Source organism: Tachypleus tridentatus, chromosome 9 (assembly GCF_004210375.1).
Source record: "Tachypleus tridentatus isolate NWPU-2018 chromosome 9, ASM421037v1, whole genome shotgun sequence".
Lineage (NCBI taxonomy): Eukaryota > Metazoa > Arthropoda > Merostomata > Xiphosura > Limulidae > Tachypleus > Tachypleus tridentatus.
This window is the reverse complement of record NC_134833.1, coordinates 101,435,437-101,579,615: the sequence shown is the minus strand read 5'-3', so window position 1 is coordinate 101,579,615 and position 144,179 is coordinate 101,435,437. Positions and strand designations below refer to the sequence as shown.

Genomic DNA, 144,179 nt, shown 5'->3' with positions numbered 1-144,179 from the left:
GGACTATCTAACAAAAAACAATGAGACGATCAAAGAAATTATCAAGCAGACCTATAAGAAAACAAGAGGTGAGATGCTTGCAAGTTATATTAGTTAGGTATAGGGTCTAAAATGAGCTTTTTAAGTTAATATATTGACATAAATTTGAGTCATACTCGAGAAGTAACCGAGAATATTAATTTTAAATTTATGTTCACACAGTACACACTTTTGGGTGTCAGTTTCAAAGTATAACAGTCTATTACTAAAATAATAAATCTGAAAATCTAAATTTGGACCCAGAGTACAGTTTTATTGCATACTTAGCACATAAGAACGTTATATTAACGTTGTTTTAGACAGATTTTGGTTTGACTCAAAACAACTGTTACTGGCCATATCACTGCACGGAAATATCAGAATATTACATATGGTAATGAAACGATTTTTTTAACAGAAAGATAATACAAAAGTCTCTATACTACCAGGGAAGAATAAATTTATTGCAAATTACAAGAAATTAGAAATTGACAACGTACCTAAAGTTCAGTAAATTATAAATAACTATAAATATAAGAAAGAAACTGCTCCTTTCTCAACTTACTTTCCTTAATACACTCATATACACAAAATATAACAAATTTCATTACACCAAATTTAACCCAAAGAAAGGAACTTTTAAGTACTTGCACAATTTGGAACATTTGAATTATTGTAAAACAGAATTGTAGATTATCGTACAATGAAAACTGTTAACATTAAGTAAAATGAGTATTTATGAATTGCTATTATATTTTCCCAACACCTTTAAATTATGTTAGGCGGATAGGCGTATAGACTATTTGCCATTTCCAAGATAACTTTTCAAAAAGTGGAATCGAATTATGTTAATTATATAAATATAATGACTGTAAACTATCGAATCGGGGTAGTAATGGTTTACTTCACATCCTATGAGCTATTAAACTGAAACATCTCCTATCTTGCTATTAAAACAAGACTAGAGACAGTACCACTACTTGCAAGAGATTATTCTACCCATCAGTGTCCCAAAATGCTCGAAATAACAAACGTGTTAAAACATCAGTTACACACACAACAAGGAATACAAAAAGCAATATCTTACTCCGGTCCGGCATGGGCAGGTGGTTAAGACGCTAGACTCGTAATTTGAGCTTCGCGGGATCGAATCCCCGTCCCACCAAACTTACTCGAACTTTTAACCGTGGAGGTGTTATAATGTACGGTCAATCCCACTATACGTTTGTAAAAGAGTAGCCCAAGAGTTGGCGGTGGGTGGTGGTGACTAGCTGCTTTTCCTCTAGTCTTACACTACTAAACTAGGGACGGCTAGCGCAACAAAAACAATACCTTACTCTGATTTCTTTATCTAACGGTAATCGCATATAATAAAAGGCGTACGTTACCCAATAAGAAGAAATATCTCTCTTTTCTGTTATTTGAATATTTAGGTGGACTCAGTAAACACATTTATGTTAGTCGTTACAGTTTTGCTGAGGTACGATAATCGTGTTTTCACAATTAAACCGTTGAGTACAGGAAGTCAAATACGTTTACTTTTCTGAAATATAGTCTTTTGTAACTATTAATTTAAGTAATCTATAAAACATTTTATAAACAGATTACATCAAAAGGATGAATAGCGTAAGTTTGACACATCATACCCAAATAGTAGATGAAATATGATTTAATTTAATAGAGAAATAAAAAATATATAATTGTTAAAATAATACAAACACAGCCACAAAACAAACATCCTACCCTAAGATTTCTGCCCCGGTGTTGGAAGGTCACAAAAAATAATAAACGAATAAAATAAAAACAATGGTAAGAAAGACGATAATTACAATATTTGAATGAGATAAACAGCAAAACTTTCTTGAAACTATCATAACATCCTTAAATACAATACTTGGAAATAGAAAAACAAGATATTAGGGTATTACTACACTAAGCCCAGTCTTTTACTGGGCTCCTGTCGTCCACCTTTCCATTCTAAATAGGTCTTAAATATATATATGTGGAAACTAATACAGCTATAAACTAATACAGTATGATATAAAATTGTCCAAGTAAGTAATTCTAATAATTTACCTTCCAATAAATTTTAGAAATTATTCTGTTATTTTTTGCTTGGCTACTTTTTTCTTTTAGCCACGCGCGTGAGACTGATATTGTTGGATCCAGAGTTCAAGATGCAATGTCGCTGGTTTGTTTGTTTGTCTTTGAATTTCGCACAAAGCTACTCGAGGGCTATCTGTGCTAGCCGTCCCTAATTTTGCAGTGTAAGGAAGGCACCTAGTCATCACCACCCACCGCCAACACTTGGGCTACTCTTTTACGACCGAATAGTGGGATTGACCGTCACATTATAACGCCCCCACGGCTGAAAGGGCGAGCATGTTTGGCACGACGGGGATGCGAACTCGCGACCCTCGGATTACGAGTCGCACGCCTTAACGCACTTGGCCATGCCGGGCCAGCAATGTCGCTGGACACACTCTGCACTTTCAGATGTCAAACTAATGAATACTCTTGTCAAATGGTTAGTCCATTTACAAGCTGAACAAGTTATTAACTTTCGAACAACCATATTAAACTAGCTCGGCTTTTAGCCTACAGACTCTTGTCACAAAATCTCCATCTCTGTATCATTTTTTCCCTTAAACCAACCACAAAAATACTCGTGGTGAACAGATGAACATGCATACAAATATTTTATAAGATTATAATTAATAGGATCTCTTTGTTAGCTTTCTTTTTCACTTTGTATTATCGGGTTTGACAGTCTTCATGAAAGCACTGGACTTGAAGTGAAGTATTTGAATAAATTATTTTTTTAAGCGCAACAGAAAAATCTCAAGCCATCTGCTTTTTATTTAAGGGCCCAGCATGGCTAGTTGGGTAAAGCACTCGATCCGTAATCCGAGAGTCGCGGGTTCGAATCACCGTCACACCAAACATGCTCGCTTTTCTAGGTGTGGGGATGTTAGAATGCGGCGGTCAGTCCCACTATTCGCTGGTAAAAGAGTATCCCAAGAGTTGGCGGTTGGTGGTGATGACTAGCTGCCTTCCCTCTAGTCTTACACTGCTAAATTAGGAAAGGCTAGCGCAGATGGCCCTCGTGTAGCTTTGCGCGAAATTAAAAAAAACAACAAACAAACAAAACAAATCCTTATATATGCAAAAACGGCTCATTTGGGTTGAAAAATAATGTTACGTGGAGGAGCTAACAATGTTTCGAACTTCTTCGGTCATCGTCAGGTTCACAAAGAAAGAAAGAGGTAACTGACCGGAAGCTGACCATATGTTTGGAAGGGGTTGTGTAATAAGTGTCGGAATGTAGAGGGCAGGCTTAGGTGTTTAAATATTCAATTTTGTATTATTTATTTTATTATTATTGTTATTTATTATATTATTTTTCAATATAGATATAAAGATGTTCCTTTGTATTGGTTTATTTTGGGCTTAAGTTGTTGTATAAGTAAGGCTTCTTTAATTTTGCGTTTGTTTATGTTTGTTTCTTTATTTAGTATTTGAGTGTTTTCTATGGTTATGTTGTGTCTATTTGACTTGCAGTGTTCGAAAACGTGTGAAGGTGACTTTTTATGTTCTTTGAATCTGGTTTCCATTTTTCTACTTGCTTCTCCAATATAGAAGTCGTGGCAGTTATGACATTGTATTTTATAAATAATGTTGGTGTGGTGTTTGTCAGTATATTTTTTACATAGTATAGACCTCAGTTTTGTGCCTGGTTTTTGAATAAATTTGGTATTAACTAGAATGTCATATTTTGTTACCAGTTTTTTCCAAATGTTGGTTATTTTTCTGCTGATGTCGGGAATATGTGGTATACAGCAGTATATGGTTTCGTGATTTTTTTATTCGTGAGATATATTTACTTTTGTTGGTTGATTTTGCTTTCTGTCTAGGTGTTTCCCTATAAAGTTATCAATAAGAAAACTTATTGTTGTTGATGAAGTATTGTTTTATTTTAACTAATTCATCGTTAATTTTATCTGGTGAGCATCGTTTTATGGCTGTGTTTATTTGGTTTCTTAGTATCTTGAGTTTTTGTTTTGTTTCAGGTGTTGAGTTTCAAAGAATGTATAGTCCAGTATGGGTGATTTTTCTGTGGATTTCTGTTTTAAATTGTGTATCGGTTCTTGTAATTTTGAGGTTAAGAAATGATATTTGATTGCTTTCTTCTTTTTCTTATTGACTTGTGAAGTTGATGTTGGGATATCTCAATTTCAACAATACAAAGATATTATAGGAATATAACTAAACAATTAAAACTGAAGAAAATACTTTTCAAGATTTCCTGTAAATGTAATTCTACAAAAATGAATATTCTAACTTAGGAACAAGTTAGGACACCCCTACATTTATTCCCACTTAAGTGCCTCAACTCACACACAGGTGTGTCACACCAGGTGCACCTAATTAGAAGATCATTACTCAGCATTTTGAATGAGGCTCGCCCTATTTAAACTTCAGACATTTAGTTTGGTGTGCTCCTGACTGTTGAAGTGAGAGTGAGCACCATGGCGAGAGCAAAAGAGCTGTCAGATGGCCTTCAGAAGGAAAATTGTAGCACTTTATGAGTCTGGTAAGGGATTTAAAAAGATCCCAAAAGGTTTTGAAATCAGCCATTCCACTGTCCGGAAAATAGTCACAAATGAAGGGCTTTCAAAACAACTGCCAACATGCCCAGGTCTGATCGTTCAAGCAAGTTCACCCCTAGAGCAGATCTCAAAATGCTAAAAGAGGTCTCCAAACACTCTAATATGTCATCACGGGACCTACAGCAGACTCTGGCTACTGCTGATGTGAAAGTGCATGCCTCTACAATCAGAAAGAGACTGCACAAGTGTAACTTGCATGGGAGGTGTGCAAGGAGGAAACCTTTGCTCTCTAAGAGAAACATCGAGGCCAGACTGAAGTTTGCCAGAGAGAATGTAGATAAAGAACAGAACTTCTGGAATAATGTTCTTTGGACAGATGAGTCCAAAATTGAATTATTTGGAGACCAGAACAGAGGACATGTTTGGCGTAAACCATTTACAGCATTCCAGGAAAAGAACCTCATACCAACTGTGAAACATGAAGGTGGAAGTGTCATAGTTTGAGACTGCTTTGCTGCAGCAGGACCTGAACAGCTTACAATCATAGAATCCATCATGAATTCTACTGTGTATCAGAGGGTGCTTGAGGATCATGTGAGACCATCTGTACGAAAATTAAAGCTGAAGCGGAACTGGACCCTCCAACATGACAATGACCCAAAACCAAGGACTGGCTGAAAACTAAGAAATGGAGAGTCCTGGAATGTCTGAGTCAAAGCCCAGATTTTAATCCCATGAGATGCTGTGTGGTGACTTGAAACGGGCTGTACATGCAAGAAACACCTCAAACATCTCACAGCTGAAAGAATTCTACATTGAGGAGTGGGGCAAACTTTCTTCAGACAGATGTCAGAGACTGGTAGATGGCTACAAGAAGCGTCTCACTGCAGTTATTTCAGCCAAAGGGGGTAACACTAGCTATTAGGGGGTAGGGTGTCCTAACTTTTCCTCAGTTAGAATATGTATTTTTGTAGAATTGCATTTACAGAAGATCGTAGTCTTTTCTTCAGCTTTAATTGTTTAGTTATATTCCTATAATCTCTCAGTATTGTTGAAATTGATATTAAATATCTATATATCCAAAAATGTTACAAAAATACACAGGCTTTCATAGGGTGTCCTAATTTTTCACATGACTGTAAATATTGGCTTGAACAGGTGATACTGGATTGCCCATGCTTAGGCCATTTGTTTGTATATAGTTGTGGTTGTTGAACATGAAGTTTGTCTTCATCGTGGTGAATTCTATGGGGGTTGCTAATTGGTTGCTGGGAACGTCTATTGATGGGTTATGGTCTCGGATATAGAGTTCTAAGGCTATCTTGCAGGCTTCAGCGGTTGAAACTTCTATAAAGAGGGATATAACAACGAAAGTGGCCATTAAGGCTTTATGATTAAGTTGATTAAGATTAGACTTGAAATTAAAAGAGTCTTTGATGAATGAGCTGGTGATGTTACATATTTGGAGAATGCCCATGCTATGTATTTACCAAGATTGTAATTGAACGATTCATATGCGGACATTATTGGTCGTAGTGGAAAATCTGGTTTATGAGGTTTGGGAATGCCGTATATTTGTGGTGTGCGTGAGTCGGTTTTGCGTCGGTATGAATAAAGTGTTTGTGAAATTGTGTTGGCTTTTTTTATTTTTAGTAGTATTTTGTTTAGTTGCGTTTCGTGTGTTGGATTTGTGTGTATTGGTTTAAATTTGTTAGTGTCTGATAGAATGTTCTTCATTTTTTGGATGTATTCATTCGTGTTCATTATGACTACAGCGTTTCCTTTATCTGCTTTTAGAATTTTTATGTTTTTGTCTTGTTGATGGTTTTGTGAGAAAATTCTTTGAAAAAATCGTTTAAGATGTTGTTTTTAGGTGTTTCTGGAAAATATAAAATTTTAATTTTTTCTTAATTGTTGGTCAGATCTGTTAATTACGAGGTTAGTCAACGGTGTGTCGTGATGTCTTTTCTGTTTGCATACGGAGTTACAACACTAAAATCAGGCGGGCTTAGCAGACAGCCCGATGTGGCTTTGCTATAAGAAACAGACGCATATCCAAAGCAGTTTTTAACTTACAAAATTTTCTTTGAGTTATATTAAAAGATTGCCTACTATTGTTTACCTAATTGCTTAAAAATGTAGTTCAAACATAAACATTCAATATACAAAATCTATCTTTTTAGTAGACAGCGAGTTTTTTTATTGTGAATAAAAGATGTGCACAATAAATATTAACACATTAACACAGATCAGACACATGCATTGATTTCGTTGTGTCAATCCCAAACAACGCCTGGCATGATTAGTTGGTTAGGGCGCTCGACTCGCAATCTCAGGGTTAGAATTCCCGTCGCACCAAACATGTTCGCCCTTTTATCCGTGGGGGCGTTATAATGTGACACTCAGTCCCACTATTCGATGGTAAAAGGGCAACCCAAGAGTCTGCAGTGGGTGGTGATGACTAGCTGCCTTCCCTCTAGTCTTACACTTCTAAATTAGGGACGGCTAGCGCAGATAGCCCTCGAGTAGCTTTGCGCGAAATTCAAAACAAACAAACAGGAAATTTGCGGATTTCAGAAAACGTTTAAATCTTCAAATCAGTATAAAATTTCAAGTGAAATGATCTGTATTGCCTTTTAACCACAGCACCACAAAAAACGCCTAACAAATGTTTAACTTCATCTAGCAAAAGTACCCTTTCCCAGTGATGGAAAACGTTCAAGGTAAACTTATGATTTTAAATTATTCCATGGACTTTAAAAAGTTTAATTATTGGTTTTACTCAAAACTCCGAGCTAATTGTTGACTATTTCAGTCATGCCAAGAGCAAATGAACAATAACATATGACAAATCTACATTTCTCTTTTTTTAAGTTACGTCATATTTTGAAACGTAAGTGACAACACGATTAATTCGTTACAGTTTAATGTAGAATATCTTAGAGTTTAATATAGAATATCTTACAGTCTAATGTAGAATATTTTTAGTGCGAAATAAAATTTGGATCAACGTTATTCATGCCTATTATTACATTATTTCAAAAGTGAATGCTGAGCTTTGCCTGCGTGAAAAGCTTTTGAAACAGGAAACACATGAACGCTCGCAGAGATACCACGGCTCACAATATATATATGTAAGACAGTTTATGTTTAAGGTAAAAAATAACATTATATTCAATATTTATTTTGATAATTAGTTTATGAAATTTCACAGATTAGATGATGCTTCGAAACTGCTAGATTTTTGCGAAATGTTTGTACTAAAACACCAAAATTTAAAATTTCGTGTTTCACTTCTTGTTTTTGTAACAAACATTTAGCCCGTAGCTGGCATTGTTGCTTGTTTGTTTGTTGAGCTAAGATATACAGTATGTAACCAGCTTTGTAAGAAATATAAATAAATAAAAGTACGCCAAAGTTTTGGCTTTGATTTTTTTCTTCCCACTGATAATAGATAATAGTGTTAGGAAATGAAAGCAATATTGGTATAACCAATCTACATAGGTTAAATAAATTTAAAAATACATAAATAAACAAATAAACATAGTATTAACCAGATTAGCTCTATTCATGTATATATATTATGTTTACAAACAATAATTCATCAAGTGCTTCAGCACTTTTACATTTTAACTTTCATAATCACTTTATAATAACCGGCCGTGACATCTTACTTTAAATAAGCACTTTTAAAGGTTACTTGGACATTTTGAAAAACGAAAATAGAATAAATGATAGGCCATAAACCTTTTTCATAAACGGAGGTACCACATTAAAGTAAGATAAAGAGGAGTCAAAGGTTTGACATTTGATTAATTTTATTATAATGGACATAGTCATTATAATGTCATTGACATTATGTCAATATCTTAGTATGTAGCAAAAACTTCTCCGTTATCTATTTAATGGCACCACAAACAAAAATTCATAAAAATATTTCACGCCTTAGGTATTCAAGATTCAGACACATATAGAAATAGCTATGGTATGTGCAACAACCATTTCTTTACTATAGAACACACTTTTTAAACAAAGTTACTCTCTTTACAACGAGAACACAATTTTCACTAGGACTGTACGCGAGGGTTTGATTCTACCTTAACTGATGTAATTCTTTAATGTAGTACTGAAAAATGTTTGTTTTTATTTGTTTGTTTGTTTTAAAACTCACGCAAAGCTGCAAGAGGGCAATCTGCTCTAGCCGTCCTTATTTAGCAGTGTAAAACTAGATGGAAAACAACTAGTCATCACCACCCATCGCCAACACTTGGGTTACTCTTTTACCAACGAATAGTAAAATTCAAAATACTTCCACAAGATCGTACTTTACCAGTGGGCTCCTTCAATATTAGATTTTGTTGAAATTTTATTGTTCACAACGCATACTAGAAAGTTTTCGACATATTTAATTAATTTTATAGGACTGTACTTGCGAAAGTAAAACGTATTTTAGTACAGATTAGTTTTCTGAACGTTCCACTATTACGGATTCATGAGAACATGATTACTGTTTGTCGAATTTTTCGCAAAGCTTCTCGAAAACGTATACTCGAGCCATCCCTAATTTAGAAATGAAATATAAGAGAAAAGATATTTAATAAACAACACTTCTCGCTAGTTCTTTAGCAACTCTAATTAATCGAATAAGGGGAATAACCATTACATTGAAACGCTCACCGTACTAAATATTCTGTGATGAGATTCGAATTAGAGACACGCATGTTGGGAGTCGAACGCTCTAACCACCAGGCCTCAATGATTGCTGTATATCCGCTAAACTGACAATACTAGACTAATGGTTTATTAGTTATGTTTGTTTTGTTTTTGAATTTCGCACAAAGCTACTCGAGAGCTATCTGTGCTAGCCGTCCCTAATTTAGCAGTGTAAGACTAGAGGGAAGGCACCTAGTCATCACCACCCACCGCCAACTCTTGGGCTACTCTTTTATTAACGAATAATGGGATTGACCGTCACATTATAACGCCCCCACGGCTGAAAGGGCGAGCATGTTTGACGGGGATGCGAACCCGCGACCCTCGGATTACGAGTCGCACGCCTTAACGCGCTTGGCCATGCCGGGCCTATTAGCTATGTCTCAACGATTGCTGTATATCATCAAAACTGAACATACTAGACTAGTTGTTTCCAAGTTATACTTTTATAAGAATGCAAACGGTTTCGAGAAACGCGTGCACAAGAGATTTGCTATTCGTTTGTTGGATTACCTTGAAATTGATGGTTACTGAAACAATTTATATTTTAATTACTTGCCTCACTGAAAGGATTCTTCAATTTGACGATTAGCTAACCACTAGTATCACATCCTCTCTCTCAGAGCATTAAATGGATCGCCTAAAACAAAAAGTGTCTTTAAAATCCATGATAAAAACAAATTATTCGAACAGAATCGTTTAATTTAATTTTCACGTGTTTGAAAATGTTCTTACTGAAATTAAAAGACGCAAAAATATAAATACTAATTTCTTTCTCCTATTTCTTTATATAATTTGCTTAATAAAAAGTAGCCTGCAAGAAAAAATGCCTTTTTTAGTGTTAAATTGTGCTACTAAAACAACTTCTGTTACAGATACTCAGAAAATATTGCTTTACACAAGGTATAACGAATCTTGTAGCCACTTACGCATAAAAGATTCTGCTTCACGACTCCTTTATTGTCTTGAAGAAGACGCACAAGTATTTTTTATGGAAGAAGAATAAATAAAACATCAATTATGAAACGTTTTTCAATAAAAAAGCATAAAAAATTGGAATTCCCTGACCTTTAGCGGTTTTATATTTCGTTAAGCTCTATTCTTATATATGTATGTAAATACTGAGACTGATTGCACTTTATAAGAGATATGTCCCAGATTCTATATTGTCCTTGGAATTACTACCGCTTTCCTGATCGTTTTATTCTGATGTCTGTGTTTACGCACTGTCGCCCAACATTGCAGTTCCCGTTACAAGATTCTGCGTTGGAAAAGGAAGTAAGATGAGCTTTATACAGATTATTCACTATATGCAGACGTCGGTTTTTTAAGATCACATTTAAGCAGATAAACGGCACAAACTTTTGTTAGAGCTCCATTTGAGGCTTGCGAGACATGTAACTAAATGCGATTGCTGTGATTTCAGTTCCATCAGCCATCCTTCCTATAAAAATAAGGGTTAATCTTGAATTATGACTAGAATCTTGTAAACGTTTAGCTTGTGAGCTTTCGTCACATTCAGATTATTTTTATTAGGCTGTTAAAGGTAAAGAAGGTATGCCAAGCTTCATCATATTGGCCTCCTGGAACGTAGGGTTCTGTTTCATAACCTTATAGTTTTACTTTATTGTTGAGATGTTTTTCGGATTAATGATTTTCAGCAATATAATTGTATGAATACCTATTTCTGCAGAAGTCATATATTTCAACAAATTATACGTTTATTTGTGATTGCACTTCCAATATGTAGGTATTAATTATGTCGGCATTAGTGCCATGAATCATATTTGCTTCGACAGATAATTAACAAATAAAAATTGAAAACATTGTTCAGAGTGCACTTAACCTTCTATGCTCATGAACTTTTCAGCCGTTCTGATAATATTTGTAGTTTTATTAAATAATTGCCAATTTTCTTCTGTTGCTTGTATTAGAAATCTCTCAAACTGTTCATGTGGTCGTATTTGAACATTAAGCATTCTTATATCAATATTTTGAACTCGTAGGATTTCTCTATAACTTGCTGATTTTCCCTAAAAAGTCAAACGCTTACTTATGAGCCCCCTTTTACCTTCCAGTGGCACAATGATGTCTACGGACACACACTGCTAGATACCGATTTTTCGATACCAGTGGTAGGCAAAGCACAGACAGCCCATCGTATAGCTTTGTGCTTAATTTGAAACAAACAAACTTACTTATGATTATAGCAGTAAATTGTAAAGGCTGTCTGGCCTGAAGATGCTCATTATTCGATAGTTTTGGATAAATGTTAATTATTTAGTTATTAATCCCTATAAAGCAATTATATTAAATATATATATGCTCTTGTAACAATTAATCTGAAATCGTTGATGTCTTATTTTGAAAATGCATCGTCGAGTGTTATAAATATAACCTTATAACCAAAGTATTAGTTCTTACCGAATCGGTTCTCTTCATTTTTAGCACATAATGGGTTTCATATACAAACATAAAGAAACAGATTACTGCAAGAGATCTGTAATCTAACAAAATGGACTTAAAAGCTCAGTTCGTCAGAAATCATACATTACTTCATAGTAATGAGATGACTCAATCTGTTAAGTACCAGAAACAGACGTTCCTTGTAGATAACGTGTAAAAACATTTTTCGAAATACAGAGATAATTAAAAGTAAAAAAAAAAAACTAAACTAAAAGGACATTTTCAGGTACAATGAAAGATTACGTATATTTTTAGTTGTTTCAGCCAACTATTTTTGGTAATACAATTACCAAACACCAGGACTCGTGAATACAGTATTCATAAAACGACCTATTTTGAGTTACATTTTTATCGTAGATCTTTGATTGATTAAAGAAATTGGAAGTTTCAATCTGAACGGCTTCTTATAAGAACGTGAATCAGCAATGTCTGAAACGTTAGGCCTTCTTGTTGTGTAGCTTCGAAGTGTAGGAAAGTAATTAAACCAAGTTCTCGATCCAATTAAACGCTTCTGTTACATTAGACATCTAGTAATTGTTTACAAGAAAATACTCCATAACATCACGATACAAAAACAAACTTTCATTTCGGTTTTGGGCCAAGATGCTCTTCTACCAAAATAACTTTATGTAAACTCGCGACTCGTAAATCTGTAGGATGGAAATAATACGGAAGAATATGGAAACTATTTATTGACTTCCATGTGAATTTTTTTTTTTTTTACAGTATATGTACTTCTGGCCGATACTAATCCCCTGGTGGACTTTACGCGATACATGCAAGAACAAGGTTTACTGGAAAACGGAGAGTATATAATTATTTGTGTAGATGATGAAGTATACGATCCTACTAAAGAGCGACAGTACATTCAAAAAGGTGAGAATAAACTGTTTAATTTTCACATCTGAAAATAGAAAACAATTCTTAAATAACTTACAAATTTACTGTTGTTTTTCAGAATTTTTAATACAAGCCCTACGTTAAGCCTTAAAACAAAATAGTCACTATTTGCGTTCAGACATATTGTCTCTGTTTAAACAGATATCTTTAACGGTTAGGATCATGTCTGTGCAAACTAACTGACAAAAGTTTGTTCCGTACAAACAGAATGCATGTTTACAATTTGTTCCTATTCAAGCAGACAGATTAAGCTCTCCGTTCCTTTTTAGATAAACATCGTCCAATAATATATTACTGTCCTTGTCGAATGGATATCAACAGGTTTTTCCTGTCCAGATGAAAGTTTTAAAGAATTTTTTATAGTTTAGGAAGGTATTTATAAGGAATGTGATCCTGTACAGTCAAGAGTTTGTATCTATTCATATCTCGTATCTATTAACTGTTACTTATTTTAGATCAATTAATGCATACTGATTTCTCATAAAATATAATTATTTTTATCTACCAACATCATTATTCATATAAATGTATTAACTGTTATTCGTGTTGTCTTATGAAATATAATACTCTGTTTATGTTATATTAGTATAAAAACGTATTCCCTTCTTCTATTCTTTTACAGAGTCCGAGATAACCAACAATGATGTTTTACCGTTTCGAGCAGTGTTAGTTGTCACCCATCGTGCACCCATCAACCCCGAGTACGAAGATTTCAAGCAGAATGTCACAACGTTGTCAATGCGCCCTCCATTTATAATTCCTACTCATCCTTATCTCGTGCTTCCGGTGAGCACTTTTCCTACTCATCTTCCACCAGGTTTACTCATATTTCCTTTGCGTTATTTGTTACTCAGTGCATTCTGTATTTATTCTTACTTCATAGTATCGGTAAGCATTTCTATCTCACTCATTACCACTTCATGTATTATGTTAAGTTTATCTTCTATTCATCCTTTACTAATTTTACTCGCATTTCTTTTGAGATCTTTCCACACTTTGTTTTATCAAATACTTTCAGAGAAACTTTACTTTGCATATCCCGTAACACATCTTCTTACTCTTATTTTCTTTGAGATCTTTCCCTGTTCAGTGCTATCTTGTAGTTTCAGTAAGGTCGTCTTGATAAGTGATTGAATTGTATCATAAAGTCTAATTGTATTAATGCGCGAAGGATGTTTTAGTAGTAACTGTATCGTTGAAATGTTCCCAATACACAAAGAATAAGACGAATTAATAAAATTAAACACTTGTTTTCCATTCCGAAATAGCAGTTCGCTCGTAAAGAAAACGATTGAGAAACTTTTGACCTTACATTTGTCAACTTTTAGAACTGTATAAGTATAAGCCTATTAAAAAAAACAACTAACCCAAATCTACATTCAGTGTATTTACATCTGTTACAATACAAAGAGTCATTCAATGTTTTCAATCCAACCTCCATCATATACAAATAAATCTATGCTCAACTGAAGTCAATTAGAGTAAATGAATAAAATTCGGTACTAATGTACATATAGAATGGTCTACGTTTTACATAAATAAGCTGTTGAAACTCACATTTCTTTCTCATAGGTACCCCTGTATGCCGGCTTGGCGTATGACGCTGTGTTGATCTACGCTAAAGCACTAACAGAAGCTTTAGCTAATAACTCTACCGAGGACAGAGGAACAGACATTATAAATTATATACGAGGCCACGTTTATCAGAGTAAGTTCACCTGTTTAGCAATCTATTAACATGCTTATAAAGTAAGTCCTTATTATCTCGATCACGTGCTCAAATTTAACTGTACAGTAACTAGTAGTGTTCCAACTTGTATTAAAGATTTTAGTATTTAGGTCGTTGCAAAACACTATCTCTTTGCTAACTCAGAAATAAAACCAGAAAGACTTGCTAATTACATATCTTATACAGATAACATTAATTTATTAATTTATCTTATATTAAAACGTTTGTAAATTGAAAAATCAACAAGTCACGTGACAAACACACAAGATATAAAGCCGTTATGGAACGATATGCATAAGAACTACATTTTGACATTGTTTGGTGCTTTGTAAATTGTCACCGAAAACGTATCGCTTTTGTGAAGAGCATATGACAGATGAGGAGTGGTGTGTTTTGAGCATGACAGTCCTGATACCGAGTATTTTTAACATAAACTACTCTGCAAAGCTATTGTTAAAATGCATGGTTCTTTAATATAACATGATCTGGCGTAGCGACATGGATTGTATCGTTGCAATGAAGCTCCACAATCAATTTAATATAGAGTACTCAACCTCAGTAACAGTTGTCAACTCATGATTTGCGCGAGTGTTTTGCTAGCTGTTGTTTCTGTATTAAAATACTCCAGTATAATACAAGTTATATTTGAAATGCACAGATTAGTTTAAGATATTTTTCATGTTTTTATTTAACAAAACGAAACAAAATAAAGCAAGGTATTTTGCTACTTCTAAGCATTTGAGGCCTGAATTTATATATATATAATAATTATCGTTTAAACTGGTCCTCCAGTAAATCAAAGGCAAGTCTTACACATTATAATGCTAAAACTCAGCTTTCGATACTCGCTGTGGGTAAATTATAGACAGCTCATTGTGTAGATTTACCCTTTATAACAAACACATCTTTTAACTTTCCTAAAAATAATAATATAAAAACAAATATCGAGAAAAATGCATTTTATAAGGCAGCCCATTGTGTATCTTTGCACTTTACAAGAAACACGTCTTGATAAATTATTTAAAGCGCATGCCTACTAAAATCGTGACAGAATGAGAGATGTGTCTTACGTGGATTCACTTCTTGATTTTAAAAAATCGTTATTCGCGAAAATAGGCTACTTGTGAGTAGTTCTGAAGATCAAATAATCATCACCCTGTTTTTACATAATGGAACTCTTTCCACAAATTCTATACATGTATATGTTTTTGTTTTTGAGTCAGTAAGGAAACGGTTTGAATAGTTTTAAGATCTTTACAACTTAAGTAATTCGAGAAGCATGGTACACGTATTTTACCACTAGATAATTGCAAGTTACAATGTTTCTTTGTTTTAGCGCAAAGCTATACAACAGGCTATCTGCTTTCTGTTCTCTACGAGGAATCTATCCACGAATTTTAGCGTTATAAGTCCATAAACGTATCTCTTGGGACAAATCGTTTCCTTTGCTAGAGCTACAATATAGAAAGAAATTTGCATGCTATTTTTTTTCTAGTCACAAGCGCTAGGTTTAAGGAAAGCTGTTCCACCTAATCATACATACAAGCTTAAATAAAGTATGATATTTTTCCCAGTCACAAGTGCACACATTTAACGAAATGTTATTTTCTGAAATTTCAGTTCACTTGTAAAAGATGGTTGATAAGTTTTTCATACTTACACTTGTAAAGCAAAAAACAAACAAACAAAACTACTCGTGTCAATAATAACTACACGTTTTTAGGGAAAGCTGTATAAATGAAGTTATTATTGTTCGTGACAGGTACACTTTCATAAATAATACTACGTAACACAAATTTTGTTCCTAGATAATGTGTGTTACTTCTTAATTACTTATTTTGTAAAAGTACAGAAAATTGCCATTATTCCCTTCAAACTTTTCTTTTGTGACCTAGACAATGAAATTTGGAAATTAGCCTATTTTCTATGTAAAAACGGGCAAATTTGCACATTGTGGCAGAAGCAGAGCCCATCCTGACGAGTGAAGAAGCTCGAAAAATGTCGGTGACGCTTCTTCTGACTTGCAACTTACATACTTTCATCTAACTAATCCCACTCCTTGATACTAGATGTCAAAAGCTCGGCATTCGACTCTGTTAGGCAAATATCTCTGATCAAGTCATTGAGGTCTCTTTGGTGGAGTTAATATGGGTTTCTCTCACCAACTGAACCTTTGAAATTGTAACCTGGATCTTCAACGTTTACCTCCTCTTCTGATTTGCTGCTCTCTTCTGAGGATAGCTAGCTGCTTTCTCTCTGGCGGAGTGGATACAGGGAGCTTAGAGCAGTGTGGCACTGGGGTGATGGATGATGGAGGGCCAGAAATGTGTTAGCAGATGTATTCTTGCCAGCCCGACATTTGGAAAGGTCCACGATGCAGAAATAGCAACTGCTTGAGAGGTCTTGTTTTGAATTAAGCCCAAAGCTACAGAATGGGCTATCTGTGCTCTGCCCACCACGGGTATCGAAACCCGGTTTTTAGCGTGGTAAGTCCGTAGGCATACCGCTGAGCCACTGGGGGGCTAAGAAGATAAGACCCATAGCAACAATACAGGAATAATAAAAATAAGATTTTTTATGTTCAAATGTGACCAGACTACCTCGTCTTAGGGAACAGTCCTCGATTTTTGAGGAGTACATAAAAGAAAAACGGCCCCAATTAGATAAAATTAATTGCAAGGCATTCTAGTTTGAGGTGAATAGATTCGAACTTTCTCAGCTTCAAAAAGCTCGTTCTAATACAACATGTCATGTCATTACTATAACTGAAATTTAATCCGTATAATTTTACTATTATCTTCCATTGGCTTATTTACTTATTTTCAATTAAACTGTGTAACACAAATTTTATTCCCGGATAGTATGTGTTATTTCTTAATTGCTTATGTTGTAAAAGTACAGAAAATGGCAATTGTTTCCTTCAATGGTGAGATTTAGAAATTAACCTATTTTCTTCGTAAAAAAAGGCAAATTTGCACATTTTCATTCACATAAGGTCTGAATAGAACAGTATATGAATCAAGATTTACGTGTATTTATACTAAGGTTATGAAAAAAATGAACAAAAATGTTTAGAAGTGACTTGCGACTTGCACACTTTCATCTAGCAGATCCCACTCCTTGAGCCTAAATGCCAAAAGCTCGACATTTGTTAGACCAAGATCTCTCATCAAGTCATTTAGGTTTCTTTGGTTGGGGTAGTATGGGTTTCTCTCACCAGCTGCACCTTTGAAATTGTAACCTGGATATTCAACGTCTACCTCCTCTTCTGATTTGCTGCTCTCTTCTGAGAATGGCTGCTTCTTCTCTGGCGGAGTGGGTACAGAGAGCTCAGGGCAGTGTGGCAGTAGGGCGATGGATGATGGAAGGTCCGGATACACGATAGCAGATGTATTCTTGCCAGCCCGACGTTTTGAAGGGTCCACCATGCAGAAGTAGCAATTTTTTGAATGATCAGTGGGTTCACGCCAAATTCTTGGAATAGCTAACTTTATGGCTCTCTTTTCCCCTCTGTACCATCCTGCAAAAGAGCAAAATAAAATTGTTATTATGAAGAATAAATTTATTTCATCCACAACTAATGTGTAAGAGGTTCATGCAAAATATTTTATGTGATATTTTTTCTATACTATTGGAAATTTAAGAAAATAAATTAAAAGATTTAAAATTGTAATAGGTCTAAAATTTGTATGATATAAAATCTTACTATTCAAGTAAGCAAAAATTGCCCGTCTTACTTTCTAGAGTTTTTTTGCAGTTCTCGCAGGTAAAATGAGGTGCCCAGGTTTGTCTTGATTCCCGACAGGCATGCCGAAATATGCCTTGTAGACTTCACACATTTTAGCAGATGCTGTCACAGAGTACTTTTTTGCTCTTGTCTTGATAAATTGACCACATACATAGCAGAATGCGTCTGGAGAATGCTTGCAGCTTCTTGATGCCATCTGTGATAAAATCAGATAGGTCTATGTGTTCACTTAGGCAGCTAGAACTAAACTGAAATGGTGAGTAGTAAGCCCCTGTATATATATTACTGTAGAAAGTTCTTGAAAATTATCGTAAGTTATACTACATTCTAGAAAATTCTTGTAAGTTTTACAACATTCTAGAAAGTTCTTGAAAATTCTTGTAAGTTCGAAAAAATTCTCTATCAGCTACTCAGCACTGAATCTATTTGAAATGTTCTGGAAAATAGGTAAATTTGAAAATTTCATTACCCAGGTCACAAAAGCAACGTTTGAAGGGAAAATAGCTCTTTTTTATTTACTTTAGACATAAGCAATTGGGAAATAACAATTTATGCCCAGGAACAAGAAAAAGTAACAATATTGTTACATAGTGTAATGTCACTCTTCCTAGTTATAGACAAGTATAATGAAGTATATTATTTTGTTTAACTTCCAACACTCGTTAAATTTTTTTTGTAATTTCAATTTTAAAGTCGCATCAAATAATTTTTGTATTAAAATCCAGATAATGATCTTAATAAAGTTTATAAGAATGGTATTCCAGGTTTTGTATTGTCATTGGAACTGGTTTCTCTTTTATGGTTATGCTTAATCTGATGACAATGAATAAGATACCAGTACTTTATACAGCAATTTGCCTTCTGAACATTTTTTACCAAGGATAGTGAAGCGAATCAAAAAACACATATCGTGAAAAAAATAATTTTTAAAATAAGTTGACCAGCTGAAAGGAACGTGTTTGAGAGTGTTTGCTATGGTTCTAATTCTCTGACCATCTTTTCTTGAGAACAGCTGTTTAATTCATGGTTTGACCAGAACTTACGAACATTTCTTAACTTTAAACTATTGACTGATCTTTAAATGTCATTAATGAACAATGACCCAAACATAGTTTCATGACGATGGTGTTTTATACCGCAAGGTTTTCTTTTGCAACCTTACGTTTTATTTTGCGGATAAGGTTTTGGTTTCATTATTCTTTCCTAAACAAGATTTTTTTTTCTTCTATCAATATCATTTTACCATTTATTTTTATACATGTCATGATATTCGGATTTAGATTATTTAATCATTATGTATACACATGAGGCTACCCGTGACGATACTGCATCATCGAATGGTTTGGGGTTTGCCTAGAACTAAAAATATAGGTAGTAAATGTCATTCGAGATGCTACAACTTGTATCTGTAGGGACATGCTACTGAATTGGAATATTCAAACAGAATGTGATTAACACAGATTACAAGGAATATAATAACTTGAGCTCAACTAAATTTCTAGGCCTTAAAATAGTGTGTATATATGTAAAACAATTGTCCCTCTACTGGAAAATCATTTTATTTTCGTTAATAAGTTTGGCTTATAATGAGTGCACTTAGAGATAATTTTCAGTAGAATTAATTCTTAATAAAACTTTATTACAGAAAATTGAGTTATTTTATTACAGTGACTAATATCAAAGAGAATTTCACAACGTACTGCACGCTACCTTGAAATTTTTAATTCGAACTACCACTGAAAATTCCTTATTGTAAGCGTTGGAAGAAGTATAATATCTCCGCACTAATTAGTAACATAACCTGTAACATGACATTATTATGAATCTAAGACTATTTATGTGAGAAGACCAATATACTTTTCTATAGATAGTTTGAATGTTTGTTTTTGAAATGTTTCTAAGGATTCTTAGATCTTTAGCATCGATGTTCAGGTTTGACAACATGTCGAATAGGTCACCATGTCTCACTTTGTCAAAGGCTTTAGAATAATCGATAAAACATAGATATAAATCCTTTTGTACTTCCAGTGATCTTTCCATGAGCATGTTTAGAGCGAAAATTGCATTTCTAGTGCCTTTATCGGTTATAAATCCAAACTGAATATCAGAAATCTCTGGTCTTATCTTATTCCTCATTTTAGACATGAGCACTCTTAAAAGAACCTTGGTAAGATGACTCATTAGACTAATTATCCTGTGCTGTTCAAAGTCAGTTGTTCTGGGCTTTTCGGCAATGCAATAAAGACTGATTTTTTAAAGTTTTCCGGTATTTCACCCGTGTCATAAATGGTGTTCAGTAGTTTTGTCACTTCCTGGATTCCCACTTGTTTTAGGGCTAATAAAAGTTCAATGGGTATGTCGTCTGGACCAGCTGCTTTGCCTTTATGTATCTTTTTCATTGCATGTTTCACTTCATCAGGCATAATTGGAAGGCCTTCTGTGTCTATTTCTATATGTGGGGTTGGGCTTCTGTTGTCGTTGTATAGTTCCCCAATATATTCTGACCATCTGTTAAGTATATCTTTTTTATCCATCAAGATTTCTCCATTCTTAGATTTTAAGCATCCTATTTTTGCTGATGGAGTCTTTCCTGTCACTTTACTAGTTTTCTTATGCATATATTTGCTGTCTTTTACCTTGTTATTTTCAATCTTTGTACACTGGGTGTTAATCCATTCTTCCTTGGCAACATTGCATTTTTTCTTCACAAGTCTTATCAATAGATAAGCTATTTGTCCTTAAAAACAAATTTAGAAACTAGAATAACATGTTATCATTATTTATTTAAGGCATCCATGGGTTCAATCCCACTATTCATTGGTAAAAGAGTAACCCAAGAGTTGGCGGTGGGTGGTGATGACTAGCTGCCTTCCCTCTAGTCTTACACTGCTAAATTACGGACGGCTAGCACAGATAGTCCTCGAGTAGCTTTGTACGAAATTCAAAACAAACAAATCCTTAGATTGCCATTCGAGCGCCTTAACCACCTGGCTATGCCGAGGTTTGAGTCTGTTTACAACTTTTAATATGTTATACAGAATACAATTTGAAGACCTAAAATTAAGGAGCAATAGTACGGTTTACTACTTCCTTTATTACTATTGCTATTCATAGATTATAAAATGTATTTTCTCGGTTTTTATCTGTATATTATTGTTTGTTCTTTCTGTATTATGATCGGAAAGAGGATTACCTGGAAAAGATATACAATAAATATGGAAATTGTTAAGATATCTGTTGTGTGAAGAAATGGAAATTATTAAATGCTAGAAATGGTTTCGGTTCGTTAAATGAAGTTAGAACTTTCTATAGATTATCTAGCGCTACAATATCAAGTTCACTCTGTTATTTCGCTCTTAATTGATTATATTTATCTTTCTTTTTTCTGAAATATAATAATTGTTTACATGTTCATTCTTGAATTTCGCGCAAAGCTGCCCGAGGACCACTTAAGCTAGCCGTTTTTAATTTAACTGTGATAGATTAGAGGGAAAGTAGCTAGTCACCACACACACAGCCAACTCTTAGGTTACTCTTTTATTAGCGAAAAGTGAGATTTAACGTGATATTATGACGCCCTTGCGGCTGAAATGACGAGTATGTTCTGTGACGGTGATTCAAACCTGTTATCACCAGGTCGCGAGTCACGCGTTATAACCAGGTAAAATACAATAATTTCGTGATGAGTTTTAGTTTGTGAAACAGTTGACCGGAAGATGAACTTCTCTGGATCCTTAGGCTTTAAAGTTATCGAAAAGGCTATATTAACAGTGCATTTGTTGTTCGTGATTTTAAATGAATTTAAAACAAAAAATCTAATATCATCCAAAATAGTTATTTAAATTTCGGATAGCCTAAATAAAAAAACAACACATTATTTAGAAAAATGCAAAGCATGAAGTAATTTAAATTTTAAAAAAATCTGGAGGATTTATTGAAGTTCATAAAAGCCTTAAAATGAGAATTACAAAATATACTAACCAATCAAACCTAAGGAATAGTTTGCAGTGAAATAATTGTTGTTTGTTGTTGTTTTGTTATCAAGCACAAAGCTACGCAGAGGGCTAACTGTGATCTGCTCACCACTGATTTCGAAAAGCGGTTTCTAGTGGTATAAGTCCCCTGACATTCCGCTCTGCCATGATTCACAAATACATCTAGCATATGAAGCAAGCTAAAATAAAAATAACAACATAGAAATGATAAGATACAGTGAAAATTTATTCTGATTTTCAAACATCTGAATCAAATATAAGCTATTTGTCCTTAAAAACAAATTTAGAAACTAGAATAATTTGTTATCATTATTTATTTAAGGCATCCATGGGTTCAGTGTTAGGATAGACGAAAATGGTGACGCAGAAGGAAACTTTGCTGTTCTATCTCTTCTTGATAATCCAAACTCTTCATGTGAGGAAACTAAGACAATGCAACCAGTTGGCAGGTTCACCTACCAGGAGGCGCAAGGACTTCCGGTATTTAAAGGAATTAGAAGATTTTAAATATATTTTTGAAAAGATCCAAGTCCGCCATGAAAGAATAATACATAGAAAGCAGCCGTTAGCAGTGAATTATTTTAAATATTTGATTAAATCATTGTTTAACGTGTAATAATTCACAAAGTGTAAAGTAATTATAATGCTTCTAACGTTGTTAACGGAAGGTTTACATAAGTTGAATTCATATTTATCTTATACAATTATTTACATTTAAGCTGCTGCTTTTAGAGAAACAGATTGATTGGATAGCTGGAGCACCACCTGCAGGAGAACCAAAGTGTGGTTTCAATGGCGAATTATGTGAACAAGGTGAGTACTTGTTTGCAGTTTAACAAGGGTTAAATATTTCAAGTAACAGATGCCTATGTAGAACAAACATGTTTAAAATAATATTTTTGGACTATTTATAAATATATATATCAATTGGTGTGCACAGCACAGACAGCCCATTATACAGTTTTACTTCTTAAGAAAAACAATCTAAAGATCATATCCAAACATCTAGTTAAAAAACAATAAACTAAATTCATCAATATTGAGTCAGTGCCTTACCCGTCTAAACAACACTAAATGTTTGTCTATTTCAGATTGGAAGATGATTCTTATTGGGCTAGTCACAGCTGCTCTGGTTGTTATTGCTGGAATATTTAGTATTAGGTATGTTCAGAGAAACAGTTGGACTAAGTTCTTGGTACGAACGCATTAAGAGTAACAATAAACGATTGAGAAAATTGTCCCAAATGTGTTTTCTTTTAGATTTTGTTTTCTAAACCGAATGAAATGTAGTTAATTTGCTCATAAACTATCATAGAATAAATCTCAATGAAAGTAGTGTTTGTATTAGCGTTCATGCATGAACTGACACTGAGTATTTTTTGCCAAAATATATTATAAATATATTACCTGGAGGTTACTGCTCAACATATTTGAAGTCCAAGATACAACATAATATATAATAGTCGGATGATATGGTTGTCAGGTAGGCCAATGTTCAGATAACTTTTAAAATACCTTCTAAGTTCTCAAACAACGAGCTAATGCTTTTCGAAACGATTTGAACGCAAACGTATAAACACATTCAAGACCAAACGTTTTAATGACAGCATGATTAAGTCTTGTTATATCTTATGGCCTGTGAAAACAGTCACGTTGCTCTTTTAGAAGTAAATGTTGATTTATTTAGTTAACACTTTATTAATTATAAATTATCTTTTACTCGTCTCCTAGACATTACAGATACGAACAAAAGATGGCGCGGATGCTGTGGAAAGTGGACATTAAAGACCTAATCCTGCTCAGAACCAGCTCAGACCTCACTCTTCAAAACTCACGCAACCAAATTAGCGTAAGACGAACGACTTGAACATCTTTCTTCTTGTTGTTATTACTGTTTTTCTTTTTGTTCTAGTTTTTTCTATATTTAAAGAAAAAACACTGCAAAGAAACCAACAAAATAACATCAACATCACAAGTCTATATTTAATATTCATTGATTTGTAAGAATATTCCAAAGGTCCATCTTATTTTGTTAATTATTACGAATAAATGCTTTACATGTTATGTAATCTTTGAAAGTGTATATTGAAAGGAATACTTTCAGCTAATTAGCGAAACAAGTTGGTTGGTTTGTTTTAAGCGCAAAATTATTCAGGAATTTTTAGTTTTAAGCTGTCAAACTCACTGCTGAGTAAATAAGGAAGCCATGGCTTATTGTATAACTAAAACCATGGAAGAACGTAAAGAGTGTTCTTTGTTTGTCTTCATCAAATGTATGTCAGGATAATTTCAGGAATGTATGCTTGTAACTATTTGATGTTTCTTTTTGAATTTTAAATCCCATTATTATTAGTGATGATTATTAAGTCAGAATTTGAATGACTCTAAAATCTAAATAGTTACGAAAGAACGTTTTTGTCAGCTTTTTATTTGTTAGCTGTTTGTTGTTCTTGTTTTTTAACGCAAAGATATACAACGAGCTACATGCGCTTTGCCACCACAGGAAATCGAACACCGGATTATAGCATTTTAACTCAGGACATTTACGTTGTATTTGTCAAAGTTATAACAAAATAGCTCAAAGTATCGAGGGTATAATATATCACTGAATATTTTCCCTTTTCTCAGCACTATATGCGTTATAAATGTGACAATTAATTCCACCAAAAATAGCGAGTAAGTAAACGGCGATTTCCCTTCTTCTCTAGTCAGCAGTTCTAAGTTAAGGTTTCTTCTAGAGTAGGAATATACATTATACAAATATTGTTGTATTTAACAAACAACAATTTATAAGTACGGCAATATTTTATAACGAAAACATACTATATACCTTGACAATGCATTGGGTTTTTTGCTTAAGTATTATGAAAACGTTGTTTGTTAATTTACTACTTTATGTTTTGCCGTGCAAGTTAAAACTGCCAACGAAAGTACAAAAAATTGAACAGTTAGTGTAAGTAATTGTGTTTAAAGTCTCAAATCTACTTTATTCCAAGTGTTTGCAGATTATAAACAATGAAAGTTATAATATTGCAAATAATTTGTTTTTGAATCTCGCGCAAAGCTATCTGTGCTAGCCGTTCCTAACTTAGTAATGTAAGAGTAGAGGGAAAGGCTAATCATCATCACCATCAACCGCCAACTCTTGGGCGACACTTTTACCAACGAATAGTGGAACTAACCGTCATCTTCACGACTGAAAATACGAGCATGTTTGGTGTGACGGGGATTCGAACTCGCAACCCTGAGATTACGAGTTGAGAGCTCTAACCACCTGGCCATGCTGAGCCTCTTTTAAAGAGAAAGAGCAGTTTATTATACAGGATAGTCGCAAGTTTTGTAATGCTGTCTGTTGTAAAATGTTTACATTAAAAGAAGAAGCCATCGTTTGAACTATAGGTCCAGTAAATACAAACATCTGTATGAGTTATTAATATTGATGAACCAAAAACAACTACACTGAACAAATAAATCGTTATATAGACATCAACTAAAAAGAATCAAGTACTTAGCTAGAACTTTCTCTCTCTTAAAGAAAAACGATCCAGAAACCAAAATACCTGCCCTTTCTCGTTCAAGTCATTATTTGTTATTCGTACGAACTTTGAAAGGGAAATAAAACGTATATCGATCTTTCTAGATTTACTTTTACAAGTGTTAACCTACTGTTTATTAATAAAAATATGGCCAGGTGGTTAAGGCACTCGACTTATAATCCGAGAGTCGCGGGTTCGAATCCCCGTCACACCAAACATGCTCGGCCTTTCAACCGTGAAGGCGTTATAATGTGACGGTCAATCCCATTATTCGTTAGTAAGAAGAGTAGCCCCAGAGTTGGCGGTGGGTAGTGATGACTACCTGCCTCCCCTCTAGTCTTATACTGCTTAATTAGGGAGGGCTAGCGCTGGTAGCCCTTGAGTAGCTTTGTGCGAAATCCAAAACAAACAAACAAAAATATACATGATACCTTTTAGATTTTATCAGCTTTTGTCGGTTTAAAATCTTACGTGTTTAGGTTTTATCTGTTTAGTCTCTTATACGCAGTAAAAGAAGTGAACAATTTATTTCAAATGAAAATTAGAAAATGAAAAACAAAACATAAACTATTACTTACCGAAAACTTGCGAATACCGTTGATATCATGTAACAATGTTTTGTTGATCTTCTTAAGTATGTCTAAAAATGCTACATTTCTTGTATATTTCCAAAGACAACGTCGGTATTTGATGGCTTATTCATTTTTAAGTTACTACCTTTGTATAAGGAAGCACTAATAGTGTTACTGATGTAGTTTAAACAGCGCATAAATTACAGTAAATATAAACTGAGGATTTAACATTAAACAAGGAAAAAAATAGTTAAAATCTCAGACCCACTTCTCTTAACACGTATTTACAATTGTTTGATTCATAACTTTTTTTTTTTACATTTAAAGCCCATGGTTCTACAGTATTCTCGCATACTAATAATTTGCAAATGAAAATGACAACAACAACAAAATATGTCATTCAAAAATGATATATAAAGAAGGAAATGACTTAACATAAAATGCCGAAACGTGTTTTATAAATTTGTGTTCTCGTCTGAATCTAGATCTGGGAAGATCAGATTCAATCCAGATCTCTCCCTTTCTCCTTTACTATTATTATTTCAAACGTCCCATCATAAATTCTCGAAAATTAGCACTCAAAAATGATTTTATTGTTTCTTTATCCCTATTACCTTCTTCAGGGACATGTTCGTGAATTTTAAACCTATAATGTTTCGTGTTATTACCACTTCACTTGTTTGATCGACTTTAGTCCGCGGGCAGTTTGTCTGCAACGTCACTTTTCAATAGATAACATTACCAGAGGCGTAATTAACGTAAATGTTCTAACAGTACACTTGTAATACACTAGTTAATGTCGTAAGAGCTGGATAAAATTGACTGATACTATACCCTGGATATGTATTTTATTGGACTTGTGATTGGAGTGCTCATAAATATCTGGATTATTTGTAGGATTATGGGCTTAAAATATTACTTGTTAATATTGACGAGGATTTTTATATTCTCTGAGGAAATCTATAAATGTGTTTTATTTGTTTATTTTATCGTGTTATTTTATGTATTTGTGAATACTGTTTCTTGTGGTTTTGGTAAATCTACGTAAGATATACTAATTGATTGCACATTTTCTTGAGTTGTGTTTGAGGCTGTGACTTTATCTGTTTTCTTGGCTCAATGTTTCTTCAGTATGTGATGTGTTGCTTCTGCATATGATAGTGATGATCTAAGCTGCGTATATGTTATTATGGGTTTAGATATTAGTGTCAGTATCAATGGTGTTTTTCTGGTTTATTATGTGCATTTATTTCCACGTGTATTCGTTTCAGTAGGTTTAGAACTGTTTTGTATGTTATAAATTCTCGTTCTGACGTTGTTATAAATTGTTGAGTTGCAGTTACATTACTTAGGGTTTTGATGTTGTTTAAAGCAGTTGTATATATGGTGATCTGCACCAAAGCCAACACATCGTGGAGAGGTTTACATACTAACATACCCATAAAGTTGCCAGTTCTAGCACTGGGATACAACTACGACGGATGTTTTAAGCTATTCTACCTGGAATATCTGATACAGAGAATAACACCATTAGATATTATACTCTGGATATCCTGTGATTCGTGTGTGAGAACTTCATCATGTTTGTTGATTTTGGGTTTTAGTTGAAGTTATACGTTTCTCTGTGTGTATGTGTGTGAAATGTTTCGCGCATCTCACTGTTTGGTATGGTTTGAATTTCGCACAAAGCTACTCGAAGGCTATCTGTGCTAGCCATCTCTAACTTAACAGAAATAGACTAGAGGGAAAGCAACTAGTTATCGCCATTCACCGCCAACTCTTGGACTATTCTTTTATTAACGAATAGTGGGATTGACTGTCACATTATATTGCTCCAACAGTTGGAAGGGCGAGCATATACATGCCCTGAACTCTGCGACTCTCAGATTGTGAGTTGAGTACCCCAATCACCAGGATATGTGAATCCGTCTATTGCATGTTCAGACCGTAAAACCGAGGGTTAATATTGGATCCTGTAATAGTTAGAATTACGCATTTCTCTCTACAGATGGCCCTTGTGTAGTTTTTTTTTTTTTTTTTTCAGAAATATTAACACAAATGACCTCCTTTCGTTCAGCGGTAAGTTTGAAACTTATAACGCAAAGAAAATGGATTCCGTACGTACGATAGCCATTGCGTAGATATCCCAAGGAATAGTTTTGTAGATTTAAAAATATATATATATCTAATTTGAGAGAAACGTTTAATGGAAAATTACTTATTTCAATTAATTGTTTAAATAAAACATTCAGATAATTTTAAAGATTATCAAATTTTGTTTCTACGTACGTTAGTTTTCGATTTAGAAATTATTATGAAACTTACTTAGGTAGTTTTGACATCTGTCTTGTGGGTTTTGCCATCAGCTTCTTTATTATACTTTAACTGGTAGAATTATAAATAGACTTGAACTTTTAAGTAGTCAATATTTGTAAAGAAACTTTAGCATCTCGGCTGCAGCACTTGATTTTATCAACCACAATAACTAGCTATAAATATATTGTCTCAGTATATAATGAGGAAATAAAACGGAAGTAAATTGCTTAAATCGCTGTTAAAACAGTATCATATTGGCTTGAGTTGTGAATGTCATTGGTAATAAGAAATATATAAGCTTCTGTTCTTATCAAAATTACCCTGCTGGTACAGCGGTAAGTCAACAGATTTACAACGCAGAAATAAGGATGCGATTCCCCTCAGTGAACACAGCAAATAGCTCGATGTGGTTTGCTATAAAAACACACACTTTATCATAAACAACTCAACCATTTTTAAAACTGTACTAACATGACTTGTTTAGATAATAGCTTATCAGCAATTACTGTATTCAGAGAATATTTATTAATATTCGACAGTGTAGTAGACTCTTAAGATACAATTCATTAAGTTTGCTGCGAAGTAAAAGATTTCAAACAATTTGCTATGTCACCCGTTTCAATATACGATGCGATGCTGAAAAACTTTAAACTTTTACATCAATTTCAGATGCAAGTGTATGACGTAAGCAGGTTAGGAAACTTAGTGGACTCCGGAAGAGAGAATTCTCTTTCCCAACGACTAGATTCTAGGGTTGGTTTCTACAAAGGCAACGTTGTATTCATCAAATACATAAACAAACGTAGTGTCGATCTTACAAGGAGTCTTTGTAAGGAGTTAATTAACGTGAGTTTGTTTCAACACAAACCCTGTTTGTACTTGTTTACATTTAACTATTTTTGTTTCTGGTTTTCCATTAAAAGATAATAAATAAATAATTTTAAAGTAGTAAAAGGGTACTATAAAGATTTCAACTTACACATTTAAAGTTTGTCTGGAGAGGGTAGTAATTTTAATTCATCTTTCAGATTCGTGAGATGAGACATGAAAATATTAATCCAGTAATTGGCGCATGCGTAGACCCTCCAAACGTTTGTGTCTTGACTTTATTCTGTGCAAGAGGTAGCCTGGAGGTGAGAATGATAATTGTATGTTTACTTGTTTGAATCGTTATATTAATGATGTTTCTAGTAATAGTTATAGTCCGTTTGTATTATGTGTTATCGATTTGTTTTACTAAAATACTTATAGGGAAAAACGTTTTACACAAATCCTGTTTGGACACAAAAAATGTTTTTAAAAAACAGTCATTACATGTCTTATGCAATCAGTACTATTACGATTATTTTAATGCGATGACAATATTAATAGTCAATATATTAGGTTGAGGCATAATTCGTGAGCGTTTTTAAATAATTTCATTCAAGCATTACATGCAAGACTATGCAATACTTCAATGCATGAACACATTACACCCAAAACATTTATTATGATACTTTATTTCATGTAATACCTAGGTATATAGTATGCATTGTTGTAAACGAAATTGCAAGAAATTAAATGCGAAAAGCAGATGGTGTCGAAAACGCTCGATTTTGTCCACTTGACATTCCATTTAATGAGCTGAAAATGAAAGCAAAAATTAAAGACATATGAAAATCAAACACACCATCTATTAGAGCAAAAAATTATCTACCAAATGACATGAAATATTTTGCGAAAGCGTTTCATTTATGAATATAATTTTTAACTTGAAAAACCGCTCACGAATTATTCCTCAACCCAATATGTTTGGTTTCTGACTACCTTTTCATGGTGAAAAAAGTATTAATGTAAAGCATCAATATCAGAGAATATCATGATGCTAGATATATGAACAAAATTTGTGTTCTATAATGAACATAACCAGTTCAATTTTCCGCTATTAAGTAAGAGCGTGGAAACTTAAAATAAAGCCTTTCTTTTAAAATATTTACAATATTGCTGCTTTTAAGTTACAGCTTTTTTCAATATAGTCCGCATTTTTTACTCGTATACGATGATCGTGTTTGAAAAAAATGAACGGCCTGGCATGGATAGGTGGTTACGGTGCTCGACTCGTATTCTGAGGGTCGCAGACTCCGATTTCCGTCACACAAAACATGCTCGCCCTTTCAGCCTTGGAGGCGTTATAATGTGTCGGTCAATCCCACTATTCGTTGGTAAAAGAGTAGCTTAAGGGTTGACGATGGGTGGCGATGACTAGCTGCTTTCCCTTTAGGCTGCTAAATTAGAGACGACCAGCGTAGATAGTTATTGTGTAGCTTTGCGCGAAATTCAAAAATAAACAGAAAATGCAATCACTAATAATTAGGGAGTAGTTTGACAACAAGGTACAAAGGTAGTTTAAATGGTAGGCTAAGTTGTTATTATTGTAATATTAGAAACGTAAGAAACAAAAGATTGCACATTTCAAAAGGCTAATTCTGAAGAGATGAAACAAAAATTATTTCCTGTAAATGTGCAACTGAATTAATTTGAAATAATGATCATATGTGGACAAATATTAAATATAATTTTTTTTTTAATATTCAGGTAGGATTGTTCTTTATACACAGTATATACTGGATAAAGGTGAAAAATCAGGTTGGCTCATAAAGGGTACAAAGGATAAAGTTTTAAAAAGCATTGTAGATATAAGAAGTTTAAATTGACTGCAGTTAAAGGAAATTTGGATCGTTATAGAAGTTCAATGGAGTTGGTCAAACGGGAAGTTAAGAAATCAGAAAGTATATGAAAAAAAGCTTGATAAAAATGTAAAGATTGAAATAATGTTATTTTCAAATACATTAATAGTAAGCAAAATGTTAAGATAAAAGTAGGGCCTTTGAATGATAATAAAAGAAACCTAATATATGATGGTTATTGTATGGCTAGATTATCAAATTTAGCTTTTCTTCAGTTTTTACTATCGGACATTTAAGCAATATTCTTCAACCTGAACAGCCGGTAGTGGAAAAGAAAGGTTGAACAAGATAATTATTTCTAAACTTGTTAAAGAAACATTGAAAAGTTAAAATAATAATAGTCTCCTGGGCCAAATTATATCTAACCACGGGTTTTTTTTAAGAAGTTAAAGATTGGATATGTGAACTATTGCTACTATTGAACAGGAGCTGCCAGAAGAGTAGAAGTTCACTAATATTACTCTGTTTTTTTAAAGGGAGGCGAGTAATTATAAGCCTATTAATCTTATATCAGTAGTGAAAAGAGTTTTGAATTTCTAATAAAACATGCTTGCAAAAATAGTTAACAAAGTTTAAAATTTTGTTGAATAGTCAGAACGGTTCCTCTAGAGGAAAATTTTGCCTTACTAATATTTTTAACAACTTTGAAAACATTACTGCTTGCGTAGATTGGGGCTACGAATCTGGAAGTGGTGTATCTAGTTTTTCTGGAAACAGTCGACAAAGTTTTGCATGAAAAGCTTCTTGAAAGTTATCTCTGTAAGTATGGGGCATAGATTCACTCATTGGATAGGAAACTGGGTAGATGGAAGGACTCTGAAAGTTGTTACAAATAGAGTTTAGTCAAACAGGATTAATGTCATAAGTGGGGTATCTCAGATTTTCGACCTTTTCTCTTCTTGAACTACATCAATAACACAGGTGAAGAAATAACTAATAGGTTATTTCAATTTGCTGATGATATTAAACAGTGATGTCGAGAAAAACCCACTTGTGGAGAAATATATATGCAAAAACGGCTCGTTTGGGTTGAGAAAATATTTTACGTAGAATATTTTCTCAACCCAAACGAGCCGTTTTTGTATATTTATAATGATATTAAAGTTTCGACTGTTACTGACTCTGAGAAGGATGTTACAGCTTTAAAGCGAATTTGGATTATTTAGTGATTTGGACGAATAAATGGCAGATGTCTTCAAATTATAATAAAAGAAAAGTGGTGCATGTTGGTTAGCACAATTCGAATTATGACTATAATTTTGATGTGAGTAATCTTCACAATGTTATGGAAGAGAAAGATCTTGGTGTGATCAGTCTCTAAACAATGTAATATTGCTGGTGGTTTTATGTTGTATCTGCAAAAATACCGAATAAAAGTCTAAAGGGGTCATAATGTCATTGTATAGGTCATTGGTTAGAGTATTATACTCAGTCTTAGGCTCCTTGCTTTTTAAAGGACATTGAATAATTGGAAAGAGTTCAGAGGAGGGCTGAAAAGATAATATCTGTGGTGGAAAGTTGTCGTATAAGAATTGATTAAAATCTCAGAATTTTTTTTATTGGAAAAAGAACAATTAGAAGAGATCTGATCGAGGTGTTTAAGATTGTTAAGAGAACTGATTGTGTTGATGTATCACTTTTTCATACTTAATAGTGAGAATTGTAAAACTACTGGACACAAGTATAAATTTTGGCAGGAAAGGAGTCATCTTCAATTAAGATGGTTTTATTTTTTTAATATGGTGGGTGACCTTTGAAACTGGTTTTCTTCAGATATGATAAATGCAGTTAATTTAAAGAGTTTAAAGAAAAGCTTGATAAATATTTGAAATATAAGGACTGGCTTTTAGTTGTTTAATTCAGTAGATACGACTGCTAAATGAACCAAAAATCTCTCGTTGTCCTTTAATGTTATAGTATTTTCATAAGGCTTCAAAAATATATATCATCTAAGAGCTTTTGGAGAGCTTTGCTTTTTTTTTCTTTTTCTTGATATTTCCAGAAACACACACTCACACACACATACTTAATTCATAACACTATTTTGTGTATGTGTTATTTTTGTGGAAAGCATTCCTAAAATCTGTACTAGATTGAAACTAGAAAGTTATTTAGGATAAAACAATAAACAAATGACGAAGTTTTAACTTGAGCGGCTTTTCTGATTTTATCATTTTTCTTTGCTTCTTTTTTCAAACTGCATAAAAATTGCATAAATCATTATCCTAATAAACCTATCATTATTATCTTTGTTCTGTTTCAGTATTTAAGTAATTTGTGTATTTACCGTTATGAATCAGAAAGTAAATATAACACAAAATCTTACTCATTCTAATACATACAAACAAATTAAATATATGCTTATTCCATAATGACAATATAGTGAATTTCAGTTAAATATTTTTTCTATTTTTGTCCTCTGTTAAAATCATCTTAAACTGACATTAAAGAACCAGCGAGTATTCAAAGTGTTAGTAAATTTTCACGTTTTTTGTACTTTACAGTTATGAAGACGAAAAACAACATATGAAACAAAGCCTTCAAATAATTTAATTTTATACAGTTTTAAAATGTTGATATTTTTGAAATTAATCGTTAACAGTTAATATCTGAACTTTCTTTCGAACAAGAAACACTTATATGGAAGAACGATTTTAAATAATTTTCCATTTTTATGTTTTATCAGGAAATACAATAGTTTAAAACTAACGAAAATATTTCAAGAATTACTATTATTTTTAGACATGATTCAAATTGTTTACTCTGCAAATAAATACTTTTTATTAATATATTTTCAAAGCAAAGTAAAGGTGAAGAACATTTAATGTTTGTTGTTAAGTACAAAGCTATACGCAATGGGTTATCTGGGCTGTGCTCACCATGATTATCAAAATCTTTAAACTTACCGTTGTATCGGTGGTGGTTAACATTTAATAAGGAAGTAATTTCTAGAAAATCGTCGTTGTCAGTAAGACTGTTGACTGATGCGGACTTTCCAACTTCAGGAAGTCATTAATACCTTCTAATGTGGTCACTTTACTCACTGCTTTGAAGATAACATCCTAGAAAGCAAACAAACACATTAAAACCTCTATGTTTACATTTCATTCTCTGTCACTCTCACGTTTTTACCTTATTTACTACCTAACACTAATGATCGTTTCGCTGACATCTCTTTCCAATCAGACGGGTATCCATACGTATTTTACTTTACTTTATGTTATTGCTGGTTCCTTAACTTCTCGCTTCACATAGAAATGAATATATTTCGCTTTCCCGTAAAATGAAATAAAACACCTGCATAAACTATTACGTTAGACTGTAACTTATCTAGATTTTAACTCTACAATTTTGCTACAGCATGTATTTTACAGGTAAATGTTTTGAATAAATTGAACCCTGACTTACAAAAACGCATGTAAGAAGTGTAATTGCATTATTGATAACGAGAGATTAGCTCTGAGAAATATCAATCAGAGGCGATTTACGTGAGCTAATAGTTGAACAGGAGAATATAGGCATTTGTTTGTTGCGAGTCCCAATTAGAGACGATACATTTTCCTGTTAACTGAGCAATTTTAAAAGATTCCAAACCGTATAAGTTATTTTGATAGACTTAAACGCAGAGTTCAGCAAACGTACTTGACACTTCCATAGTAACGTTCTAGATTCCATATTAATACTTATATCACTACTTATATTCATTCTCCTTTTAATCTTCAAAAGTAAAAATTCAAGTAAACATGTTGGTCGTGTTAACATTTTAGATACAATTTTCCAAGTAATTAATGGATAATTAAGAAATAAGGAAAATAGAAAAATATATATATTCAGATAGATTACCTAACACTATTTCTGTTGAGAAACGAATTTCAATGTTATCAAATTAAGAACTTCATTACATTAAAAGCAAGTTGTTCTGAACTAGCATCTGCGTTTCTAATATGTTGGTTTTTTTCGTTTTTTTAATTGGATAAAAGTTGCTTAACTGTCACTCACATTGGAATTCAAACATGGACTGGCGGTTACCATATTGGATTAGGAATAAGAAGTTCTCAAACTTAGACTTTCGTACTTTCAGTTAGATGTATTATAAAAGTAAAATCTAATTTCTCTATTCGGTTAAGAGTAATCGCTTTAACATGTGTCTCCAGCATGGCAGTTTAACTCTGTGTGCATGTAGATGTCGCTCAGGTGAAGAAAGATTTTCAGCGTGATGAAAAAGAAAATTTCTTTGAAGGATTTCTCTCGAAAATTAACCCTTTTTCTTCTTTACTATACAAAATTGTAATTTAGGTTTATCTAAGATTATTCGATTTCATGCTCGGTTTCTCTTACAAATCATTCATTTATTTTAACTCTAAAATAAAAATCATCTGGGGTAGATTTATGTGACTTACACATTATATAACGTATCTGTATTTCAGTTTCAACAAGTATTACAACTATTTTATGTTTCTTTGTTGTTGTTTTTTTCATACTATCTAAAGGACGTTTTAAAGAATGAAGACCTAGACCTCGATAACATGTTCATAGCTTCTCTAGTGGCAGACCTGATTAAGGTAAAATAATTCTGTTGTGTCATAAATATTTCTAATGACACTTATTATTCTTGGTTCTCAAGATGTGTCTTGGCATTTGTATATTGTAACATCATTTATCAACACCACTTGTATGTGCTATTTAAATAAATCTTTAGAATATTAGGCATTTCGGTGATAGTTTCATCACGTCAGACCTTAATATCATAGTAAAATTGAACAACAAATAAACCTCTTATATTTTAAGAAACGAGTTATTGATAAAAATTAGTTATTATTGAAATTTATTCTATAGTTGCTTGAGATATTCATAGTGATAAACATACTAACATTTTTATGGATGTGTAAAAATATAGTAGTGTCATGCATCACACTACAAGTGTAACATGTACTTGTAGTGTTAATACCTTCTAAGGTAACTCATCTAATCGTGAAATAAAAATTGTTTTCTGTAGGGCATGATTTATCTTCACGAAACCGATGTCGTTTCCCATGGAAAGTTAAAATCCTCAAACTGTCTCGTGGATAGTAGATGGGTTCTTCAGATAGCAGACTATGGACTACATGAGCTAAAACAAGGACAAGAAATTCCCTTTGGAAAGGATTTAAAATACCAGAGAGGTACGTCTTACAACACTCTTACGTCAGATTATGTGATTTACTGTTAAAAAGGAAAGAATTTTCATCATTACAACTATATAAAACACGCATAGGTTAACCTTAGAGGTATCGATAGGATTTTCATGGATTCCACCTGCTTTTGAAACCGTGTCCAAACTATTTATAAGTCCATGACTTAGTTGATTATAGAGTTACTAGTGACTTATGAATCACTCATCAAATTAAACAAAAAGATCATTTATGTTGAAATTAATCCAGTTAATTACTATTGAGTTACCTTTACCTTTTACCTAAACAAGATAAGTGATTTTACCCAAAATTTCACTCAATTCTTTACACTGAGTGTTATAACAGAGAACAACAGAAAATTGCTGAAAACGATGCAATACGGATCTCCATCTGTAGAAAATGGTATGAAATCGAGTTAGTAATTTAAGAATTAATATTAGTCATATAGAGTTTATTTTCAATATGCTTTATAATGTTGGTAACTATTTCTTTCACTCTTAGCGTTTTGTAATACTACCTTTAATAATCTCTTGTAATAGGGTTACTATGGAGATCACCGGAACTGCTCAGGATGATGAACCCTCCACCCAGAGGAACCCAAAAAGGAGATGTGTACTCATTCGCTATCATTCTTTACGAAATTATTGGTCGGAAGGGACCATGGGGACCTGAAGCTCCGCCCGGCAAATGTACGTGTAATATCGTATCAACTCATATTGCATTTTGAAGGTCCCGTTTGTATTTCACTATGCTATATGCATAAGAACATTAATTTTATTTTGAGTTACAATTTCAGTTGAATTACATTACCTTATGAAGAACGGTAAGATTGATTTAATTTTCAATTTTAAATGTATTTCTTACCGTTAGTTTAAGATTACGTTCATAAATATCTTATGGTGAAGAGAAAACTAAAGTTGGCACGTATGAAAACAACAACTATAGATTGTCGTGTAATCCTTTATGTCTATTCACTTTAATTTACATTAATATGTCAATCCATGAACAACCGAATGATAAAATGGTCCAAAAGAAGGTATTGCAACTTACCAATGAACATTTTAACATAATTCCCTCAGAAATAAATTTGCTTGGGTTTGATGATTTTTTGGTAAAACAGGCATAAATATTTTAATTTATGAAATCCCACTTTTGATGTCGTTTATTTCCTGTTAGAAATTGGTTATTACGTTTTTTACTTGTTTCATTTTTTCAAATATTAAACACATTAGCTGAATTAAAATACTAACATTTTTTTATCAGTTATCATCGAAAGAGTTATGAATCCTCATCATTACGGCGTTCATATTTACCGTCCCCCTATCGACGAACTTACAGGATGCAATGACTATATATTGAGATGTATGCAGGAATGCTGGGACGAGGACCCAGATGCAAGACCAGATTTCCGATTGATAAACCAAAAACTGAGAGACATGCAGACTGGACTGTGAGTTTCACGTTTTGCATTTATTAGCTTATACGCATATAAATTTATGTTGAAACCTTTAAAATTATTTACCTTTTACCTATACTCTGGGGCCCGGCATGGCCAGGTGGGTTAAGGCGTTCGACTCGTAATCTGAGGGTCGCGGGTTCGAATCCACGTCGCACCAACACGGTTGCCCTTTCAGCCGTGGGGTCGTTATAAGTTACGATCAATCCCACTATTCGTTGGTAAAAGAGTAGCTCAAGAGTTGGCAATGAGTGGTGGTGACTAGCTACCTTCCCTCTAATCTTAACCTACTAAATTGTCTAACGCAGATAGCCCTCGAGTAGTTTTGAGCGAAATTCAAAAACAAACATATATTATGGTATGTTATCGTTTTTTATTGTTGTTGTTTCTTTACCAATATGACTCTCTAGTTATGTATGGTAAAATACTTATAGTTTATTTAGTGTTTCAATCTTGACATAGTGTCTGTTGTTGTTTTTTTAAATAGCACATTAAGCTATAAAAATTAAAACAGATTTCTCTTATTTGTTATGAAAATTTATAAGTGAATTAATCATATTCCTTCAGTTTTCTCTTGTTTATTTGTTTTTTTCTCTTTCGCAATATATTTTGAACTATAGGTGAGACTGTCAAAATTTATAGTTATTTCTTTTATATCTTCCCCGTTACACCAAACATGCCCGCCTTTTCAGCCGTGGGGACGATATATTGTACGGTCAATCCCACTATTCGTTGGTAAAAAGTAGTCCAAGAGTTTACATTGGGTGGTGTTGACTAGCTTCCTTCCCTCTAGCCTTACACTGCTAAATTAGGGACGGTTAGTGCAGATAACCCTTGTGTAGCTTTGCGCGAAATTCAAAAACAAAAAACAAAACTATTAGTTGTTAATAAAAGTAAATTACAGTTCTAAAATTTCCAGAAATATAAACTGCAAGAAGATATTTTATAAAGATTTTGAAAACAGTGATTTGGATATTATTATTTAATTCATCAATCAGTTTTAAATTCTGTTATAGGATTAGTAATTTATGCGAAACCTGTGTTACTAGAAGAATATTATAACATAAAGAAATCTGCACCTTTCAAAGTCATTGAACTTTTGTTCGATGAGAGAATTTATGTGTTTCATAAAGACATTTCACATGAACTGTACAATTTCAATGTGTCTTACAGACACTTCACATGAGCTGTATAGAGTTTCAGTGTTTTACACAGATACAACACATGAGCTGTACAATTTCAGTGTTTCATATGAGCTGTATTTTGAACATATACTCTGCTTCTTTGTTTACAGTTTAAGTGACCTGTGTCTATGTAAATTTGAAGAAACTAAGTTTATATATTATTGCAATAAACATTAAGAAATCAGTAAATAAAAATCAAGTACTTCCGTTTTTATTCAAATCATATAAACACCATATAATGACTTTTTGTTTGTTTGTAATTAAGAGAAACGCTTTCTGTGGTTTATGTCTATAAACATATTTATATTTCGTTTCTAGCGATGAATGCATGTCATATACGCAAAATTGATAATGTCTATATACAAATTTAAATTTGATGAATACATACCAATTAATAAATATTATGTTTATATACACATTTCTAATGATAAACTTATAATATTAGTTTATGACCACCTTACTACACGTATTTAGGTTAAACCTCTATAGATGAATCCACATGTTAATTCATGACACATTTTTCACTAAACCCGCCTTATCTGTAAGTAGGGCGTTTATTTACTTTGCGCTGAATATCAGGCTCACAGATTTGGAATCTTGAGCTATTGAGTTTCTTTGTATCACTGGTTCTATTGTTTAGTGGCTTCGTACATCATGAGCTATTTTATACAAGTACTATTGATTACGTTATATTTCTTAGAAAAACATCTTTTATTAAGGGTATGATCTGCCCTGCTATTTACTTACCTGTGTATTTTTATCATGGATTGTGCTTTATAAAACCTCACCTTATTTTATTTAAAATGTGTTTATAACTATAATATATAAAAGTGAATACAAAATATCATAGTCATAGTTAGTTTCCACTTGTCTGTTAAAATTTTTAAAAATATTTCTTGGATTAAAAATAGAAACACAAAGTTCACACTTTTACGATTACCTTGTCTCTAAACATATTTCTGTCTAAGAATATATTTATTTATCAATTATAAAAGTAAAACGAAACGTGATCATGGTATTAAGTTTACGTATTTTTAAATTAAGAATACCGTTACTTAATAAAGTAAGAAAGGAAAGCATTATTCGCTCTTTCGGTTTTAATTTATTTTTCGTTCCCGTTACGAAGATCTGTATGTATTTATATATGTACATGTTATTTTTATACTTGATTGTCGTTTTAAGCAAGAAATTTTAAACTCTTAGTCAAGTGAATTTTCGGTCCAACATGGTCAGGTGGTTAAGGCACTCGACCCGTAATCCGCGGGTCGCGGGTATGAATCCCACTCACACCAAACATGCGCGACCTTTCAGCCGTGGAGGCGTTATAATGTGACAGTCAATCCCACTATGCGTTGGTAAAAGAGTAGCCCAAGAGTTGGCAGTGAGTGGTGCTGACTAGCTGCCTTCCCGCTATTCTTACCCTGCAAAATTAGGAAGGGCTATCTGCGATAGCCCTCGTGTAGCTTTGCGCGAAATTAACCAAGACAAAAAACAAGTGTTTTTATGTTAGCTCATATGATGCTCCATTAGTAAAGCGATGCTAAACATATTATTCGTCTAATTCTTATTTCTACCTTTCTCTTTAGTAAAAACAACATTTTTGACAATATGATTGCAATTATGGAGAAATACGCCTACAATCTAGAGGGTCTTGTTCAAGAAAGAACAAATCAGCTGATGGAAGAGAAAAAAAAGACTGAAAATTTACTTCTGAGAATGCTACCAAAGTGAGTATTGGTGGAAATGAATAACGGATACAAAACGGAAAGACTGATAATTACTAATAGTCCAAGAGCGATCTATTTATGAACTTTCCACAAGAGTTCTTCTAAAATGATGAGATTATAAAGTATTGACGTATATTGAATTCCACTTGTTTTTTTCTTGGATATTTTATCCTCGTAAAATATGAGTAAATTTGTTTTAACAAAATAAAAAGTCACAAGTTAATATGTTTCTTAATAATGGCAGACACTACTTTTATGTCTCGTATGTGATAATTTTTTATTAATTTGTTTTTGGAAATGCGATTTATGCAGAAGATTTAGAATCTATTTCCAATCTCTGATTTTTTTAGAGAATCAACTTCTACGAATATTTATTAGAGAAAACTTAGTACAGGATTTGTGCGTTACTAACAGATTACTATTGTGCGTTACTAACTTACTTCATTACTTTAAAAAATATAATTATTTTTTTTACAGTTTAATTGTTGCTACTTTTTCTTAGAGATTAATTTCTTTTTATTCAAGTTTTCATAACTTTTCGTCTTATAATATGCAGTTACACTATCTCTTATTGTTTTTTTACAAGATTACGTAGACAAATAATTTAAACAACTGCTAACACTGACAAATCACATACAGGAAAAAGAGAGTTAAAAAAACATATCCTTTTTACAAAGTCTTTCTTTGTTCGACAAATTTCTCAACTATAGGAAATCCTAAGAATATTTTTTCCTTTTCTATTCAAGTCCTTATTTAATCGAATAATGCAAGAGAAGAGCATTTAATACATGTAAAAAAATAGTAATCGAATGTCCAAATTAAAAATATCTGACTTATTAGAATATAAAATAAAAAAAAAGCATAAAAAAAAATGTTTTTCGTTTTTTTACTCTTTCCTAACTCGTAATTTAATGCTTGTTTTTTGTCTTACGTATAAAATCACAAAACTTTTTAAGAAGTCTTCGTAAAATAAAATATATATATATAATTTTTCCTTTATAACTTTTATAAAATTAATTTATTTTGGTTATAAGAAGTAAATCAAGGTATTGTAGACCATTTTAAAACATTGTAGTAAAGTTGTTTTTTCAAAATCACGGTGTACAGAATCTTGTGATATGTACTGAGTTATATAGAATATTGTTGTAATAGTAGTTATTTTCTCTATGTTCTCAACCTTTACATTCTGTCGAATATTATATACACTTTTTTCTTCAAAATTTACATCATATAGGACATTGTTTTATAGCTTATGACCACAATTTCTAAAAAAACTTGAAGTTATATCCTCAATCTATAAGTTCTAAAGAGCTCTGTTTTATGTATTACGTAACAGATTTACTATTATATGTTAATGTTAATATCGATTTTTTGTTTTAATTAAATGTTATACTGTTAAGTAGGCCCAGCATGGCCAGATGTTTAGGGCACTATACTCGTAATCTGAGGGTCGCGGGTCGAATCCCTGTCACACCAAACATGCTCGCCATTTCAGCCGTGGGGCGTCATAATGTGATGGTAAGTCCCACTATTAGTTGATAAAAGAGTAGCCCAATATTTGGTGGTAGATGGTGATAACTAGCTGCCTTCCCTCTAGTCTTACACTGCTAAATTAGGGACGATTAGCGCAGATAGTTTTCATGTAGCTTTGCGCAAAATAAAAGATAAACCAACAATAACGTTAAATGTGTAGTGCGAGATTCACATCTATACCCTGTGTTTGTAGATGATTCTCGAATGTAAGAATCAACAATGAAAGATGTGAGTATGTAAACACTAATGATTGTCGGTATTGTTGCCAGCTCCCATTGGGAGAACCTCGTACAATGATTATAAAATGTATCTATCGCAACAAGTAGAGAAGCCATATATTATTGTTGGGTTGCTACTGTTAGTACACTATAAACTTCTGCAACTTTAATTGTGATATCTGCTTATAAATCGGGAAATTGCAAATATTTGAACAGAAACTTTTGTGAATTTTAAAACATTTCTAACTGTATAACTGTAGTGAATTAAGTTCGGATGTTAGTATTTCTTTGAAGACATCACATATTTTCGTCGGTTGTTGTTTTGTTTTTGTTGTTTGTAATTAAGCAAACAGCTACACAAAGAGCTATCTGTGCTCTGTCCACCATGGGTATCGAAACCCAGTTTATAGCTTTTTATTTCTGCAGACATACTGCTGTGGCACTGGAAAGCATCTTCATCGGTGAAAAAATCACGTGTACTCAATGTAGAGCTAGCAATCTTCCCATTAAGATAAATGTACCAGTATCAACACAGAATTAATTCGCTCATCACGAACCGTTGATAAAATAATTCAGTTCTAGACCAGAGAGAAAACTCAGTATTGTTTGTGAGTTTATAATACCTTTGTATATAAACCATTATTTTAATACCTGTTACTATAAGTTGTATAATTGCTTGTATATTAAAATATATTTGTGTTAAGAAAGAAAATTATGTATCGTCTTGTTGGCAAATATAATAAATCTGTTTGTTTGCTTTTAAATTTTTGCACAAAGCTACTCGAGAGCTATCTGTTCTAGCCGTCCATAATTTAGTAGTGTAAGACTAGAGGGAAGGCAGCTTGTCATCACCATCCACCGCCAGCTCTTGGGCTACTCTTTTACCAACGAATAGTGGGATTGACCGTCACATTATAACGCCTCACGGCTGAAAGGGCAAGCATGTTTGGCGCGAAGGGGATGCGAACCCGCGACCCTCAAATTACGAGTCGCACGCCTTAACACGCATGACCATGCCAGGCCTCTAATAAATCTGATACATATCAAAATTCATTTGACTTCTAAATCAAAATTAAAATTTCAGGCTATTTCAAATTCTAGTATGTAACATAATAAATTGGAGGCTCGTCCGAGATAAATTATAATCCATAACATAATAAATTGGGCATTCATCCGAGATCTGAATCTGGGACAAAATTCGATCTAAATTCAAATTCGAATTTTAAGTCAATTTATATTTATCAATGCCGACAAAATTTGATCATGTCTGATTAACAAACAACTAGAAAGATGCAACAAAAATGAATCGCTCGAAATTAGCGAAGTATTCGAATTAGAGGTAAAAAAAAATCAATGATAAAAATGAAATAAAACGCCTATTATTGAAATACTACTCTGTGATAATTTGTTGTCTGAGAAAGCATTAGGGGACTGCTCTGGTGTCTCTGCTATCTAATCAGAGTTGAGTGGTAAAGATAAGTTAGAAATACAGCTAATTCTCAAACAATTTGAACTTGAACGATGTCATATCGAATTTGAAAGAGAAGGTAAAATCTCGTGATCAAACAAGCCAATATCAAAGTCGAGAAAGAAATTAGGCTGAAAGAAATGAAAATTAGACTCAATTCCGATCGACCACAACAAAAAGACAACTTTGAACTCAATCGATGTTTCAAGTACCTCTATTTAATGCAAATAAAGTTGACAGATACTTCCAACATTTTGCGAAGGTTGCCAAAACCATAGAATGGACCACCGAAAATGGAAATTACTATTACAAAGTGTTTTAACCGGTAAAACACAAGAAGCTTGTGTCGTTTTCTCTCTAAAAGATTCTACGGATTATGATAAGGCTAAATAAGATATTCTCAAAGCATAAGAGGTAGTACCAGAGGCTTATTGTCAAACGTTTCGACGTTATCGCAAGCAAGATGGAGAATTTATATGGAAAAAAAGGTTTAGTTTGATCGATAGTGTAATTATTGGAATATTGTCAACAGTTTCGACAAACTGAAACAGTTATGTCGAATTAGGCAATTTAAAAGTTGTGTAAGTGGCAACGTCAAAGCATACTTGGATGAAAATAAAGCTGAAACACTACAGGAAGCAGCTGCTCTTTCTCATGTTTACACTTTAACCCATAAAATAACTTTTCATAAAAAGAAATCCCTGCCATCTCAGCAAAAGCATGTATCTGTTCAATCCACTAAAACTTCATCAAAATAATCAAGGCTTGTCTGCCAATTTTGTAAAAAAACATGTTCATGTTATGTCTGATTGTTGGTGTTTGAAAAAAGGAAGCAACTCCAGGTGTGTTCAACTCCACATATAGACATTGTTTCTTCTGATCACCCGATATTGTTAATTTGGCCACTGTTATAAAGACTGTTGTAGTTGAAGAGGGATCTGGGCTTTTTGTTTCTGTTGGTTCTGTGTCTTAACACTGGTAATTCCATACCCATACATATTCTACCTAATACTATAGCAACTCAGTCATTGTTGTTAGACGGTATATTGCCCTTAAATCCGAGTTCTACTACTAGTAACTTACTACTAGTTATTGTTTAGAGTATTGAGGGTGTCTTTGTTAATTTTCCTCTTCATAACATTTATTTAACATAGACCTAGTTTCTGGACCAGTTGTGGATGGAATAAAACCTACTCTACCAGTTAATTGCGTATCATTATCGTTAGGAAACGATTTGGTTGGGGGAACAGTTATCGCCAAACCCAAAATGATCAGTGAACCAATCAATGTTTCATCTAAGGATGATGTTGTTGTGGATGAGAATCCTGATGTGTTTCTTCCGTGTGCTGTGACTTGAGCTAAGGCTAAGAAATTAAACCAAAAACAAATGATGAACACGTGTTTAACAGAATAATATGATAGATTTGTCTCAAGCGTATTTTGTATCTGACAGGGATCTTGTGAATACTTGTCCTATCGACAATTTCTTGTTGAGTGGAAATAATAGACGTGAAAAATCTAGTTCACCTGGTGAAACTCTGTTTGCTAGAAGTAAACTGATTGCCGAGAAAGAAATGATTTACAGATCTCTTCACAATTTGAATATCCACTCCCAGAGAATGAACTGGAGAAAGGTCCAAATGGTTATTTTTTTTTTCAAAATTGATGTGCTTACGAGTAAATGGAAACCACTAAATGTGCCAGCTTCAAAGGACTGGGATGTAGTTTATCCATTTAGAGAACCTCGTATAACGATTATAAAAGATAGCCAGGAACGTTCATAGATTTTTAACATTACAAACCGTTTGACTTCAGTGAATTAACTTCGGACGTTAATATTTCTACGAAGACATTACATATCTTCGTCGATGATAAACTAGCGTGTGCCCAGTGAAGAAGCTAGCTAGCTTCCCGTTAAGTGAAGTGTACCTGTATCAAACAGAATTACTTCGTTCGTCATGAACCGTCGATAAAATATTCAGTTACAGCCCAGATAGAAGACTCAGTATTGTTTGTGAGTTTTTAAAACTTTTATATATAGACCATTATTTGTAATACTCGTTATTATGCGTTGTATTGTTGCTTGTATGTTAAAATATATTTGTATTAAGAAAGAAAATTGTGTGTATAAATCCTGTTGGCAAATATAAATTTGATACGCATTTACATTCAGTTAATTACTAAATTAAAATTAAAATTTCATGCAATTTCAAATTGTAATATATAACATCATAAACTGGAGGGCTGTCCAAAATAAATAATAATACGTAACGTTATTTCCGTAAACTATTAATTTTTAGAATATTTTGAGATAAGATATTTCGTTAATTTTTACATTCCAAAAGACACTGGTATTTAACAACTGCCTTAAAGTTTGCTTCCCGGTAGTACAGTGGTATGTTTACAGACTCACACAGCTTGCAACGGGGTTTCGATACCCATGGTGTGCAGAACACAGATAGCCAATTGTGTAATTTTGTGCTTAATTTCAAAACAAATAAACAAACAACTCTCATAGTTTACATCCTTCAGGGTATTATTGAATAAGTTATTTCCTTAATCTTCAAGTCGTAGAGGACATGAAAATAAAACTTGCTTCCTAAACACCTGCAATCTGTAAACCTTTATGATGTAACTGGTACCTATTATGCGCATTATTTAGAGAATTATTACGTTGTTTTCTCAGACTTCAAATTCAGAAGAATGTTATGTAAAAGTTACTTCTTCAAAGTTTACATTTCCGATGGAATAAAAAGGTTTTTTTTTATTACTTCTTCTTTTAGGCCAGTAGCAGAGCAGTTAAAACGGGGAGAGCCAGTCGAAGCAGAGATCTTTGATTGCGTCACAATATATTTCAGTGACATAGTTGGATTCACAGAACTTTCAGCTGTCAGTACACCATTACAGGTAAGAAAGTTTAATACGTAGGCAGGAAGAAAAACAAGCAAACATGTAACAGTTGCAAATAAATATGCTTGTTTTGTTGTGGATAATTTTAAGCACAAAGCTATATAATGGGCTTTTTGTGCTGTGTGCATCAAACGTATTGTTGTTATATGCCTTCAGACGTTCCACTGAGCTACTGGGAGAGGGGCTACACATGAACAGATATTTTTACTCTTTCGTAATTCTCTTTTCGCATATTCTTCTATATTCTGGTTTAGTGCTACAGTTATATTTAAATAGGCCTTAATACTGTTATGTTAGACTCTTTGATTTTAATTATAGTGCTTAGTCACTAGAATGAGATTTAAATGTCAAGTTCGCAATAGAAATATTTGATTAACATAATTCTAATATACAACTTGTATTTAAGCTTGCAGTTAAACAGTTGTGATATTTATCTAATCCTTTCGAGGTTAATTATATTATTTATATTACTGACTTAACTTTTTAGTAATAGGAAAAAGAGAATTAAATGTTTCGTGTTACCTAATTGCCATATCACGAATTTCTGATGTTTCTATTGTATTCTGTGTTGATGTTATCGTGTAGAATATTTGTATATATATATAATTAGTAACAGACCAAACGATACATGTATATGTTTGTCTAATGTGTGATTTATCGATGTTATTCAATTAGTATAGCAATATATATATGTCGTTTAATGAGTGGTTATTTAAGTAACATATCTTCTATCGACCTCTTTCATCTGACCCTTCAATGTGTAGTTTATTAATGTTATCTATGAAGTAGAGCCTTCCTCTATCCTTCATCTATTTGTAATATCTGCTTGTTTGATTTATGTTATATTGTTGTTATCTAGAAACTACACCATTCTTTTCTTCTCTTAATGTTTCCTTAAAGAATAGTTCTTTGAGACTTGAAATTGATATTTGTTTCACTGATTATATCTAGGTGGTTGACCTGCTAAATGATCTCTATACCTGTTTTGATTCTATCATCGGACATTACGACGTGTACAAGGTCGAAACTATTGGCGATGCATACATGGTTGTCAGCGGGCTGCCACTGAGAAATGGAGACAATCACGCTGGAGAAATAGCTTCTGTGGCTCTCCATCTTTTAGGAGCAATACAGAACTTTGAGATCAGACATAGGCCAGGAGAAAGATTAAAACTTAGGATTGGTGTCCATTCTGGTAAATGTTTGTTATTTGTGTACTTTTTCTTTAGAATTTATACCATCTAATTTAACACGATCACTCTATTATATAAGAAAAAAACCCTAGATAAATAAATAAAGACATAAAATATATTAACCATCTAAATACAGTAAGATATGCAAATAAGGTAACAAATAATATAGAACAACTGTTCTTTAAAGACAGAACAATTTATCTTTTAAATACTACTGTATGTATATATATATATATATCCTTCGTATTTGATATTTTCTTGGAATAAATCACAATATTTCACGCTTTACACTGACGATTTATTGTTTGCCGGTTCGTCAGACCTCTTGACTTGTTGGTAAATTAACTCGCATTATTTAATTATCTTAGCTACTAAATAAAAAATAAATGAATGATCATTTTTAAATGCAGATACAAATTTATCTGAAATAATTAACTCGGTGCAAGATACAAATTTTACTTAAAAAGAATTAAAAGGCCTTAGTAAGTAATTAATCTCAAAATAACCATAATTTCAAATAGGTCCGTTTTCTGTTTCATTTACTTAATGTAACTAAGCATAGACAACCACCATCTCCGTGATTGGTCTACACTTAAATAAGTTGTATCGATCAAGTTGTTGTATTACTAAAAAAAATTAAACTTAAACAATATTTCAATACCACAGCAATGGCTTGTTAATTGTTTGTTAATAAAACGGACACAGACATTTTGTAGACACCTGATTAGGCAAAAGTGTTTTTCTCAAACACAGGAATATTTTTTTCTTACACGAGGATCAAACGAAATTTCTAACTAAATGCTCAGCCGTATAGTATTTGTAAAAAACTTAAAGAAAATTAACAAACAATTAATAAGCCATTGCTGTGGTATTGAAATGTTAAGTTTGATTTTTTTTAGTAATACAACAACTTGATCGATACAACTTATTTAGGTGTAGACCAGTCACGAAGATGGTGGTTGTCTATGCTTAGTTACATCATATTATAAAATTTGTGGTGAGAAATAATGTGTATAGCATTGTTGTTCAAACGGCTCTGTTCTGTTTCTTATGTTTCTGTTGAATCTGGCCTAAGTCGTTTTGATAGTGACTAAGTCTGTGATAGGCTGATGCTTGTTTGATGAACTAATCTTTCTTTTTTGGTTTGCTGTATGTCTGTAGTGAGTTTTTCTTTTTAGAACGGGAGTACTAATGAGTAAGCTTATGGTCTAAAATTAACTTTTGCATTAAAAGCAAATGAATTAGGTAATGATTAATATAAAATATCGTTTGTTATTTATCTATATCAAATCCATCTCAGTCAATTTTAAGTTTTCCAGATGTAGTACTGATTGTGTTGAATATAAAATGAGATTAAATTTGCAGGACAAAATGTAGTTTTTTATTTTTCTCTACTCTAGACGATTTATTAAAAATATTGCACGTATTCTTCCTCTTAGGTCCGTGTGTGGCAGGCGTGGTTGGACTTAAAATGCCTCGATACTGTCTATTCGGTGATACTGTTAATACATCTTCCCGTATGGAATCCACAGGCAAAGGTTGTTTTACACACCCATAAAAATTGTTTAATTTAGTTACTATCATGAAAAGGAGACACCCCTCCCCTGTTGGATATAGCCAGGAATATATTAAGATAGAAGAAGTAATATATTTAGTACTATTAAAGATAGTACTGATAGTACCAACTCTTAAAGTAGAAAGAGTAATTAGTTATATGATACTTGTCAAAAGACATTCGTATCAAACTTTTCATGTCTCATGACAAATACAGTCAATTAATTATAATCATGCTATACCAGGCTGTAAAAACGCGTTCACACCATAACAGTTGTTCTTGTAAGATATAGTAATTGTAATGGTCGTATGTATAATTATATGAAATATATTCCAAATAATTCGTGTTTTAGTATTTGACTATTTTGACACTGATAACAGTTGTACTGGTATAATATTAACGTTAGTAGTAGCTAAAGTAATAAAAAAAGGGTGTGTGTGTGTTTCTTACACCAAAGTTACATCAAGCGAAATTCTGTGTTTGCCAAGGGAAATCGAACCGCTGATGTTAGTGTTGTAAATCCATAAACTAAGCGTTTTTACAGCGGGTTACCACAAGTAAAATAACTCATGTAATTAATCAAAACAATGAAAACGACAGTTGTATTATTAAGTTGTCATAATGTTACAAAAGGTCACTGGGAATGAATTATAGAAACAACAACTGCAATGCCAGTGCTGTATATTGTTCTAGTTGTAATATATGATTGTTAGTTGTAATCTAGTCTAATATTACTAACAATTGTTGTAGGAATAATGACAGTTCAAATAATTGTGCTTGGTGAAACTGTACGAATTATTAAAATTCTAAGAATGTTTAAAGATCAGAGTGATTACAATGAAACTTGTATATGAACAAATAGACATAAATGATTGGCATTAAAGTTTTTATACAGCATTGACCATTTTCAATAAAAATACAGATATTATTCAAGAAGGACATGTATTTGTGGCGTCACCTATCGAAATAGCTTGTAATTGGAATGTACTTATCTCAGAGAAACTTGATGTTTCCAGTCATCGAACTCCAAAAAATATACAACTTATTACATCATGTTTCGAGAAATAAATTTAAAAATGTATTTAATAAGTAATTCAGTATTCGTTGTAATATAAAATAAAACATTAAACAACAATGTATGTTATGAACATTTCTATGTTCTCCATCACCACAAAACATGGGTTGAATATCACTAATCTCATTACAAAACAATTAACTCTGTTAGACCATAACGTAACAGTGATTTAAACAGTAACTGCATTAATAATTTTCATCCTTCCTCCAGTTTTTCAACTTAGTAAATCTACTAAAAATTAAACATGTAAAGATTACTTTACGAAATAAATCCTTTGATATATATGAAACCTTCACCTTAGTTTTAAAAATCCACACTAATCACTTCTTTTTCCTATTCTTTTATAATTTTTTTATAAAAATTTATAAAAATTTTATTTATAAAAAAAATTTGCTTCTCTTTGTGGTAGCACTGAAGATTCACGTCAGTGAAGCGTGCAAAGATATTTTGGACAAACTAGGAGGTTATGTCCTGCAAGAAAGAGGGTTAATACCCGTCAAGGTGAGTTTAGTCTGAACTTCAAGAGTGATTTAAAGAACCCATACGGATTGGTTAAAAAGTTATTCAAATAGTTATTGTTGGCCGTGAAGATGGAAATATATTTGCTCGTTCTGAATAAAAAAGGGTTTAATAATCAACCTAAATATACGGTTGAAATATCAAGGTAATTTCCATAATGCATAACACGAGGACTACAGCAATCTGAGTCGCTGAAAGAGTGCTTTAATAATTCATAAAGATATTGAAGTTGAAATTTAGTCAGTATAGCATCGTTGTCCGATAAGTTACTACAAGTCTCTGATTAGGTAAGAGAGTGTTTTAGTAATTCATAATGATATTGAAATTGATATTGAGTCAGTAAAGCGTCGTTTTCCCATAAGTCACTACATGTTTCTGATTAGCTGTAAGAGTGCTTTAAGTAATTCATGATAATATTGTACATGACCTTGAGTTCCTATGGTGCTGTTTTCCCATGAAGTTACTAAAAATCCCTGATTAACTCCATGAGTGCTTCAATAATTCACAGTGATATTAAACTTCAAATAGAGTTGTTATAATGTTGTTTTACAAAAGGTTTTAAACTCATTTTTAACCCATGTAGTTGCATGCTCAAAACAGAAATAACAAGTAGGGATATCAAAAGCTCCTGGATTACAGAAAATATTTTTATTTAGGGTAAAGGAGAAATGCGAACTTACTGGCTCGTCAGAAAAGAGAGTGATAATATAGTGTTTTCTTGTGACTCAAGGTCTGAAGAAACAATAAACGATACAACCGAGCTTCATATTCCTCCAACGAATAACGACATCATCAAAGATGGCAATGGAAATACCAACCAGTGCCTGTCAGTGCCAGTGGTAGCACAACAGAAGGGTATCACTCCGCATCCGGACTTCAGCTGGTTAATTAGCCATGAAGTATCGGAACAAGAAACTTCTAACAGTGGGAGACGCAAACGCGTTTCACAGATTTCGAATTACAGTAGCTGTGGAAGTTTATTTCAAGATTGTAAGAAAAATATTCTTCGAGAGTTTCGCAGTAACAGTCGGCCAAACACGAAAGGCTACAGATCAGCTCCTATCATAAGCTTTCGTGACAGAGCGTCGTGTCGTGATTATCTCTTATAATATCCTGGTTCGAGGTGAAATTTCCAATACTTTCAATTTATTTACCTTAAAGTCAGTTTTGGGATGTTATCGTAACGGGTTATAAATGTTATGGATTTCAAAGCAGGTTTTTCAATTTTAACAGATGACATTACGTGCCTCTGGATTGCTCGGGAGGATCCACCTGACCTCGAAGAATCATCTCTGAATGTTTGAAAAATACAACTGATCTATTTATTTTCTGTTTTAATATATGCACAGCACATGTATTATCTCTTTGGAGCAACTAGTCACAAAACAAAATACACTGTAAGTGGAAACATGGAATTAGATTTAACAAAAGTATGTAAGCTCTAATCAGAGGTGTTCTGGCATATTGTACCGTGTTGAGCTACGTCTAGTCAGTGCATACTGTTTGTATTACCGGTTACTTCCTACATATGGTTAATAATAGATCGTGATTTGTTTTCGTCCTGCACGTTGAACGGTAATAAAGTAATTGAATTGGCATAAATCCTCCAGTAGCACAGCAGTATGTTTGTGGACTTACATCGTTAGAAACCGTGGTGAGCAATGCATTGATAGCCCTTTGTGCAGCTTTGTGCATAATTCCAAACAGACAAACAAAAACTCTAGCAATTATTTATATATATATACATACAGAGAGAGAGATTATTATGGAATATTTAGGTCTCAGTTCTCCATGAGAAAAGTGGCCCGGCATGGCCAGGTGGGTTAAGGCACTCGACTCGTAATCCGAGGGTCGCGAGTTCGAATTCCCGCTCGCACCAAACATGCTCACCCTTTCAGCCTTGGGGGCGTTATAATATGACGGTCAATCCCACTATTCGTTGGTAAAAGAGTAGCCCAAGAGTTGGCGGTGAGTGGTGATGACTAGCTGCCTTCCCTTTAATTTTACACTGCTAAATTAGGGATGGCTAGCGCAGATAGCCTTCAAGTAGCTTTGCGCGAAATTCAGAAACAAAAACAAACAAACAAACCATGAAAAAAAAAACATTTGTTACATTAATAAAATAAAGGAAAACGATTTTACATTTATGCTAAGCTTCATCTTATTATAGTCAAGACAGCTTTATTCTGCGAAAATGTTTAATTTCTCAAATAAAAAAGATTTTGTTAATTTTCGGTCATAAATGCTCGAACCATTAATTTTCTTTGTTTTGATACTGCAAACCGATGAGTTGGACACTTGTTACAAAATAAATCTTTGAATAGCATAAAAAATAACTGCGAAAATTCCATTGTTTAAAAATAGCGTTTGGTGAATACCTAAGGTACAACAATTTCTACATCAAACCACAAGTAATGATAAGGCTTAGTAAAGTAGGCTTACTGTTATTTAAATAATGTGAGGTCACATGCCCGTATGGAAGATTTTTAAAACTTTCATATTTTAACTGGACGAATAAAATATATGGCAAAGAAAAACATCTACATTCATTTATAGCTTTAATTGTGATTTGCAACCTGTTATTCATGTGAACGTTTTTAATAATGCATGTATTTATATTTATTTAAATGTAAGCTAAAGCGCCTTAATAAAATGATTTCCTTTCCGTCGATTATAACTGAACTTTGATATTTTATTTGTAGAACCGATTCCTGGTATACACTTGTATCTACAGCTTTCCACCCTGAAACTTTCAGCTTATAGAATTGTATGCTGTTCCTTGGTGTGATTTAAAATTATGGTTTATATGGCTTGTTACATCAAATTATTACTAGTACTGATGCTATACTTCAAATTATTTAAGATAATTAGTCTTCGAATTTGTTGTGATAATTATGTGAATATTTCAGACAAGACACTCGCCGCCCTAATTAGAAACTCTATAAGTCTGAACGACTCTTCAGTATATAGGGCGTCTAAATTATGATACCTCACAAAAACGTGAAACTTATCTTTAAGCGAGGGGACTGTTTCTTATGCATGAGTGAATTGTGGCATTATGTTTTTATTGTTTAAGGTTTTTTTTCTTCTGCTTTAAGTAGGCTTTCGTGGATTCTGCTCATACGAAACTAAGTCTTTCACGCGTTTTTTCTTGGTTCAGGTTTTATATTAATTTATTCGTTTTACACAGTGACATTGGCTTATTGTATTTTGGAAGTTCGATCATGTTCACGTTCATATGTTAGAATAAAACTCTTCTAAACAAACTATTGCTCGATAGAGATATGATTACAAACATCCACAGGCTTACGTGATTTTATCGTGATCCAATATTACTTTTCATTGTTTTATAGTTGTTGACTGAATAGCACGTATGTTTACGGACTTACACCGCTAGAAAATGGGTTTTGATAATCGTTGTTGGCAGAGCAGAAATATCTTTATGTGTGGTTTTGGGCTTAATAATAAAAATAACAATCATCAATCAATGTTGAATAGTTTCAGACTGTTTAACTCCACGCTCCCAAGTGGCTCAGCATTAGGCCTGAATACTTATAATAATATTAAAAACTGTGGTGGGAAAAGCACAAATAGCACACTGTGTATCTTTGTGTTAAATGCCAAACAATACAAATGAATTACTTAATCCTACCTTATTTTCCAGCTTAGAAAGAATGTTCCTTCTACGTTCCTTGTACAGTGAAAGTCGTATTACCTTGTCAGAACTTACTAAAACAGATAAATATATCTGATTTAAGTTTTAAAAAAGAGTATATACATATATGTGTCTATGTGTGTGTAAATATTTATATATGTTGTACTTCCTTGTAAATATTATCTGAAAATAAAAGTTGTTGTTGTATTCTAGTCGGATACACAATTATTCGTCTCCAGAAAAATCTAAAATACTCTCCTATTACTAATTCTAATACCTGTCTATTTGTCTGTTCATCTCATATGTATAATGTAATATTTTTTATCTACAAAGAAAAGTGTCTACCTTTCATTTTCTTATTTCAAATCAGAAATGTGAAATCGCTGATATAGAATTCGTCATTTTATAAGAAAACACAATTTTTGTTTAAACAAATACGACTGAGTTGTGTAACCGAAGTTTAAATTCTAAAATAATCAAACTTGTAAGTTTATATACTTTACTTAAGGCATAAAAGTAATACCGATAGAAATCATAACTAATAAATGGCATCACGTTTAACATTTCATTAGAATCTGCACAGACATTTGGTTTGCATAACCGTGTTTTCCTGTTTCTGCAGTTTAAGATATTCTATAGTAGCAGTATACAATAGACAGTAAAAGCATTAGAAACCCAAATCTAATACTTTTTGGGCCAGAATCTGCATTGTTTACTGCCTGGTTGAGTTGGAATATTTACTCATTAGTGTCCTAAAGGTATATGCTTCTATCTTTGATAATTTCTTAAAATCCTGGTAGATTTGACAATAATGGTCTACGTCTTGTGATAACTCGATCTAAAGCGTCCCATAAATTCTTAATGAGATTAAAATCAAGGGATTTTGTATGTCATGGTAGGTGTTGGAAGTTTTTATTATGCTATTTTAATCAATCATTTTTAACTAGAGGGCTGGGGGCATTATTGTCCTGAAAGTAACAGTTTATGTTTTGATAAAATTAAAGCATTTCTAGTTGCATCTGATTAACTAAGGTGGTCAGATATTCACGTAGTAGAAATTCGCCGTTTAAACTAACCAGAGAACGTAACACATGACGTGTAAATGAGCTATAACTTGTTCACAATTTCATTTGACCGTATTATACCCTTCCATCGGGCAACTGTCCAATCCCGGTAATCAAATCGTGAATGAAAAGAGTTCTACATAAGAGATACCAATTACCAAAGTTAAGTTCATGCAACTCTTTAATACTATTATTATGGTGAAAAGGAATATTCCTGGAACATTGTTAAAGTTATCCGTCAATTCATAAAAAACCCTGTATTTATTATATTATACAATAATGGGTGGTGGTTGGGTGTTATACGAGTTTATTTAAGTAACTAGGTGGGACCATTCATACTAGTATAATTCGTTTACTGGCCTACCAATTAGTGCCATAATAGGGGCTGGAATGCTAACTTCAAGAGGTAAATTTTTGACTTACTTACCCCAATGGTAGTACTTATTTTTCTTATTTTTTTTTATTTTTCAATTAATTTTCTTCTTTACTTTGAAGAGCAGTCACCTTCCCACAACTGTCTGCAGGCAGTGAAGGGTAATATAGATATGGGACGTTGTGAGCTTGAGCACCCACATTTCGCTCTCCTAATTTCTATTTCTATATCTGTTGCTACTCCTTTATTTTATTTCTTTATGTGAGACTGGCGAATGGAGATTAAGACTGATAGACGATGTATCTCCACCGCAATGTGGGTCCTACTTCCCCAGTCACCTCCAAAACTAGGGTACATTTTATAGCTTGTACCCTGGGATATATTAATTAGTGCAGCGTTTTTTTGTTGTTGTTGTTTAGTATTCAATAATTTTCTGTTTCGGCTTGTTTTTAGGTTATAACAAACTATTATAACCTATGTATATACAATATTATATATGTACCTCCTATACAGGTTTGGTTTGTTTGTTCGTTTTGTAAATTTCGTATAAAGCAACGGGAGCAATATAAAACTAGAGAGAGGGCAACTAGTCATCACCGCTAACTCTTGGGCTACTCTTTTACCAACGAATAGTGAGATCGACCATAATATTATAACGCCCTCACAGTTGAAAGGGCGAGCATGTTTGGTGTGACAGGGATTTGAATCTGCAACCCTCAGATTACGAGTCGAGTGTCCTAATCACCTGTCCTTGCCGGGCGTATCCATTATTCAACGAGTTTGTTGTTTTTTTATCACCTGAAAACCATGCAGTGCAAACTCGGGATACGACGACCTTTTGTTTCTGAGTCAGTTCGACTGTTCTTGCTGTTGAGACACTTGTAATTTAGTTCCTGTAATAAGACTTAGTTCAAATCATTATAAACTTCTCGTTTTCTCATCGTAACGACAAATAATGCTCATACAATTTACAGTCTGTATTTATAGACCGTTAATGGTTTTATCTCTGTAAGATTCAAATATTTACTTCTATAGATAGGGCTAAAGAATGGTAAAATTAAGAGTATTTTCTAACCTAAACAACATCTTATACACACAATTCTAAACTGTAAACAAGAGGGTAGGTAACTGGTCAACAGTCGCCACCTATAATAAATAGTCTTAACTGAATACTTATATTATTAGCATTGTCATGATTGAAATAAATACTTATTTCTTTCTTCCATAACTAGTTAAGAACATATCTCTACTAAGGTATATTATTATAATTATTTTCATAACACTTTCGTAACCTCTGTTTTTTGGATACTCAACTTACATGTTCTACATCAGATAACCTGAATATTGCAAAGCTACATACAACTCGAAACCAAAAACTTCGGATTTCCAACTCTGATATGTTATAAATTGTTGGTCTGCCATGTGCACGAAGTTGAAAGTTTAAAATGTAGTGCTGAAAAGAACTGGTAGTCATATGTATATCTCTGGTGTAAGAAAAGCGTTTCATTAGAGTTTTAGAATAACAAGAACTTGTGAGATCAAAATATGTTAATTAGCAAAACAACACCTTAAAACTACATGGGAACTACATGTTTTAGCAACGTCAGCTTTCAATAACCAAGTTAACTTTAGTACTAAGATTTTTTTTTACTCAATGGAACCTCAGATTTGTTGAGGTTGAAAATGTTCCTTAGAAAGTTTTTAACAACTTTGTTTTCGACTGCGAAATAAATAATGTCAAGATAAAATACGTTGAGGCAAGTATAAAAATAATGCAGTAGTAATTACCTTCTTTATAGATAAAAGGTTTAGGTGTTTTCAATTTACCATTTGCTTAATGAGATAGTGTGAAAACAATAACTTTTAGTAACGTGCAAGCTTTGAGTTTCGCCAGTGTAATGTCTTTTTTCAGCACTAAATGTTTAAAATCCAATATAAAGAAATGACTTAGAAGAAAATAAATTGAACAAGTCGTCACCGCTAATGTAGTTATACATTCATTTGCTCAACAACAGAGGACTTTTACGCTCTTGTTACTCTTGTGATAGTGTTAGTGGTTTACAGAAACAAATAAAATAGAATATGAGTCAAAGCCTCACGTTCATGCAGAGGTAACATACTTTATTTTTCTAAATGTTCTTAAAGAAAATGACTGATATATAAATAAAAATAGATAGTGTCAACAATAACGGTGTAACCCAGTTAGTGAAGCACTAAGGTAACTTTGTACGTGGCTTCCCTTCAGTTTCAAGAAGTTTCTTGTTTTATTTTCCAAAACGTGGGTCTTCTTCCACAACCTATCGTGTTTCCTTAAACAACTTCTCAGAATGTTTCTATTAGCTACGTTGACGCAGTGAAAAAACTAGGTCAGAATATAAGAATAAATGTGTTTGTGTCACTAGATCAAAGTTAACTAAAACATACTCGATAATGTGTCAAGAAAACAGAGAACTTGAGCACGATCGTATCTAGGTGTGTTATTTTTTTGTTTGTTTTGTCTTTCGAACAACTGCGAATGCGTTACTTATAACTAGCTGGCTACGTGATAGGGTATAGTTATTTTACACTACGAAGTATGTTGAGCTGATACGAGAAACTCATGTTTACGCCTTTGTAATGGCATTACTTATTTTTAACGATTGGCAGAGATTCTCATGAGTAAAACTGAAGGAAAAAAGTGAAAGAAAAACAAACACTGAATTGGGTGGAATACTTAGAAAATAAGAAGCGAGAGGTGAGAAAGCTGGTGCAGGCAGCAAGAATTCTATATATATCAATACCACAAACATCTATGTGCTTATCTGTTTGTCTGTTATTTAACTACTTCTAGGCCGCTGAGCCAATCATAACCAAACATTGTGGGAAAATAGTTTGGAACAACGGACATGCTATTGAGGACAAGCAACTCTTTCTACTTTCTGTTATTAATGTTGTTGAGCATTTATTATCTTCAACATAAGGTAACATGAATTAAATTCATAAATGACGTTACATCCTTACATTATATTCAACTTTATTCAATTTTCTGTAACAAAACATACACACAATGTAGGAGAGGGCAAACAAACGTTTTAAATATATCAGAGAGTACGCTAGCATTCTCTGTAGGGTAGAGCAATGAAAAACATGGCCGTCACAGTTGCAATAATACATAAACTCTTGTTCGCAATTATCATAAATTTAATATATGTAAGTAACTTCTAAGTTATAATTCTAATATCCGGTTATTTGAAATATTAATAAGTAACTTACGTAACGTAATAAATTGGAGATTCGTCAGAAATAAATTATAATACGTAATACTGGTTCTATAACTTAGACATTGATTACGATAGTTTGCAGATGGAAATTATTAATTAAAGTATCTTAAATTTGCTTCCAATATTAGAATAGGCCTGTATAAAAGACAAGTGGGAGTTTCTGGTAATGTCATTTGCCCTGCGTATTGTGTAGGCTACTTTTGGTGATGGAACTCGATTAATGAGGTTTACAATAAAAGATATGTCTGATATTTGTTAATAATATATTAATCTTCGACTGCACATTTTACACTACTGTTGAAATCCTAGGAGTAGTATTTCAGAAAATAGGAAGAGTAGAATTAAAACTCAAACCAGAAAATAAGTGTACTTATGTATACATAAGTAGATTTGTTTGTTTGCAATTAAACACAAAACTACACAATGGGCTATATGTGCTCTGCCCACCACAGGTATCGAAACCCGGATTCTACCGTTGTACGTTTGCAGAAATAGCGCTGTACCGCTAGGGGCACATAGATAGATTGTTTTTTTCAGGGATGCAGTTAGTAGGAATGTTTAAAACATTACGAGCTGCAACATAACCTAAAACTGAAACAAACATTTGAAATTTCATCCCTCAGATGTTAGATTATCAACATTTTGGCTAACTTTTCTGAGGTATCAGCATTATCATCTACACATATTACAGATGATTCAAGTTTTATCAGGACTGAACATCATTAACAGTCATTCCAGTTATTAAAATGTATTTTATTTAATGTCCTGTTTGCTTTCCTAAATAAGATTGTTTATTTATTGTGCGTACAAATGCCGCTACTAATAAAGTTTGAGTAATGTTAATACAGGTAAAATATGGTATAAGTGTGTAATCGCATATGTAACTTATATACTGATCACTGTTAATTGACATTATTTTATAAGTACAAGACAACTGACTTTAGTTCTAGCTTTCTGAAATAATTTCTATTTCAAACGACTCGTGAAGAACCAGAAGATATGCTATCGTATTGAGTAATAATGACACAAAAGCAAAACATCAGTGATGTAAAAAATGAAAGTGCTAATGGACTAAATTCTTTGTCCATTTCCAAAATGGATTTTCAGGTGAGAAAATCTAAAGCTGCAATGAAATTTAAAATTGTTGAAACATTATATAATAATTAGCCCTGAAGGTACCAAACCTAACTAATAAAATATCTGTTTGAGCAGTTAAAGAATCTAGATGTAACTTCGATTCTACTCGTTCTAGAGCAGCTTGAAGCTTTTATAATATATGAAATATGGTGCAGAGCAACGTAACCTATGACCTTTGTATAAATAAGTATAAATAATAAAAAATAAGAGTGGAGTACTTTATCATTCCTATAACTTATACAAACATGATTTAGCAAACGGTTTCTAAAGCTCTCAGATAAAATATACGTCATGATTTAAATATCCCAAGAATCAAGGAAGACCAGGGCGTGTCTTGAGCTATGACCAGCCTGTAGCGATTGTTTTATTTATTCTATTAACACAGCGATGTAGAAAGGTGATATATGACTTTCAGGTGACACACTAGCCATGTCATGTTAACCTATAGCAGAGAATAATACATTTTTCAATGCAGAAAACAGCCATAGATACTTTGTTTAATATTATAGTACTTGTATGCTCTTAAGTAAGAACAAAGCATAAACCAACTTATGGCTAAAAGTAGAGAATAAGTGTTTGAGTTATCACTCATAAGACCAATGACAAGAGAGAGTAACCACCTCTTCTCTCGAGTTGTCACTCATAAGACCAATCACAACAGAGAGTAACTACTCCTTCTCTTGAGTTGTCACTCATAAGACCAATCACAACAGAGAGTATCTACCCCTTCTCTTGAGTTGTCACTCATAAGACCAATCACAACAGAGAGTAACTACCCCTTCTCTTGAGTTGTCACTCATAAGACCAATTACAACAGAGAGTAACCACCTCTTTTCTTTTATATGATATAGAAGATTGTCATTGAAAGTATGATTTAACATTTTATTTGAATTTAACAATGGTTAAAAATGATTTCACACGAATTAGAGATTGCTAATATACCAGTGTACATTGCACCTAAATTTTAGTGTGCAACTGCTACGTTATTATTAAGTTCTCAAATTGTTAGAAGCGTTCCACATGAAAAATGGCTCTCACATAACAGGTAAATTGCAACTAATATCAAGACACAGGTATAACATTTTGATATGATGACCCTACTCGAACTCGGGTTCATTTTCAGATCCTGGTCCCAGTATGAGTGCATACAAATCCCTCTGTACCAGCACTTGAAATGAGATTAGGAGAGAAATAACTCGTTTTCATGTCAAAAGTGGAGTCACCAATTTTAGTTACCATGATGCAACTAGAAAAACCATTGTTAGTCGTTTTAATATACTAGACTTGTTCATCAGAGTCAAGATACACACAGAGGTTTCTTGACCAACTGAGGTCTGCACATATCAGAGTTGGCTATGGATTTAAGTCACCTGCATAATGTTTTATGCACACTCTGAAGTCGAAGGACAAATGACAAACTTCATTGATCATCCAAGAAATGGAGCGAGGCTAGCAAGAGGACATACACCACTTGTAGAAATAAAAATAATTCATCAACACCACCATTTTCAAGTAGGTGCTACAAAAAGTTCTAATCGTAAAGTGAATCAAATTTGGCAAAAGTGTAACGAAAGTTACCAATACATGAAATAAAGAGTTTATAAAAAACATATGCATCAAACAGCATATTGGCACAAAAACTACAAACAGAGAGGTAAATATAGGTGTAAACACAAAACTCAGTCAATGTTCCAGGAGGAACTGACGACAAAATAAATCTCTGATAGACCAAGCAAGATCTACTTACAATTATGAACCTCGTGAGAGAAATATCAGTTTTTGAGGAGGGTATTTTGTAATGGAGAGAATCTTCGCGATTATTTCTGCTAAGTGTAAACACAGAAACTGGTGGCAAACGCTATATTTTTATTGTGTCAAAACATATATTAAATGTAATTGTTAAAAGGAGAACACGTTTTCTTTTGCAGTAAAATAATCTTATTTTTAAGAAAGAAAACGAAGAAATTGTCACAGGATGAAATAAATGGAAAGATAAAGAAAGAAACGGTAAAATGTACAAAGGAAAATGAAAGTAAGAAAAATAAAATAGACTGTTCCAAGGAATGTACTTACACACACACACATATATATAATCTGTTTGTTGGTAACGAGGCTTGTATTTGCATGCGAAACTACTCGAAATATAAAAACATGTAAAACTGAGTAGCCTAATTTTATATATATGTGTGTTAAATCAATAAGGCTGTTAACTTATGATGGGTAAAAACAGATAGGTGAGCAAAATGTAATATTGTTTGTTTTATGTCAAAGCAATTGACGATATCTTTAGCCGTCCCTAATTTTTAGCTGCCGGCTAGAGAGAAGGCAACCTGTTGTTAGCACCAATCGTCAACTCTCAAGCTACGCTTTTACCTACAAATAAGTAAATTAACTGTCATTTTACACCACTCTTATGGCTAAAAGGAGGAGGATGTTTAGCGCTTAGTTTCTATTGTGAGTCGGTCGTCTTAGCCATCAGGCCCGAAAATGTAAGATAAGTATTGTAAGTTTATAATTCGAAAAGGAGTTAGATAAGTAAAATTACTAAAAGAGTAAACTGAGATAAAAATGTTAAAGACAAAAGCACACATATCTATAAATATGAAATAAATACAAGTAACATCCTTAGGAAAAGTTCCTATTCAATGTATCAACTGTAGTTTGTTCTTTAAATTTCCGTAGGTTCAAAGTCAAAACTGTGTAGAAATCGGACATAAAAGAGATGTTTCTTTTATTTCATCGAATCTTATGCTGTTTTCACGTGTGTGAGATCACATTTATAATAACTTGGAAAATTATAATGTTAGTAATAATTACAATTTATAACATGTATTTTTTCCCTTTTGCTTGATAAAGTAGTGAGGTAGAAGGTCCGATGCACTAGAGCCGAATTTGTATTTCAAATATGGAATATTGAAATTAAGAGGAAACTCTTCTGGGACGCGAAAAGAGTTTTAATCGTTAGGGAATGACACACATTTTTTGTTTACATAGTTACGCCACTCGTGTTAAGGAATTCTATTGGAAATTCCTCATTAATTTATTTACAAGTATGAAGAATTCACAAGAAATCGTTTGCTTCTTTTGTGAAGTTTATTATGTGCATGTATAGAAATGCAAATAGTTAACTACATGTAGTAGTTTATTCGAAATATTTTGCCAGAATAATTGAACACTGTAAAGTACATGTTTTGTTTTCACATTTTAATTTTGTACTTCGTTTTATTTGTTGTTACTTTTAACTGTTGGCTAGTGCACTGCACAGTTATTGAATTTTGGGTACTAGTGTAGTATCTTCTTGGAATAATCTGTTTTATTAGATTTTGATGTATTAGAATAGAATCAGGTTAGTTTCGATTAGACTGTTTTTAGAATAGTCTGTTTCTCTTTAGTTTTTATGTGTTAAGATAGAATCAGGTTAGGTTCGATTAGACTGTTTTTAGAATAGTCTGTTTCTCTTTAGTTTTTTATGTGTTAAGATAGAATCAGGTTAGGTTCGATTAGACTGTTTTTAGAATAGACTGTTTCTCTTTTCTTTTCATGCTACTAAGATAGACTATGTTAGAGCTAGTAACATTTGTGTACAGATTAATGTATTTGAGATTAGCCCGGCATAGCCAGGAGGATAGAACACTCGACTCGTAATGTGAGGGTCGCGGGTTCGAATTCCCGTCACATCAAGCACGCTCAACCTTTCAACGGTGTTATAATGTGCGGTCAATCCTCTATTCGTAAGTAAAAGAGAAGTCCAAGAGTTGGCGGTGTGTGGTGATTACTAGCTGCCTTCCCTCTAGTCTTACACTGTGTAGCTTTGTGCGAAATTCAAAACAAACCAAACCTTTTGACTCTTGTGTAATTTGTTATTTCCCTTATTACCGTTCAGTTGTTTTTTATCTTACATTTTCCTGTAAAAGTATTTCTAACACACAATTCTTGTGCTCTACAGAGAAACCCTTTTAAACTGTTCGTTGTGTTCTTTGTGATCCTTTGTTTCATACAATATGTTTATTATTTTATATTTTACTTGTTTAGAGATTGTTTTCGGTTGTGAATAAAGGGAAAATTATACTTTCTATAAAGGGAACTGTGAAGTTATACATAATATGTGCCTAAGGACGAAATTTAGTTTTGAATTCTCAGATTCGTGTTTAAAGGTTGATATAATTTTATAATTGTAAGTTAAGTACAGCTGTCAAACACTCGTGACTCCAGTGAGAGTAGGATAGTACTTAATTACTTCCTTATGCACCATTAAAGCTATCGTCAATCCCACATACGTCTAACTATCTGAAATTTATTCTTTACCATAGTTCTATAATCAATCATCCTAATCAGTAGACATCTTTGAGAATCGTAACTTTATTGCAGAGAATTTAAGTACCGTGCTACTCCAGTAGTTCATGGAAAATAATCAGCGACATTAATAATCTGTTGGCCACTCTTCGTCCAGTTGTCATAAGTAAATACAAAGATTACTCTCGCCCAGTTTGAGCCCCACTGAGCTTAAGAAAAGGTTATTATGTTTAATAGGGCTTATACTGATCCTAACGTGAGCTGATTTTTAACATGTTCTCATTTCAGTCGTCTTATTTTATCTAATAAGTTAATTTCGCATTCAGATACTTTAACAGCCTACTAACGTGTTTTAGTTCATATTTGCAATTGTTATCAATTTGTTGTTGTTGTTCTTTACAGATTCACTATTCTTCACGGTTTCATTATAACACAAGTGTTCCATTATTTACAACACAGTCCATTGCTATTATTGTTTGTTTGCGTGACTAGTTAATAAACGTATTCGATTTTATTTTATTTTTACTTTTTGTACATCTTTTGAATTTGAGGACGGGAATTACAATAGAAGGAGTATCTTCGCTGTTACCCGGACATAATTATTTAAAAATACGCTGTGTCAGTTGGTAACTACAGACTTATAAAATATCGTTATTTAAATTATAAACGAGACCCCGCTTACTAATATTTTGTGTAACGATTTATTCCATACTATGAAATAATTTACACTATCGTTTAAATGTGTATATGATGATGGAAAAGTAATTTTCATTTTCGATTAACCTTTTATATAAGCTGAACAAACTTTGTTTATCTGTTTGTTGTTTTTCTTAAATTTTGGGTAAAGCTACATGAAGACTATCTGCGCTAGCCGTTCCTAATATTCCACTCTAAGACTAGATGGAAGGCAACTAGTCATCACCATCCACCGCCAACTCTTGGGCTTATCTTTTACCAATGCATAGTTGGGTTGAACGTCACTTTGTAACGCCTCCACGGATGAAAGGACGAGCATACTTGGTATGATGAGGATTCGAATCCGCGATATTTTTTATACGTTAGATATTATTTTATATATATATATTTAAACACTGGACGATATCGCATGGAACAGATGCTTGAACGAATTGCACCGATATCGTTAAAGTTGATTATTGTGAACTACATATTTATAAAACATATTACAAAAACGGCTATTGTCAAAGGTATTAGCTGCAAGTATGAAGTGTAAATGTTTTTGGCTCATCCCTCAAGTAATAAATGGATGTTAAAATTGATTAAATATTTCTGAAACACAGTGAATATGATTTCCAATGATCTGCTTGAATTAAGAATCACACTATTAATAAATACGTTTGTTTTCCTGTCATAAAAATCAGAATCACTTTCTAATAATAAACATTCAACCACAACATTCATGGGCCAGTAAACATCGTATAAACATTACAGAGAGCATAAACGAGTTCCCAGAACACGAACACTTTAGCCACTAGATCAAGAGTCACCAAACTTTTTTCACAGGGGGCCAGATTACTTGGGGAATGTGAAGCGCGGGCCGCATGATCATTATGTTCAATACCCATAATCTAGAACGAAAGATCTCTGTAAAAGACTTAACACTAAGTTTAAGATGCCACATTAGCCATGTAGGAGTAGCATGCAATACACACATATAATAAAAAACAAACAGAAATACAACCAACATTTTTATTTACCAAAAGGTTATCAAAAAAAGTGAGATTAGCAAAAAACAATTGTCACATCGCACATGGTGAGTACATATCTGAATTTCATTAAGCCGCAAAAAAGTTAGTGAGATTTATGAAATTGGCGTTGGGCTTTCAAAATATCTTCAATGTTAGCTTTTGAATTGCTGCATCCAATCATTAGAATTGCTCTCAAATGTTCATCAGTCAACCTTCATCGATGTTCTGACTTCACATACTTCATTTTTGAAAATGCTTGTTTACAGACATAAGTTGTTCCAAACACTGATGCCATACCAGATACGAACTGCTTCAGCTTTGGACAATCATCTTCAGGTATGCAGCTGTAAAGTTGAATTAGTTTGCGTCCCTGTGTCTTGCTTTCAACAAGTCATTTCCTTGCAAATCGATAACCTCCAGCTGAAGTTCCACTGGCACGTCATCAATGACACAATCAAAAGAATTCTGAAAAAGAAGAATGTCACTTTCGATTCTGTCGAGATCCAAAAATATCTCTAAAATGCTTATTTAAATCACCAATAATCTTTTTCTGAAACTTCAGGTTGATATATTCTGTGATTCCAGCATGAAACTCATTGAAACACTGAAAATGAGAGAGGTTTGCTCCTTCCAAATGTGCTTCGAACAATGACAGCTTTCTCCGAAATTCTTTAATGATTCTATAGAGATCACAGACAAGGTTCTCTTCTTATGAAGTTTCAAGTTCAATTGATTCATGTGGGATGTGATGTCAACCAAAAATGACAACTTTGACAACCAGGTTGGATCCGACAGAAGTGGATCGGCTCTATATTTATCGATAAAAAATATATCTATTTCTCTTTTCAGCATATAAAAATGAGACAAGACTTTACCGCAGCTGAGCCACCTCACCGCCGTGTGATAAGGCAAGTCTCAGAAATCCGAATCAATTTCTTCAAGAAACGCCTTGCTGGTAAAATTTTCATTTTAATCCTTTGTTCAGTGTTTGGATTTTGTAAACATTTTTATGATACATCACTTTGCTTATAATGTCAAATGTATAATTAAACTCACAGGCATATTACACCTCAATCTCATTGTGTTAATAAGAGGCCTTCTTACTGATAACAGTTTTTTTAGATGTTGAAAGGTATAAGAAAAATGTAACTGTCTGAAATATGAATTAGTGAGAGAAACAATAATATATTGTATTAATCTTCTAAGACACCACCATAAAGTAAGGAAGTATTGTTGAAAACGTATGGTACATATTTATCACATTCAGAAAGACAGAAAACAGCCTGATCAAACCTGTGAAGAAACAAAGCCCTTTTCCATTTAATGTGCTGTTGGTGAGATTGCTTTTTTCTCGGGAAAAGAACATTGGCAGAAGAACTTAGTGAGAACATCGCACTATAGATACGCCAAAAAGCTTGAAACTTCCTATGGTATTCTCTGGAACTGAATGAGTCTACTGATCTCTCGAGTACGTCACAACTTCTCGTGTTCATTCGTGGAGTTAATTTGGACTTTCAGATCACGGAAGAGTTGGAATCAGTTTGCAGCATGCACGGAACAACAACTGGAGAAGACATTTTCATGGAAGTGCATAAAACTTTGCAAGACTATAACCTTCAGTGGAATCAGCTTAAAGGTGTAACAGTTGATGGAGGAAAAAAACATGGCTGGAGTAAAGAAGGGTCTGGTGGGGCTGATCAGGAAACAATTGGAAGATCTTCAACTCCCAAGCGCTATGTTCATACACTGCATCATATATCAGCAAGTACTCTGTGGAAAAGACTCAGATATTTCTTAGGTATTGAAACCAGTAATTTCTGTAGTGATCGGAAAAAAATAGAATTATTTCCCTGCCTGGAGGGATCATCTGTTTTAACAACTCGCACCACAATACAATAGTGTTTTGTCTATCAATTAGTCAGTAGACACTGGAATGACGTCACATAAGGGACGTTTAACGTTGCAGTTTGTACTGTGACAACGTCAGTAAAATTACATATGCCATGAATCACGAGAATAATTATGTACTCTGTAGGCTACAACACAACATGAGATATGGACATCAAAATCAAGGAATAAAATTATTTGTTACTCTTAATTTTGGTTTTATTTACTCTTGAAACAGATCGTTTTAGTGGATCTTACGAAAGTACATCTAGTTCATTATAATTCTCTAACAGAAAGTCCCCGCTGGTACAGCTGCAAGTCAACGGATATACAACCCCAAAATCAGGCGTTCGATTCCCTTCGGCGGAATCACAAATAGTCCGATGTAGCTTTTCTATAAGAAAAAACATAAACACTCAAACTTGATAAGTTTACATCCTAATCGTCATTTTTTTCAACCTGTATTATATACTCTTGTATATGTTAAGCATCACGCGGTGTTTATTAGTAAAAGAGTAACTCAAAAGTTGGTGGTGAGTGATGATGACCAGCTGCCTTCCCTTTCATCTTACATTGCTAAATTAGAGATGATTAGCGCAGATAGTCCTCGTGTAGCTTAAGAAACAAACAAACAATCAGTGTTAGAACTTTCATGTAGGTAATATTTACAAACCAAAAATATCACAAATCGATTGTAAATTAAACCTTGTTATGGTTATATTATTCATTTGGATATCATTAATGACAACGTTCTTAGTTATTGGTCTGTGTCTTTTAATACTGTATTCTATCAAATGCTACAGTAAGACAAGAAAGAGGATGAAGCATAAGGTAGAACACAATGATTAGCAAGTGACATGAAAGATGTTTTTGAGTTGAATTTATTAAATGTTGCGATAATTTCATTTAGACATCAACATAAGAAATTGGGAGTGAAGAATTTAAATCTTTGTCATTTTTAGAAAGTATCTTCGTTACATGGTGTTACCAGTATGATATCTTTGTTTAAAAGTGATTTGGAAGTTTCTAGATTTTTTCGGAGAATTACTAAAGATAACTTTACTAGAAGATACAATGGAGGGTTTCAAATGCTGTAGGAAGCTAGCAGAAATTTTACTAGAAGTATTTCCACTAGAAATTAGAATACAAGGAGGTTTCAAGCTTTTGATGTTCCAGTGTGTTGTTATCGATAACTTATACTGGAAGGAGTTGCATGACGTTTTCTCATATCTCCCTTTCTTATCTGCTTATTTTTCTTTACTATATTAGAATTGTCTATTTTGACACAGCGAAAACATGTTCTTAGGAAGGGAATATTTCACAAGTTGTATTATCACATTTTTAAACGATTCGTCAATCAATTCTACAAGTCTGATCGATTAGTGTCAATTTTATGATGGGCTTGAGTTGATGCACAATTTAAATACTCGAATTTCTTAAACTATATGTAAAAGAAAATTTTCTGTTTGAAATAAGTTTATTATTATAACCAAAACTAATTATGATTACATTGAAAACTAGTTGCTATTATACTTCTTGAAAGTATGTTTGGGTAAGACTGGCTTTTCTCCACTTGTTCTGGTATTTAAAGTCACCCTTACCTTCAGAAGGAACATTCTTTAGTTTTACAAACAGGATTTCAGATAAGTTAAGTTTTTTTGTATGGAATGATTTGTAATTGGCTTCTGCAGTTCTGAATAGCCAAAGATACCCGACAAGCAGGTGATGGTGAAAAAGGAGAACACAACTCTTGGGTTAAGATTTTCAATTTGTTTTGTTGTGTTAAATTCATAATATTACGATTTTAAAATTTTCTCAACTTTTGGGATAATATGTCATGTTATTTATGCTCGTTGAGTGATACAATTGGGTAATACTCATTTCCTCGGGATTATCTTAAAAAACAATAGGTTATGCACACGAGTTGACTTAGACCTTTTTGTTTTGGTAAAAATAATTTGTTTGTGCCAAAAGGTATTAAGCTATCGTGGTTTTACTCCGCCGGAACTTTCTGTAATTATTACATGTTATATAATGAGTGTAGCATTAGTTGGTTGTTTGTTTTGGAATTTCGTGCAAAGCTACACGAGGGCTATCTGCGCTAGCCGTCTCTAATTTTGCAGTGTAAGACTATAGGGAAGGCAGCTAGTCATTACCACCCATCACCAACTCTTCGGCTACTCTTTTATCAACGAATAGTTGGACTGACCATCATATTATATGGGCGAACATGTTTGGTGTGATGGGGATTCTGACCCGCATAGCATTGGTTGAATCAAACGATCTATAGAATTAGATTGGTGATTAATTTACCGTGTATTGTGTTGGTCTTTGATTTTTAAACAATCTGATTGATTAAAAATTCAAAACTGATGTTTTTTTTTAAACATGCTCAGCTTTCATTCGTATAATCCACTTAAATATTGATGGAAATCAAATAGTGAATGTTAAATATCATGAATTCTTAATAAAAGATCATAAACATTGACTTGAAAATCATTAAATTGTCACCAAATGTTTAGTGATCTAAATTTTCTTTCTTTTGCAAACTATTTTGAGTGTCTGAACTATAAAGTGTTAACAAATGTATTTTTGAAGCGTACTCGAACGATTTGCACATGATTATCACTATTAGCTCAAGCTTCTAAAAGGCTCTAGTTGGTTTTTTTATATATAATAAAATGTATAAAATGAGTTATGATCAATCTCAATAAATTATTTTACTTTTAGAGGAAAAATTTGATCCTTCTTATCTAAGTTATTAGTTCACAAAAAACAAAATCTAGAAACTCATTTTGTTATATCGAGTCCTTTTCCTTCAAAACATATCTAATATTTCATAATCAACAGACCAACCCTTCTTTTTGGAAAATTAAACTGTTGTCAGCGAATCTGTTTTTGAGTTTTCCATATTTCAAAATCTAATTATCTAATTTTACTAACTGCAGAGCTGTTATTTTTTCAAATATTCATTTGTGTTTGCATTTTATGACACCGTAACCTAAATTTGTGAATTTTAATCCTCTAACGTTCTTTAAACTTTAAGTTCACATCCCAAGTGAAAACTTATCAGGACATTTCACTCTTTCCCTAAACTCCAAATCTGCCAGCTTTTCTGAATCTTATCCGAAATCTCAACATTTCTTCTAAATAAATTCTAAAACCCACGAGAGAAAGCAAGCTGGATCATGTTTTAATATATTACTTACACTACATTTGTTATAACCAGAGTTGACGATGCCTATCAGACCAACTTGGATACACAGCCATAATAGTAGTGCTAGTTACCAAAATTAAATATATTCTATATTCAAAATTTGGTCTAAACAAGTTCTTCCAGGATGACATGATAACTTCCATCAGTTTATAGTCAACATTCCTAAGTATAAAATTTAAAATCTTATTTGCCTCATTACTTACAGTCTGGAGTTTCCCCAGAAAGCTATAACAATAACACAGGCCTGCGAATTTAAACTTCGTAAAAGTTATTTTGATTTAAATAACGGAGTTTTGATAATTCAGATTCGCAGATTTCGAAAATAATATTACCATATTTTTATCATATTTGTTAATAAAAGGATAAATAAATTGAAGAAAAAGGAAGAGCATTGATGTCAAACGGATGTACATCCTCATTCATCTTGAATTCCTGTTGTGTGATATCTACTTCTTTCAGTCCCAAAACGACATGTAGTCTTTCTTTTTCTGTTAAGCACAGAGGATTATCTGTGCTTCGCCCACCACAAGTATTAAAACCCAGTGTTGCGTTAACCAAAAAGGCTAAATGTGCTAAATCAGTTTACCAAGTATCTTTTGCAAACATCGAATTTACTGGTTAGTTCATTATCCGTATTATTAACGAATTCGGAGAACAGAAATAGTAATAATAACATTCATACACTTGTTTCCCAAATTCATTTAAAAACTTTAAAAAGTAAGTTATATAATTCAAATACATGCTTACACACAAAATCTCTCATATATATATACATTACTTTTGTATTATTTATTATGAGCATCTTAATTATTACGTGGTTTAAGAGTATGTTAAATAATTCGAGACTTTGAACTGAAACGCATGGTTGTTTTTCAAAGAAACTATACGTTAACGTCTGTGTGTTTTGTTTTCGAATTTGCTTGTAACATAAAATAGCTGCAGATACAAATTAAGATGTCCTGTATAAGTAAACAAGGTCATATTTTTCGTTTCATTTATGAAAATTTTAGAAAAGCAAGTGTGAGTTTTAAGACTAATAGTTATGTAGGTGTAAGTAATACTTTAACACCAATATCGCTGACAGTATCAAGCTTCAGTCATAACGTTTTAGGTCCACAAAGCAAACATCTGTATTCGAATCAGATACTATTACGTGAGCTTTCCCAAAATACCGGAGATGGAAATAAGCAGGCTGATATATCAGTCCAACGGGAGGAACAGATTGGTACTTTACCTTCTAAAATTTAAGAGTAATTAACTTTTTAAACAGTATTTCATTTCCTGTTGCTTCCGTTAATTAATGATTAAATCAGTTTGTTTTTGTTAAACCTATGTGTTAACTTACATGATATAACATAATGTACATTTCTAATGCTAGTTTTGGGCAAGGAACTTAGATTTTCCAAATTTGTATACTTTCTTATTTTGTTATTTGAAAAATAATTGACACTTGCAGATTCACAATTTCAATTTAAATCTTTATCCTTGTTTATACATAAAGCTGGAAAGATTGCAACTTATTAAAGCATTTTGTAAACATTTTAAATAGTGCTTGTGTTCAAAGTCACAAATTAACTTTTACTTCTGTAATGGTACATAAAATTATTCATGACATAACCTAATCTGTAGTGTACGTCTGGAGTCATCAGTCTGCTACGTTTGATAATTCCAATTATGACTTATGTATCACAAATAATGACTTATTTTCAGATTAAGGATGTTTTATACTGCATAATATTTTTCATCTTATCAGTAAACAAGTTGAAAGTAAAAACAGTGAGAAGTTTTATAAATGCTTATGACAATTTTTTAAATGGAAGAGTTTTATCAAATAGAACAAGGAATTGTTACATTTTCAGGAGAAATAGATAGTTATCTTAAATATTATAATTATTTTCTCTATAACAGCTATTATGAAACTTCAGAAAAGTCCTGTTAATAGTCTAAACTTGGAGTACCTTCAAAATCTGTACAACACAATTGATGAACTAGAGAAAGACAAGTCATGTAGAGGTCTCATCATAACATCGGTAAGATATAATACATCTTCCAAACAAACTGTTTTTACATATTAAGTTATTAAAAAAGTACAGGGTTTAGAAATTAGTTTTTCTTTAATTTTAAAACATATTTATAAAAAACTGTATTGCTGTAATAATTCTTTCCTCAGTCAACCCATTACACCAACTGTAACAAGTTTGCTCTCATTAATAAAGATTATGTCATAAGTATTAACATTTTTGTAACTTGTATCTTGTGAGGTTCTATGTATTGGAAAGGAGACTATATGCAAAATTAGCATAATGTATTTAAGTGGAACTTTGTGAAATTCTTGATAATTTGACTGTTGCCTTGCAAATTTTAAGCCAGTTTTACATTTGCTTCAGAAATTACTGTTGATGTAACTAGAACATTTTACACAAATTCAAAAATGTAGAATATGTTTTACTCCCAGAAACTTGACACTTGTTAGCTGGAAGAACGCACTGAAAAACATGATAAAGAATGAAGATTTGTTTGATACTGAAACATTTTCTTACTTTTAAAGTATTTTACCTAATACTTAACCATTGATGAATTTATATATGTAAAAATGGCTCATTAGGATTGAGAGCATTTTTTACGTAGAAGAGCTACGTAGAAGTTTTGACCTTCTTCGCTCCTCTATGTAAAAGACTTTCTCAACCCAAAACAAGTGGGTTTTCTCGACATCACTGATTGATGAATTTAGTTCAGGGTGCTTAAACGTTTATTAGAAAACTGTTGTAACCTTTGTAAAACATGTGTTTATAGATATATTTATTTTTATGTCTTATTTGTTGATGATCAGGGAATCCCTAAGATCTTCTCTGCAGGACTTGACATTTTTGAGATGTTCCAACCCACTGAGGCACGACTTCGAGAATTTTGGGGAGCGTTACAAGATTTTTGGTTGAAGCTTTATGTGTCACCACTTGTAACAGTGGCTGCCATTTCAGTAGGCACTTTCTTTTCATTTTTTGTCTCCTTACTGTGATGTTTAAATATTTAAATCTTATTGCTAACCTTATTATGAAAGGTGTTGGGCATTTTTATGTAACAATTGCATTGTAATGTTTGGTTGTTTGACACAAAATGCGAAAATGGGTCATCATGTTGACAGTTTATAAATATGATGTCACTTATTCTATAATTTTTCAAACTACACCTTTTGATCAGTAAGGTAAAATTTGTGTTATTTCTGAAAGTCCAAAATGTTGACTATCTGAACTTGTAATAAAATTAAAGTACAATTTACATTTCTGGGAAAGTTTTTTTGAGTACAAGTCTTCTGCAGTAGCCAGTAGCATATGTAATAAGAGATGTACATGTATAAAAAATATTAATTTATCTATATATTGCAGTAAAAAACACATTGAACCAAAAGGTTGGTAATTCATATACAGGGTGTTCGGAAAGTCACTGTGCAGTTTTGTAATCATATTTTATTCAGTCTATTTCAAGCCAGCAACTGATAGCAGTATTTAGAAGCAAAATAAGAAGGATCCAGGCTTGTATTGATGCCAATGGGGGTCACTTTCAACATTGTTTATAATTGTCATTCATATTTACCTCCTGTATTCTATATTGAAACATGTCTGTTAATAAATATATAAGTGCACAGTGACTTTCCGAACACCCTGTAGAATTATTAAACCTTGAGGCCTGTAACAAGTGGATCTGTCATCTACTTCAGGGGTGAAGATTTAAAGGCATGCTAAACTGTTAATTTATCCATATTTATGTTTTTCAGATTTAATGGAGCAAAATATTTTGCAGGTGAATACCATGTTTCTATTCCAGGAAATTCTCTCATGATTCAAATACTGCACAAATTCTACAGTTTTATATATGACAGAGAAAAATCTAAAATTTAAACATTGACTGGCTGCTTTAAATGAAGCATTATTTCTGTTAGCTGCTTAAATCTTCCATTTTATTTTATTTTTTGTATTTTTGTGTTATTTCCCTGAAGAAAGTTGTTTCTTCCTATGGAGATTTAATAGTATTTTTGTAATTCATGAATGCAAGCTATGTTGATTCCAAGTTCTACAGCATAAGGGAACCATGTTTCCTTGATTTAAAACAAAGGAGGCAGGCAACTTTTGAGGAACATCCCTAATCCTATTGTTAGGGATCATGGGCCAAACACCACATCATTAGGTTTGTTGACTTGTAGTGGAACTTTTATTGAACTACTGTTTTATGAATTTATGTTAGTAAGTTTGGCATCAAACTGCAGATGATTACTCAGTTTCTTAGTTTAAAAGTAAATATTAAAAAAACACCTAAACATTGATTTTTGTATGCACTTGGTATGTTGAATGCTGCACTAATGGTTATGAGGTTATGAGAGCAGTAAAATTTGCCAAACACATATGGAGATTTTGATTCAATAGTGAAAATAAGATAAAAAATATAAAGTTTTTTTAAGAAATGTTTGATAATTATCTGGAGGTTATAAAGATTTCATGTGAAAATTTTGAAAATTTTTAATGCATATAAATGAAAATTACTTTGCATCTAGGATACTCAAAATCCTTAAAGAAAAAATTTTACAAAAAAATCTTTATTAATCCACAAACCTAATGTTTTGTGTACAGAAGCCTTGTAATATTTACCAATATATTTTAAAGATATGCATACATTATCAAAAATTGTAGTATAATTATTTTCTTGGATATTTTTTGAGGTTACAGACTGGGTGGATTCCACCTAACCCATAATGAAAGGGTTAAGATATATAGTTTTTCGTATTGGAAAGTGTTATCAGGGAAGAACAATTATACTTAATTGTTAGAATACAGTTGTTTTGCTAATTATTTCCACATCAAACAATGTTTTCTTGTTATTATGCAACAACATTTTTTAAATTTCTAGTGGGTAAATAAAAATCACCCATCAGGTGAGTACTGCTACTTGCTGTTGGTAAATCTGATGTTTATTATTAACTAAGAAATGTTAAATATAACCATTACTACATCAAATTTCAAGTGAGTTGGTTAATGGGAGAATATCTTAAAGGAAGGGTCCAGTGAACCACAGTTGTTGAGCATCCAGAAAGCAAGTACACACATGCACACATTTTTTTTTGGTAATAAATAAATACTGTTTACATTTTGTTTTACCTGTTGTCTAGATGTTTTATTTCTTCTCTTAAGCTAATTCAATTCTGGTAAATAATTTGCTCTTACTTTGATTTATTCTACCTAGCTGCTTCATTATAAAACAGACCTACCTAATACTCTTAGCAGAAATAAGTTTAAACTGAGAATTTACCTTGTGTAAATTTTTGTGTTGTTCCTACAACAAAAGTTGTATTTTAAATGTAAAATATTTAATTATACGATGTATAATTTTAGTGATTTTAACATTTACAGATTTTAAAATTTTGACCAAACAACAATGCAAAATAATGAAGTTGTAAAATTATTTTTACTTGGTGTAATATTTTCTCTCGCTCTTTTATTAGGGTCACTCCCCAGCTGGTGGATGTATGATTGCACTGAGCTGTGATTACAGGATAATGATCAAGGGACCCTTTATGATTGGATTAAATGAAACTAGATTGGTAAAAATGTTTTTCAGTGTTATGTTAAAAGAAGAAAATTGATGTTTATCAAACTGAAGTAATTCTTTTTGCAGATATGTTTTATCAACTTTTATGGGTGTAATTTACAAAAGTAATGCTTTGACATTCAAAGATATAAAATAAAGTATATTTTTTATATAGTATTAATTTTACTCTTTGAAAATGTAAACAATTTGTGTTTTATTCATGTGTTATAAAAGATGTGCTTAGATTTTATTTAATTTCATAAGAAACTGTAAAAACAAACATGGTTTGTTTTCTTCATCTTATTTTAAAGTAGAATAAACATTAATGGAAAGGTTGCACCATTTACAAAATGTTTTGTGACTTGTTAACATAGTTTACATATATGTGTAAGAATACAAGTCTTTTTATTTTTCTCTTACCCTAAAAAATTCCATCAAAAGGTTTAAAGATTTATGTAATTGTTTTCAAAAAAGTATTGTAATATTATTATAGCATGACTTTTAAAAAAAATATCTGTTGTATCTTTATTGTTTGTTTATTAATACATTTGATGTTATCTCTTTTTTTGTTTTTAAGTTTCTCTTGTTTTTTTCCCCACAAAATTAAAGCTGCTGGATGTAGGGGTGGGCATTTGCTAGACCCAACAGCTCAGATTATGCAGTACAGTTTCTAGGAACAGTACCCCTCAAGGTGAATTTCTGTATGTGGTGAAGGGGCCTATCAGAGAAGGTTTTGTACTTTCAGTTTACCTCTTCTGGGATCTAAACATCCATCCAAGTGTTTGCCGTGTGTAGTGAGTGACCCATGGAGGGGAATTGAGCATTCTGTTGGTTAAGGGGCCCAACTCCAGCACACCACTTTGGCCTTGAATTCCTGTAGACAGGCAGCTTTAGGGTGGCCCTTCTGGGATCACTTGGCTGGTCTACTTGGGCAAGAGTCAACTGAGTACTAGTGTTGGACGTTCTCAATGGGTGTTGTGGACATTGTGTCTGATACTGGTATTCAGGTTTAGTGCTCATAAAACCCAAATGTTGCTGCAGCATCCTTGTTTGGCATTGTAGTGCATCCTCTTGTAGGGCTCCATAGTGGGTGGGGTCAGTAGGCACTGAAATGTTGCATCTTTATTATGGATACCTCCATTTATGGAAAAATAAATAATGAAAAAATTGAAATAAAAAATTATCGGAAAATGAACACACACAGATGATTGTTGTACAGTCAACCTCACAGTCAGATTCTGTACCTCAATTTCTAATTATCAATTCCTTATCTGAGAAATCTTTAGGGCAGTTGCCCCGTTTTTATTCAAAATGAACTAGAGAATCTTCCTGGCTCCCCTAAGTCAGTAAAGAAATTGTGCTCTGGAGACATTTTGGTGGAAATATCTTCACCACAGCATACCAAACTCCTCTTGAAATTGAAGGCTATTGGGGATACACCCATTAGGGTTACTCCCCATGCAACTTTGAATTTTTCCAGAGTTATAGTTGAGAGGGATTTAAAGAACATTCCTGCGTCAGAGATCCTCACTGGTTTCTTCATACAAGGCATGTTTGAGATGTGCCAAATCTCCACTTGCGTAGACTTATTATGTTGCCTACTAATGTTCTGATACTGACATTTACATCACAAAGTCCTCTATGCTACTGTCAAGGCAGGTTATTTGAACTGTCAGATACCCCGATACATTCCCAACCCTCTCGGATGTTTCCAATGTCAGTGGTTCGGTCACTCAAACATCATGCTATGGTTCTTTGACATGTGCTCATTGTGGTGGCAAAGACCATGATGCTTATGAGTGCAAACTAGAATCATGCTGTGTTAACTGTGGTGGTTCACATCCCTGTTGCTCTATTTTTTGCCCTAATTGGGTGGAAAAGAAAGAGGTGCAAAGCTTGAAGACTGTAATTAATATTTTCCATCCAGAAGCTCTGAATTATTGTCCCCAACTTCATCTCAGACATACACTGCTGTATTCCATTCCACTTCCACAGTGGGAGTACAGACAGATCTCTCTGTATCTCCCACAGAGTCGTTTGTAAATTGTGTGAAGAACTTTTAGCCCTCCATGATTAAAAGAGTTGATGAATCTACATCTGCTTCCATCCGTTTCCCTGCCACTCCTTTCAGTGACTGCGTGGTTCCACTTGCTTTGGCGTCAGGTTTGGGTGTTTTCTCATGTCAGTTTCCATCTTCTTCTGCAGCCCTGAGAAGTAAAATGATCATTCATACATGCCCTCAGTCACTGGAATCTTTTGTTTTGCCACAGACAAAGACCTGCCTACTCGACTCAGGGCAGGATCAGTGGAGGTTGATAGACCTTTGTCTGATAAAGAAAGAAAAACATGGTTGCCAAGTTCTTCTACATGTAAATAAAAATGGCATCTCTTATCCAGTATAACTGTCAGAGTTTTCGTTCAAATATAGATGACATTTGATTGATTTTTACCATCACATATGTCTCCTTACAGGAAACATTTCTAAAACTTGCCAATGTGCTCACCCTTCAGCAGTTTTCTTTGTACAGAAATGACAGGTTGTGTGATGGATGAGTGCAAGATAAGGTGGCATTCTGGTTGATTAGCATGTGCCCTCTCTGTCTTTGCCACTTGATATACGCTTGTAAGGTGAAGCCATCTCTGCATCCTTGGGTTGTATCATCACTATTTGTTCTCTTTACCTGGCTTCTGAAAAGACTTATGATCAGTCAGACTTTAGTGCCCTCATTGAGCAGTTACCATTTCCTTTTTTAATCCTGGTTATTTTAACAGACATAATTCCCTCTGGGGTGGTGCTGATTTTGATTGGAGGTTTCATTCCATAGAGAAGATACTCTTGGATCACAACCTATCTCTCTTCAGTACTGGTTCTAATATTTATTTACCTGCACTTAGTCAGTTTTTTACTGCTATTGATCTTTCTGTCTGCTTTCCTTCACTTTTCTTTTACCTTTCTTGGAGGGTTGACAGTAACCCATGGTGCAGTGATAATTTTCTTATGATTTTGAGAGAGACTGGCCATGGTCAATGCCACCCAACCCACATGCCTCAATGGAAGTTGGAGCAGACCAACTGGTCCTCTTTCAGTGCTCTTTCACAACTTGATCCTGACATCATCTGTAAGCCATTGTTAGGCGACTGACTGTATTGTCCAGGCAGCTGGTCAGTGTATTCCTAAAACTTCGACACATTTCCCATATTATCCTCATCCTTGGTGGAATTGTACCTGCCACATGGCAAGGAAAGATCGAAAACAGGCTTTACCACATTGCATTTCATTGGGTCCGTGCATATGCTCAGCACCTCAAACGTCAAAGCCAGAAGGAATGGTTAATGCTTGTCTTGTTTAGTTTCTCGAATCAATCAACCTCCTTTCACCCACTTAGTGTGGGTTTCGACAACAGCTCTTTACCACAAACCACCTGATTCAACTTGAAATGCCAATCAGGGAAGCCTTTCTCAAGCAAAAACATATTGTTTCTGTATTTTGTTACCTTGAGAAAACTTGTGATACAATATGGAGGTATGGAATTTTGTGAGACCTTACCTTGTGAGGATTGTGTGGCCATTTATCCATTTTTATTAGACATTTTTAATGACTTGGTGATTCCAAGTCTGTATGGGTTCGACACATTTCTGTTCTTTCCCATGGGATCTTGCAGTCACTCAGGACTGTGTCTTGAGTGTTATACTTTTCATTATAAAGATTAATGCCATTAGTGGACAACTCCCCTCCACTATACAATGGGGTATTCACCCAGATCTCGAGCTCCATCTTGGAGAAGTTTTGCTTCCCATGGTCCCTGAGGCAAAGTTCTCGGGGCTTATCGTTGACCATAAGCTGACCTTTATTCCACACATCAAGCAGCTACATGTCAATTGTACAAGGACACAGAACATCCTCTGTGTCCTTTCTTCCACCTCGTGAGGAGCGGATTGATGTTCTGTGCTAAAAATCTGTCGTTCCCTTATTTAATCAAAATTTAATCACCACAGCATCCAACATGAGGTTGTGATTTCCTTTCTCAGTGGGCCATTCTTTTTCAGAATAGACAGTCTGCCATTGTTCTTTTTGGCCTTCATATCCAGGTGCAGTTGGATGAATTGGGTCTATCCTTGGATAATATAACTGTATCCACTGATCAGCACATCCAACCATGGCTAATTACCATCCCTAAATGTGACCTTTCTTTGAGTCATCTGAAGAAGGCAGATCCTCCCAATTGGAAGTATCATCTTCTGTTTGCCAAATATCTTTTGAACCATCCTTTCATTCCCATTTATACAGATGGTTTGAAATCAGGTGATTTGGTTGTTGAAACGGAATCCCCTTTACAATTTCTGTGTTCACTGCTAAATTGTATGCTGTTTCTCTTGCCCTGGATCACACATGTGCTATGTAGTGCAAGAACTATATTATTTATACTGGCTCACTTAGCTCTCTATTGGCCCTGGAATTGCTTCACATTAGTTCTCATCAAAATTCAAAACCTGTTGGGCCATTTCTATCTAACATTTATTTCTGTCCTGTTTTTCTGGACACCAGGCTGTGTTGATATTTGTGGGAATGAGTTCACTGACATTGCAGCTAAGTCTGTATGCTCTAGTGCTATCACCACTGTACCTGTCCTCTACATTAACTATGATTCTGTATTCGAGGCTCGGCTCTGTGCCAGTTGGCATGGAGTGAGCAACATGATAACAAGCTTTATCAGATCAAACCTTCTATTGATCTTTGAGTATCTTTCATCAATAAGGATCAAAAGGAAGCAGTTGTTCTGGCTAGGCTGTGCATTGGTCACAGTTTTTTAACTCATCACTTTCATTTATTTGGTACAGATGCATGTGTGTGGTCTGTGTGATACCTTGGTCACAATAGCCCACATTTTATTGTCATGTCATCATTATGATTAAAAGTGATGACACCATTTCAAACATATTTTTACCATGGGCTTACCCTTGACATTGAACGATGCCATTTGCAATGGTGACACTGCCCACCTCAGTTCTGTTTTTAAATTTTTAAGGGACATTGGTCTTTTTAACTCTATTTAAGATTTTAATTTGAAAATTAGACTGTTTTGTTTTAGCATGATTCATTTTTATATATTTTAACGAATTTACCATTTTACCAGTTGTTTACACCAAGAAATGCTAACCAACCAACCAACCTGGGAAATGTAACTTCTGTCATATTGAGTGTTCTTGCACTTTTTACTTTCAACAGTTATCACCACTGTTGCAACTACTAAAATATGAAAATCAGAGTTGTGTTGTGTTTAACTGGCAAGATGCCAATTAACTCATGAGACAAGATTACTACACATACCTTTCATTAAGCTTATACTATCAGCAACTTAAAGGAGGATAATTAATTCAATCTACAGTAAACATAGTGTGGTCAAAATACTATTTCTTCTAATTCTTGAAAGTCCCTAAGGGAGATGATAGAGAATTTAATGTTAAAAAAGTATAATAGACCTAGTACTAATATCTAAAGACAAATTAATTAATTATAATTATGCTTTGGCAGCTTGTAAAAGGCATTTGCACCATAATAATTAAAGGAAAATATTTGTAACACTAAATATTTTATAGTATAATAACTTAAAGTAATCTTAAACATTTAAAGTGAGTCATAAAGCTTAGGTGAAAGCCCCATGCACAGTGCTACAAGAGCAATTTAAAAACCTTCAAAGATTGTTTAATGACTTATTATTCACTGCTTCATGCTCACTTATATAATGCTCAGTTATCCCAAAAAGTAACTTAGGATTCGTAATGGATATTCTATGATTCTTGGTGTCCAATCCTTTAATATAAGTAGAATAAGTAGTTGTATGATCAGTCAAGATCTAAGTGTAAACTGAACATGCTGAATATTTTTAAAACTGAAAACATTGTGGTTTTAATAATGATTTCTTTTTTTTTCATGGTTAATAAGTGAATAAATAAACATTACTTTGTCGTGAAAGTTGTATTTTTGCACTTGAAAATATTTTATGCAAATAGCTCATTCATTGTGCTTTAAAGTTTCAGAATGCTGTATTTGTGATTTTAATAATTAAATTTGTATATTTTTTGGTGGGGTGGATACAGACTGAGAAAATACATTTTAGCATGCTATCCTTTGGACAACTGTTCCGTGAGGATGTGGTTCCTTGTGACAATTCCTAATCATTCCATACCTTCAGTAGCCATTTGGTCATAGCTTTTGGTTTTCTTGGTCTGGTTTAACTAGATTTATTGATAAAAACTTTACTGTACATTGCAGCCTGTAACTAGATGAAGTAATTTTCTTTATCAAACTTTATATTGTGACATATAGAAAAAAATTTAGTTATAACTTTTGGTATCAAAGTATTTCTTTTATTACATTGTAACTGTCATTTGTTTTTACACCATTGTTGGTTTTTCAAGAGAAAATTATCAAATTTTTAAATTTTATATTTACAGGGGATTGTTGCACCTCTGTGGTGAGTATTTCAGTAAATTTTTCATTATGATTACTTAATTTATTAAAAATAAATTTTAGTTTTTGAGTTTTCAAATATTTTTAAGAACAAAATTAATTATTAGTTTGAAAATACTACATCAAATTTATTTAATAATTGTTTCTGCCTTTTTTTAAAGATATTTTCCACTAAAGTGTTACAAATTAATCACAGTATCATTCACATTTCAAAATGTGACATTACTTAAGGAATGAAAATGTAGATTTACTGAATGTTACTGTTTTGTGAGTTTTAGTGTGACTGAAATGTTGAACATTTATTTTTTGCTTTGGGTAGTATAAGTAGCTGAGAGTTTTGGCTCTGACTGAAACCAAGTGTGCAACACAATGTTTTATAAAATCCATGCAATAAATAAATTGACAGATTAACTTAAACCTTTCCTGACACTGGAGATGGGTATTTATTGCTAGTTGAACTTAGAACTTTTCCTATCTTTGGGAATGGGTACTTTTGCTTTTTTTTTACATATAATGTGAATAAAATAATACAGTATAGAATGATAAATGTAACAAGTACTTATAAAGTGAATGTATAGTTAGATAATCTTGGTTTACAGATTTGTTTGTTTGGTAGGCTTTTCCTTTCTTGTGTTGTATTTGATGTGACCCCTACTTACATGTCACATTTTGTTCATACTGAAAGAACTATGGTTATAAGATCTTCATCAAAATTTTATGTAATTTTAAGTAATATTTCTTTCTAAACTCATTAACCTTTTTCTGTTTTTTAATGGAAATTACCTGTCAAACAGGATTTGTACAGGTTTTGAATGTCTTGAAGAATTGTGTAAACAATTCCCAGGGCTTGAGAAATTGCCCCAAAATTTTCTAAAAGTCATGGAAAAGGAAAACTTTCTCATGTCAGTGTTATAAGCCAGTATTTTCTATAATTTGTTAGTTTGATTATCACATCATTTAATATCCAGTAGCAACTGTCTTTCGAGCAAGCTCTTCATGTTTTTCTTAATGATGAACATGCATAACTAGCTCCTTGAATAACTCCAGTGGTTGAATGAGGCTATTGATATTGTGCCTTGCCATTCAAGCAATTATGTAATTATTATTTATCAGTGTTTTTCACCATTAGTTTTATATTCTATGGTATTGACATAAATGTGTAATTGTATAAAATATCCTGAGCAATTGTATATTTAACAATGTATGACTTTTGAAGAACAAATAGGAAGAATGGCTTGTTACAGGTGCACATCACCAAGACATTTGATGCAATGTGCTCCATACAAAATTTGATGTTGGCATTATGGGCAAGTTTGATATAATAAGCCACATGAAGGAGAAAAAACATGAGACTGATGTGCATAAATTGCACTCGTAAGCAGCTGTCACGCTGACTATTCACAGTTTAATATCATCTGAATCTAGGCCAATGCTAGATAGAATATCAACTGCTAGGCCTACTGTTGTAACAAATTAATACAATGCTGTAGTCCACCAGGTCAGTGAATAATATTCCTAAGTTAACTTTATATTGAAGAGAATGAGCCAAATTTCATTTATTTAAATACAGTATACAATTCAGTAAAGTTGTATTATCTTGCAGTTAGTCGATGGGTGGTTCACTTCTTTTCTTCCAGGTGTCATCACCTTATTATGCAGTTTATTCATTACAGGGCAGACTGGAATCATATGTTCCTGAAGAAGATGAGTAGAAAGTTGAGGTTTGGGGGTCCTAAACATCATTGTTAGCTGGCACAATAAGAAAAGCTGTGAAGACTTCAATGATCTGTTTGAGTAGATGTTTCCAGATAGTAAAATTTCACCCATATTCTCTTGTGGAGAGAAAAAAAATGTGTATATATGGCTTGTTTTTGATTGGCCCCATGTATATCAATTCAAGTTTTATCAAAACCTTCAAAATGCTATGGACTTTGTGCTCTTACATGAAGAATCCTGAAATAGTAAAAACCAAAAGGAATAACTTAATGTGTACTTTTAGCACTTTAATTTGGAAAGAAATCTTATGATGACCAGATTTTCTTAATTTTGCATTTTTTTCAGCCACAAAAGGTCTAATGACCTCTTAAGCCATTTCATAAGTCTGAGAAAAGGTCTTAATCTTATTCGTCGTTTGGAAATAGGGATGGACAGTCCAAATATTAACTGGTTATTCCATGAAAAATTAGAATCAACATTGGTGCTTGTGGTCTCTATATTATTCATAAGGCTCTTCATAGTACTTTCAGTGCCTCTGACTGAGATTTAGAAGCAATGTTTAAATTAGTGTACTGCCTTTTTAGAAATTACCAGCAGGACAGGAACACTTTGAAAAAGTTACTGGGTCTCATACGTGTCATTGAAATTTTGTTTTACCCAATGGTTAGAAATTGTATCTGTTGTACAAAGGACAACTGAAATCATTTCAAATTTCCAAACATGCATAAAAACAGTTGAAACCAAATCACACTCTTTATAGAGTACTTAAAGTCAAGTATTTGATACTGTGAGGTCTTCAGTAATGATATCCTTTCTGTGACAAAGTTATGATTTTATGTTTCATTATCTGAAGAACTCTCTCTATGTATGACAAAATATCACAACGACCACTCTCTACTGACATTTTTTTTGCAACTGTGATCTTGAGTCTATGACCAGTAACCTTCAGGAAAGGGTTGTAAAACATGATTTGCTGACCAAAGCAGACACTGCATTTAAGTTGTGAAACATTGATTTAAGCAATATGGAAAAATTATCAAATCAGCTTAACATGTCAATATCAGTTTTTGTGCAACAGAAAATATGAAAATATTTATTGCCACAAAGAAATCAACTCCAGGAGATAAATGTGTATTTCATAATTAGTGTTTGTCTGTTTTGATGTGTTTACTTGAGAAATTGATAGTGAAGTGTCCATTGAAATATTAATTTATTAATAATGTTGCCTGTTTTTCTTCTCTTAAAAAAACCTGGGAAGTGATGGGGTAGCAAGTCTTGTTTTCAGCCTGTACCATCCACTCTTATAAATTTGAAATATCTCAAATCAGAAGAATATGATAAATTAACCTTTTCACAATGGGCTTGGTATAATAATATCCAAGTTCATCTACACACTTGCAGATGTTAAGTATTTACACTATAACTTTTGGTACAACGTGTGTATCTTCCCAAAATTTGGTAGACATTTAGTAGAGATTTAAGTATTTTTTACACAAAAAAATAAGATTCTTTAATGATATTAACTCGTATATAATATTAAAGTTTGAATTATAATCTAAAATTTAATTCCAGACTTATTGACATAAATTCTCAGAATAATGGTGCAATAAAATTGTGAATGTAAGTCAACAAATGTGATGACATGGCCTTTGACCCATGACCTTTCACAAAACGGTTAATCAGACAAAATGACTTATTTTTATCTAATGTTGTGAAGCCATATTTTTACATTTTTCAATGATTTTGACCTCAAAATTGATATGTTCAAACAAATGGGCCAAGCTGCAAATTAGAAGTCTTTACAGCATGTTGTCAAACTCACTTTGATACTTTCTCGTGGCTGAGTAATTATTAAAAGGGTCTTTTCAGTGAGGAAAGGGTTCATACTTTAAAATGTGAAGGATGTCTCCCTTGTTAGCCAGCAGTTAATCTATAATTATGTGCAGTTAGTTGGAGTTACTGTGGAAGTTCCTTTGTCGGAGGTATTATGGAAGAGAGAAATATAAGCAACACCTTTATCGACAGAGGGAGATGGCTGAACTCAATGAAAATACATGGAAAAGGAAACTTATTCTGAAGGATGTTGTAAAACTTAATAGACCAAACATGAAATAATTGAAAAGATGAGCATTCTTAATTAAGGATGCTAATAATCTCACTGATAAGACCAAGAATTAAAGCAATACGACTGATTTTGCAAAATCAATTAGTTTAGGGAAAATGGCAAAATAAAAGTCTTTAGAATTAAAAATTTTGCATGAAGAAATTGCAAAGGTAGTGGATGAATCAAAAAAAATTATATCTATGTCTTATGATTGTGTTTCACACACAGACATACCTGTATATACTTTTGGATAATATATACAGTATAAACAGTTAATATGAACCATGTGATTTTATGATATTTATGGCCTGGAAAATTAGTTTTGAGGGCTTTGGAAAGTTTTGGAAAAGTCATGGAAATCTGAATCACCAAACGTGTGCAAACCCTGATCTGAATATTTTACTGATGAAAAACTGTTTTATATGTTTATGGAGACATTACAGTTGTTTTTAGTTAAAGAAACCAATTACTAATTAGAGTACTTTAGGGTCTATGGTTGAAATCTTCACTAGAGACTATAGGAAATGTTAGCTGTGATAAAGAGTAGGATTTTCAAATTAAATGATCACAGATTCAGAAACTAGTACCTTTCTAATCCATTAACTATATAAGTGGAATTTCACAATTTTCTGAGCATTACTTGCCAACTTTCACATGGCAGAAGAGAATATTCAGTGGGGAGTTTGTAAAAATACAGTGTGAATAAATCTTTATATAGATATGTTAATTTAAAATTACATGTATATAATTTAGCTATGTGACACCTGCCATTAACTGGTGACAATGTGTAAGGAGTGTGGATTAATGCGTGATGACATTTATTGAGTTATGATCTCGTATTTAATTCTAATTAATTAACTTATTGATCAGACATGGGCAGTGAGTAGAATTTCTTAACTGATTAATCATTGGACTTGTCAATTGATTATTTTCAACTCATTTATTTATCTCATGAGATGGCTCAAGAAAATATTATTTCTTATGTGAATTGACAAAAACTTGTAATGTTACCAACTGGATTTTGATACTCCAGGTAAGCATACCACATATAGCCCATTAGGGGCTTTTTGATTAAAAGTAATGCCAAATATTCCAATTACCTCAGAAGTTAAAATAATCAGAAATTTCTTTCCATGATGTTAGAGAGTAATTGTAGTTTTGAAAGGTTAAAAATCAAGGTACTTGTGTAAATATTTAAAATATCAAAATCTCAAATGATCATTGTTACTTAGCACAAAATTAAAATCTTTATTCTAAAACTGATCAACAATCTTAAAAGGTACTCTACATGTTTTGATGTTGCTTCAACTCATCCTTATGAGTTTGAAAAGCAAATACTATGCAACAATATAAATAAAACAAGTCTTGGTTATGGGACTATTTAACTCGCTTACCTTAAATATTTTGATATCCACATACCTTCTGAATTTCAACCCTTCATACTTGTTTAAAATAAAATTAATTTTACCATGTTTCATTATTTTGCAGTATCTCTTACATTTCCAGCCATCATATTATTTGGTTGAGGCAAAATAAATTTTTTTTTTCTCAGTGGATGACATGTGCAATGTAATTTACACATTCAGCTAGTGCAGAATTTTCACTTTTGTTTTTAACATTTCTTTTGTGCTTATTTATTCTAAATTGTTAATTTCTTCTTGTTTGAACAATGTACACACAGTTACACTCAATTCTATAAATACATATTTTCTTCATTAGATTGATTTCATCTTTAGTTTTATTTAATATTCAACTAATTTTATTCAGTGGTGTATAAATGGGAATAAGTTTTTTTTTATACATTGTTGATTTTAGTTTATATTTTGATTTATCATTAATGATTTTACTAAATTTTCTAATGGCTGTATTGACAATTTTTAATGAGAAACCTCTATCTAACACCACTTGTTTAGTTAATAGCAGTTAATTTTTTAAAATCATTTTACATAGGTGAGAACATTTACACAATAAATATTTAGCTATATTGTAAAAGAATTAACCTATATTTGATACTATGAGTCTATAGAAGTCTCTAATTTTATTATCTTTTCACAAGGCATAATATTTTGCAATTACAAAACTACTTAGGACCAAATATTTTTTCTCTTAAATTTATACAGCCTTAAAAGTTTTCTTTAATCAAATCCTGAAGTTTGTTAAGTAGGTTATTTTTAACCTCTTCATTTTTACCTTCATTGAGGAACTCCTCAACTTTGTTATAATCTTCTTAATTGTGGATGACATTTGACCACATTTGTTAGCATTACTAATTACAATATTCAAGTTATTTAAGGAGTTCAAACTTGTACATTTTCATTTTTCTTTAAACTGACTTCAGAATTACTTACTAACTCTTTTTACAATCAACTCTAATGATATCAACCTCATCAATATCCTTAATTTTACTCAAATCTGTTTCTGCATCTGTAATAACAATAATAATAATAATAAAAAAGTTCACAGGTTTACAAGCATGTTCCACCCCCTTATTAAGTGCATCAATCTGTTCACTGTTTACTATAATATTTAATTTGCAATTATTTGATTATTTCTTATTAAGTTAGCATAAAGTTCAGCTAACAGTTCCAATTCATATAGGTTTTCCTTCTTTTTATTGTCTCTTCAGTAAAGAATTATACTTTTTTTCTAGGTCTAATTTATACTTTGCTGAGTTTCTCCCACTCAGTCCACTGTTCATTACATGTACTCAAGGTAACTCAAGAAAATGTTGTAGCACATACAACATTTGGTGTTTTTATTTTTATTAGGTTCAAAAACATGTACGTCAACACAATCGGTCAGCGTCAGGTGGAATTAAGTCTTCAACTTGGTAAGCAGTTTACTGTTGAGGAAGCTTTACAGCTGGGACTTGTAGATGAGATATCATCCAGTCATGAAGATACTATTCAGAAAGCACAAAACATACTGAAAATATGGCTTCAAGTACCTGGTACAACATTTATTTTGGTTAATTTAAAAAATGAGAATGAATTCTATATTATATCCATTTTATTGTATGATTTAAAATTCTGTTGAATATTAAAGCCTACTGTATTTATTTGTACCATTTCTAAACCAATTTAAGTCAGATTTTTTAAACTTCCAATATAATTATTTTTATTAAGTTATAACTTTTTAAAATTGTAAATGAAATAAATTTAATATAATTTATGATTTTAAAGTATAGGATGTATCTTCTCATATTCCTTTTGTATTATCTTGATTAATAAAAAGCACTTGGGAAAACTTATTGCACCTTATTAAAGAGTAAAATTAGTATAAACCTGTGTTATAAAAGTTTATCCTTACCTGAGGTTATCTAAATAGTCTCTTTATAGTTTATGTAAATAATTAGGTAATTTTAAAGGGAGATTAGAATTTAAATGATGGTTTTAGATAACAAAGTCATCTGACAGATTCTTGTTGGTTTTAAGTACATTTTGTACTTGTTAATTAACTGACCAACATTGAAGTGATGTATTTGATAATGACATACACATGTGTCATTACTGTAGTGAGATTTTTTCTGTTTTAAATATTGTTGTGTATTTACATATTTATTAACCAATATTTTTTATTCTGATAAGTAACTGATAAATTAATCTGCTTCAAGGCTTAAATTGGTTATAAATTATTCCTGCCTTGTTTATTTTCTGTTAGTAGAATGTCTTTTTGATTTCTTTCCCAAGGCTTCTTAAAGGATATACATTAACAAAAACATTGCCCCACTCAATAAAACAAAGGAAGAGAAGCCCATTAGAAATATAAATCTACAATAGCAGTGATGACTGTAATTGTAATGAAACATTTCACTTGGTTTTAAAAATAATTTTATCTAATGTTCAACTTATTGATAATAGCAAAATTTTTCAAAATTTCATGATATTAAGTAAGATTCTTAAAATTCACAAGATTGTATTTTTCTCAATAAATATATAACTGTTAAAGTCATGTTTATCAAACAGGCTACTTTATTTAAAACAAACATCCTTCTACATAAATGTTAAATTGGAGGAGAATTATACATTATCATAATCAGATATTAGAGTAATTGCAAGCTTCATTTTGCAGATTTGTGTTCAAATATATACAAACAAAAATGTAATTTGGAATGTAACAGACTTTTTTACTAAATTCACATTTTTTTGTAACAGGAACAGCTCGCTACAGGACTAAACTTATGACAAGAGAAGAAATTGCAGAGTCCCTAAAAGCTACAAAACAGGAGGAAATAGATGAAGTTGTTAAGTTTGTTTTGCAAGATTCTACACAAAAAACCTTAGCTGCCTATCTCGAGGGCTTGAAAAAAAATTAAACACTAGCACAAAAACAGGTTAAATCTGGTAAGGTGTAAAAAAATAAACTATGTATGAAGCCATTAAATTGCTATAATTTTTAGTTTTATGTGAGAATGAAAAAGTTTTTCTTTTATTTCAACTACAGAAGATTATATTTTCAATTACAGTTACTTGTAAGAATTAATATTTTTTTACAATATTAGTATACATTCACTTGACTGTTATTTTGTTGTAATAAATACAAATGCTTCTTTGAACAATTAAATACTTATAGCTGTCTTTAAAGTGGTGTGAACTGTGTTGCCAGGTTTTAACTCTTCCTGTTATGTGGAATATGCCATCAGTAAAGTAATCTTTTCATGATCCTGAGTGACATACACAAATTAATTATTTTTGCAGAAATAACCTATTTCTTGTTGGGCTTTTTTGAAAATGAGCTAAAAAATGGCAGGATTTTAGTTTACTTTTTGATCGATTATACTTTTATATTAATGAAACAAAAGTTCTTTTGTGATATGTTATTTTACACACAATATGATTATTTTTAATAAAATTATAGTAAAGAATAGAAATACTTTTTTCATGTGTTTAACGTACATAATGCAGAATAAAGCTGTTAAAAATGAGCATAAACATGATTATTAGCGCCATCTGTAGACTACTGATTGTTATCATACAAATAAAGAGAGACAAGTAAGTAAAAATATGGAGAGAAATTGATTGCCCAAATTATTTTATGCTATTATTGTTTGAAGCATTGATGGAACATCAGTTATCCTTGGCAAATCATGGAAGGGGTTAAAGCAAATACATTAGGTTTTCACATTAAAAAAAAAAAAAAATTGATACATAATTAACAAATTTCAAACAGTATGTTACGTAAGTCAATAGTTACTTCAAATTTTGTTCATAAAGTTTTTTCCTGCTTAAAAATTGTTATTAAATATTTAGGAATCAGCTCTTTGGCTATTAGTGTTTAAAAGTTTATTTTATTTTTTGGAAGGATGTATAATGGACCAAAAGTTTTGAGTTTTTACAGTTCATGATAAAAGTAAAATTTAATTTTTGCCAAGGATTTTGAATTTGCAGGTACTGTTAAGTTCTAATAAGTTATAATTATCAGTGGGAGGAAGTCATCATTATTGTTTTAATGATTCCAAAACCATGTTTGTTTGTTTTTTGTTGTTTTTTCCTTCATGTACAAATCAGTATAAATAACAGTCTTAGTTGCATTGAGGTTATGGATTATTGAATAAAATTTGTTGTTTGTGGTAAAATGTAACAGTAACTTGTTTACTCATTATTCAACTTATTTAATTATCAAGTTAAATTGATACATGAAACATTAAAAGTGGTCTCTCAAAATTAAACTTTATTGTTGTTTTTTATTACATGTTAAATTATAAGAAATATTTTATTCCAAATCTTTCAATATCTGAGATGTTTTATGACATAATTTATTGAATGGATGCAATACCTTAACTAAAGGTGAATCACATAAAAGTCCAAAACCATGTTTAAATCCATGTAAAGAAGTGCAATACTAGAATCTAAATAATAACCATAATATACATCAAAATTGTTTTTCTCATGCATATTTTAATGGATTTGGGTCAATACATTTACTAAGTTGGTAACATTTCTTTAAAACTAATGAGCAAAACGTTAGCCCTGTTTCTCAGTTGTTTAGTTATTGTAGTAATCTTTATCAGTGAACAAAAATTTAAAACACGTATTAATACTGTAAAATAAAAACTTAAATGTATTATTGTAAAAATTAAGAAAGCCATATTTAAAAGTTTTTTAAGTATTTTTAATCACATTTTCAAAGATTTAAGCCATTAAATCAACAGACATATCAAAATAACTGTAAAAGTAAGTGATTTGTTTAAATGCATTTCCAACATTTCAGTCTTGGTATTGTACAGTCAGCATCTAAAAGTAGTGATGTTTAAAATGTAGAATTATATTTCATAGACTGTTCATTATGCTTCAGTTATTTTTAAAGAATAAACTGGAAGGAGTAAGGTGCTCCATTGTTTTCGATATTAATAGTTATTAGGCTTCATTGCATATTCGTATCTAAAGATATTCTCAAGCCGTTTTAAAACGGCTCGGATTGGCTCTGAAGAAACGTTCAACGTTTTCACAGGGTTTCGTCGTAGTTAGCAGTAAGATTTCATTACCAATTCACGTCGTCTGCAAAATATATTGACAAAAAGTAGGTTCCCCGTTATCAAACTTTCATAAATATGGACGTGTGTGTCATAACCCTAAATTAAATTATATTTTATGAGTGCACATGTTTAGGTAATAACATTTAATTAAGTAAAATGTTAAGATTGCATCGCCGGAATAGCGTCCTGTTCAGTTATTGGTTTACAGCATTATAAACATTTTGTACGAAATATTCCTTAAGTTTATTAAAACAGTTTTATTTAAACGTGTGTTTTTGTTAAAACTAGTAGGCCTAAAAGTGTAATAAATTGTTACATTATATATTTATAAATTCATATTGAACAGAACTACAATAGTAGTTTCTATCTTGTAGTGCGTGCGCCTATTATCGCTGAAAGAAGCCCACGAGATATCTTGAAACATATTTGAAGTAAACTGACTGACTGAAATTTGAAAAGTATCCCATAATTAAGGAGAGGGAAAATAGTAGATTATATGACCTACATATTAGCTATTTACATTTCTGGAAGGAAAAAGGATATGTAATATAAATAGAAGATGATCATGAAAAATTGTCATATTTTGTTGTTCGAGTACTTCAATGGATTAACGATAATTTTACAGATTTTTAATGCTAAGATCCAGGATTCGATTTTCCACGGCGGACATAGTGCATATAGTTCACTTGTGAAGCTTTGCGCTAAGGAAGCAATAGCCCTGTGATGTGGGCGCTGTTAGAAATTCGGTTTAAAATATTCAGACTGAGAAAAATTGTACGGTAATATATTTTGTACATATGGGAGACTCAAGATAGTAAAGGTTGAAACTGCTAGTTTACGATATTATGTAAAAATGTAAGATTATTTCATGAAATCACTGTACACTATATTACATGGTCAAAAATACCATTAAATTACATCTCGACAAATTATTAAAATTAAGAACTACTTTACATTAGGATGTTTTCGTTTTAACCAAAGTACATTTGATTTGATTTAGTGTTTTATGGCACAAAGCAGCTAGGCTATCTGCGTCACCAAAGTACAGTTATTAGTTAATCTCTATGTTTTATATGACGACGCTGTAGGGTTTGTGTAAAAGTATTTCAAAAAATCATTCCATGAGGCTCGGCATGGCTAGGTGGTTAAGGCACTCAACTCGTAATCCGAGGGTTACGGGTTCGAATTCCCGTCACACCAAACATGCTTTCCATTTCAAATAGGGACGGCTAGCGCAGATACTAAGCTACTTACTTCTAATCAATTTGTTTTGAATTTACCACAAAGCTATTCGAGAGCTATCTGCGTTAGCCGTCCCCTACTTTAGCAGTGTAAGCTAAGTCAGCTAGTCACCACCACTTACATCTAACTTTCGGGCCACTCTTTTACCAATGAACAGTGGGATTGATCGTAACATTATAACGCCTGAAAGCGTTATACATGTTTGGTGTGAAGGGGATTAGAACCCGCGACCCTTAGATTACAATTTGAGTGCTTTAACCACCTGGCCATGCCGGGCCTCCTTCTAATCGGTAAGTTTTAACCAATAAGGTAATATTATGAACATTATTTTATTTTGTAAATAATTAGTTGTGTGAAATAAGAAAGAGACAGAATTCCACGTGGAGATGTCCTTTAGTAACCTGAGAACACGTGAAAAAATAATTTGAAATCTTAAAATCACGAGGTCAGTCCTACCTTGTATTTAAGTATATATTGCTAAAAGCGTCAAAAGGTAAACGACCGTGTTGCTTTCTTAAAGAAGCTATGAAAACAATCCTGTATGTAATATAAATATAATAATATAGTAACATACTCTGACTCATAAACAATAACACGCACCATAATATTACACAGAAAACGTGCCATTTACATAGACTGAAAGCATCATGCGTTTCGTAAATTAGTAACCCATATTAATAACATGAAAGTTTACTAAAATGGGAATCTTAATAAGGAACTTTTATCCAAAACTTTTTTTTAACTTTTATTTACAATTTTATCTAAAGACCTATCTGAATTACTAATTCATCATAAAATAATCACAAACCACCAAGAAAAATAAGAAACTGTGAAAGCTTAAAATATATTTGGATAAAATTTTAAAATACAAAAAAATTGAACAAAACACCAGTATTCTAATTTAGCAATTTCAAAAGCCAGAGATCACGTAAAATTCCTTTAAGATATAGACATTACCATAAACAGAAAACACAAAATACACGCCTGTACATTTTGGAAGTTCGTGTTTTCGTTAATAAAATTGTGGTGGGTTGCTCAGTGTGAAAGGGATCCTCCTGTATAAAATAATTGCTGTTCCAGAAAAATGCTTTTACCATTGAATATCGATCCGGTTAAAAAGAAACTGGAACTATGATGGTGATGTTCTTTAAGTCCAATGTTACTCTACAGCAAGATTCGGACAAATTCTGGAGAATAAAAATAAATTTACCACGTTAATAAAATACTGGTATTTAAGAAGAACATTAAGTAATTCTTATAGATTCATTTTGTTAATTAATATATAAGTATTACCTTCATAATTTATTCTTCCGTCGTTGTCTATATCGGTAATTTTTATCATCTCGTCTAGTTGAACTTCTGACATTGGTTCACCAATCATGTCCATTGCAACTCGTAATTCGTCCTTGTTCATGTAACAACAACAAATATTTTGATAAAAGTTAAGAAAAAAACGATCTTTACGCTCTAAATAAATATATAAAAGAACATTTTTTTTTAAAACCAACGTTTCACCCTCGCGATTTCTAGACAATTACAGAGCCGACGAGTTTCCAAACTGTAGCGTGAATTAAGCATTGATTCCTCAGATTCACAATTCAGGCACACCAACCACTAGGTTTCACACGGTACATTTTCGATAAAAAAAGAAGAATATTCATTGGTTAAGCTCAGCACTTACCCTAGTGATAAAACCGTTTTTGTCTTTATCGAAAACCCTGAAAGCGGCAAGAAGATCTTCCATGACGTCATCTTTCACTGTGTTTTGGTGACGGGCCATCCACGACAGAAACTCATCTTCACTGATGAGACCGTCATCTACAAAACAATAATGTCAAACATTTATTGGATTTCATACAGAAAGTTGACGTATTTGTTTAGTGTAGTACAAGAATTATCAAAGAATTTGATACTTGAATCTGTATTTTTATATTTTTTTATTTAAATATACTGTAATTAGCGCAGAGATACCTGTTATTGCTAACTTGGAAACCCCCAAATATAGCAGCAAATTTTCTTATGTTTATTTTTATTTTCAGCTGTAATTCAGTATAGAATGGGGAAATATGTGTATAAAGTGACGTATAAAAATACTACTAATTGAAATCTTCAAATGCAACAGACTTGTCCAACTTTATGTTAGAACCACATAATATTTTGATTGAAGTCTTAGGAGCCGAAAACTATTGTTATCAATGGAACAAAAAGAATCTCAATTGAATTAGATTTATTGGTCACCAGTGTAATACAGTATTCAATAAAATACATTAAGCAACTAAGCCTCAAGTCAAAGATGCTAGAGATATTTCTTCTTGGTTTTCTATTAATTTATTTTGAATTTTTGCTTAACGAGTCAGTTGTTGGACAACACAGAATTAGACGATTAGAAATTTGTTTGTTTGCAGTGAAGCACAAATTAAGCTCTACAATCTTTGCTGTATTCACCACGATTATCAAATCCTATTTTTTTTAGCGTAATAAGCTGTCAATTGGAACCGCTAGGAGACACCATCAGAAGTAACAACAATGCAAGAGTAGACTTTGGTACCATGGTAGTAAGTGACATAATGGCGTGATTAACCATATCTAGTTTTCAACATTAATTTTATTTCTGATATTTTCGTAAAGTATGTTAATAGAGGTACGAAAAGAGCTCTAGCGTAGTAGAGAAACAACGAATATAGAATTTCTAAAGATAAAGGGATGAAAAATATTGTAATATTGTGTGTATGAATCATTGAACGTATAACGGACAGGAAAATATATAGGGAGTAGCAAAAACCAAATCCACAGTATTTCATTCATCAACGTTTGCAGTAACATTCTCAAATAGCGTCAATAGATTTGCCCTTAGTGAAACCATGCTGGCTCTTTGACACTATATCAAACTGCTTTAAGTGAATTAGCAATTCATCTTTAATCACACTCTCCAAAACATTTACGACTACTGATGTAGGACTAACTGGTCTATAATTACCAGGTTAATGTTTATCACCTCTTTTAAATAGTGGATTAACATTAACCAATTTCCAATCTTCTAACACTCTTCCACTACTCAGTGACCTGTAAAAAATTATTAGCTAGCTGTTCACAAATAAAACTATTAAGTTCCTTTAAAACTCTAGGTTGTCTGGTCCAGAGAACTTATTAATTTTTAGGTTTCCCAACTCTTCTTACAATTTCGGAACTTAGAATATCTTTTACATCAGTATTTTCCTCATACATTAAGTGCTCTGGTTGAGGCGTAATAGTTGTATCTTCCTTTGTGAAAACGAAAGAAAATATATGATTTAATAACTTTACCATATCATTATCTTCCGAGCTCTGCTCCCCACTCATTGTTAAAAGGCTCAACTTATATCTTGAAAATTTTCTTACCCATCACCTAGAGGATTTCTTATTGTCTTATTTAACTCTTTCAGCCAACACCCTTTCATATACAGTTTTTACTTTTTTCAACTTCGTTTTAACCACCCCTTCTTATTTCCTATAGTCATACAAGTCATTATTAATTCCAGTAAGTTTAAATATCTTGAATTTATTACATTTATCCTTAATGTGATCACTTAAATCTTTACTAAACCAAACTGTCTCGTTATTCTCCGTTGCCCTTTTTAATTCAGTAGAATATATCTATCTTCTGTATGCAAATAAATTGGGCCTGGCATGGCCTAGCGCGTTAAGGCGTGCGCTTCGTAATCTAGGGTTCGCGCCCGAGTCGCGCCAAACATGCTCGCCCTCCCAGCCGTGGGGGCGTTATAATGTGACGGTCAATCCCACTTTTTGTTGGTAAAAGAGTAGCCCAAGAGTTGGCGGTGGGTGGTGATGACTAGCTGCCTTCCCTCTAGTCTTACACTGCTAAATCAGGGACGGCTAACACAGATAGCCCTCGAGCAGCTTTGTGCGAAATTCCAAATCATACAAACAAACAAATCAATTTTTCCATCCTATAATTGTTCAAAATTTTCTTCCAACTTTTAGTCCAATCTACAGAAACAAACTAGATCGTGTTTCATTCCATCAAAACTAGCTTTCCTGAAATTTGGGTTCAGGGTTCTGTTCTTTCTCAGTTCACATATAGTAAAACCTAATAGTTCAACGGTCGCTTGTACCTAAATGCTCACCAACCACAACTCAATTTATCGTCGGGAGCTAATATTGAATTTAATATAGCTCACTCTCTTGAGGGATCCATCACCAATTAGTGCATAAAAGTATCCTGAGACTCAAAGTTTTTTCCAGTCTGTACCCCTGAAATTAAAATATTCTATATAACATCAATCTCACTATTCGTTGGTAAAAGAGTAGCCCAAGAGTTGGCGATGGGTGGTGATGACTAGCTGCCTTCCCTATAGTCTTATACTGCTAAATTAGGGACGGCTAGCACAAATAGCCCTCGAGTAGCTTTGTGCGAAATTCAAAACAAACAAACCTCTAACTCAACAGGATAGAATTCACTCCTCGCATATAAAACCATTTCTCTGTTCTTTCCAATACCCTATCTCTAGTAAATAATCTGTAACCTAGTATTTCAAAAAAAAAAATTCTTATCAAAATTGTGCAAATACAACCAAGTCTCAGAGATACCTTTAGATCAAAATCCTCAGTTTCTATAACAGCTTTGAAGTCATCAGTTTTATTTATAATATTTGTAGCATTAAAATTGTAACAATCATGTATTCTTTGATAGATTGTTTAGGCGGAGTATTCATAATGAAACTCTGTAGAATGGACGGCAACTGCCTGTTGTGGAGACACAAGTGTAAGGACGATATTTCGAAAGTCTTCCGTCTTTCGTCTTCAAGACTTTCGAAATGTCGTTCTCTACACTTGTATCTCCACAACAGACAGTTGCCGTCCATTCTACAGTTTCATCAGTAACAATCATGGTTTTAACTTACATTCATGTTTAATGCCTGTTGTACATATTTTTAGATACTATGAACTAGTGAAAAGGTTGAACGATATGAACATTTTGTTTGCCACGTAAACAATAATTGCTACTAAAAATGAATGCATTTAATATTTCTTAAACAACAGAAAACACGTGAAAATAAATATGAAAGAGTTCAGAAAGTCACATTTCTCATATTATATTATTTAGACCTCATTAAAACTATTAGCACAACTAATGAGGAAGAGACACCTGCAGTAAAAGGGCTTGTTTATTGTGGTCACATTAGATATCATGTAATGTATACAACCTTTCACAAACCTGAGAGTTAAACACCACAAAACTTTCCACGCACGACTGTTTTTTTTATAATATGTTTTTGTTCAAGTTTTAGATGTTGTATTGTATGCATACTGAATTTAAATATTTATTAAGGTAACATATGGCCACATAATTCCATAAAGAGTCATATATTTAAGTTCGCTGGTTTCATGTAATTTCTTTCAAAATCAGTCGTACTGTCACAATAATAAAATCTAAACACTGAAAAATTTATTATTTATTGTTGTTTATTTTTAGCATTCTGTAAATTGTAAGGAGTCGAATTTAGATTGTACTGGTGTAAGTCAATAACTTATTGTTAATCCACACAGGAACTTTACAAACGTACATTTTACAGTTTGTAAGCATAATTAAGTTTTAAACTGTACATTTTGCGTTTTTTCATAAATCAGATGTATTATTCACTCTAAAAGCACTAAATAATGAACAGAATTTACTGTTGGTATTTTTTCGGGGGAAAAATGTTGGAATGCGTTTAGAAATACATATTATAAAGTTTCGCGCAAAGCTACAAAAGATCGTAATATAACCATTTCAGTTTTAAACTGACAGATCAGTGTTTGTTTGTGTATGTTTGGTTTTGGAGTAAAGCCACATGGGGCTGTCTGCTATATTCACCGCAGAAAATCGAGCCCCGGATTTCAGCACTGTAAGTTTTTACCTGTAGCGTTGCTCCATCAAGGGACAGTGATCGGAGGAATGTCGATAATCAAAAGCACCAACTACAACCTATTTGTTGACTTCTGTACCAAATAACTAGATTTGGCCTTATAGCGTATTCATGGCTTTAAATGCCTACGCGGTTCTTTAGGAACAGGTTATGAACTATGAACCCTTGAATACACAATCTAAGAATTTGAATAAATAAATCATACCAGTATTATATAATTTAAAATTTGAAAGTTGTATTGGAATTAAAGTTTCAGTTGAGTAGGAATATTCTAATTTGACAACTATGGCGGACAAAATGCAATTCTCAGATTACCAAATTCTTAATCCTATCAACTTTCGTACAGTATGTGCGTGTGCTTGAAATACATGAGCAGAACTATTCAGAAGTTCCCGTATAAGGAACTTAAAAACACTTACTTCTGATGAATACATTCCTTAAGGAACTGATTGCAATCATCAAGCTTGGCTGATTCTGTTATACTCCAGAAGATTGTTTGTTTTTTTAGAATTAAGCACAAAGCTACACAATGGGCTATTTGTGCTCTGCCTACCACGGATATCGAAACCCGATTTTTAGTGTGTAAGTCCGCAGATATACCACTGTGCCACTGGGGGGGGGCTACTCCAGAAGAAGAACGTGAATGAAAGAACATAATACAAAAAAAAAAAGATATATGCATTTGATATTTTCCTACCTTAACCTCAGTAAAGCTAAGAATGCATAAAGGATTAATTTTATTAACATTTATCTCGAAGTTCCTGTTGAGGACGTTCAACGGAAACGTCGATGCAAGATCATTCAAATTTTGCGTAGTAAACAGAGAGATAAACATCATTATCTGTATAAGTTGATGCATGCTTTTCTTTAGAAACGAACAAGATTAACACTAAGTTCAGTCCCTGGTTAAAAATAATATTACCCTTTCATAGTATATATGCTAAGATGTACAGTTTATATAGAGTGGTGTGGCTGAGGATCGACCTTTTTAATGTAATTCTGTTCAGAAGGTTTGTGATCCATTTAATATAAAGAACCTCACCTAACTACAAAAAAAGTGTATGTTAGTCCAATTCCTTATTTATTCAAAAATGGTGCTGGCCATCACATTACGTTTTCGTCGATTACTGAGATTCTTTACACACTGTTGTACAATTAAGACCAAGTTAGTCTCTGGGGTAAGTACTAAAAACGTTACAAAGTTGTTATAAAAGTGAAAGATAAAAGTCGTATAAATAAAACAGGAATATATTCACATATTTATATTTTAAACTCTTTGATTCCAACAATATTTTCTTTCATCGTGTTGAAACTTTTCAGTTTGTTTGTTTGTTTGTTTTAAATTTCGCACAAAGCTACTCGAGGGCTATCTGTGCTAGCCGTCTCTAATTTGGCAGTTTAAGACTAGAGGAAAGGCAACTAGTCATCACCACTCACCGCCAACTCTTGGGCTACTCTTTGACCAACGAATAGTGGGATTGACCGTCACTTATAACGCCCCCACGGCTGAAAGGGCGAGCATGTTTGGCGCGACGGGGATGCGAACCAGCGACCCTCAGATTACGAGTCGCACGCCTTAACACACTTGGCCATGCCGGTCCCCAAAACCTTTCAGTAATTATAAAATTTGTTTTTGGAAATTGCAAATAGTTTGGTTTGAATTTCACACAATTCTAGCTGCCCTTAATTTAACGCTGAAAGACCAGGTAGAAAACAACTAGTCATATATACCCATCGCCCAGTATTGAGCTACTCTTTTTATCAACGAATAGTTGGATTGGCCGTCATATTATAACGCCACTACGGCTGAAAGGGCATGAATGTATGATGGGAGGGGAGTTCGAACTCGCCACACAACCACCCCGCCAAATTACATGTAGTTAGTTACTTTATGGTAGCAAACATGGTGTACGTATTCAGCATTAGAAAAAGTTTGTGAGAGGGAACGGGAGAGTAAAAAGGTAGGTAAATAAGCTCTTGAAATGTCTTGGATTTTTAAGATTGAGGTTGATATTCTCAGTGATATGTTTGTTTGTTTTAGATTTCGCGCAAAGCTACTCGAGAGTTATCTGCTCTAGCCGTCCCCAATTCAGCAGTGTAAGACTAGATGAAAGGCAGCTAGTTATCACCACCCTCCGCCAACGCTTGGGCTACTCTTTTACCAACAAATAGTGGAATTGACCGTCACATAATAACGCCCCTACGGCTGAAAGGGTGAGCATGTTTGGTGTGACGAGGATTCGAACTTGCGACCCTCGGATTATAAGTTGAGTACCTTAACCACTTGGCTATGGCGGGCTAATTTTATATGAATATATTAAATAATTTTGCTTTATTTTTAGAATACAATAGCTAACTTATAAATTATATATATTTTTATCTCCGCCAAAGAGGGTAGACGGATTTCTTGAAAATGGCCGAATGGATATGAACGATAGTTGATATACATTTGGACTATGACCCAACTTATTTTATTAGTGATTAGTTTCTGGAAATAAAGGCTACAAAATTAAATAAAAAACGCTGTATGTTAACATGAGGACTAATTTTTCACACTATTTTTGCTGTATAACGTGGTGAAAAGTTATCGAATTTTGAGAAAACTTGGTGGACTTATGTTGAACATTATTCTTCATTGTCTTGCCCAAGATGGTCCATGTATATTGATAATGACGGGCATACGGACTGATTTGCTATTTTTTGGGGGCAGAGTATGATCGGAGGTATGTGACTATGTGACGGAGGTATGCTTTTACTGAATGTGTCCCTGTAGTTACGAAACTGCTATCACCAGGCGAGGCCAATGGTCACATATTTATGGTGTGAACGCCTTTTTTACGTTGGTAAGTCACAGTTATAATCCATTTTAGTTGTCATAAAACATTATTATTAGGCCTATTATATTCTAACTACATTATTTATTTAGTGTGTGTGTATTTTATTATAACTAAGCCATATCTGCTTAGTCCACCAAGGGGAATCATACCGCTGATTTTAGCGTTGTAAGTCCGTAGAGTTGCCGCTGTACTAGCGGGAGACATTTATTTAGCACCTTTACTCATTAACTATACTGGAAATCAATGTATATAAGAATAACATAGAGTAAATAGGATAGTATTATTGAAGAGGTTTGTTTTCTGGTGATTATAACGACGAAGTAGAGCACTAAGGAACAGTAATTGTAAGGAAAGATTATCCAGTTTCGAAGTTTACCTCTCCTGGGTGACAAAATTTTACTAATACTGCAAAGATAGATCATGGTCATTTAAGTACAGCCTCAAGAAAAAGAAATTAAAGTTATCATTATCTTGTGTACCTAGATCCGCCAACGAAGTTCTTCGTTTGTGACTGTGTCTTAATGCATGAGATATTCAGACCACTGAATATCCTCGTGGTGGTGTATGGCCAGGAGTGACAGAGAAAAGGAGAGGCAACTTCTACAGGGCCATTGGGGATTCACTTCCCAGATCAGCAGAGCACCTACTCTGCTCATTGTCATCCACGTCCGGATGAAAAATATAAGAATAACATTGGTGAAAGACATTCGCTGAGAAGAACTGTTCTGCTAGAAGGCGAAACAATGAAAATGAGCTCGTGAAGGTGGTAATCTTATGAAAGTGGAGAGTCTTTGTATGAAGGAATGATTGCTGCTGTGATAACTACAGATTACGAAGCAGCTTGGAGTGGTACAGGAATGATGTGCGAGCTATGTCCAGTATCACACTGTGCTACAATCCTGGAGTACCAGCACAAACCCATTTCATTACACCCCAGACACAATGAATTGTCCAGTCCGATATGCACTGTAAGTTGATAAGAGAGAGATGCTTACACCAAAACTACATATTCCTTCCCAGTGGTTAAGGGTGTGTCAAAAAGCCTTGGACCAGTTCTTGAAACAGCTTAAGTAGATCTCAATCTGGAATAGATACAGCTGGGAGTAGGTGATACGACACCTAAGCACGTGCAACACATTGGCAAGCTAGGATCTTATGTTACATATGAACCTTTCATGTCATTGTTTGACAACACATCAGAGTTCAAGACTGAATAGCCAGAAGAAGATTAGGATTATGTTTTGGAGCATTTTAGCTCAGTTAATGAGGAATATAGTGCTGGAAATACTTAACTAGTAGCCAGACGAGGAAGCACTTAAAGATATGTGAAGAGTTCATGTGATTGGTTGAAAAGCAAGAACGACCTCCTGATGTTATGGTTGCTATTAACTACCATAACAGCAACTCGTTCAGTCATTTGAAAGAGAAAATAATGACTCAATGGCTTACTTTCCAAGCTAATAAATTATGTTATCTTAAAAACTTATAAACTACACTTTTTGATTACCATTCGATTACTAGCAGCAAGGAAAGTCATTTGTTCCAGAAACCAGTGAATGGCAGAGTTTTCTGACCTATCAGATAGCATTGTCTGATAAAATGTATGGACAGAAGTTTGTAACTAATACTCAGTTGTCACAGCTTAGGATGTTTGGTGTTTGTAGATGTTTGGTCATTTAACAGCAAAATAATTAGCTAACAGTTTGCGAGAATCATTCACACAACCTGGCAGAGTATTGAAATTTCTCAAAACAAACCATTTGATACCTGAGAAACTCTCACCAGCACACTTAACTGTGTATAATTCCATGTGTAGTGATGAACTGTGATCTTTTTCATCACATAATATAAATGAGGTGACTGTGAATCTAAATGTCATAGATTTTACTTAATTGAATTTTACCGTATTTTCGTTTCTGTAATGCAAACTGAACTGTGTTTATCATCTCGTGTAGAATACCAGATAGATTGTGATTGATAGTTGTCTAGGAGAGTAAGACAACATTCACCGGGACAGTTGTATTCAGGAAGAAACAGCATGAATATAAATTTTAGCAATGAGAATGTTAGCTAAAAAGTCTACATTTGCCTAAATTCTGCTCTTAAAGATTTGTTTTGTTATTCCTAGGAATATGTTGAGTTTCATTATTCATAAACGGTGGCACATTACCAAACTATAGCTGTGGACATTATACATTGTCACAAACCTGATAAGGTGGTCTATCAATAGAAGTTGTGGAATTATTAAGTAAAATGAAATAAAAAGATGAGTCACAGACAAAGAAATGCTAAGATCTATAGGGCAGTGAGTCACTGAAGATTGAATGATGAAAAACATGTTACACTGTGAGAATTAAATAATGTAGCGTTGAATTTCAAGATGTAAAAGTAATAGTTTAAGTGGGTCAACACAAGGAATAACAGGACGTCATAGTCATCAACACGTCTAGATTTATAATAATACTGTTTATTTGAATGAATATTTTGCATCAGTTAATCCAACAATAAATTTCTAGCACGAAGATGAATAGACTGGCAAAAAAGACAAGACTTATCCTGTTACAAAGATTCAAATTACACACGTCTACTCTGAGACCAGAGAAGTGACGCATTTATGACTTCAATCACTTAGACACAAGACTGCAAAACGACCACTTTAAATTCTCATATGAAAGTTGAGATAGCAATATATGAAAATCACCTTGCTTTAATTATATATATATAATTATTTGTCAAATAACATATTATGAACCCATGTTAGCGAGTAAGTGAAATTACCTTTACGAAGTAAAATTCAGAAAGAGTAACATTACAAATGTAACGTTATTAAATTCATTGTTTCAATAGGTAACAATTGAATATTTGCAATAATGCAGATTGGATTATTTCAAAGCCATGCAGTTTTCTGAATAAGTTGTTAAAGGTATTTCCAGCACAGTTACGATACATAAAAGTTACTGAAGGTAAGAAGTAACGCCTTTGTAGTATGACTTCATGGTTGCTCTTCTCTGTTCTAAACTCATATCTGAAAGAAGAAGACATGTCGCTGTGAAGGAATTTTTCATGAAATCTAAGACAGTGCTTGTGCAGTATTTCATCTATTTTGGTTACTAGTACGAGTACCCAACTCTGTAGCCTTGCTTTCCAGTTCTTATCTGCCAGATCTGGGCAAAGACTTAAATAACAACCAAACTATAGTGAAAGGAATGTGGCTTGGTTTATGGACAGTTGTGTACTAACACCATAGTAATAATGACCTTGGAAAGTGCAACTGAAATATAGATTAAAAACAATGTGTGTGTTGACTGAGCTATCTAATGTAAGCCTGTAGACATTGCACTAGGCCACAATCATGATATTGGTATTTTGCTTCAAAAGGAAATTTTAGGGTAGAGAATTGCTTTAACTAGGCCATTAAAGTTTTAACTTACAATTTTGTCCAAGTTATTTTGAGCAATTGGAGTTGATTTGACCCTTCTTTACTTTCAAACCTCCATTTTGTTGTTACAGACGAAATGTTTTACCCTACTGGCATTCTTTGGCTTCAGCTAACCCGTTATGAATTGTTATTTTCTGTAAAGTTGTATTATAACCTATTATGTGTATGGTTATATTTAATTATAGAAAGTAATTATGGTTAATGTTTTATTTTCGATGACTTTAGCAATCCTAAGTTTGCAGCTGAATAAATCGCTGCAAAAACTGGCTTTACCTTAACATTGCCATAGGAGGCCCGGCATGGCCAGGTGGTTGGGGCACACGACTCGCAATCTGAAGGTCGCGGGTTCGACTCTCTTTCACACCAAACATGCTCTTTCTTTCAGCCATGGGGGTGTTATAATTTACGGTCAATCCCACTATTCGTTGGTAAAAGAGAAGCCCAAGAGTTGGCGGTGGATGGTGATGACTAACTGCCTTCCCTCTAGTTTTACACTGCTAAATTAGGGACGGCTACCGCAGATAGCCCTTGTGTAGCTTTGCGCGAAGTTACAGACAAAGAAACAAAGATACCTCGCCAAATCCTATGTATGAAGACCATGCTCAATGAAGTGCTAGACATGCAAAATATTGTCAAAAGGTTAGACCTTAAGACGATGAAAACTAGTACTTTGCAACTCAGCCAGACTAATGACACTAAGCTTACCACCCTTACCGTTGGTAAAAGAGTAGCCCAAGAGTTGGCGGTGGGTGGTGATGACTAGCTGTTTTCCCTCTAGTCTTACATTGCTAAATTAGGGACGGCTAGCACAGATAGTCCTCGAGTAGTTTTGTGCGAATTTCAAAAACAAACTTTCAAAAACAAACAAACAATACAGTTAATAAGAAGGACCACAAAGAAAAGTACACTGAATACCAGGGTAACAGTAGTAACTGTCATGATAACTGCAATAAATGCAATGACAATGGAAATCTCAAGTCTCCTGAACTGTGTACATAGAAGTTAAAGCTGCTCACTAAGCTCCAATTGAAACCAAAGAGTAGCTCACACTTCAAACATTCATGACATTAAAACACTATTGCCAAGAGGCAAATTGTCTGTCCAAACATTAAATAATCACTTACGCAGTTGGAAGAATTATTTGACTCCAGGAGGATCTAACACAAACTTATAAAGCACATGTGAATACCATAGAGAGGAATAATCTATCAGACCACTAAAGCTACATCAGCAGATAAGTAGTCAGTTTTTCTACAGGCAAGTGAGTTCAGCTTCTCTTTTGTTTTATTGTGAACCAATTTTAGTTATCTATTCTTTTGGCTTTTTGTGTGCAAATAGTTCAACTGTAAATATGTATAATTAATGCTTAGCATAGTTAATAGTAGAGGTTTTATTTTGTGTACGTAAGTATTTTTATGTAAATATTTTCAGAAGTTTCAGTTTACTGCGAGTTTGGTTACAATACAGAGAGTCAATCAAGAAAAGAGCTCCTCACTCTAATTTTGCAAGTCAAGAATATCAGTATAGTTTTCTATGGCCTTTTATACACAAAAACAAATAAAACCAGGGTTATCAGGTTTCATACATAATTCAAATGATCAAAAACCACTTTTTCTTCAGCACAAGATTGGCTGCACCCCAGTGCATTAACAGATTTTGTGACTTTGCAGACAACTGTCTATTTGGAAGATTAATATTGGACTAAGAAAAGTTTGGGTTATTATTAAACTTTAAGAGAATGTTTAGGTTTCGCTTTATTTATATATTTGTCTTCTAGAATTAGGTGGTTTTCTATTTACAGTGATGTGGCGAAAAAGGAACAATTTTGCTTTTTTCTTTTTCTTTCTCCAGCTTTCCACAAATACATTTGATACTTTCCTTTGTTATTTGAATTTGGTAGTTTTTGTACAGTAAACACTACGATTTGTGAAATATTGTGTATCGTCCCTTTCATTGCATCAAACTCAGTCAAGGTCTGGCAAGACAAACTCATACTTCGATGAATCTCCTTTTGTTGTACGCCCTACCCGTTTACTCTGTAGGAAATCATTATACCTGAGAATAACGCACAAAACCTCATCGGGTTACCTACTATGTCTATCGAAGGAAATCGAGCCCTGATTGGAGGGTTTTAAATCCAAAGACTTACCGCTGTTCCACCGGGAACATTAGACAAAAGCCTGTATCAGCACTTTGAACGTCGTCTTCAAACAAGTTTAGACATAATTGTACTATTTACATATCATTTAGTCGAAAAAAGAAAAATATATTTCGTATGGCAGGGGTTCCAGCAATTATTATTAAAGCTTTTTAAACTCTCCTCATTATTTTACTGACCTCTTTTGGTAGCCTGTTGAACTAGATGATGAACCATTGCGTCAGTGAGATATATTCTTAACTTTTCTAACATGCACTTGATTTCACTGGCGTTTACACGTCCATCTTTATTCTTATCTAAAAGGTCAAACGCTGCCTTGAGCTCTAGATTTATGAAAGAAAAGTATTAATTATCATAGATACATAAGCAATTTACTGACAGGTTGAAAATATCGGACTAAGTGTATAAAGGATAAGTGTATAGTTTCCTGTTGAATCAATCTGTTTCTTCTTGTTTATTCACACTTAAAGGTTAACTAGAGTCCTCAAACATGTAAATATTCGAAAACATAAAACAGAATCAATTAGGGTTATATTATCAGCTAAAAACTACGAAATATAAAATATTAATAAGAGTAGAAAGATATGAAAATGATAAAAATAACTCAGTCAGGATTTTATCTCCACGTGCAACATTTATCGATTAAGTTTTGAAGCAAAATGTTACTTAACGAGAACAAAGTTAAACAAAATACTGTAAGTTATAACTAACGAGTACAATAATAAATTTGCTATCATCACACAAACGATGAAATACGGTAAATTAACAAAACCAAAACCACTAAAAACTATTTCTGATAACTTTTCAGCAATAAAGGACAGTTAATTACAGAGACAAACACATTTTCAAGAAAGGGTTTGAAATCTTCCTTAATAAATACTTATCGTAAAAATAAAGCCCATAACTGTTGTTTAGTTTTACAAACAATTTACCAGTTTTATGTATATAAATCAAAAGACAACAATATTGTGTTGGTTAAAAAACAAAGTATTTACGCTCAACCAACCACCCGCTTTCGCCCCCGCTAGTACAGCGCTATGTCTCCGGATTTACAACGCTGAAATAAGGGGTTCAATTCCCCTCAGTGGGCTCAGCAGATAACCCACTGTGGCTTTCCTATAAGTAAACACACTTAACCGCTCTTTTTTCCTTCTTCAGAAATGGCATAGTGAGCACCTACGCGCAAGTAAAATAAAAACATGTCTTTAAAAGACGGCTTATAGCAAGTGGGTACAATATTAGTCGATAAAATTTTATTTAAAATGTTATTAGTTGTTAATAATAGAATTTACTTCTGTTAAAATGTAGTTAAATATTTCAAATTTTAATTCTGAAGTTAGTTTTATTACGTCTTCAGTGGCACAGCGACATGTCTGAGGCCTTACAACACTAGAAACTGAATTTCGATACCCGTGGTTGGCAGAGCACAGATAGACCACTGTATAGATCTGTGCTTAACTTCAAACAAACATACACACGCTTTTACTATTTACTTTAAGATATTATGTTTCATTCTTGTAAATAGTTGAGTGCGTGTCAAAAACAAAAGAAAATAATAAAAAATTCGAGAATGAATATATCTTTTGTATTAAATTATTTAATTGGAGAGTAAAAATGAATAAGGCCAGTGAATAATAGAAAAAACATATTGAAAGAAGGTTTAGTACAGGAAGGCTCTGTCCGTGACATTTTCGGGTTTTACTGTGCCACTGATAAGTAGAAATTGTTCTGGAAGCTTCTCTTCAATCAGATTGTTTTCAGTTAATGATGCATGACTATGTACCACACGTTTGTGTTAGAATCAAGCGATTTTAAAATTCAATAACAAACATATGACGTAAGTGTGTGAAACATATAAACAACAGAATTATGTTGTTTCTGCAGATACGTCTTTCGATCGTGGTGAGTTTGTACATTTTATTTGCTTTTCTGCTTGATTTGTTTTATGCTTTAGAGGCTAATATATAACAATAAAATATCGCTTTTTTCTATATGAAACACTTCAGTTTGGTTTCTTTAGCAGTGTAAAAAATGTGGTAAAATTTGTAAATATTAAGTTTGAATGTGAGTGTTTTTTTGTTGTTGTCAACACTGAAAACAGTTTCCAAATATGTCAACCTCCAAACCACCATGGCCCGGCATGGCCAAGCGTGTTAAGGCGTGCGACTCGTAATCTGAGGGTCGTGGGTTCGCATCCCCGTCGCGCCAAACATGCTCGCCCTTTCAGCCGTGGGGGCGTTATAATTTCACGGTCAATCCCACTATTTATTGGTAAAAAAGTAGCACAAGAGTTGAGGGTGGGTGGTAATGACTAGTTGCCTTCCGTCTAGTCTTACACTGCTAAATTAGAAACGGCTAGCGCCGATATCCCTCGAGTAGCTTTGTGCGAAATTCGAACCAAACTAATAAATGGTATTTTATGTATAGTTGTTTACATTCTTTGCCCGAACATGTTTGTTAAATGAAATATATATAACATTTTGTTTCTTCTAAGTAAAGACTTTAAAATTACTTATTGGAAATTCTCACTAAAGTTTTATAATTTTTGGCCCATAGATTTCTGGAGTTGAACAAATCAAATAGTCTGTCAAATGTTCTTATAAATTTAACAGTAAGCTCACTTCTCTTAAATTTTGTTACAAAATTCTATAACATCTGTTAGCTGTGAATTTGAAGTTTCTTCTGCAAACTTATCTTTCATTTATTGTTTTGCCCACTTAAAGTGTATTTTTCTTGATTTGTTTTCTAGTATAAACCTTCTTGTGCTAAGATTTTATGCAAATCAGTAGTTAAGCGCCAATTAAAATTTTACTGCGTGCAGAAGAGTTGCAAAATAGCTTTAGCACGTAGTATTGATCAAGTATGACATAACTTTTGATTTTTTTTATCGCATGGGTGGAAAAACATCATGGATGCAAATTTTTTGGCATAATGATACCCAATTTTTTTAACTTGGACAAGTGACAACTTGGACCATCACAAACAAGTGACACAGCTGTAATCTCAACAGTTAACAATATTTGTACACAAATTTTCATCCACTTTGCTCGTTCACGCTCTATCATTATCATACTATTAATAAAGAAACAGCAACCAGGCACCTTCCAGTTACTGTTTGGAAAAACAACCATAAACACCAATACATCTCTGACAAGAGGATTACACCGATTTTCACATAGTCAAGAAGTTTCATCCATCCTACTTCTCATGTTTTCTTATGGTCACTTCATCTGGTATTAAAGTACAAATAATTTTGTTCATTCCTTCTTTTCTTTTATGCCACTTGTTGTAATGCATTAAATGCTTCTTATATAAAGGCTGGTGCTCCATTAATGCTTTGATACCACTTTTGAATAATAAATGTATTAGTATAGTAGAACAAGACTAAAGGTACGTCTTATAAATTTGTAGGTTTTAGTGGAGTAAAGAATGAAGTGTTAATGCAAAATATCGTAAAAGTCGATTGATTTTTATCTTTTGTTAAGCAGTACTTTTATAGAGATTTATAAAAAGCATTTGAAAAAGTGCTTTTTAACAAATATGTATCGCTGACGGTTACTAAATGTTATTCTGTTGATTCAGAGTTTGGACACTTATATTAACCATTTTTTCCTAACACATTTTCTTTTGTTACGAAAACCTTTAGGCCCGGCATGGTCAGATGGGTTAAGGCGTTCGACTCGTAATCCGAGGGTCGCGAGTTCGAATCCCCATCGCACCAAACATGCTCGCCCTTTCATCCTTCAAGCCCATGAGGGCGTTATAAAGTTTCGGTCAAAAGAGTAGCCCAAGAGTTGGCAGTGGGTGGTTATGACTAGCTGCCTTCCCTCTAGTCTTACACTGCTAAATTAGGGACGGCTAGCGCATATAGCCCTCGAGTAGCTTTGCGCCAAATTCAAAAAAAACAAACAAACGAAAACTTTTTTGAAATTATCAACTATTCCGTCCATTTCTCATGGACTTATATGATAACTATGACTTAGAAGTAGATGATCTTATCAATTGTTATGTATAAATGTACAGGAATTACTAGATCTAGATGAATATTGTAAAGCATGCTTGAACTGATTTACGTTTTTTAAGTCCTTTTTTAGTAAACCGCAAATATATCAGAACGTATAAGTGAGTCAATAACTTACTAAAACCTTTAATAACTTTCCTTTATTAATAAATACTTCATTACACGGAAGCAAGTTTTATTTGTTGAGTATTTTAATAATTATTGAATTTTTTTTTCTAACTATTAACTTTATGTAACTTCAGATTGACACAAAAATACGCTACTCAGCATTAACAGTTTTCTCATAATAAACACTGTACCAAATTTTCAGCAGTTTAAAGAAAGATTTAAATAATTATTACAATATATTCCTAAGTCATAACGATAATATATCCTTTGTAGGTGCTCAGAAAATTAAGAACAGTGTTTTTTTTTTAATTTTACTTAAATCTATGCAAAGGCTATCTGCGCTAGCCGTACCTAATTTAGCAGTGTAAGACTAGAGTGAAGGCAGTTAGTTATCACCACCCACCGCCAACTCTTGGGCTACTCTTTTACCAACGAATAGTGGGATTGACCGTCACATTATAACGCTCCCACAGCTGAAAGGGCGAATATGTTGTGTGATGGGGAATTACACCCGCGAAAGACACTGTGGACAAAGTATTATTTTTCAGACAAACAGTTAAACCTGTTTTATGAAAACATCCTGCTTCAAAGTGTTTAGAGCACAACCTGATGGTTTTTCTTGTAAATCTTTACAGTTCATTTTTAAACAGTTTAGGCTGGCTCTGTTGGATTCAGTAAGAAATATTTAAAAATGCGCAAAATCGATTGAGTTGTCAATAGCCATATCATAATAAATCTAAGTAAAGGCCGAGTTTAAAAATAAAAGTAATATGTGTTGAGAAGTCAAAGTTAGCCTCTGTAAGTCTCATTACTAGTAACTGGTCTTAAGTTACAATGTATAACAATGTTGACAGTGGCTCATAAGTTCGTTTAAAAATTTCAAAATAATTCGATTGTTTAGAATTAAGCACAAAACTACACAATGGGCTATCTGTGCTTTGTCCACCACGGGTATCGAAATCCGTTTTTTAGTGGTGTGAGTCCTCAGACATACCGCTGTACCATTGGGAGAAGATATCAAAAGAAAAAGAGATACACTGTTGATGTGTTTGGAAGGAATTTCTTTTGTTGCGAAATATATGTCAAAACAACCTTTCTGACCATAAAAGAAATAATAACTGAAGACGCATTTCACCTGTCTTGAAACGGTATGAAAGCTCAGAAGGGCATTTTTTGTTATAAAAGCATTGATTTGTTGGGTAACGAAAGCGATGATTTTTAGAGCTAACAGATGATTGGTTGAAGAACTATCCACTAGCACAACGTCATGATGCATTTGATTATCATCTTGATAGAAAAAAAAAGTGGAAACGAACGGCTCAGTTTCGAATGGTTCAAATCAAATCTTATATCCGCTTGTGTTTGTGTGTTGTTTATTATTAAGCACAATGCTACGCGAAGGGTAGTCTGTGCTTTGTAAACATACTGCTGTGCCACTGAGATGCTGTCAGTCTGCGAACTTCTTGGGAGTTCCACAACAATGCTTGAGAAACAATCCTATTATACGAAAATATGTATATTCAACGAGGTACATAAGTCATATGGTGAAAATTATACAAAATAAATTGCTTTACTTAAAGGACACACAGTGAATTCAGGAAGACTTAAAGTGTTGGGGAAGCCAAGTCTTTTCATTGTTTATAGATTATGTATCTGACACTAGTAGAGCAAGAACAATGATAAATAAAACAATGAAACTAGTAAAATTTTCAGCGAAGCTGATGTTGTTTTAATGAACGATTGTACAATTTTTAATTTTACGATATTTTAGTTTAAGCAGTGTTACCGTAGCTCACCATACTTAAGAACAATTGCTTTTCACATTGTAAGACACTGACATATTTTCGCGTAATATCGAGGTTGTATAACGGTTTCTTTGTGTTGCAGAAAGTAAAAAAATATATACAGAATATTGAACTCAAAATTACTTATGCTCTATCCGTAAAATATGTTAGAGATGAAAGTTATGAAAGTGTTTGATGTAAATTCAGCGTTTTTGCGTTTTATAGATGCTATACTCTAAACACGATTGTAAAGTAATGCAACAAAGCCAACTGTGGACAATGTCATTTGATAGTACATTTATGCGTTCTTTACTATTTCTAGGAATACATGACGAATGTTTAAAGGGGAGATACACTGTGATAGTGATCACAAACTATTAGGAAATTCTTGTCGTGAGACATATGGTCCAGGCAACCAATTCAGGGATTAGAAATTTCACGATTGTCCTTATTGTTTTTATCGAAGTTTGATTTCGTATCAAGACAATAAATAAATTCCCGAAATATCAAACATTCTTCAGGTTGTTGTCCTCAACACTACTTAACGATATCTCGAAATGTTCCTGCAATAGGGATTTGGAAATACAGCGATCACCGTAGATGAACTAGAAGATCTGGGACTGTTGCCCGGAATCAAGGCAAATTTAGTTTAGTTTCTTTGCAAGAAGTAACACTCTGATTATGAATACTAAAATAGAACTCCGAAGACCTGGAGGAGAACTGGAGCGTAGAATTATTTCTTCTTGCATCAGATGCGATACAGAAGTCTCCCTAGACAGCTATTACATGATTTTAGAAACTGTAAGTTTATCTACAAAACCAAATAGCATCCACGGTAAGATACAGTTACTACTGGTTAGTAGAGACGTTTCAGACATTAGCTGATTGCAATTATATGAAGAACTAAATATCCTGCAATGTCTACCTCTTCATCCTGTTCTGACAATACACCATCACCTGCGACTGTCTTTCATTGCATGAACACCATACAACAACGTTTATACAAATATTCGACTTGCAACGTGTCTCGTTTTAACCACGTCAAAAGAAGATTTTCAGAGTAAAACATACTTGTAATACAGCAGTAGTCTAAATATGATTTTAGTGAAAAACTACATCGTCTCCAAAACTAACAGCAGTGGACTTACAAATGAGTTTTCAAAAACAAAGTTTTTGTACGAAGCACACCTGTGAATTGTGCATTAAAAGCGTGAATGTGTGGAATACAGAAATGAAGACTTGTATTTTATATTCATATTCTAATTATACTGCTGTTATTGCTGACACCAGTGTGAAGTATGAAAGAGAAGAGAGGTTCGTATTTGTATTAACCATTTAAACTATTTTAGAATAATTAGGCTGGTGTCAATGCATTTTTATGTTCATCTGAACAATCATTAGAAGGCAGTTGATAAAGAACTAAATGGACCAATCATGCATATAATTACATAAATTGTATATAAATATATACTAAACATGATGGCATGGACCATTGGAAAACAAATACTATAATGTTCAGAGTTAGAGACGATTGTAAACTAAGCTTTTGGAAGTCTTACTATTTAAAGCTTAATTAATCTTTTTTTTAACTTGTTGGAAATGTTTGATTAATTCATCTTGTTTTGAGGATATAATGGTGAACGTGGATCACTTTGTTCAGTTCATCTCATTTTATATTAATTTAGCCTTACATTTTTTCATCGTGTTAGTGGGGTACATTATGAGTACATTAGCCAATGAATTAGTAGGCCAATGTAGGCTTCAACTGTTAATATAGCGTTAGGTCCCATTAAAACATAATTTTTCTATCTTCAAAAATTACATATAAATATGTTTATTATACATGTATTACATTATATTCGGATGATATTATATATTTATTATAATATGTTAAACAGATAAAAACCAAGCTCACAAGTCCTTTATAAGCGTAGAAGCCTATTAATTTGGTTGGACTATACAATTTGTATTTTTTTATGCGTAAACACGAAGACATATATCCATAAAAAAGTGCTAGCTATATAGACCAACAAAGCTAGTAGATTCTACACTTATGATATGTATTGTTCTTAATGGTTTTATTGAACATATTAATATAATTTCTTGTTATTATGGGAATGCAATGATCAGCTACAATTAATTTGCTGAATTGGTGTTATTATATACGGGGTTGTTGATTTTAGGCTGGGCTTGCGTCTGTTTGTTCTTTTGCAATAATGTCGAGCGGAGTTTAAGAGCCTTGATTTCCACTTCATTCTATTCAAACACAATTACTTCTTATTCACATTGGAAACCCGATGAAACAAAATTATACACAATAATAATTAGTAACTAAATAACGTACAAATGCAGTACAGTAGCCACCATTATTGCTTTCACTCTGGTGATTTGAAATTAAGTACGGCACCGCATTATTTGAATTACAAACCGACAAGTTTGGTGCAATAGGACTCACAACTGGAAAGAGAAAAGTCTCTCACTCCCCACCCCCGCCCTCATAACTATTGGCTCAGCGATAAATCGTCAGGCTTAGACACTGAAAGTAAGAATTCTTTGATAGATTGTTTAGGCAGAGTATTCATGACGAAACTTTGTAGAATGGACGGCAATTGCCTGTTGTAGAGACACAAGTGTAGAGAAAGACGTTTCGAAAGTCTTCCTCTACACTTGTGTCTTCACAACAGGCAGTTACCGTCCATTCGACAAAGTTTCACCACTGAAACTGAGATTTCAGTATCTGTGATGGTCAGAGCATAGACTGACTGTCCATTGTGTAGCTTTATACTCAACAACAACTAAATCAAAGAGAATATATGCTTTGGTTATGACTAGAAGCTTGTCTAACGTATAATACTAACTATATACGCTATTATTAAAATTTTACGGCTAACACTAAGCATGATAATATAAAACAAACATAAAAGATTCACTGGTTGGTTTATGGTGCAAAGCAACTAGGTTATTTACGCCAAAACAAAAGAAGTAAATAAAAATTAATCTTAGTTACCATACCTTGAACACAACGTGGTGCAACATAAAATATATTCTGATTTGAAACTGTAATGGCACTTATACACAAAAAAAGATCTATAGAAATAAGATTATGCAGTGTATAAGAAAAGCCCTTGGTGTGAAAACAGTAAAATGTAGTATATTCATTAATACTGGAAACGAGTTTATTTACGCCTTTTCTTAGCGACAAAATTTCAATCAAATAAAAGGCATGTTTTTTTAGAGCACAAAATTTTATCTAGAATTAATTTTAATTGGTCCGTATAAAACTTTAAGTTTTAAAATATTTATGTTAATGATTTAGAGTATTATTGATTTAGTTTCGCCATATAGCGCAAATAATCTTAGGCAGAATTTCTAAAACATTGAAAATAGATTTCTGGTTACGTAGCCAGCATCTCTTCCATTGTTTTCGTCACAAGAACCCATGATTATTTCATTTTTAAATTGACTATAGCATACAAGTAGCGTCTATAATTGTTTATTAATCGTTTTCAAGGATTATTTCCTATTACTAAGTTTTCACTACTTTGGACCATTTTAAGTTGTCACCTGTATATCAATAATTTTGTTAGTACTGTTAATGAATAAATAAAGAGAAAAAAACTGTATAAATAGTGAGAGTTTTTACTCCCTAAATAAAGCCAGATAACTCACGATAAACATTATTTCTTCTGGCTATTGAACACAATAATTCATATTATCGTGGTAACTCATCATATTTTGGACTTTTCTGGTTCTGGTAAGCCTTTTAAACTAGTTATTTTTAACTACCTTAAAATTAAATTTCTAATATTTATATCATTTGATAACTAAAAGCATAAAACTATTTTATTTAAGATATAATAGTTTTCGTTAACTAATGCTTAATTTTAAGCAAGAGAGAAATTACTTGGGTTCTATGGAAATCACACTTTTCTATTCTTTGTATGTACAGTGTAATGACGTTCATGTTTTCGCTTATAGGTTCAACTGCTCTTTTTTTTGTTTTTAGAGTATTTAAATAGTAACCGCCGTAAAACTAAGGGGTCTTCTGATAATTGTTAAAGTCGTGTAATGTTGAAAAGATGAAAAATATACAAAGTAGAACTATCAACAAATTGGTGATGACGAGAAAACCCACTTGTAAGAAAAATATATTTGTAAAAACGGCTAATTTGGGTTGAGAATTTTTTTTATGTAGAGGAACGAACAACGTTTCGACCTTCTTCGGTCATCGTCAGGTTCACAAAGAAAGGAGGTAATTGACCAGTAACTGACCACATGTTTGAAGGGGGTTGTGTAACTGAGTGTAGGAATATAGAGGGCGTGCTTAGATGTTTGATTATATTTATTAATATAAGTATAAAGGTGTTCCTTTGTATTAGTTTATTTTGGGCTTGAGTTGTTGTATAAGTAAGGCTTCTTTAATTTTGCGTTTGTTTATGTTTGTTTCTTTATTTATTATTTGGGTGTTTTCTATTGTTATGTTGTGTTTATTTTATTTGCAGTGTTCGAAAACGTGTGAAGGTGACTTTTTGTGTTCTTTGAATCTGGTTTCCATTTTTCTACTTGTTTCTCCAATATAGAAGTCGTGGAAGTTATCACATTGTATTTTATAAATAATGTTGGTATAATGTTTGTCAGTGTAGTTTTTACATAATATAAACCTTAGTTTTCTGCCTGTATAATACATATATGTATAAACGTTTTGCAATTATCTGAAAAGTATGTTAAAATAATCTTTGAAACCTATGAACAGTAACACTAATCCCGAGTAATTAATATTATAAATTTCCGTAAAACAACATGAAAAAAAGTTATAACATAAAATAAATAAAATGTAAGCAGTAAGATAACTTTACATTAAAATATCCTAAACAATGCCAACAAAACATGTTAAAACAATTTTTAAGAATGTCATTAAATCGTGTCAAAATCATTTACAAAGAGTCTTACACTATTTTGAAATATCCTGCTAAATGCCAAAAATTACGTTAGTTTAAACTGAACAGTTTTAGACGTTATGTAAAAATAATCTAGACAATGCTCTAAATTAAACTGAGAAAACAAACAAACAATCGAAATACATAGTAATATGTTTCCAACAATGCTATAAAATATGTTAATTTAATTTGAACAGTGTTATAGATAATTTTGAATACTCTAAACAATAACACGAACATTAATTAAATGCAAACAGTGATACAAAATCATTACACAATTTCCAAAAATTATGTAAAACCACGTTAAACAATCTTAATTAAAGTCATTAAAGCTATCACCTATAATACACCACTGAAAAACCTATATAATAAAGCCATAGTGTCTCTTCAAATCATTGAAATAAGTCGAGATAAAAGTTTGTAAAATCATTCTTTAGGCATAATTGTTGATATATTACTGAAAAAGCATGCGTTTTTTTGCGTTATTTTACATCACAAATTTAAATATTTTCGCGCAAAAATTGCTGTATACTCAATTGTCCAAAATAATTTTTTTCATCACACTTATTGATCATACCAAAGACTAAACAAAGTTTGTTAAATTCTAATCAAATAAGCGTTTAATCTTATAAACAAAACTACAGTTGGAAATATTTTCAACACGTTTGAAACTATTTTAATCTTAAAAAAATTAAACGTTTATTTTTCTCTAGGTTTTGAGTTTAGATGCTTATTGATACTTTACATATATAGAGAGATATTTTCTTACGAGCAAACATATGTCTCTCCAAAATAGAGATTTTGAACAAAAACCACACTTCATAAACTATAATTACAATACTGCGTGATGCCTGTTATTGTCTGGCGAACATGCACGTGTAATTGTGTTTTTCTTTATGCCTAAAAATTCATTTATAAGTTAACCATTGTAATACTCACTCAATACATGTTTTGTTTGTATGCGAATGCATGATTGATAAGTAGCAATAATTAGTTCAAATGAAGATGTATGTACAAAATCATAATAGAGTCTTGCTGAGATTAAGAACAGAGTGGTGCCCCGCTAATCCAACCAAAGTTCGATTCCTGTCAGCAAACATGATATTTATTCGAAGTATTAAAGCTTTATAAACCTGATCAAATCTGCATAAAAATTACAATCCTAGCTTTATTTGACATGGTTGGAACGTATGCTCTCGGATCATGACCTGGCTCTCTTTAATACTGGTTCCTATACTTATTTTCATGCACCTACTCAATCTTTTACTGCTATCGACCTATTTATCTGTTCCCCTTCATGGAGCAGTGATAATTTTTATATTGTTTTGAGGAAGTTTGGCCGTGGTCTATGCCACCCGAACGGAGTGCCACAATGAAAGTTAAACCAGGCCGACTAGCTCTCTTTCACCTCTCTCTCGGAAATCAATTTTGAAATCATTAGTCTTCCATTTATTAATGACTGTTTGGAAGTAGTAACTGATTGTATCATTTACACAGTTGTTCATTCTTTGCCCAAAACCTCGAAACGTTTTCCATGATGGTCTCCCGCCTGCTAGCAGGCACTGAAGGTTCAAAAGCGGGCCTGGGATTTCTTTTGCAGGCATCTCACTCTTTTTAACTGTATTGTTTTCCAGCGAGCACATCTTCATTTATGCTTGGCAGGTCAAACGTCAAAGTCAAAAGAAATCTTGGATTAAGTTTACAACTAGTATCTCTTCTACCACCAGTTTCAAAGTCATAAGGTACAAGATTTGGAAAGGAAATGAAGGCATGTTTCCAATCCCTTTTTCATATTGCTATTCAAAGGCCAGAAAGTCGCTAATACTCTCGGTGAGATATTTTCTTATCTTTTCAACACTTCTACTTTCTCCCCTGCATTGTCGGCCATCAAGTCTCAGGCAGAGTGATCGGATCTATCCTTTCGGGCCAACTCAAGCTCACTCTATATTAGTCTGGCAGTACATCAGCCAGACCTGATGATGTTCACTATGAAACACTGTACCATGTATCTCCTACTTCTTTTGCTCTTCTTATGGTTGTCTTTAACTAGATTTAAGTGAGATCCAAGAGCAAATATTAGGCCATCTGATCAACAGCTTAGCACGCCAAGCTCTAAGCTACAGCCTGACATTAATTCATAGTAGTCAATAATCTAATTTAAGAATAATCAAAATATGTTATGTTAGATGGGTTTTCCAAAGTAATGTGCAGTGATATCATATGTTTTTACTTGCTTTTAGTAATATAGAAATTTTAAGCTTTCTCATTTATTTTGTTTCTATGCAGTTTTAGTATAAAAACGCGGCCCAGAAAATTAACGAAATTTGCCTTGTTCTAGTAGATTTATTTCTTTACTTCTCTATTGAAGATAGTGTGTACTCTGCAAGAGAAGTTGTGGTGTACTTTGCTTAAATGTTAGAAGTAATATCCCTAATGCAAGATGGAATAAAATGTATAATCACGTAAGCTAGAGACTCACTTACAGCTCTTGAATGAAGATACTACATGACTAAGAATTTTATGCTTACAGTTGTAGTCTTTATAAAATACTGTAACTATTACCCTTCTGGTGAGAAGTTCACCGTCTAGGTTGGAACAATCTCCATTGGAGTGGTTAGTAAACATTTAAAATCTAACAGGGGTTGATATGTTGGATAAAGATATTAAATAACTTAGGCACACTAGTTTGCTGCATAACAAAACTGTATCTGAAGCTGTTCGTGAAATGTCCTGATGACAGACACAATGTGGAAGTTGAAACCATAGGTATTTACACCAAAGGAAGTGCAGATCAGGACGCAGAAAACTCCATTGGTCGATGGATGCCAGAGGTAATGCATCAGTAACTCTGGGATGAGGAACTGAAGGATCTTAACCTTGCTATCCATAAGGTCTAATCTAACCAACAGTATTAGAAGAGTACAGTGAAGATGTACATAATGTGTGGCACATTTACTATCAGATAGTAGTCTCCAGAGCTCTTCAGCGAGAAATCTTCCAGACTTTACACAACATAAGAACTAGAGGGCATCATGTTATATCACATACTTGTGATAATATTTTATAACTATTATTTTGGTCGTGAGTTAGATATGATGTTCAGTGCTGATGTGATTATTGTAGAATGTGTACTACCCATTGTAAGAACTTCCTGAAACAGAATAAAATTTTACCCAGAACTGTTTCATTTTCAGTGCGGTTTAGAGCCATGGATATCAATAGTGCAGCCCTGGAGAGTATGAGAGGTTACTGATACATAGTCATTATTTTAAACTGTTTTATAATGTTTGAGGAGCTTATACTTTAGTCAGTTCATTAGCCCAGACAACATGATTCAGAAAAATCTATACAAATCAAGGAGCTAACTTCAACAACCAATTGTTCGTTGCATTGTATAGTGTTAAATGTGATGAAGACTTGTATTTCACCTTAGCACTCTCAATTTGATGTTTTGGCAGAATGGGTAATACAGACTAATAAGCTGATGCTTGTCAGGTTTGTTAATAACAAGAGAACTGACAAGGATGAACACTTGCAATAATAAACAGGGATCAAATATCTGTTCTCTAAGTATAAACAGATTCACACAGAAAGTGCTACTAACTGTGTAAGTGATATAGTTCTACCTCATGAGAAAAAGTTCTCTAGTGCTCCAAGAGTACTTAGGGAGGTTGATATCAACGTTGTTCAGTATGCATGAATTTACCCAGCAATAACACAGGAAGAAAACACTTTCAGTGCCATGATCAGGTTATGAAATAGCAGATTTTCTTATGCAGTGACTGTGTGTGGTTGTGAAATATATTTTCAGTATGAAAGCAACTTGGACACTCGTATAATTTGTCTTCTGTGCTTTCAGTTAATACCTTTCTACCATATTGGGAGCTGTAATACTAACTTCAAAAGGTAAGTTTCATCTTACTTACCCCAGAATGGTAGTACCATATTTTCTTATTCTTATTTTTATTTCAATCAATTTTTCTTCTTTGCTTTAGAGAGCAGTCACCTTCCCATAACTGTCTGCAGGCAGTGAAGCGTGATATAGATGTGGGACGTTGTGGTCTTGAGCACCCACATCTCGCTCTCCTAATTTCTATTTCTAAATCTACTGCTAGTCTTTTATTTCTTATGTAAGACTGGAGAAATGGAAGTTAAGACTTATAGACGGTGTATCCCCACCACAATGTGGATCCTACTTCCCAGTCACCTCCAAAACCTAAGATACATTTATAATCCTACATTATAGTTTGTTCTCTGGAAGCTTTTCAATAAGTGCAGCGTTTTTTGTTTAATTTATTTTTGTTTCAGCTTGTTTTTAAGTTATAACAAACATTTATATGTATATATATTTGAAGTAAGTGTAATTGTCAATGAATGTTGGCGCACATGAATGCACTTCATTTAAAAGTAGTTTGTTCCTTATTATCAATTTGTTATTTTAGCCTTTTGGTGTTCATAAATGTTAAGGTATTCCTTTTAGGGATATATCATAGTTTAGTTCTTGTATGATAATATGCTATGATGATTTCAAGTCACCACTTGAATGTTTTTGTCTTTATCTTTGTTTTAAAATTGAATTTTTGTCTAAATATTGCATTAGACTGTGAAAGCTATGTTAAAATGTTATCTTTGTTTAAGAATTTTATTCATGATGTCATATAAACACGTAGGTTTAAATAGTTACCCAGTAACACAGCGTCTTTTCTGCAGGCTCAGTCCGCGAGAAACCGGGTTTCGATACCTTTGTTAGGAAGAGCCCAGGCTTAATAACAAAGCAAACAAAAGGTTTAAAAAATCTTGATACAAAGTGACAAAAACCCTATAACCCGATAGTATATCTATTTATGTTATATTTATTATTACTTATCAGTTTAAACTCAGAAACACTTCACAAATTCTGAAAAAAAAACATTTTAGTATAATAAAAATATAATTAATAAATATTAGGAACTTCCACATTACTCTGATTTCAGATGTTTTGTCTCGCAGAGTGTTGTTAACCTTTTCGATCTGTTTGTTGAGCTTGGTATCTTTATATAATCTTTGTAACATGGTTTGTCTTAATCAGTGATATCGAGAAAACCCACTTGTAGAGAAAAATATATATGTAAAAACGGCTCGTTTGGGTTGAGAAAATATTTTACGTAAAATATTTGGTTTTCTTACAAATATATTCATAGAGCAACACAAGTAATCCAGTTAGCTCTGATTGGCATAACCTTCGGTGCTGCACTATGAAAAATTAATTTAAATCCTGTAAAAATCAAGATTATCATACCTTGTTATGTATCTATAAATATTAAGAGATAATATTAAAAACCAAGTTGTTACCTTATATGATGAAGTGATTAAAACTGTAAATAATGATAGTTTTTGAGCATGAATTTTGATAAAAATTTAAACTGGAAAAATCATACTAAAATTAAAATGTAAAAATTACTATAAGTGTAGTACGTCAAATAAAAATACAAGAAAATAATGGTTGTAAAATGAATACAATCTAAAACAAAGTGTTTAAAATACCGAAAAGAATATATTTTGAACATGGAGTACCTGGGATACAGTGAACGTAAATAAGCTTTAAAGTGTGCAGATTATACAAGATCAATGTGTCAGGCTGGCAACTAGATTTTCGATATATACGCCTAATCCAGTTTTATATAAAACAGTGTCAATGCCGACATTACTAAGACGGCTAAAACATTCTCGTGAAAATGTTATAAAAATAAAAACGAGAATATAAAAGATATAAATATTAAAAGCATACTAATGAGTAAATATAAAGTCACTAAATTTACTTAATATGTATCACCATATAATTTATGTAAAAAAGATGTAATTTAAAACAATGAAAATACAAGCTTCTAATTAATCTTATAATTAAATCTCTAAATTAGTTTTATGAAAGTTATATGTTTAATATAATTTATTATGTTATTAATATTTTTTCTATTATATTTATTAATTTTAAGAAAATATTTTGAATTTAAATATATATGTAGTTATTTTATTGTTTCATATAATTATATTTTAATTATATGTTAATGAAGTATTATTATTATATATTTTAAATTTTGGCCCGGCATGGCCTAGCGCGTAAGGCGTGCGACTCGTAATCCGAGGGTCGTGGGTTCGCGCCCGCGTTGCGCTAAACATGCTCGCCCTCCCAGCCGTGGGGGTGTATAATGTAACGGTTAATCCCACTATTCGTTGGTAAAGAGTAGCCCAAGAGTTGGCGGTGGGTGGTGATGACTAGTTGCCTTCCCTCTAGTCTTACACTGCTAAATTAGGGACGGCTAGCACAGATAGCCCTCGAGTAGCTTTGTGCGAAATTCCCAAACAAATTAAAAATTCTTGTCCATTCATTATTTATTATAATTATTGTTAAATGTTTTCCCTAAATTCCAAAAAAAGAAAAAAATGTAAACCCAAATCGTACAAAGGATCAAATGGTGAATATGATATGAAGTAGGGAAAACGTTTTTCTGGCCATTTTATTGAATTTATTCATGAATAATTGTAAATGAGAAGATCTTTGTCCGTTCATGACGAAGAGTTAAATTTTGTTAAATATTTAATATTAGCCACCATAATACGAGAAAAATTACGAAATGAAATAACAACCAGCTGCATACACGTCACCTTCGATAGCGATTCATGAAAATACTACACCAAGTATTTAGAATAGCAGTTATGGATGTTTGTAGGTGTTAACAAGAAGCAGGTGGCACAACAATGTGCCTATAAACACATAATGTCCAGCATTCGGGCTATTTCCATTGATTAATACCACTATTCCTATTTTGTCCCTGAAGTCCACCTTTCGAAAGCACTCGTGTTATAGGGTTTTATTCTATTTTTCTTCCATTATTATTAATTTTAATTTTCGATTAATTCTCGTAGATTGTTCACACTTAAAGTGGGAAAGGTATTTGTGGAATTTGATTATTTCTTCCTAATTATTATGTTTAGTTGATGATTGTGTGTACTTACTCGTTGCGTTTTTTATATTAAATGGTTATTTCATGTATTTCTCATTATTAAATAGTTTTTTGTGTTATAATTTGTATCGTACTTACATTTTAAACGAAAGTCAAGGTTTTTTTTCTATTATGTTATGTTTAATAATATTTGAAATTAAAGGTCTATTTCTTTATTATAAAATGTTGAAGGGTCTTTTATTCAACTATTATAATATATTATTGTAAGCGATTTTGAACCCAGGTTTGTAATTAACTTAAAATATGCTTAAATGTTGCTGTTTTTAATTATTATTATTTTTCATAATGTATTACGTTACCTTTTGAATATATAGTTAGACTTATTTTCTTGTATTGTTACAGCATATGTATGTCATTATTAAAGTGTAGTGTTCTTAGGAAAAAATTAAAGTTAAGTGCTCCTTGGTTATGGTGCAAATTTAAAGGTTATTAGTTTTATTCTATTTGTCAACTTGAGGACAAACCTGAAACAGAAAATGGAAGGAAATTATCACGTGTATGCGTATCAGATATTTTCTACCTATTTTTAGTAATGTAGGACTTTTAAAAGAAATGTAGTTTCTATGCAGTCTTAGTATAAACACATGGTCCAGAAATCCGTTGAAGCTTCTTTCGTTTCTTTGTTCTTTATAACTAATAGTATATACTTGCTCAAAGAGATGTTGCGGAACATTCTGCTTAAGTATTAGAAGGGCCAATAACTGCAAAGTCCCATGATGGCTGAGTGGATGGTGTTTGTATGTTACAACTAGCAATTTGTGTCAGAGAACAGCAGTCATTTGGTGGCGCCCTTGCAACAGAGAAAATACGAACTTTCTCCCAAAATCGAAGTAACTATTTCCTCTAAGTTCTATCTGGATTTTGATTATGATGAGTTCGCTAGAGATTCATATTGAAGATGGGGACCTGGTGGTCTCCTCAAAAAGCTATCAGAAACAAATGTTCCTTTGTTTGTGCAAGTACTCATGTCGCGTTTAATTTTTGTTTGATTTGAAGAAAGATTGTGTTCATTTTCACAAATCTTTTCAGCTTTTCATTTCTCACACAACATCAAAATTTAATCAGGTTTTCAAATTCAGATTTCAAATTCCTAGTCGTACTGTTATTAAGTAAACCTTTCTGATGTTGAGATCAGTTTTACCAGAAAATACCACAACAACATTGTTTTAGGTTTTTTTGTCAATTATAATAAAATACACATATTGCTTATTTTCTCACGCAGCTTTTACCGGATGAAAAGTAATTTTAGCGTTGTAAATCCGTAGACTTACTGCTGTACTAGTGGGGGGGGGGAGGAAAATACACTATGAACTTCTCACTACTTCTGATTTTTTATCTTTTTGCAAGGTATTACGTTGCAAATTTAATCTTTCAGGGTAAGTGAATAATAATTATTCGTGTTATAATGTGACGGTCAACTCCAACATTTGTTGGTAAAGAGTAGCTTGAGAGCTGGTGGTGTATGGTAATAAGTAAATCTTTTTACTACAGACTATCAGTTCATGACTAAGGACAGTTACTGGTGATAACTAGATCTTCTTACTATATACTGTCAGTTCATGATTAAGGACAGCTAGTGCAGATAGTTCTTGAGTATCCGCGAAATTCAACAGAACAAACAAACTAATCTTGTTCTTACTCATTATTAACTTGTGTTACCAATTTTCACACAAAGATACACAGAAGGTCATCTGCGCATAGTTATCTTTTGTTTTAAACTGAAAGGCCAAAGAGAAACCAACTTGTCAACAGCACCCACAAGTAACTCTTGGGTGACTAACGAGTGAGATTTAAATCTTTATTGTTATATTGCAACCACAAACCTAATGGGCGAAGGGCGTTTCTGCGACAATTGGACGCGAACTTTCATTTACCTGATTCACACACTTCAAGCACCTAACCATTAATTAGGCTGTGCCAGTTCCACTAATTAAACTACATTACATTTTTCTGCACACCATTTGTGTCTATTTCTTTGTTGATGTTTATTATAATAAAGCTAATTTGTCACATTTCTATTTTAGTCTCTACGTGTGTTTCTTTTAATGAAAGTAACTTTTACTTCTGATATTCTCTCCGCAGACAGTAATGGTTTTGACATTTTACGGCCCTGGCAAATTCAACTGCCGCGTGTGCACATAAAACGAAATTGTTCACAAAAAATACGATTTACAGGGATTATTGTAACTAGTTCTTTTCCAGTTTAAAACTGTAGCAGAGTCATGCACAAAAAAGTAACGTTTGAACTGTTAAAAATGTACTGAAACATTGTCACACGTAGAAACAAAATTAAGTAAGAGAAAAAAAATCTCTCAGCCACAGTTATAAAACAAGATTAATTATGATAAATTTTAAAAATGGAATTTCGGAATAATCTTACCTCTCACTTGAGTGTCTGTCAGAGACCCAAAACAGGTTTCCTGTAAGATACACAACCTTGTGTCAACTCTGTTATATGTTTCTTTCACTTAAATTACACAGACTGTCATTTCCTACTTCAAAATTATACTTAAACCAAAACTCCAGAATTACATATTAGTTACGCAATATTTGTGACAGATGAATAATAAACTTTTTCAAAAATATTATTCGAAAAAAATATGCATATATATTTACTAATCATTTTGTATTTCACTGTTCGGCGGCACTTGAGTGTATATATTATTTTTCGAGTTTCAGTTTCTGACTCAAACTTGTGTTAGATAACTTTAATTACTTTGCAAATAAATTAATGTTTCTCGAAGAGTTATTTTGTTTTATCATATTTAAAAAAAAACACGCCAATATCAATTTATTGTGATGTCAGAGTTCTTTGGTTTATTACTTAGTAATTTTTGAAAAACTCTTTTATATTGATAAAAAATAAATTTTCTAAACCTATAATACTACCGTGTTTTTATGTTATATTTCTAATTTCATTAAATTATGCTGCACTTGATAATTATTACACTACGTAACACAAATTTTGTTCCTGGATAGTATGTGTTATTTCTTTATTGTTTATGTTGTATAAGTACAGAAAATGGTCATTATTCCCTTCAAACTTTGTTTTTGTGACGTGGATAATGAAATTTAGAAATTAACTTTTTTTTGTATGTTAAAACGGGCAATCTTGCACATTTTCATGCACATAAGATCTGAATAAAACAATGTATGAATCAAAATTTACATGTATTTATACTAGAGTTAAACAAAAATGTTTAGAAGCGAGTAGTTTTTCGATATTTGCGACTGTAATGTAAATAACTTTCACGTATCAGATATAGTCTACCATCATGTTTTCGTTATACGCTCCTTGGTAGCGGTGTTCAGAGTCCAGTATATCTTGGTGGAAGCGCTCGCCTTGCTCCTATGATTATACTCCCATGTTCTCCTTGAATTTATCAAGATGAGCGTCAAGGATATGGACTTTCAGGAACATCTTACAGCCAATTTTGCCGTAGTTCTTCACCAGAGCCTCAATCAGTTCCACACACTTTTCGGCCTTGTGATTGTCCAAGAAGCCCCGAACCACTGTGACAAAGCTGCCCCAAGCTTTTTTTTTTTTTCCTACTGAGCTTCTTGGGGAATTCTGTGCACTTCAGGATTTTCTTTATTTGTGGTACAACGAAGACACCAGCTTTGACCTTTGCCTCAGACAGCTTAGGGGAGAAGTCTCGAAGGTACTTGAAGGCTGCAGACTCCTCATCGAGATCTGTGACAAACTGTTTCATAAGACCCAACTTTATGTGCAGTGGCGGAAACAACACCTTCTGAAGGTCCACTCGTGGCTCATACTTGGCATTGTGCCTCCCCAGAGAGAACTCGGTCCATTGTGGCCAGTGCTTCCTGTTGTAGCTGCGGTGTTATTATGAAGAATAAATTTATTTCATCCACAACTAATGTGTAAGAGGTTCATGCAAAATATTTTATACGTGATATTTTTTCTATACTATTGGAAATTAAAAAAAAAAAATTAAAATTTGTATAATATAAATCTTACTATTCAAACAAGCAAAAATTGTCCGTCTTATCTTCTAGAGTTTTTTTTTTTTTTTTTGCAGTGCTCGCAGGTTAAATGAGATGCCCAGGATTTGTTCCGAAATATGCCTTGTAGGCTTCACACATTTTAGCAGATGCTGTCATAGAGTACTTTTTCGCTCTGTCTTGATAAATTGGCCACATACATAGCATAATGCGTCAGATAGGTCTATGTGTTCACTTAGGCAGCTAGAACTAAACTGAAGTAGTGAGTGGTGAGTCCCTGTTTATATATTACTACGGAAATCTCTAGAAAATTCTCGTAAGTTCTACAACATCCTAGAAAGTTCTTGAAAATTCTTGTAAGTTCGAGAAAATTCTCTATCAGCTACTCAGCACTGAATCTATCTGGGATGTTCTGGAAAATGGGTAAGTTTAAAAATTTCATTACCCAGGTCATTAAAGCAAAATTTGAAGAGAAAAATAGGTCTTTTCCATTACTTTAGGCATAAGCAATTGGGAAATAACACGTTCTGCCCAGGAACAAGAAAAATTAAAAATTTTGTTACATAGTGTTATCTGAATTATCCGTGAATAATACTCCTCTGGGTGACCTTGGTCTATATTATACACAGTTACAGATAACATTTAGGATGGGTTATTATCATAATACGCTGTATTCTTTAAAAATGGCCCGTATTATAATTATTTCATTTAAAATTATATTTTCGAGCGGAATTTCTGTCTTGAGATTTTTTTACTACAAACTCTCACTGAGAAGCTACAATTCAGAGTTTAGGTTTACAAGGGAGACCTGACCTTTTGTTTGTTTTACAAGAACATTTTGTCAAATGAATAGTATCTACAAAGTATTAGTTTACAGGTTTCACATAGAGGTTAATGTTAACACTTTGTTTCCTAAAATAATTTATCTGATGACAAATCTAAACCAAATTGTTTTTTTCTGTGTGTGAAAATATACGTCAATTAAAATGAGTAAAACTGTTGAATTTATAAGGAAGTGTTCCTTGTAAAGAAGTAAAACCTCAGACTACAAATAATATTTTCTCCAAAATTCTTTAAAATTTGTGATTTTTACTTCATTCATTCTCCAGCCTCGTGACAAGCTTTAAAATCGGCTAGTTATATATATATATATATTACCATAGTATTATACAAAGAAACATACGGAGTTTAACTACACCCTATAATCAGTGTTTTTATTTTCTAGTTAGTTTTTAACAACTTTCTTTGTCCATATGTAAAGACAGTAGCACAAATGTGATGGTATTTGTTTCTATTAATGTGTTCTTCCGCGTATAAAAATAAAGTATTTTTCTGTTCTTTGCGACCAAGCATTAGTTTTGTAAGTCACATCTGCACGTTTACGCGTGCTATTTTTATCGACTTGACTGCATTCCTTTCCAAGTTGGTTAAATTTACAGAGTCGTGTTGTATGATCTCATTGTGTATTAAAAAAAACACATAACAACAAACAAATACGTTTTCTTCGAAACAAATATTTTTAAGTGACTTAACGACGTTTTCCTATGAACTAACGACAAGACACAAACAAGAGAGCTCTTATTTCAAGCGGTGAAAGACTGTTGAAGAACTAAATGTTACATTTTGTTTATTATTATTCTAACATGCTAAAATATGTATCTATACATTGGTAAGGACGAAGATTAACTGATATATCTTTTATATTATACCAAAAGGGAGGGCCACTGATATTTAACATAGATGGTTGGCCACAGCTATTTAACAAATCATGACAAGATTCACACGTAAAAGTAAACCAGAAATAAAGATTGGAAAAGTACTTAAACTACTTTAAAGTATTAAACTTGAAACAACGTTTGTTTCTCACATTACTTAAAACCTAGTCGTGTTTCTTGATAGTTTGTTTTAAAACAAATACACATTGAGCTACATTTTGTGTCCATGGTATATAATCCCGAATTTTAAAGTTATAAGACCATAAAGTTAACCGTATATCCCCGAGTAATCGGCGATTCTTGATAATGCTGGATAATTATTTTATTTTTTGGTTTGATTTTTGCTTCATCAAATGAAGAACAAAGTTTTACGTGTTTTATAAAAAATATTTCTTGAAAGATGATATTAAGACAGGGACTAACTAGATGTAGTTTTTCATATTATCGTGCTCTTTCATATTTGTTGGAAAATGATTTAACATTAAATCAATTCACTTCTTAAGAAATTTGTTCTATGTTTGAATCAAGTAAAAACACAGTTTATTAGAGTTTATTTATTTATGATCCATCTTTTTTATCAATAAAATAAAATATCTTTTACTTAAATAAAGACTTATCTAACGATTATGTTTAAGTGGTGTTATGATGTTATTATTCAATTAGTAAGTACGTATCGTTTCTTAGGTCACTCTATGCCAACTCACCCAGAAAAAAGAACTTTTTCCAGTTCATGTTATAAATGTTCTTGAAAAAATTCAAGCAAAAAGCGCATTTTGATTTGTATTTCAGAACAGCTGGTATGGGTATTAACACTTTTACCAATAAAGCAAAGAACAGCGTTTCGACCTTCCTAGTGGGTTTCTCGTCATCGAGAATTCATTTTGATTTAATCAGCCATGCAAAATCTTAAAGCTGTGCTTCATGGCTGAATAAATCAAAAAGAAATTTTTGTTTAAATTTTTTCAAGAAATTCTATGACATGAACTGAGAAGCCCTAGATGAGTTGGCATGGAATCATCGTCTTAGAAATCTTTATCGTTCATGTGTGTGTGTGTTTCTTATAGCAAAGCCACAAAGGGCTATCTGCTCAGCCCACCGAGGGAAATCGAACCCCTGATTTTAGCGTTGTAAATCCGAAGACATACCGCTGTACTAGCGGGGACTTTTCGTTCATTCTGAAGATAATGTGGCCCATCTATTTAAGCAAAATCGTTGTACTTGAACAATTTTAGTCTTATAACATTGCTAATTACAATAAACAGAAATAAATGCCTTTACTTTAGGAATCATGTAGTAACTTAAGCTTCATAAATTCGTGGTCAGTATATTAATCAATGTTTAATACTCAAGGTCTGGAATTCTAATATACATACACCTAAGCAGTTTGCGTCCCTGATTAAAAAAATTAGGTTGTAATGGTTCAACAAAAAATATAGGTTCTATACAATTACATAGTGTGCTGTTATTTTCATGGGAATGCACTTAAAATTCTATTTATTCGTCTTGCATCATGTTTTGAAAGAATTTCCAAAAAGGCAGTTTACTCTGGAAGTTATTTGTTCTTTTAAAGGAATCAAAATCTCAACCATTGTGTTGAAAATGTTTCCCAATGCATTGCACCATCTTTAGCCATTTGCATTTGCAATGCCAGCTCAACAAAAGCAGGGCCAAGTGCACAAAGTTTGTTTTTTTCCATATTTTTAGTCTATTGCAAGTGAAAACAAAATATCGTATGACATCACAAGCTTTTGGTTTGTTCTGGCTTTGTTCACTTAGAACTGATGAACCCACTATTTTTATTTTGAGCTTCATCAACAATTTTTAGACCAGTTGTCACTTGGAACAGTTAAAAATAGTCAAAACCTAACCACTATTGAAAGAATCTAGGCATAATTAGATGTGCAGGGTGTTCGGAAATTCACTGTGCACTTTTATATTTATTAACAGACATGCTTCAATATAGAATACAGGAGGTAAATATGAATGACAATTATAAACAATGTTGAAAGTGACCCCCATTGGCATCATTACAAGCCTGGATCCTTCTTATTTTGTTTCTAAACACCGCTATTTGTTGCTGGCTTGAAATAGACTGAATAGACACGTGATTACAAAACTGCACAGTGACTTTCCGAACACCCTGTATATTGCAAATAATCTAGACATAATTAGATGTATATTGTACATTACAAAGCTGTACTCAGTCTGGTTTGGTTTTTTGAATTTCGCACAAAGCTACTTTAGGGCTACCCTAATTCAGCAGTGTAAGACTAGAGGGAAGGCAGCTAGTCATCACCACCTACCGCCAACTCTTGAGCTACTCTTTTACCAACGAATAGTGGGATTGACCGTAATATTATAACTCCCCCACGGATGGGAGGGCGAGCTTGTTTGGCGCGACTCAGGCGCGAACCCGCGACCCTCAGATTATGAAGCACACGCCTTAACGCGCTAGGCCATGCCAGGCCGTACTCATTCTGTGCTAAATATTAATTATCTCGCTACTATCAGACGATGTCCTTTCTAATGCCACAACTGATAATTTTATACTTGAGCAGCTGGCCAACGAAATGATACTTGATGACAAATATCATTCTAGACAAAATCCAAAGAAATGTTGATTTCAAAGTCGGAAATAACTATCCTTTAAGCCCTGTATCACTGACTAACCATAATATAATTACATACTTGCATTTAAAGGGGACTCGAGCTACTTACTACCTGACCGTATCACATGATTAGTCTATTTTTTACATGCTTTGATTTTGTTTTTGAATTTCGCACAAAGCTACTCGAAGACTATTTGTGCTAGCCGTCCCTAATTTAGTAGTGTAAGACTAGAGGGAAGGCAGCTAGTCGTCACCATCTACCGCCAACTCTTGGGCTACTTTTTTTACCAACAAATAGTGGGATTGACCGTCATATTATAACGCTCCCACAGCTGAAAGGGCGAGCATGTTTGGCGCGACGAAGATGAGAACCCGCGACCCTCAGATTACGAGTCGCACGCCTTAACACGCTTGGCCATGCGGGGCCCTTTTCACATGCAAATAAATGTAGAGGTTCTAAGATTAATGTAGTCTGTTAAAATAAGCTTAAAACAACACACAAAGTTTTAAATTCAATCAATAGTAATTACAATTCAAATAAAAAACTGTATTTCCAACTGAATAAAAAAGATTGACTTAAAATACACACACAGAAAACTGTTGAAGTTCGATATTTATTTTAGTATTCATTTTTAGAATTCTTAACTTTTTGCATGTCAAACATAACTTAAGCAATGCTTTCTTTCCTTCTGATGAATTTAGAAGAGACTGAGAATCAAATAAGGAGAACGTGGAGATAATTTATACCCTCATATTGGCAGAAGTATCGTACTCAGTTTAATTAATGCACTCGTAGATACCTGTAAGAGATGATTTAAGCTCATGGAAATTAAGAATATTACAATATTTCGTTGTTCATATTTTTTAAAATAAAATTGAAAAAAGTAACCTTACCATTATTTAGGCAGATAAAGGCCGGTCACTGTCACTGCTCTTTTAGGTAGGACACTAATCTCTGCTAGTGTTTACAACAACCTGTTCGTTAAACGAAAATTCTGGGTCTCTGATGTTATTTTATAAATACAAAGGTCGATAACACCGATGATTTAGATCTGTTTATCTTCCAGATAGAGTTTTGGCTTTACAGCAGTCAAATGCTAGAAGACCCAGGAGAACTGACCCACAAATCACACTTTTCTTGGGAATATAAATATCCTAGGTAACAAAAAAACAAATGAGAACGGTATAAAAGTAGTAAAAGCTAAACGAGAAAGAGAACAACAAATTCAAAGTATTTGAAATAAGTGAACTTAATCAGTTGTAGTCAACTATTAGTTTATTACTGACATATTTAGTTGTGAAGACGGTTTACTTGATTTTAAATATCTTAAATTGTAGTGATGTGAGTTTAATTTCAAGCATCAAATTTATTAATCATCAAATTTCATATTAATTAACATCCTTCAAACAGTTGCATTTAATTTTCGACACACCATCATTAACAAAAGTTTATTTAAAGAGAAGATACATTCAGTTCAACCCCCACTTTTTTAATGCATTATTTGTACTTTTCGATTATGTTGAAATTTGAAATATATCAAGTAGTTGATCATTTAGACATCAACAAGAATTTTGTTGTTAAACAACAGCAAGTTTTAACCATTAATCAGCCCCTAAACACTAACACTCATTGTACATACTATTTTATAGTTGAATAAGTTACAAAATACAAACCAATAAAATTTTGTTAAAGGTAAATGAAAATAGAAGTAATTTTGAAAACAGTTCAATAAACAAGGTATAATGTTTTCCAAACATTCAAGTTCCTGTATAACGTAACTAGCTTTCGTTAATTGGTGTTTGTATATTTACAAGAACGCTTTGTTATCTGCCGTATTTACGTTCGTGTGTTTATAAACTAAAGGTATACTATGCTAATGACGCAATACATTAAAGTATGATTATTTTATAAAAACGTACTTTGTCGAACACGAAAAATTAAAGAGAAAAGTTACACTGAGTTGGTTGGTTTCAACTATTATTTCAGTTCAATTACCACTCGCAGTGTTTCTCATTGGAAAGAATACTTGACTTAGTTCATCGTTGCCGAAAAATTATACTTAAAATCGATTAGTTTCTAAAATATATATTTTTGCCCATTAGCTTACGTTTTTTGGACGATGCATTATATCAGCTGATAAAAAGACCGAAAGCATTCTTTAATATGAAACTTACATACGTAGCATTCAAATTATCGAATGAGAGAAGTACAGCGCTAAGAAAATGATGTTCAGTTGACTGTATTTAGTTTTTCAAGCAATTTTCAATTTCAATATTTTGTTTACTTGTCAGTATTAGTAAGGTGAAGTACTAACCAAGGTAAAGGTTCATATTAATCGGCCAGTCCGTCTGGTCACAAGTTTGGTGGTTTCACAATTATATTCATTGTGTACATTGTGTTTGTTTGTTGTAAAGGACAAAGCTATACAATGAGCTATTTTTGCTCTGCCCATCGTGGGTATCCAAACCTGATTTTAGCGTTATAAGCCAATTGACTTGCCGCTGAGCCACCGAGGGGAGGTTCGAGGGTACGAAGTAACGTAACTGAGTGAAGATTTTAAAACTAAATGCAGCGATTTAGCTCTGCTGCTTTTAAACCTTCAAACTAACACACTGCAGAGGTTAAGAAAGTTCTACTTAAACGCCTTTGAAGCTTCACTACTTTATTATAGACCATGTTATCCCGTCTGGCTCTGTTTATCCAAGAAACTTATTATCTTGGGGCCCAACATGACAAGATGATTAAGACGCCTGACTCGTATTCTGGGTACAGTGGGTTTGAATCCCCGTCGCACCAAACATACTTACCCCTTTCAGCCATGGGAGCATTATAATGTGACAGCCAATCTCATTATTCGTTGGTAAAAGAATAGCGTAATAGTTGGCGGAGAGTAGTGATGACTACCTGCTGCCTTCCCTCTGGTCTTTCACTGCTAAATTAGGGACGGATAGAGCAGGTAGCTCTTGTGTATCTTTGCGCAAAATTCAAATAAACAAAGGCTGATATTTTAAAAGGCTTCATCGTAATGATGTCATGTCAAAAGCACACCAATGTTTCCTGTTTGCTTTCCATAATCCAGGACCGACAACTTTCTAGCACCTGTTTCATCAGTCGTGTCGCACGGTAGCCTATAGGAGTATGCCTTTTAATAGAATAGCATGAATACTTCAGCTGTTTGATTACGCGACGATAAATACTAATATGTCGTGAAAGCAGCTTTTTGTTCTTTTTCCAGATAAATATTTTTCTTCATTATGTTCCATGCTGTATCACAGGACACATAAATAGCTTTTTCCCCTGAATTTTGTGTTAGAAGACTCTAACCTGTTTTAAGATGCTTCAATTTGCTTCCTACGTTTGGGGATATGTCTTATTGAGGTTTCTTTCTTGATGGTCCTGAATCCCATGTTAATCCATATTTCTTTGTTTTCAAATGCAAATAAGTACAAGGAATATCTCGATCTTGGAAAATTTAAACTATCTATCTGAACACATCTTAACGATCTAAGTTAATGAATATTTTGCATCGAAAATAGCTGTTACATATTATTCCCAAAAGCGGTCAGTTTTTGATGGTATTATTGAATCCACTAAATGCTAAACAGTTCCAACATGTAAGTCTGATACATACTGTTCCACTATTACTTTATAATGGCTATTTTTGTCACATCACATACTGGTTTACCTGTTCAAAATTGTTTTAATAAAACAAACTCTGTCTCTCTGTACAAGGTTCTCAAAACATCAAACACAATAGTTGTAAAGTAATCAAGCTTTGTGGTACGGTTTAGTGGTTTGATTGTGGCGGTTGGTATACAAGAAAAGCAAACCGATGTATTAAATGAATGTGTCAACAATTGTAAACAGTTCTGAAATATCAACACTGTGAGGCTTACAAACAATATGATCTCATAGCAATCAAACAATTACATATGAAATAGCAACCCGCTCTTTTCTGATGTTTAAATTATACAACATGCGCAATAAGTGGACCAGCCTTATTCCAGAGAATGTAAATCATTGAATGATTAGCGAGCTTTAAAAGTCTTTGCGTTTCATTTCTTAGTCATTAAACAACACTCTAGTCGTTATTGGCAAAGAATCATTTACCACAGACCAAAGATTTGTGTGAGGCTGTTTTTACCACCAAACCTATCCTAGAAAAACAATCGATATCTAAACCATGTGTTTAACGTCGATGTGATGCGCGAGACGTCTATTCGCTTGAAATTGTGAGTTTAATATTCCCTGTGTTAAACGTACACCGCTGTCGTCAGTCATGTGTTTGTATGTGTTTGTGGACAGTGATTGATCTGGCAAAACTGAAATGTCATCTTTGTTAGCTAAGGCCGTCACACTGTTCTTGAAATTTCCTATCAAAATTCGAACGATAAACAATGGTTATGAAAACATCGTGACAATTTATAATTTATATATTGTAAAAACATCAGCAGCTGTAAGTGTCCAGAGGTTACAAACATTATGTTAATTAAATTGTTTGTACGAACATTGTAAATGTATCAGCAGCTGTAACTGTCCGGAGGTTACAAACATTATGTTAATTAGCTTGTTTGTACGAGCATTGTAATGTATCGGCAGCTGTAACTGTCCAGAGGTTACAAACATTATGTTAATTAACTTGTTTGTACGAGCATTGTAAATGTATCAGCAGCTGTAACTGTCCAGATATTACAAACATTATGTTAATTAACTTGTTTGTATGAACATTATTCATACACATTTTGTAAAATTAAACCAAAATGTTTTCGTGTAAGAACTAACTTTTCATTCTGTTACGTTTGTGTTTGTATATATGACCACACAAATCATTGTGTTTCAGTGAACGTTTGAAGCAGAGCACAGGAATAACGGATTGTATACCGTAGAGATGTTTGCTTAGTCCAACACATTAATAATGCAAACTAAGCAATATCTCAAATATAAATTCATCATGTTATATCGTCTTCATTTTAAGGTAATCTTTGAACGAGCTAAACCTTCAACTATATATTATAAACACAATTACCAAGAAACACTGTAAACCAGCATGGTCCAACCTTTAATCCCTGGTAGGTGGACTGTAGACAACAGAAGGATTGGAGGAACATTACTTTTTACTAACGTGGCTTACGAAACATATTTTTCAAATCAAAATTTTCTCTGAGTAAACATTTTGGTAATGCATAAACTTTAACACGTGGTTAAATAATACTTGAGCTTGTCGTATGTTGCTTTTCAGTTGTACTATTCAGCTATGAAAAGTCAAGTAACGTCGAACTGATTTTTCTGATAGACCAATTTCGAGATGTATGATTATTTCAGTTACTCTATTTGGACTTATTATTTGTGATTTTCCAAGAGATGTTACTCTTTCTTTCCAATACAATTCTTTCTTTTTTTTTTACGTAAACAAGGTTGCATAAGAAGCGTGTTAACCATATTTATTTATTTTGTTCCATTAAATGCTCACACAAAATGACAAAACAGACCTTCTGACATCTGCTGCTCTTAATTTTGCCAATTCTTTGGTTACTTTAGGCAGACCGAATATTAGGTTTGACCAACACTCTTATAACACACTCATGGCTCCATATATGAAGTAAGTTTTGCAGTTGATCATACTTAGCGCGGTGAGCATGTTCTATGAACTTTCAACTTTATTTTCCCGCTTTGGTACAATATGATTTTTTTTTCTGCTTGAAAATTCACTTGACAAAAGAGTGAAACCGAGAGTTTATTTTTACCTACTTACTTCATTCTCCAGTCTACCTGGCCAGGTAGTTAGGGCGTTGGACTTGTAATATGAGAGTCGAGGGTTCGAATCCCTGTCCCACAAAACATGTTATCCCCTTCAGCCGTAGGTGTATTATAATATGACGGTAAATCCCACTATTTGTTGGTAAAAGAATAGCCTAAGAGTTCGCAGTGAGTGATGATGACTATCTGCTTTCCCTTTAGTCTCGCATTACTAAGTTAGGGAAGGCTAGCGCAGGTAGCCCTCGAGTAGCTTCGCGCAAAATTTAAAAAACTTCTAGTGTGCGCGTTCAAAACTAGGGACACCTGTGCACAAACAACTCTTTTCTCTGTATAAAAATTATGAAATAAACAAACAGTTATTTGAACAGTTTAGTTGTAATGTCAAGGAAGAAATAATTTGTATTTATGACAAAGCTATTAAGACTATCTGCCCCGTCCAATACTGATCAAAACACAGATAGTCATTAACAAACAACCAACCACGCTAAGGAATTGGTTGTCAGCAATCTTGCTACGTATAGAAAAAACATGAAGTGTTTCGTAAGTGAAAACTCACTTCTGATTTAAGTTGTTAAAATGCATCGTGACAGATACTTCGGAGCCAATTTTAGTCACAAAAGAAACATAGCTAATATAAAGTTACTATGACACTGGAATCGCTTAGTGTTTCATAGGTTTTGTTCTTTATGAAATCGTAGAACGGTAATCTCTTAAAATCAACCGGTCTGCAATCTGATATATGTATATATTTTAGTGGAAATAAATATATTTTGATAAAGTTAAGTAAACAAAATCACAAGAAAGGATTGCGTTAAAAACAGCAACTCCAAACCTCTAACTAATTATATTAGTTTTTTTAACTGAAACAAAAATAATTTAAACAAAAACTAAATTAATTGGAAGGATCCCAGGGTACAAACTATAATGTGGGATTATAAAATATATCCTAGGTTTTGGAGGTGAGTGAGAAAGTAGGACCCACATTGCGGTGGGGATACACCGTCTATCAGTCTTATCCTTCATTCTCCAGTCTCAAATAAGAAATAAAAGAGTAGCAATAGACATAGAACTAGAAATTAGGAGAGCCAACAACGTCCTGCATCTATATCACCTTTCACTGTCTACAGATAATTGTGGAAAGGTGACTGTTCCTCAAAGAAAAGAAAAAATTAATTGAAATAAAAATAAGAATAAGAAAATAAGTTACTACTATCTGGGAGTAAGTAAGTTGAGAACTGACCTCTTGAAGTTAGCATTCCACCTCCCAATATGGTAGAAAGGCATTAACTAATATCACAGTAGATGTATTATACTAATATGAAGTGTCCCATCCAGTTATCTAAACAAACTAATATAGCTCCCAACCGTCACCCATTTATTAAGTCTACTATGACTATCATGCTCTAAACAAGCCTATATATATATAAATCACTAAATTTTGGCGTTCACGCAAGTTTAGAGCAAGGATAAGGTAAAATTATATCGTATAGTACATGCCTATCTATAGCACTACAGTTTATTCTGAGTTCATAGTTGTTTAATAAAATATATCACACATTACTAGCTCATCATCTCGCGATCAAATACACTAGCAACAAAAAATGGTATAACTTCATTTTTTATCTTATTTTTTTCACTGCGATGGAATTTCTGATTTTTCTTCAAATGAAAATTATGAACCGACTTACACCTTGATATGTAATATACAATATATATTACAATTATTTCGGCTTTTACAGTATTGTTAACAATGGTTAAACACGTTTCACGTTAACAATTGAATATATATATCATTGACACGTATTTAGGTTTTGATACTTGTAATAAATGATGTGCAAAATAGGCTTAACTCACCTGGAAATATAGCGGGCTTTACCACTAGTGAGTCCGTGTTTAAATAGCACAAACAAGAAATGACAATTCAGTATTGAAAAGCATTATACACTTTCAACAGAAGGCTGAAACTACCTCAGTAAATAAGTTAATTATTTCCTTAATAATTAAAACTGCTGCACTTTAAAAGGACGAAACAGTTTCAGCAAGATATATTTGTATCGTCCTATCAGTCTGTACACATCACTGGTTTAACTACAGACGCCGGTTCTGCAAACAAACAACAACTTTAAAACAAAGAAAGCTCGTCAATAACAGTAAAAACGTTATGTTTCAAGGAACTAATATACATGACCAATTCTTGGCGTCGTTTAGGAATTCTGCAGAGCTTTAAACAATCATCTGACACAACCAGCCAACTGCGCACTAAACGCGCATGTTGGTCTGATGGTAAGATTTCTTCGGATCTCTGAGATCTTTTTGTAAATAATTCTGTGGTTGAGATGATGATTTTATTCAGTCTTGATCTTTTTTGCAAACAGATTTTTCTTCTTTATGATGCACTATCATGAGAACTCATAAAACGAAATT

General features: G+C 32.9%; 4 protein-coding genes across 7 annotated transcripts in view; 3 read left to right on the top strand and 1 right to left on the bottom strand.

The window, feature by feature from the left end:
* The window catches only part of LOC143227442 (guanylate cyclase 32E-like), a 20,019-nt gene extending 19,922 nt beyond the window's left edge, over window positions 1-97 (top strand). The window contains exon 2 of the mRNA XM_076458889.1: window positions 1-97. This exon is cut by the window's left edge and continues 233 nt beyond it. Within this exon, the coding sequence (XP_076315004.1) occupies window positions 1-97 (97 nt within the window).
* Window positions 98-12,538: 12,441 nt separating this feature from the next.
* Window positions 12,539-55,353, top strand: LOC143225902 (guanylate cyclase 32E-like). The gene is made up of 19 exons (XM_076456091.1): window positions 12,539-12,683; window positions 13,330-13,493; window positions 14,280-14,415; window positions 22,502-22,659; window positions 22,899-22,992; window positions 23,271-23,340; window positions 23,911-24,028; window positions 29,273-29,449; window positions 29,632-29,736; window positions 35,820-35,891; window positions 36,326-36,491; window positions 37,040-37,189; window positions 37,764-37,950; window positions 40,727-40,867; window positions 46,870-46,993; window positions 47,948-48,191; window positions 49,629-49,727; window positions 51,229-51,320; window positions 51,995-55,353. The coding sequence occupies exons 1-19, from the start codon at window positions 12,584-12,586 to the stop codon at window positions 52,445-52,447; spliced, it is 2,850 nt and encodes a 949-aa protein (XP_076312206.1). The 5' UTR covers window positions 12,539-12,583; the 3' UTR covers window positions 52,448-55,353.
* A 16,968-nt stretch (window positions 55,354-72,321) lies between these two features.
* LOC143225900 (enoyl-CoA delta isomerase 1, mitochondrial-like) lies at window positions 72,322-93,374 on the top strand. Of its 2 annotated transcripts, none has more exons than XM_076456087.1 (7): window positions 72,322-72,547; window positions 73,839-73,960; window positions 74,761-74,907; window positions 77,422-77,520; window positions 83,964-83,983; window positions 90,568-90,749; window positions 91,954-93,374. In XM_076456087.1, exons 1-7 carry the CDS (start codon window positions 72,325-72,327, stop codon window positions 92,112-92,114), a joined length of 954 nt encoding a protein of 317 aa, XP_076312202.1. In that variant the 5' UTR covers window positions 72,322-72,324; the 3' UTR covers window positions 92,115-93,374. The 2 variants fall into 2 exon arrangements, with proteins under 2 accessions (XP_076312202.1, XP_076312201.1); XM_076456086.1 differs by lacking the exon at window positions 72,322-72,547 and adding an exon at window positions 72,745-73,155.
* Window positions 93,375-93,449: 75 nt separating this feature from the next.
* On the bottom strand, window positions 93,450-143,972 carry LOC143225901 (calcium-binding protein E63-1-like). 3 transcript variants are annotated; one of them, XM_076456088.1, is made up of 8 exons: window positions 143,610-143,951; window positions 136,892-137,152; window positions 130,979-131,544; window positions 130,088-130,127; window positions 110,036-110,179; window positions 97,198-97,334; window positions 96,810-96,921; window positions 93,450-96,703 (listed from the first exon to the last, which is right to left on the bottom strand). In XM_076456088.1, exons 3-8 carry the CDS (start codon window positions 130,982-130,984, stop codon window positions 96,681-96,683), a joined length of 462 nt encoding a protein of 153 aa, XP_076312203.1. In that variant the 5' UTR covers window positions 130,985-131,544; window positions 136,892-137,152; window positions 143,610-143,951; the 3' UTR covers window positions 93,450-96,680. The 3 variants fall into 3 exon arrangements, with proteins under 3 accessions (XP_076312203.1, XP_076312204.1, XP_076312205.1); XM_076456089.1 differs by lacking the exon at window positions 130,979-131,544 and having other exon boundaries at window positions 143,610-143,972; XM_076456090.1 differs by lacking the exons at window positions 130,979-131,544; window positions 143,610-143,951 and adding an exon at window positions 142,996-143,177.
* Window positions 143,973-144,179: the final 207 nt, after the last annotated feature.

Coding starts and splice junctions, on each gene's coding strand:
- LOC143225902 (XM_076456091.1), top strand. CDS start 12,584: ATGCAAGAACAAGGTTTACTGGAAAACGGAGAGTATATAATTATTTGT. Junction 13,494..14,279: donor ATCCTTATCTCGTGCTTCCG/GTGAGCACTTTT, acceptor TCTTTCTCATAG/GTACCCCTGTATGCCGGCTT. Junction 29,737..35,819: donor GTGCAAGAGGTAGCCTGGAG/GTGAGAATGATA, acceptor TACTATCTAAAG/GACGTTTTAAAGAATGAAGA.
- LOC143225900 (XM_076456086.1), top strand. CDS start 72,885: ATGTCCTGTATAAGTAAACAAGGTCATATTTTTCGTTTCATTTATGAA. Junction 77,521..83,963: donor GATTAAATGAAACTAGATTG/GTAAAAATGTTT, acceptor TTATATTTACAG/GGGATTGTTGCACCTCTGTG. Junction 83,984..90,567: donor GGGATTGTTGCACCTCTGTG/GTGAGTATTTCA, acceptor TATTTTTATTAG/GTTCAAAAACATGTACGTCA.
- LOC143225901 (XM_076456088.1), bottom strand. Junction 110,180..130,087: donor GACAGACACTCAAGTGAGAG/GTAAGATTATTC, acceptor TCATAAATCTAG/AGCTCAAGGCAGCGTTTGAC. Junction 96,922..97,197: donor AAAACGGTTTTATCACTAGG/GTAAGTGCTGAG, acceptor TACATGAACAAG/GACGAATTACGAGTTGCAAT.